Raw genomic sequence first — 121,896 nt, 5'->3', positions numbered from 1 at the left:
TGGCTGATGTTTGAAGAAGAAGGAGGCGAAGTATGGCTGGAGTGACATGAGCAAGGGAAAGAGGATTAGGGATGACAGAACAGAAGTAAAAAGTGTCTGTGTTATAGGCCCTTTTAAGGGCTCTGGCTTTTATCCTGAATGAGATGGGAAGCTAGTGGATAGTTTAGCAGAAGAGAGGCATGATCTGAACCTGTGGTTTAACTGAGTCACTCTAGTTGTTATGACTGAAGGGGCAAGGATGGAAGCAAGGAGATTAGTTAGGAGACTTTTATACTAATCCGCTGTGGTAGCAGTGGAAATGGTGAGGAATGATCGTATTCTGGATACATTTTGAGGGTTGCATTGACAAAATTGGCTTACTGATTGGATGGGGGCTGGACAGGAGTCAAGGATTATTCCAAGGTTTTTGACCTGAGCCGTTGGAAGGATAGAGTTGCATTAATTGAGATAGGAAAGACTAGGAAGAACAGGTATGAAGTAGGTGATCAGGAGCTCAGTTTTGGACATGTTAAGCTTATGATGCCTATTGGACATCCAAATAGGTGTTCAGTAGGCATTCTCATTATGAATACTGTTTTTGTTTTAAAAATGAAATAATTGTACTAAAACAGTGTACTCATTGTTCTGAAAATATATTGCATTTGTTAATATCTTAATTTTTAACATGTTCAATCCTGAAAAACTTGAATATTTTGGAGAGAGAAATTGTTTGACTGCTTTTTGGCTTTGCTGCCACCAGAGTTGATGGTACTTTCTTAAATAAAGATGTCGTTCCGATTTTAGACATGGAAATATAACTATAGTCTGAGTGTTTCAACTCGCTTTCTATTTTAGGTCCTATTACTGCTGGATTGTGCAAGATATTTAACCCTATTTTCTTTGAGGTATGACTTAAATATCAAACGTCTTAAATAAGAGAAGGGAAACATTTTAGTTTTGGAAGTCAGAATGCCAAGGAGAAGGAAAAATCTTGGGGGAAATCCTTTTCGGAAGACTACAAACTCTAAGGAAGTTGTATCCAGTGTTGCTAGTCATGAGGAGCCAACCACTACTCTTCCTTCCATGTGTGAGACAAAAGTTGATCAGGAAGAACTCTTCACCAGTATCTCAGAGATGTTTTCTGATCTGGATCCTGATGTAGTGTATTTGATGCTTTCTGAATGTGATTTCAAAGGTGAGAAAAAGTTTAGTTTGAACCCTTTGCATCTTATAAGAAGATTTCATGTACTATGCTATGACCAGTAGTAATATAGAAAATGACTACCTTATTTCTATTTTGTTCATCATTTTTTGAATATCTGCTGCGGGCAAGGTATAAGTTGGGTATTACAAGGGATATGAAGAAGAATAAAGCTTAGCTTCTTCTTTTAAGAAATGTACAGTTGTAAGTGTAAGATGTATGTGTAGATATCATATTCTATGTTTTATTTCTTTTTATCTTCCCTCTAGAATAGGTTGGCACTATTGACGTTTTGGACCAGATAATTCTTTGTTGTGCGGGGCTTTCCTGTGCATCGTAGGATGTTCAGCAGCATCTCTGGCCTGTACCCACTAGCTGCCAGTAGCACATTCCTCCCTGCTACCCCTGTTGTGACAACTAAAAATGCCTCTATATATCATCTTATGTCCCCTGGGGGCAATATCATCCCCCAGTTAAGAACCATTGACCTAGAATGTAAGCTCCTTAAAGACAGGGATTTAAAAATCTTTTGTTTTACTGTTGTGTCTCCAAGCCCCCAAATACCAAATGACTCAGTAGGATCTCAGTAAATATTTTTTGAGTGAAAAGGTAATTATAATTGTGGAAATGAGAGCTGATTAAGAATTGAGGCTAATAGAGTAGTGTGGTTTCAAAAATTTGGCTTTGGAGTCAAGAAAACTAGGTTGGATTTCCAGCTCTGTCACTTAAGCTCTCTGGTTTCAGTTTTCTTATCTGCTAAGGAGAATAATAATAGTATGTACCTCATAGGACTTTTTCAGTGAAGGTTGAGTTTTCGTTTTTTTGGTTTGTTTTGATAAAGTCTTCAGTATAGTAAGTTATTAATGACTTGTAATAAATTGTTTAGATGTATGTTTGCAGCCATACATATCAAATTTGACTGATGAGTAAATTAAATATTGATGTTTAGTATTGCTATTGGCCATGATTAGTATAAGATAAAATTATTCTAGGTTTAGGGAGTTTTGGTAATGTGATAAACTTCCATTTTTTTTACATTCCATGGTCTGTGATGTGAGCATATCTTATCTATCCTGTTATGATATGTATACAGAAAACCAGTTTTTAGCAGTCCACATGATGCTCAGAAATGATAGTGTTTACAATTTTACTTGTGGCTTCAACATTTATTTCCTAATTTTGATGTGTTTAAACTTTATTTGTTGCACATACACTGACATAGCAATGAAGAATTACAAGGAAAATATATTACCCTTACATCCTAACAAAAAACATTTCTCTTTTCCAGGATCTTCTCTACACCTTGTTCATAATAAATACTGATGTTTTGAGTAGTTTGAATAATAACATTGATGAAATTGTATATTCTACTTTTTAAACTTAACATAAGCATTTTTTTCAGTGTTGGCTGTAGTCTTTGTATTTATTTTTAATAGCTTTCTAATATTCCATTGGGTTGTTGTGCTCTAATTTATTTAATTATAACTAAGTTTTACATGGATAATTAATATTGCAAAGAACATCTTGGTACAAATAAACTTTTCTGTCTTTTGGCTTTTTCTCAGTCCCAAAGTTTTATTTTCTTCTATCACAGGGTTAGGACAGTTTTTGGCTCTTGGAAACATACTGCTAAATTGCCTACTAAAGAGGTGTGCCATATGGTATCAGCATGGGAAAGGGTGGGGTGGGATAAATTGGGAGATTGGGATCGACATATTCACACTACTACATATAAAATAGATAACTAATAAGGATCTACTGTATAGTACAGGGAACTCTTCTCAGTACTCTGTAATGACCTACATAGGAAAAGAATCTAAAAAAGAGTAGATATATGTGTATGTATAACTGATTCACTTTGCTGTACAGCAGGAACTAACACAACATTGTAAATTAACTATACTCCAATAAAAATTAACTTAAAAAAATAAATTTATTAAAAAAAAACGGGGGTGTGCCTATTTGTAATGACACCAGCACTGTATAAGTATAGGAGTTTCGTCACAGCCTTTTGAGCATTGAGTGGTATTATTTTAAGATTTTAGGAATAAGATTTTACCTTTTCTTAATGCTATTTTATTTAAGATAAAGAGAAATGTTGAATATATTTGTGTATGATTGTTTATTAATTCTTGTATTGTGTGAATTGTTCATGTGCTTTTCATTGTTTTATACCATTGTTTTAATTTTTTTCAACATTCTGTGAAAGAACTTTTCTTTTGTGTTATATAGATATAGTTTGATCTTTTACTTATTTTTACTTAATACTGTTTTTTTCATTATATACACATTAATTTTTTTGGTTGATTTTTTTTCTTTTGTGATTTTTCTATCACATAGATTTTTTTCTTAGAAATACCTCTTATATTTGCTTTTTTTTCCTTTTCTTTTTTCTTTTTTCTATGTTTAGGGCTTCTAGCTTTTGTAGCATTGCTATAGTCTTCTAACTGGTCTCTCTGTCAGGCTTGCCCCCTCCAATCCCTCTTTGTTTTTCTTCTTAAGGGAACATAATTTGGGTGCTTACTAGGTGCCAGTCAGTCCTTGTGCACAGCCCTTTTTCATGGATTATCTCATTTAATCCTCACAACAACACTATGAGGTAGGTACTTTTGTTATCCACACATTGCAGATGAGGAAATCAAGGCTTAGGAAAGTTAAGTAGCTCGTTCAAAGTGTTATTGCCAGCAAGTAGGGATTTAAATGTCGTTCTGACTCCGGACCAGAGCTTTTACCTACTGTGCTGTGCTGTTTCCACATTTATCTTCCATAAAACAAAACAAGATAAAACACAAAAATAATATAAAAAAGCCTCAAATTTCTGATGCTTAACAATTCTAATGGCTCTGTATTTATGTTATAAGGGAAAGAGCTCAGCAGTGGAGTCAGACATACCAGTCCTGGCTCTGTCACTTAATATCTGTGTGACTTGGGCTAAGTTAATGTACTTTCTGAACTTCATTTCCTTCATCTATGTGCTAGGAATACTGTAACTCATAGTATAATTTGAAGATTCAGTGAGATGACAAAGCATCTAGCCCAAATGCTATGACAGGTAGTTTCCCTTCAAGTTCCCTTAGAAAATAAAATTGATATTTCTTACCATGAAATACAGGACCCTTCCCAATTTCCCTTTCCAGTTTTATCTCCTCTTACCCACCATACTACTTGTACTCGCATTCCAACAAACTTCTCTTAATACCTTAAACATGCTTTGTGTTTTCAAGACTGGCTTTGCCTTTCCCTTCTGTGTCTGACAAGTTTCTTTTTGATCTTCGACTCCCAGTTCACATATTACCTTATGTGAAATCTTTCCTTACTCTCCTATAAGGCTGTTAAGGCATTTGTATATTATAAAGAGTGTGCATTATTTAACCTATATTATAGTGTGATTGTCTTCTAACGTAATTATCTGTAATTGCCTCCATTAGACTGCAAAAATCCTTTGAGTGTAGTTAAAAGTTGTCTTATTCATCTTTGTACAAAGTATGTCTGATACGTAGTACATGCTCATACATATTTTTTGTATTAAGTGAAATTCATAACATGGACCATATATACAAATTACATTTACTAGGAGAGTACTTAAAATACTTCATACTTAAAAGGACATGCAGTGGGTTAGTATTTTTGAGTAAATCAACTGATTTTAGGATCTGTATAAACAACCCTAATGTATATAATTACAGATATTTTTACTTTTAATCAGTAAATTCATCAGAGAATATCTACCTGATGGCAGTTCATTAGCCTAGTTTACTACTGTTTGTTTGAAAGTAACATTGCGTGTCTTCATAATTTAAACCTTTCACTAATACAGGCTGATATATTAGTAAAATATTAATTTAAGGAATTACTTGAATATTTATAAATTTCTCTGTATTTCATTCAATGTGAATTCTAGTATAATTTTATGTAGATTTTAATTAAATTATATTTTACTGTTTTCAATACATACGGATATATTTTGTTGTCGTTCTTGTTGTTGTACAGTTGAAAATGCCATGGATTGTCTATTAGAATTATCAGCCACTGACGCTAAAATAGAAGAATCGCCTTCAAAAAGCTTCGTTGCTTCTGAGAACCAAGTAGATGCAGTGGGATGTGAAATAATGGAAAAGTGTCCTCCTGAAGAAGAGAATGAAGATTCAAAAATGGATTCATTTTTGGACATGCAGCTAACTGAAGACTTAGATTCCTTAATACAGAATGCTTTTGAGAAATTGAACTCTTCTCCTGATGACCATGCATACTCGTTTTTGCCTTTGCGAGATGTTAATAATTTTAGTAACCCGAGTGCATTTATAAATTCAGATTCAAGTAGTACGACTCCCATTCTTTCTACCCAAAATATGGATTTGAACAGTGAAAATGTAGAGAGTTCTGCCTCTACATTAAGTTCAAATTCCTTAACTTCACATTCACTTTCAAATGAGTCCAAAACTTTTACAAAGGATAACACATTGGCATTGGAAGATTCTCTTCTCAGTAGTCCTTTAAGTGTAGCAAATGACACTACGATGGATTGTAGTAACCAAATTCAGAAAGAGCTTTTAGAATCTGTGTGTGTTGAGACTCAGTTCTCTCAAGCCCCTGTAGATTTGGATGCCAACGAACTTCAGGCGCCTTTAAACCTTACTGTGCAAAATCTGGGGCTTGGTTTACTAGGTACAGGTGGAGATCAGAAATCTTCTGTCCCTGATGTTTTTGTACCTTCTGAAGAATTCAATTTCCAGTCACACAAACAGACTGAACTGCCACCAAAGGGGAAGGATGTGAACTACTGCCCAGTACTTACCCCTCTCCCTCTACTGCTGCCTCCTCCTCCCCCTCCACCAATGTGGAATCCAATGATTCCTGCTTTTGACCTCTTTCAAGGAAACCATGGCTTTGTAGCTCCTGTTGTAACCACAGCTGCACACTGGAGACCTGTCAACTATACATTTCCACCGCCGATTATTTCCCATACTTCCCCAACAAAGGTATGGAGAAATAAAGAGGGAACAAGTGCTTATCAGGTACAAGAAACTCCAGCTTCTCAGGTTGTAAGAAAGAAGACATCATCTTATGTTGGACTAGTTCTTGTTCTTCTCAGAGGGCTTCCGGGATCAGGAAAATCTTTTTTGGCAAGGTATGAGGTTTAATTGAGTTTAAAGAAAGAGTGTAATGCATGAACTTGAATATTTATAAGAGCATAAATATGTGGAATACTTTTAGTTCATAGAGATGTTTACTAATTTTTTTTAACTTTGTAGCTAATAGCACTGTTTTCTCTAGAAGTTTTTATTGAATTCTTTCATCTTAGAATATTTTGAGAGACAGAATAGAGGAAAATATTAAAGATGATTCCAAGATTGTGAACTTGTGAAATCAACAGAAATAAGTTCATGTGGAAGAGAACTAATTTGAGTGGGAGAAAGATGAATTCAGCTTTGATTGTAGAGATAAAGGGCCATAATTGATTTTGAATTCAAGGAAGTCTTATACACAAGAATTCTACTGGTAGTTGGAGATTTGGAAGTGTAGCATGTTGTTAAATAAGGTTTTAGAAATGTATGTTTGAAGAAAGAACATGGGATGAACCACTGATAGAGAACTTCAAATTCTCAGTGATTTATTTCTTGCAAGATGTGCTCTCAGTTGTTTTATCTCAAATACCCATCTATGTCCCTTTTGTAATCAAGGAGTGTTGTGGATGCCTTGGTGTGAGAGACTAGAGTCAGGGTTAGAGGCAGCTTTGTTGTGTTTTCAGTAGCACTTGTTAAAGAGTGTTGTTTTCAAAGTTTTCTCCTACCCTCCTTCTTTAAATTCCAGAATATTTACATCTAATATATTTTATTTGCCAGTTTTTCCCTTTTCCAAATTTTAACTCTTTGCTCTCTTCTATTCTTAGCTGGGTCTTTTCTATTTGATCCTGGGTGTATCTAGCATTAGTGAGTATGCATGTATACCTTGATGAGCTCATTTTCAGTTTTTTTTTTTTTTTTTTTTTTTTTTTGCGGTATGCGGGCCTCTCACTGTTGTGGCCTCTCCCGCTGCGGAGCACAGGCTCCGGACGCGCAGGCCCAGTGGCCATGGCTCACGGGCCCAGCCGCTCCGCGGCATGCGGGATCCTCCCGGACCGGGGCACGAACCCCCGTCCCCTGCATCGGCAGGCGGACTCTCAACCACTGCGCCACCAGGGAAGCCCTTCAGTTGTTTTTTTTAATGTCCTTTCTTAGTGTGGATTTATTTCCCAATAAATTTCCACATATTCTACTCATACACTAATAAGTATATTCTTCTATAGACATAGGTTTTCTCATTGATTTAATGACCACAAGAATAAAAAACATTTTAATTTAATATTATAGACATTACAGTCAGTTATGATATTGCATTTTGTGAAAGATTGGAACAAAACGTTGTACCTTAAAAAGTAATAGTGCTGTGACATTTGTTTGAAGAACTAGGTTTCAGAGGCCTTAGAGCCAGAGGCAGCTACAGTTAGCAATTGGGAAGAGAAAGAAGTGCGTGTCACAAAGTCAGAGCTTACTAATAATTTTTGAATGAATAGAGAGAAATAACTGGGAAGTACAGAGACATAGAAGCTGAGTTTTCTCAGAGAGAACAGTCCACAGTATTAAGCTAGCATGCAAGCCCAAGGAAAATGAAAGATGAAAAACAGCTTTTGGATTTATTGGAAAGAAGGTCATGAATGGATATCTTGAAAAACAATTTTGTTGCGCTGGGAAAGTGGAAGACCTTAAGACCTTAAAAAAGCATTTATACTAAAGCAGTTAAGGGAAGGAGAGAAGTTAGGTAATAGTTGAAAAAGGGGTCCTTAAAGTGTGGTTAAAATTTTAAAAGATAGCTGAGATGTATACACGTTTAAAGGGAAAAGAGGAATTAAAGTGTCAGAGGGGAAGACTTAGAGATAAAGGAGAAGAGGGTAAATGTAGGAGTCTTAAGAAGTGGGATCAAGTGAGCATTCACCAGAATGTGAGCTCCATGAGTGCAAGAATGTTTGTTGTTTTTATTCACTGATGTATGCTCAGTGCTTAAAACAGTGCCTGGCACTTAGTAGATGCTAATAAAAATTAAATTCAAAAGGTATATTTTAATATGGGAAAAGAATCTAAAAAAAGAGTGGATATATGTATAACTGATTCACTTTGCTGTACACCTGAAACTAACACAACATTTTAAATCAACTATACTACAATAAAAATTAATTTAAAAGTATATTTTAACTTCAGGAATATTTATACATGTTTTGGGAGAGGATAAATGGTGATATTTTACAAATGGTTAAGAGGGTAGCATTGTTATGTCTCTGTGGATTCTGTTTGCTTAGTTTTTGCACGTATCTCAATTACATAGAAGATAAATTCCAGAGTCAAGAAAGAGAGATGGGAGACTTCCCTGGTGGTCCAGTAGTTGAGACTTTGTGCTTCCACTGCAGGAGACACAGCTTTGATCCCTGGTTGGGGAACTAAGATCCCCTGCAACCTGCGCAGCATGGCCAAAAGAAAGAGATGTCAGAAAAGCCCTGCAAAACTATCTTAACTTTGTATAATTTAACAGATTAAATTAATAGTCTATTAACATTATATTTTTGGATGTTTTCGGCATACTAAGTTTATGGCAATATACAAAGAGCTTCATCTACTTTTGAAGATCGGTTGAATATCAAGGTACTCACCTAATGGGAAGTGACCTTCCACTTAGAGTGGGTAAGGTAGATCAGTGTGTATCGAGTGACCAGATGAGGGGATTGCCTGTGACTGATAAGAGTTCTGAAGCATTTGCAGTTGTCTGGTTTTCTTGATAATTAAAATGTGTTAATTTTCAAACTTTTATAGTATATAAAGCAAAGTAGCCTTGCCTCAGGTCAGTATACCTGGGAGTCAAACTTCTGCTTAGAGGATTTCTAGTGTGATTTTTTTAAAAAAATATTTTATTTATTTATTTTATTTTTGGCTGCGTCATGTCTTAGTTGTGGCACACGGGATCTTTCGTTGTGGCACGCGGGCTCTTTGTTGCGATGCACGGGCTTCTCCCTAGTTGTGGCGCATGGGCTCCAGAGCACGCAGGCTCAGTAGTTGCAGCGCGCAGGCTTAGTTGCCCCTCGGCACGTGGGATCCTAAGTTCTCTGACCTGGGATCAAACCTGCATTCTCTGCACTGGAAGGCATATTCTCAATCACTGGACCACCAGGGAAGTCCCTCTAGTGTGATTTGTTTGAATAATAAAATATTTTCATTCTTTTAAATAATAATATTTGAATTTTTAAGTCGGTTTTTAAAAAAATTAATTTGTTTATTTTTGGCTGTGTTGCGTCTTCTTTACCTTGCGTGGGCTTCCTCTGGTTGCGGCGAGTGAGGGCTACTCTTTGTTGCGGTGCACGGGCTTCTCATTGCGGTGGCTTCTCTTTGTTGCGGAGCACGGGCTCTAGGCGCGCAGGATTCAGTAGTCATGGTGCGCAGGCTCTAGAGCACAGGCTCAGTAGTTGCAACACATGGGCTTAGTTGCTCTGCGGCATGTGGGATATTCCTGGACCAGGGATCAGACCCGTGTGCCCTGCATTGGCAGGTGGATTCTTAACCGCTAAGCCACCAGGGAAGTCCAATACTTGAATTTTTAATTCGGATTATGACCTTGCAAAAATTAGGAGAGAGAATTTAAATAGAAGAAAAATGAATTAAAATAATTACATTTATCATTCACAGGACTTTGCAAGAGGATAATCCAAGTGGAGTCATTCTTAGTACTGATGATTATTTTTACATAAATGGACAATACCAGTTTGATGTAAAATACTTAGGAGAAGCACATGAATGGAACCAGAATCGTGGTAAGAATAGACATCAGATGATGCGTAATATTAAGAGGAATATAAAGAAAAAAATCCACTTAGTGTTTGTATTTTGAGAGATGTATAACTTTTAAAAGTTATAATTATCTTTAATTCTAAATTATAACTATATATAATATAGGTAAAATTATAACAATTCTAATGTTACATAGTAAGTGAAAGAGGTAGTCTCATAGAGTTGTTATGAGAATTAAATGAGCTAAGTTTTATAGAATAGCTTAGAACGTTGCATAACATGTTTAAGTTTTATTTAGTCAGTGGGTTATCTTGCAGAAGTATAGTAAGTCAGATTTTCTGTGCTGGTCTCTGAATAGCTCAAGATGGTTACAGTTTTCTGGCTCTGGTTCCTGTTTCCTAAAATAGAATTTGCATTGTTAATCACTCGTCTTGCCTAGATTGGCTTAATTTTTATAGAGGATAGTGTGAATGTAAAAATGACTCTCCTCAAACTGAATCTGCAGGGAGATTCATAGGTAAAACCTTAATTTCTTTATTAGTGCAACTGTCTATTCACTGAAGATGGTTTTATTATGAAATGTTTAGTTATGGATAGAGTTTTATGTGTGAAGTTCTTATTAAGACATATAGACAATATTTCACTTAGTGTTTCTTTTACGATAAATGCACTGTGAAGGCTATTCTTGAGTTTGTCATCTTTAGACATTGTTAAATTTTTCTATATTCATTCTTGAACTAAATACTGAAGTGAAAACTCAGGAATACCAACACAAAAATAAACAGTGTGATGTGATGAAGAGCAGTCTTGGATTTGCCAGTTACTAGCTGTGTGATCTTGTGCAAGTTATTTATATTCTCCAGGACCCAGTGTCTTCCTCTGTAAAAGGGCTTAATAATACTAAACCCCCAGGATTCTTGTAAAGGTTAAATGAGAATGAAAAGTGCTTAGCCGTAGTTCAGTGTGCCCTTTCTATAACAACAACCGCAACAATGATGATATGAAATTAATTGGCAGAACTCTTTTTTTAAAAAGCTTTATTGAATGAGATAAGAATCAAATCGTTTTTAGCATATTCAGTGTTGTACAACCATCACCACAATCAATTTTAGAACGTTTTTATCACTCCAGAAAGACCTCATACCCATTAGCAGTCACTCCTCATTTCTCCCCAACTCTCTCCCAGCCCCAGGCAACTACTACTTTACTTTCTCTTTCTATAGGTTTGTCTCTTCTGAACATTTCATACAAGTAGAATCATATAATATGTGGTCTTTGTGAATGGCTTTCTTTCATTTAGCATAACGTTTTTCAAGGTTCATCCATGTTGTAGAAAGTATCAGTACTTTATTCTTTTTTATGGCTGAATAATATTCCATTATATGGATCTGCCACATTTTGTTTATCCATTCATTAGTTGATGGACATTTGGGTTGTTTCCACTTTTTGGCTATTATGAATAATGTTGCTATGAACATGCCTGTCTATGTCTAACCTTTTTAGTAACTGCCAAGCTATTTTCCAAAGCAGCTGCACTATTTTACATTCCCAGTAGCAGTTTATGAGGGTTCCAACTTCTCTATATCTTTACCAACACATGTTATTATCTATCTTTTTGATTATAGCTATCCTGGTGGGTGTGAAGTGGTATCATGTTGTGGTTTTGATTTGCATTTTCCTGATGGCTGATGATGTTGAGCACCTTTTTGTGTGCTTGTTGGCTACTTGTTTATCTCCTTTGGAGAGCTTTCTATTCAAATCTTTTGCCATTTTTAAATTGAATTATTTGTCTTTTTATTATTGAGTTATGAGAGAGTATACAGAACTTTTAAAACTTCCAAATATTTTCCTTGTAAGGCTTATTTATTGTGGCTCATCATTAATTCCCTGAATGGTCTAATTCCTTGGGAAAAAAGGCAGATTTATAAGAAAATCTCTTGCACAAGACATATAATAATTGTTTATTTCAAATCAAGACATCTTGTTTTTTGTCATGTGTATGCGTGTTTGCCTATATTTTTTGTTTTTAAACTTTATTTTGGAATAATTTTAGATTTATGGAAAGGTTTGCAAAGGCAGTATTGACTTTCTCTATACCCCTCACCCATTTGGCCCTAATGTTAACATTTTATATAACTATGGTACATTTGTCAAGACTAAGAAATTAAAATTAACATTGGTACATTACTATTAACTAAACTCCAGATTTTACTTGGATTTTAGTTTTACTACAAAAGTCCTTTTCTGTTCCAGAATCCAGATTCTGGATTCATGGTATCCAGAATCTTATCCAGGATACCATGTTGCTTTTAGCATGGTATGATATTGTTTTTAATGATAGCTTTTTTCCCCATTTATGCTATTTATACATGTAACATGCACGTCAAACTAAAATCAGACAGTTTTTATTTAATTTCTCTGATTATAATTTTATTATTTATTTCCCTATGTTTTAATTTTTTATATATTCAAAAGTAGTATTTAGAAATAGAGTTGTGAATAAAATTAGCACATATCTATGATTTTCAAATTATGAAAACAAGATCAGATTTTTAAAATATCAAGATAATCCTTAATATTGTTACTAAAAGTGATTTCTCATTTTCTGTTTGTATTTCAGCAAAAGAAGCATTTGAGAAGAAGGTATCTCCTATAATAATAGATAATACAAATCTACAGGCATGGGAAATGAAGCCATATGTTGCTTTGGTTTGTACCATGAATTGTCATAAGTCTAATAGTGGGTTTGAAATTATTGGGGGATGTTAATTACACAAGTGAATCTCAAGCAAACAGTCCTTGGACTGTATGTAACTGAGCTTTCTCTGGTCTTTAGCAAAATGAGAAAAATAGGAATAGTTTTTCCATAAGACTAAATTTATTCAGTTTTCAAATTTTGAGATTCAGTTTTTAAATTCTGAGATTGTTTTTGTTTTTTGATGTCTTTTATGAAAAGATAGTGGTATTAAATTATAATTTTATGTTTGTGTGTATTTATGTGTATGTATGTGTGTGTCTACACACACACACAACCATTTTCTTATTGCTTTTACTTGGCAGAATCAAAATTTGCTGGTTCTTTCTTAGTCCCCAAATTTCTTTTGAAATTTTGCTATTCTGAGAAATTCAAAATTCTGTACATTCAGCTATTTTCAGTTCTCCAAATTTGCTGGATTCCTTTTTTGTCCAGCTTTGATGTCAGCTTTTTCAGGAAGTTAGCTTTCATTCACTTACTAAAAAGCTGAATTGGGCACTCTTTCTGCTTTCCTGGCACCCTGGCTTACTTCTGTCATAGTATTAAGCACACGGTTTTTATCAGTAGGCCATGGGTTGACTAACTTTTTTCTAGAAAGCACCAGATAGTAAATATTTTAGGTTTTGCAGGCCACAGTTTCTGTTGCATATTCTCTTTTAAGAACCTTTTAAAGATAAACACACACACACACACACAAAAACTATTCTTAACTCCTAGGTTGTACAAATACTGGCTGATGGGCTGAATTTAGCTCTAAGCTATCCATTTTTCTTGAGGGTAAGCCTATCATTTTTTTCATCATTGAATCTCCAGAATATAGCACTATGCTTGGCATATAATTAATATATATATTCATTGAGTAAATTGATGAGTGAAGCTTTTGTGAGTATGGGTATTGTTTGTTTTATTACCCCAAGATTAGCACATCTGGCACATTGAAGCTCAGTTTGTTTCTTTAGTTAGTAAATATTGTACTTGCTGATTTATGTTCTTTTTTTTTTTTTTTTTTATTTATGTTCTTAACACATCCAACTTATACCCCCATTGCTGTGCCTAGTGCACTTGTACTGTTTTGAAGTACAAGGTATGATTCTTTACTTTTCTGAAGAAAATTGTGTCCTTTGAACAAGTGAGATTTTACTTCTGTGCAGGGCAGTAGAGAGAACAAAGACTTGATTTTAGTGCATTGAGAGCACTAAAATCACGCACAGTTTGCTTTCTGGCCTTAGGAGTTTCTAGTTTCTAGACTAATATATTCACCACTGGGACCTGCTTCTCCCTTAACCTTACTTAACTCCTCTGTAGGTTTTTCTTAGCTTCCTGCTCTCATCTTAGAAAGTTCTTTATTTTCCTATGAAAATAGGAAAAAAACCACTTTACTTTCCTATGTAGAAAACAAAGAAGTCCTTGAATTTGTGTTTCTGATTTTCGTTTAGGCTTCAGCCTTCTATAATGTTTTCTTTCCCCTTTTTTATTATATAATGATTAAAAATATGAAGCTATTTTTCCAGTATTGATTCCTTGACTCTTTGCAACTCTACTTAGAAGTATAAAGGACTCCTGCTTATCATAGATGGCAAATGCTTTTGTCTTCATAAAGAAGTAGATGAAGGAATTATTCTAGAGAAGAGGATCACTTTTTGCTTCTTTTGGTAGTAAGATAATGAAAGCTGTAGAGGAGTGGAATAGAGTAAACAGTCTATTATCATCTTGACTGTCATTTACAAAAGTAGCTAAAGTAGTAAGAGATAAATAGGGAGCAGTCAAATATGCTTAGTGGCAATTGGCAAAACGTGTGTGTGTGTGTGTGTGTGTGTGTGTGTGTGTGTGTGTGTGTGTGTATGTATGTATATATATGGCAAAGCAATATTGTCCCTTGTAGGCTATCATAGAGGTTGACCTAAGTCAGAATCCTCTTAAGTAATGTAACATATTTTTAAGGTTTGCCTATTGATATGGGAGTTGAAAAAGTCTTTAAATTGATAGTCTCTCTTTTTCTCTTTGTGTATGCATGAATTTAAAATTAATTTGATCCTAACAGCTGTATGATACCCCTTTAGGTAATTAGAGACCTGGGCTATTGCCAGGCCTTGAATCATTTGTATGAAATTTGTTGCTGAGGTGAGGAGATGGAAGTGAGTAAGCTCATTACAGGTGTCACTACCTACCTTGGTGTCTGGGTTGAATTTTGGACTTTTCCGTCAGAATGACAGAAAATAGCAATGACCACTTTGGCATCTTGTCATAAAGCTGAGAGGATCAATAGTGGGAGGTGAGGTCAGAGATGTAATGGTGGTTGGGGAGATGGTAGGGCAGATTATGTAAGGGCTCATACATAGATCACTGTGAGGACTTTGGATTTTACCTTGGGTGACATGGAAGATACATTAGTCTGCTCAGGCTGCCATAAAAAAAATACCATAGACTGGGTAGCTTCAACAAGAGGAAATTAATTTTCTCATAGTTCTGGAGGCTAGATGTGCCAGATCAAGGTCCAGCAGGGTCAGTTTCTGGTGAGAGTTCTCTTCCTCCCTTGCAGGTGGCCATTTTCTTGCTGTGTTCTCACATGGTGGAGAGAGCAAGTTCTCCAGTGTCTCTTCTTTTTTTTTTGCGGTACGCGGGCCTCTCACTGTTGTGGCCTCTCCCGTTGCGGAGCACAGGCTCCAGACGTGCAGGCTCAGCGGCCATGGCTCATGGGCCCAGCTGCTCCGCGGCATATGGGATCCTCCTGGACCGGGGCACAAACCCATGTACCCTGGATCGGCAGGAGGACTCTCAACCACTGCGCCACCAGGGGAGCCCCAGGGTGTCTCTTCTTATGAGGGCACTAATCTTAACAGATTAGGGCCCTAACCTTTTGACTTCATTTAACCCTAATTACTTCTATAAAGGTCCTATCTCCAAACACAGTCACATGGTGGGATGGCGGTTTCCACATATGGGATCTGAGGGGACACAATCATTCAGTTCATAACAGGGTTTTGAGCAGAGTAGTGACATGATCTGACTATTAAAAGGATCACTGTAGTGCAGCATTGAGAATAGACTTATGAGTGGGGAAGAATGGAAGCAGGGAGACTAGTTAGAGGGCTTTAGTGGTAATTAAAGTAAAAAATCACATGGTTCAGACCAACATCGTAGTAGTAAAGGTGATAGTGAGTAGAGATTAGATTCTGGATATATTTTTAAAGTAGAGCCAACTGAATTTCTTGTATTGATGTGGATGTGAAAGAAAGAGAGGCATTAAGTATGACATCAAGGTTGATTTTTGGCTTGTGTAACTGGAGGTTGTCATCAGCTGAGATGGAGAGGGTTCAATTCAGGTAGAATAGTTTTTTGTTGTTTTTTTGGTCACACTGCACAGCATGTGGGATCTTAGTTCCCTGACTAGGGATCGAACTGCAGAGTCTTAACCACTGGACTGCCAGGGTAGTCCTCAGGTAGAATAGTTTTGTGGTGGGTGTGAGGTAATGAATTTCAGAAGTTTAGATTTGACTGTGTTAAGTTTGTTTAATAGGTAATTGGATCTGTGGGTTTGGAGTTCAGGAGTGAATTCTGGGCTAACAATATATATTTGAGAGTCATTACCTAATGCGTGATATTTAAAGCCAAGGAGTGGCATGATAATTACTGAGGAAGTGAGTGTGGATCAAGAGTAGAAGACCAAGGACTAAGTCTGGGCCATTCCATTGTGAGAAGAGGTCTGGGTGAAAGGGAAGGACTAACAAAAAAGACTGAGAACACCCACCCAGTTGGAGGAGTAGGAAAAGCAATAGTAATGAAAACAGTGTAAGAAGAGAGTGATGAACTGTGACAAGTGCTGCTGAGAGGCAAGAGAGTGAGAATTAACCGTAGCATTTTTCAATGTGGAAGTAATTCATGGTTTCCATGCCCAGTTTCAATGGAGGAGCCAGTTGGAGTGGGTTTGAGAGGCTAGAAGGGGAAGAATTGGAGACAGAATATAGTTATTATTTGAGACGTTTTCCTGCAATGGGAGTAGGAAAATGGGGAGATAGCTGTCAGGGGATGAGGGGTTAGAGTAAAATGGGAGAGATAACTGAATGTGATGAGATTGATTCAGCAGGGAGAGAAAAATTAATCATGCCTCAGAGGGGAGAGTTGCTGAACTCAGTTACCCTTGAGATAGAGAAGATGGGTCTAGTGCACAAGTATAGGGCTTGGCTTTTAGATTACAGCCATATTAGAGTTTTGAAAAATAGAATGAGCTGTCATTTAAGATGGTTTTAAACTTACAAAAGTCGTACATGTTTATGGTAGGTATTCAAACCATAAAAAAGAATGCCTAAAGTCCTATCCCCTTGAAGTAGGTGCTTTTCATAGTATTTTTGAGAAACTTTCCAGAAGTTTTTATACATATACAGATGTGTGACTAATCCTTTTTTATTCAAGTGAAAATTCTGTATCTTACTTTCTTAACAATTCATATTAAGAACATTTTCTCATTAACACATATAGTATTTTTAAAACCATTGTATATATTTTCACTGTATGGCTGTATCTTCATTTCTTTAGCCAGTTCCATGTTAATAGACACTAAGTTGTTTGTATTCTTTTGCTGTTACAAATAATGGCGAACTGGATATCCTGCTGTATATATATTTCTGCACTCTGACATAAGTTTTTATCAATAGAATAAATTTCTGGAAGTTCATTGCTGGATCAAAGAGACTGTGTATTTTACCAGGTAACACACTCATCAAGATTAGATAATCTTTTAGGTTCTTTCAGTTTTAACATGCTGTGAATTTGGAAACAATGAATTAAATTTCATGGAAGTAATTATTTTAAAATGCATTTGTCTTTTTTGTATGTAGTCTCAAAAACATAAATATAAAGTCCTTTTCCGGGAACCGGATACCTGGTGGAAATTCAAACCAAAGGAACTTGCAAGGTAAAACTTGGAGTTTATCTAACGTGTTTTTAATTTCATGAGAGTGATAGAAAGTCCATCTAGATTTTTTTCCCCTTGTAAATAATGAACGAAACAAAATGTATTAGATTGCGGCTTCGCCACTTAAAAATTAATAACAAATTTTGTATTGCCTATAGGCTTTCTTTTATCAGTTTGTGAAGAATTTGTCTTTCTGTTCCTGAATTGTTAATTAACAGTCAGAAAAATTCCAATTGTCCTATATAGTCAGTACTTTATTACTTATTAATAATATAATGTCAATATCTGAAACTAGAAGAGATTCTAGGATTTGGCAAACCTGAACCGTGTGCTACTGGCAGGGACAAATTGTTGTAGCTGCATAGTGACTCACAATGCTGGACGGAAGTGAGGAGGTATAAATGGAAAAGGTAGCTGTCGAGGTTTTTCACTACCCACTCTGCTTTCCCCCCAAGGTTATACTTTTTTCTCTGATTGTTTGACTTGGATAAAAATGTTAACTCAGGACATGGACATACAGTGTATTTTGTTTTGTGCTCTGTATTACCTTAGAGATAGCCCTAAATTAATTTTGGTCAGGGTATTTTCTCCATGGTAATTTAAACTAATGTCAGTACTAAATAAAGGACAACCTAACTTTAGGATATTCACAGTGTTGTGCAAGCATCACCACTGTTTAATTGACGAACGTTTTCATTACCTCAACAAAGAAACCCTGTATTTGCTATTAGTCACTCCCGATTCCCCTTTCCCTTGGCAACTACTAATCCGCTTTTCTGTCTCTATCAATTTGCCTATTCCAGACATTTCATATAAATGGGATCATACAATATGTGACCTTTTGTGTCTGACATCTTCACTTAGCATAATGTTTTCAAGGTTCACCCATGTTGGAGAATGTATCAGTACTTCATTCCTTTTTATTATCCTTTTGATACATTACTAGATACATTACTAGATTTGGTTTTCTAGTATTTCATTTAGGATTTTTGCATCTGTATGAATGAGTGAGATTGACTTACAGTTTTTTCTTCTTTGCCCTGTCTTGCCTGGTTTTGGTATCATGGTTTTAGGTTCATAAGATTAGTTGGGAAGTATTTCTTCTGTTTTCTGAGTTTATGTAAGTTTGAATGTTTGATAGAATTTACTTATGAAACTGTCTGGATCCTTTGTTTTCTTTGTGAGAAGTTTCCATTGGAATTTGTCCATTACACCAAAGTTTTCAAATTTACTAAGACCATTCATGGGACTTCCCTGGTGGTGCAATGGTTAAGAATCTGCCTGCCAATGCAGGGGACACGGGTGCAAGCCCTGGTCCGGGAAGATCCCACATGCTGCAGAGAAGCTAAGCCCGTGTGCCACAACGACTGAGCCTGTGCTCTAGAGCCCGTGAACCACAAATACTGAGCCCTCATGCCACAACTACTGAAGTTCACGTGCCCAGAGCCCATGCTCCACAACAAGAGAAGCCACCGCAATGAGAAGCCTGAATACCACAACGAAGAGTAGCCCCCACTCCCCGTAGCTAGAGAAAGCCCACGCGCAGCAACGAAGACCCAACGCAGCCAAAATATAAATTAAATAAATAAATACATAAAACGAAAAACTTTTTATTAAAACTCTTGTAGTATTCTCTTACCATTTACATCTCTGCTGCATCTATACTTTTAAACCCTAGTGTGTTTATGTGTATCTTCTTTTTTTTTCTTGATTATTCTTAGCAGAGATCAGATTTTTTTGTTTTTATAAATTTATTTATTTATCTGTTTGGCTTTTTTTTTTTTTTGCGGTACGCGGGCCTCTCACTGCTGTGGCCTCTCCTGTTGTGGAGCACAGGCTCCGGACGCGCAGGCTCAGCGGCCATGGCTCATGGGCCTAGCCGCTCCGCGGCATGTGGGATCTTCCCAGACCAGGGCACAAACCCGCGTCCCCTGCATCGGCAGGCGGACTTTCAACCACTGCGCCACAAGGGAAGCCCTATTTATTTGTTTTTATTTTTGGCTGTGTTGGTTCTTCGTTGCTGTGCACGGGCTTTATCTAGTTGCAGCAAGTGGGGGCTACTCTTCATTGTGGTGCGCAGACTTCTCATTGTTGTGGTTTCTCTTGTTGCAGAGCATGGGCTCTAGGCATGTGGGCTTCAGTAGTTGTGGCACGAGGGCTCAGTAGTTGTGGCTCGCGGGCTCTAGAGTGCAGGCTCAGTAATTGTGGCACACGGGCTTAGCTGCTCTGCAGCATGTGAGATCTTCCCGGACCAGGGATCAAACCTGTGTCCCCTGCATTGGCGGGCGGATTCTTAACCACTGTGCCACCAGGGAAGCCCGAGATCAGATGTTTTATTAGCCTTTTCAAATAGATATCTTTCTGCTTTGTTGATCTTTCTATTGTAAGTTTGTTTTATGTTTCATTCATTTCTGCTTCTTTTATTCTACTTTCTTTGCTTTAAAAAAAATCTATTTTGCTTTGTTTATTCTTTTTTTTTTTTTGGCTGCATTGAGTCTTCGTTGCAGTGCATGGGCTTCTCATTGCAGTGGCTTCTCTTGTTGGGGAGCACGGGCTCTTGGCGCATGGGCTTCAGTAGTTGTGGCATGTGGGCTCAGTAGTTGTGGCTCTCGGGCTCTAGAGCACAGGCTCAGTAGTTGTAATGCACGGGCTTAGTTGCTCCACGGCATGTGGGATCTTCCTGGATCAGGGCTTGAACCTGTGTCCCTTGCATTGGAAGGCAGACTCTTAACCACTGAACCACCAGCGAAGCCCTAGGTCATTTTCTAATATGAGCATTTAATGCTATAAATTTCCCTAAGTATCATGTTAGATGCCCCTAGAATTTTAATATATAATATCTTCTTTTTATCATTTATTTTCTATTTTGCATTACTGTTACTTTAATTCTTTAACCCTTGGGTTGTTTAGAGCTACGTTTTAAATTTTGGAACAGATGGTTTTAAAATTTATCTTTTCAAAAAAATTGGTTTTCAACTTTACTGCAGTAGGTAAGATTGTGCGGTTTGTATGATGCTAATTCTCTGATATTTTTAAAGATGTGTTTTACTAGTTCATTGTCAAATTTTTATAAATGTTCATATTTGCTTGATAAGAATGTATAACAGTTATAGTATATTAATATATCATTAAATCATGCTTATTCTTTTGCTCGCATCTGTAGCTTTACTTTTCAGAAAATTTTGCTTGATGGATTAATGTTTAAGAGAGGGATGAGAAAATGTACTATGGGAGAGGTGTTGATATCTCCCTCTATTATGTTGATTATGTCAGTTTTTCCTTATAATTCTGCCCATTTTTGCTTTAAATATACTGAGGATATTTTTTGAAGTACATATAAGCTTAAGGTTTTTATATCACTCTAATTGAACCTTTTATCCTTGTCTAGTAATTTTCTTTTATTAATATTAACTTTTGTTATAAAATCTAATTTGTCTAATATAAATAGAACTATACCAGTTCTTTTAGTTAGTATTTGAGTGTTACTTCTTTTTCTATACTTTTCCTTTCAACCTTTCAGTATCTTTGTCTTTAGGTGTATCTCTTATAACCAGTATGGCTGGGTTTTAAAAAATTCACTCTATCTTTGGCTTTTAATTGATAAGCTTAGTTCTTTTACAGTTATTTTGGGTATTCATATAATTGGTCTTGTTTCTTGCTGTCTCTCTCTGTACTTTTTATTAATCTCACCTTTTCTGTGATTGTTTTTTCTCCTATCACAGAAAATTATATATTTGACTTTTTTTCCTCCTGTCTTGCCTTTTTTGGATTTTTTAATTGAATGCAAATTTTCTTACTCGATTTTTCCTTCTCTACTAATTTGGAGATTATATACACTTTTTAAACTCTTTTAGTGGTTACATTAAAAGTTTTATCATGCAGACTTTAAAATTAAACCATTTTCCTAGCTTTCCTCTTCACAAACACAAGGACTTTCAAACATGTTAACTCTGATACTTACCTCCCTTCCAACTTACATGCTATGATTGTCTGGAATGTACAGATGGTGTTTTCACTCATGTAGTTATTTGTGCTGTGTGTAGTGCTTTGTGCTTAATTTTCCTTTCATTATAGGTCTTTCATCTGAGAATTTCTTTCTGCCTGACAGTTCATCTTTTAGGATTTTCTTTATGTTGTAGACCAGTTTCATGTCAATCTCTTTCTTTTTTTTTTTTTTTTTTTAAATCTGAAAATCCTTTTATTGTCCTCATTCTTATAAGATACTTTTGCTGGGTGTATATATTCTAGATTGATAGTTTCTGTTATTGATGATGACATTTGTCCATTTTTATTGTTGTCAGGTGTAATTCTAATAGTTGGTTTCTTTGTAGATGATTAGTTTTTTTTAATTTCTAGTTGCTTTTAATATCATCTCTATCTTTGGTGAATGACAATATCCGTACTGTGTTTCTAGTTGTAGATTTCTTATTTATCTTGCTTAAGATTTGTTGGATTTGTGAGATTAGGAGATTGATGTCTTTCATCAGTTCTGGAACATTCTCAGCCATTTTTCTTTAAATTGCTTCTGTCCCACATACTCTCTCTTCTCTTTCTGGGACTTGGATTAGATGTATACTAGACCTCTTTGCTCTGTCCTCTATGTCTGTGTCTCAACCTCTCTTTCATATTTTCTATCTCTTTGCTTCTCTGTCATCTGAAACCAGATAAGACTGAGGTATTTAAATATGAAAGCCAGATTTCCCCAGGGGGCAAATGCTAATATTAGCCCCAGGATCCAGACACTAAAGTTGGATCCATCCTGAGATAGGAGAGTTTCAACTGGGATGTTTTCATTAAGACAAGACCCTTGAAGGACTAAAGCATACCATTTTGCCTCCTGGCAGATGCAAATTCAGATGCTGTATGAATGAAAGCACCCCCAGTTTAAGGCCTAAGGATTCCCATATATTAGATTCAACTAAGTGTGAGCTCATAAACAAAAACAAAGCAATAAGCTACCATGAATGAAAGCACAAATATAACGAACTTCATATTTGGACATCTAGAGACTTCAAATACTAAGAACGTTTTTTCTTTACTTGAACTTTAAATGTGTTAAAGTGTGTGTCTGCTTTAATTCGTATGCGATCCAGTTTTACTGTAATAGGAGTGTCCTTTGGCACATCTAGTCTGCTGTACTGGCATAAGTGGAAGCCTCTGTAGTGGAATTATTTTAGTCACTAGTTAATAATTAATCAATTGAAATGATGGTCATGTTCGTATGAGATTTTTTTGGCAGAGCTTGAGAATAACTTCTCTTAAAGTTATTAAGATCTGCTGTTTTTTTCCAAGTTGATGAAGGATGTTTGGAAAAGATTGTATGGCATGATTAAGAAAATGGTAATTTAGGACATTCTGAATAAAATGAAACTTAGAATCAGATAGTTTATATTGTATCATAATAAACCAGTTTTGATATTTTTATATATTAGAAATGTACCATTGTTTCTCTTAACATTATATGAGCCGATTTTTAAAGAACTTAATTACCAATGTTCCTTCTACCCTTTTTTTCCCCTGGAATTTTTAGGCGTAATATTCATGGGATAAGCAAAGAAAAAATAACAAGAATGTTGGAACACTATCAACGTTTTGTTTCAGTGCCCATAATCATGAGTTCTTCAGTTCCAGAGAAAATGGAACGTATTGAGCTGTGTGCATATTCTTGTGACAGAAGTACTAGGTAGGTTAAAGTCTCTATGTACAGAAATTCAATTTAAAAACTTAATTTTAAAAAATCTGATAATTTAGGAACTTCTAAAATCACTGCCAGATAACTTTAAAAAATAAGGTAGGCATTTGTTGTTTGTAGGGTTTAGGTATAGTCTTACCTGGAGCAGGATATATATGGTTAGCAAGAGAAGTAAAAGTTTATGTGGGTGATGACATACTTGGGGGTTTCATTGTCTTTTGGTTTATGTAGGTCCATGTTTACACTATGAATACTCCTGCCTTCTTTATTTAACTTGCTGCTATTCCAGTATTTATCTGTTACCTTATCTACCCCCTATTGTTATTTTGTATATAGTCACATTACTTCTTAATTTTCTTAGGTATTAATAAAAATACTCTTTCAAGCTAGTATTGTAAAAATGTATTATACATGGTATACTTTTACTAAGTAATAACAAGTCACAGCCTTTTGAAAGTTTGCAATTCAGGATAGTACTGATTATGTTAAAAACATTTAGGATACATAAACAATTGAATAAATAAATAAAGAAGAGTCTTAAATATAAATGAAGTTCTGAATTGCTCACATTTTTTGATGATTAGGGATGAGAGACCCTTTTAAAAAGGAGTTGGGAAAAGAAAATTCACAAATGCTCTTTTATTGAGGAGCAGTATTGCAAAGTGGTTAAGAATATGGGCTCCTTAGCTGTATTTCCTGGCTTCAAATCCCAGAGCTTTGTAATCTTTGACAAATTATAAAATCTCTCTATACTTCGGCTCCTCATTTGCAAAATGGCAATAATAACACTTTGCTTATAAGGATCTCATAAGGATTATGAATTAATACTTGTGAAGGACTTATAATAGCATCTGGTATATAGAAAACTGAATGTTAGGTGTGATTTCACTTAGGAAGGCTTCATGGGATAGTTGGGACTTTGAGAACTCCTGCAATAAAGAAAGAAAGGAAGATGAGTTGTTAAATAAGGAAAATGCACTGAAGTTGAAAGTATAATGATTCGGCAAAAGTGCTCTGAGTCTGAAATTAACATCGAGGATGGCTTTAAAAAATTTAGCAAGTGACATCTCAAATGAGAGCTGTCCTCCCTTTCTCTCATTTCACTTAATTGTGCAGATCATGTTGGTTGACTCTTTGAGACTTTGTAAATCAATCTTAAGCATTTTCCTCTGCAGCAAATGACAGGTAGTATAGAGGCAGACCTAGTTTCACATATGTTAAGCTTAAATAGGTTGGAAAGGAGCTAGGGAGGTGTCCTCTTCTGGGAACAAATTTAGAACCTTAACTTTAATATTTAATGCATAATAAACACCTTAACTGAAAATCTCATGTTAATTATTCAATTTGAAAAAATCTGAGTGCTTCTTGTATGCCAAGCGTTGTGCTAGGTGTTGGGATTACAATAAAGCGATGTGTTCATAGTGTATTAGGGAAGGATCAAGTGTCTCTCTTTCAGTTGAATGATTCTTTAAATCATAATATTAATGGCAACATTAAGAGATTTCCTTATAATACTTAAAAACAAATCTTACAGCCCAAGAGACAATGAAGATATTGCCTCTGAAAAAGAAGAAAATGTTTTATCCTCGTCTCTGAAGCATCCAGAGTTAATTGAAGAGAAGAAACATGATGTGACCAAAGAAAATTTATTACCTGAGAATGTTACATGTCTCCCTAATGCAGATTTAAACAACGGAAAAAAAGAAATAAGTGGTATGAATCCTAACATTCAGAGTGCTTTCATTCATGAAGCTCCAGACATTTATTTTTCTGATTCTGAAAGCAAAGAACCAGCAACAGACAAACATGAAAAAGAAGAGCCAGTAGAAATGGCTCCTGAAAAAGAGTGTAGTAAAACCAGTGCAGATAGTTTTGTAGAGAGAATATCACCAAGTATTTGCTGTGGTGGAAATAATCAAGAAGACTGTGGTCTTTCAAATACTGTACCACTTCAAAATGAAAAATCTTCATCTAGCGAAACGCTGGAAGAAAGAGCAGGAGTAAAGAAAAAAGCCTTTGGAAAACAAAAAAGTAAATCAACTTCGGAAAAGTTCCCAAGACAAGAGCTGTCTTTTGTTGGTGACTGGCCAGTTGATAAGTCTATCGGTCAGAGGACAAAAAGGAACCGAAAAACTGAGAAAGCTTTATCTATACACAGTGACAAAAAGTATAATTGCCCTCAGTCACATAAAGTATTAGACAGTAGTTTATCTGTGAGTATAGATTGTATCCAGCCACGAGGATCTCCACATGAACACGTAGAGGATGACAGCAAGTCACAATGTGATGATGCCTCAGAATCTTTCAATAGCTGTAAATATGGTACTTATAAAAATACTGAAAAAGACTCATTTAACATTGTGGGTGACTGGCCTTCATCTGATTCTTTAGCTCAGAGAGAGCACAGATCAAGAATGCCAAAGGCTGGCTTAAATGAAGCCAACCTAGAATTTGGAACTAACAACAGTATGAATGAAATGTCCTTATATACAGCACGTGAGGCCTGTTGGGGCACAAGCCCTGAAGAACTAAAAACGTTGGGTAGTTCTACTCGAGGAAGTTCTGAAATGCTGCCCAATGAAATGACCTGTGAGAATAAAACTTGTCCAAGTAAAAAGATTCATAGGCAACACACATTGTCTCTTAGTTTTACCAATAGTGTGCCAACTGCTCCTGGAGGAGTGGGACCACAAACTTCAGCTGAATTTCAAGAAGAAAAGACTAAAGAAGTCCCTGGAATAGAAGTAGGCAAGTGTACTCAGACTGAACCACAGGATTTTGCTCTCTTATGGAAAATAGAAAAGAATAAAATTAGTGTTTCAGATTCTCTGAGAGTATTAACAGGAAGATTAGATGGATTTAAACCGAAAGCTTTCAGTATTAACATAAAATTAGATGTTCAAGAAACAATTCCATATAGGGTAATGTATGACAAAAGCACATATGTTGAAGAAAGTGAGCTTACCAGTGCTGATGAATCTGAAAATCTTAACATTCTTTGTAAACTATTTGGATCGTTTTCATTAGAAGCCCTAAAAGACCTATATGAGAGGTGTAACAAAGATATTATTTGGGCCACGAGCCTTTTATTGGATTCTGAAACTAAATTATGTGACGATACTGAATTTGAGAATATAGAAAAGTCATATGATGAAACACAAATTGGGCCATTTTCTCTGGGACTGAATTTGAAGGAAATTATTAGCCAAAGAGGAAGCTTAGAGGAGTCTAATTCTTCTGTGCCAGAATTTAGCCATGGAATTGGTATCAGTAACACTAATGTACAGTCCACCTGTAATTCAGAAAAGGAAAGCTTAGAGCAGGCAGAAATAAGAGCTGTAACTACTGAAAAACCTGGATTAATAACAGGTATATTTCCTAATGTAGATCTCAAGAATAATAATGAAGTACTTCCTAATAGTCAGGCAGAACTTTCAGGTTCATATAACGTTAAGCAGCTTGTTCCAGGCACTCTAAAAGCTACTACCACTAAAAATGTGAGTGAAACGGAGAAGAATCCAGAAGTCACTGAGATTGGAGACAGTATAAATTCTTCTTTGAATTTGTCTGATATTTTAAATTCTGTATCGAGCACTTCGGATCTTGAATTACATGAAGAAATTTATTTTACTGACTCTTTTGACATAAATAAAAGTGAAAATCTTCCAAAGGATTATGTGAAATTTCCAAACACAGAAGAATTTATGAATGAAGATGAACAGGAAGTGGAAAAAATTCTAATGGCAGGGAGTGCTTTGTCAGCTGAAGTTACTGAAGAAGATAAAACTGAGACGTTGAATCCCACGCCAGTGATGGCCAAATCGCTGACCATAGACTGTCTGGAATTGGCATTGCCCCCTGAACTGGCTTTTCAGCTCAATGAATTATTTGGCCCTGTTGGTATTGATTCAGGTAAGGAAAAAGTAAATTACTTATATGTATATCTTTGTGTAAGTAGAATATAGATAGAGGGTCTAGTTCAATTTAAAAATTTTTTTATGTTACTAGAAGTGTAAAAGTAATTTGTGTTGCCTGCCTTATTATTTTTGACACAGTGTGTTTGTAGAAGATTTTTAAGTATATAATTTGAAGAAATAGAGAGTATTTAGATGGACTTTGTATTCATCTTGTGCATATACTGGAAGTTTTCTCTGGTATTTACCTCATACTTATTTGCACAGATACATCTTTTTGAATCCTTTGCTGCAACTCCAGATACACTTAAGGCAAGATAATTCCTTAGAATACGCCTACTGGAAAGTCTTGACTAATGGAAATGAATATATTAAATATATTTAGTGTAATGGACATGAATAACTTAAATATATGAAACATAATTGTACCTGCCAAGAAGTGTGAAAACAATGACATATTACATAAAAATATTCCAAGAGATTTAGAACTAGAGACATAGGTTAGTAATTAAAAATACAAATTAGTTTTATGATGCATAAGGTAGTTGAGTATGTTTTCTGCAAATGTATAATGACTAATGATCATATTTTCTTTTCTTTTCTTCCCCCCGTCACAAGGGTCCCTAACAGTTGAGGACTGTGTGGTTCATATAGATCTGAATCTGGCTAAAGTGATTCATGAAAAATGGAAAGAATCTGTAATGGTTGGTAGGCTTCTTTTTATAGAAAGCTCCTTTTGTGTACATTTTGTCACCTTTGCTCTTCAATAAAATCTGTTATATGAAAGATTCTATTGAATTTTGACTTTGAGAGAGAATTAATTTTACCAGTTAACAGGTTACTGATTTTTTTTTTCTCCTTCCAGTATTTTAGATTATTTCCAGACTGGCCAAATTATATAATTAATGATGGAGCTCAATATGACTGTTGATTTTTTTTTTAATGGAAAAAAATCATAAATAGTTTTTTACTCCTTAAAGACTTGCAGTGCTAATTTTCATAAACAGTTTTTAAAAAATCACAGCATAAGAGCTCTATAAGTAGAAAAAATATATAGATGGAATCAATTTATAATTATATTTATCTGCTTTTATTAGATTTAGCAAGAATGATTGATAGTTTTACAGGGAGAAATGATTACTAGAGAAAAATAATATAAGCTTGTTTTCTAATGCACCCTGCTTTGCCAATCCTGTTCTGCCTCTGTGTTTAGGAGCGACAAAGACAAGAAGAGGTATCCTGTGGCAAATTAATGCAAGGTAAAGCACATATTTTCACTTCTAATGTTCTTGTCTTGATGTTGAAACTTGGTGTGTGTGTGTGTGTGAATTTTAACTCTCTCTTTTTTTTTTTTAAGCGTTTATTTATTTGGCTGCGCCAGGTCTTAGTTGTGGCATGTGGGATCTTCATTGCCGCGTGTGGGATCTTTGTTGAGGTGTGCAGGATCTTTAGTTGCGGCGTGAGGGGTCTTTTAGTTGTGGCATGCAGGCTCTTAGCTGTAGCATGCGGGATCTAGGTCCCTGACCAGGGATCGAACCCGGGCCCCCCTGCACTGGGAGCAGGCCAGGGAAGTCCCTGAATCTTAACTCATTTTAAATATACTTCCACAAAATATGTTACCCAAGAATTTTGATTGGCAAATAAAAGTTTTAACATTTAATATTGATACAAAAGAAAATAAAGCTTAAAGAAGAAAAAAGCCCCTATAATATCATTTAACTTTCAGTTAACACCTGAAAACTAACACAACATTATAAATCAACTATATTTCAATTAAAAAAAAAACAAACAGGAGTGCTGTGGAACACCCAAGGTGTGCTCTAATGCACATAGTCAGGGTGTTTCCTGTTTATGATTTTGCTCTGAATGAAGGGAAACTGTTCTGGTTTGAGAGCAATAAAGTATTCCTGTGTTTGAGAGTATCATTGAAATATTACTTGATTTTTCAAAATTTTTATTGATGTTAATATAATTAGAGCACAAAAGTCAACCTGCTTTTTGATTACATCTGCCAAATTGAAAATAATTGATTCCAGAAGATTTCTTAGATAGCATTGTCGTAAGTGGTTAGTGCAGGGTGGCAGACCTGTTACAGGGTCCTCCTTTTGTGCCTGAGTTCCTCCAGATGCCTCTCTTGTCCACTCCATACTAGGACTCCAGGTTGAAGATTGTGAGAATGAAGATTCTTAACTTTAGTTCAGACCTGTGTTGTAGCTTCAAGAGCTAAAGCTGTTTGAGAGCTGGAGGTTTCCAAAGAGTATCAGAGTTATTCAGATGACAGTATTTGCTATTTCTTCACTCTCCAGGAAATCAAAGGAGTATATCAGAATGTGGTGCTTAGAAAAGCTGAAATATTATACATTAAGTCTTGTTATTATGAACTTCTTAGAATGTTTAGTTCCTTCCTTATGTTGAATATCATTTGTTCAGTATTTATTGTAGACCTCCAGTGGGTTACAGATTTGCAGAAATATTCATCCTTTCAGTTCTTGGAGTGGCCAAGCAGAGCTGACCAAAGCTGCTCACTTCCGGCTGGCTGCAGCTTCCTCTGTTTACCAGTGTATATGTGTGTCACTGTTTTCTCTGTGTTGATGTGATATGAAAAAGAGTGGGGAAGCATTGAGTTGATTTACAGTAATACCCAGATCATTGTTCATTTGAATATTTCTACATTTATACTTGCTTGCGATTATGTGAAGATGTATTTTGAAACTTTGAAATACAACTTGGAATATTGTATTTATAAGCAAAGAGTAAAAAATCGTGTTTTCTGGGTCTCTCTGAGGTAGATATAACAGAATGAATAATGCCTAATTTGTACATTTATTGTTGATGGTCTGACACTATTGATACTGCTTTTGTAGATCCTTCCCTGGTTGGGCGTGTTGGTCTTGATAATCCAGAACAAAAATCATCTCAGAGAATGGGCAAAAAATTACCGAAGACTTTAGCAGCACCTGAAATGCAACCCTTATTGGATCATTGGAACACTCATACTAAAAAAGTATCACTCAGAGAAATAATGTCAGAAGAAATTGCCTTACAGGAAAAGCATGATTTGGTATGAGTTAGTATAAATATTAAGCCTTTGTCTCTGACTCTAATTTAATCATATGTTTACTTTTTGATTTTCATTTGATTCTACTTTTCCTAGTCTGAAATCATATTTTAACCTGATTGAAGTTAATGTTAAAATTGAAAAATGTTTTAAATGTAGTTTGAAGTTGGAGGTCTTTGCTTCTGGAAAATTAGTTGATATTCTATAACAGTAAGCCAATTTATGTTAAATCTGTTGTTTTAGATTTAATTTTGCAGGTGTATATATCTTATCTTTAACATTTACTTCTGCAATTTTTTAATTCTAGAAAAACATGAAGGAATATTTCCTTTGAATATAATTTCATTTATAAGTTAGTAATAAGAAATGACACTTGCTATTAAAGAATTGTCCATCTTTGAAACAAAAATTTTTAGAGAAAAATTTTAGAAACTTATGAATCTGAAATTAAGTACTCTTCTTTTTTATCTAACTTTGCAATTAAACAAGTTCAAACAGATATTTCACTTTGCTTCGAACTTAATTTTTGTTCTTTATTCAACATATCTAATTATATGATATGAAGCCGTAAGAGAATTTTGTTTATTTTGCATTTCTTTTTCTTAACGTTTTTTGGAATTCTGAAAATTAGTATTCGAGAATTTCAGAACCAAAACGGAAAAGACCTTAGAGGTTATTTAGTCCAATTCTCAAGGAAAAAAAATTTCTTAGTTGGTGATCTTAAAGCATTTTACCCTCTTTTTTCACTCATTTGACTGCTCAAAGGAACACCTTTATATTGGCTGAAATACATAGAATTGGGGCATAGAAAGAATGATGGAATTCTTCTACCTTCATATTTATTTCCCCCAGTTATCTTGTTAATTAAGTTGGAAATAAGCTACCATTACCATCTTTGCATGTTTACATAATCCAAAGAACAATCTCTTCAGTAGGATCTTATAATTTAGTGTTGTTTCAGATATCTTCTTCAATTTACATATGTAATAAATTGGAGAAATAGATTTTCTTAAAAAATAAGGAAAGCCTAGAACTTATGCTCAAATGGTGTGAGACTTTTTGTTGAAATGCCATTTTCCTCTACTGAAACTTATCTTTATGGTTCTAACCTGCCTTTTAATCTCTTAGTATAATAATGAACAAAAAAGTTTCTTTGACTTTCCAACTTAATTTTTTTTTTTTTTCTCCTATCAGTGATTTTTGCTTTTTTTTCCATGGGTTTGGTAATAGAAGCTATACTCTTCATCCCGAGGGTATTCCCCCTTAGAGCCTCAGTTAAGAGAATTTCTGGAGAAATTTCTCAGTAAGAGAATTTCCCAAAGGAGAAATATCATTTAAATTCTTCTAAAGCAAAGCATATAAAGTAAGCATTAGGCATAATGTATGAATAGGATAATTAATTGTAACATGATTACAGTTATGAGTTTTCAGTTTATTGATGGGACCTTAGAATTTGTAGTTTAGAAACTATGATCTGGCAGATTGCTAGTAAATCTGATCACTGAATTTTTTAGTAAGGTCAGATTATAATGTATATCTTAAATAAGACGTGAATATTTAAAATTCTTGAGGTGGCTTGTTTTCATCACTCTTGTGATGTCTGATCAGTCCTTTTCACTGGTCAGATTGTCACCTATTGTGGTTCTTTTTTTATTGTTGTTCGGTGTTATAAATGGCCTAAATATGGTTAGGCTTCAAAGCCATTAACTATTCCAGGATTTTCCTAAATTATTGTAATTTTTTTATTTTCAGAGACACCTTTGAAATTTTATAGGAAGTTATTTTTCAGACATTAGGATTTTTGGAATAAACAAAAATATTACATAGCTAAATCACAATGTCAGTAAATTGTCTTAGAGTTAGAAATCACTTTAAGAATGATTACCATATTCCTCAATTAGAATTCACATGGCACATTTTAGGAAAGCTCTTTCGGTTTGGCTATTTAAACAATCCAAATATGACTTTGAAAAAATAACAATTAGTAACAAATCTCATGCAATTACTTTGGAGTAAATATGTTTGTGAAAAAAATTTTTTTATGTGAATTTTAAGATTTCCTGTCAACCTGAATTTGCAACTTATTTGTACATTGTAGTTTCTGCCCATTGAGGAGAATATGTTTTTGAGGACGTTGTTCACAGCATCACACAGTGTCCCTTTAATGAGGACCCATGGGAGAAATTTCTCTCAGGTCTCAGTACCAGAAAAAGCTGTACTTCTCCTGAGCAACTGGTTTGTTTTTATTTTATGGACACTGAGAATCTTTGTTTCCCCCTTTGCTTTGGCCACTAAGAAGCTAAGAACTGAATTTGTGGCCCACCTTTAGCAATTGTACAGGATTTTGTGGCATGCATTTATATACTAATTTTACTTGCTAGCTTTATCCTATATTCTTACCTTTATTTTCTCTACTCTCTGACTTCATTTATTTATATCCTGTTTATATATATATATATATATATATATATATATATATATATATATATATATCCTTTTTTGTATAATATGATTGAATGTGTTGGGTGTGTATATGTGAGAGTATATATACACACGCACACACATATATGTATATGTGTGATTGTATGTGTGTGTGTGTTAATGAACAGCTTCAAATACTTAGCAAAAAATGGGATATAAATAAATTGTGCAAGAATACTTATATTACTAATTTCAGCCTTTAATCAGTGAAGAAAGTCTGTGACTGCTTTTAAATTATTAGTCTTTTTGCAATAAAATAACCATGCTTTTGGGTCAGCATAACTAGTATTGTAAATTCCATCATAAAGATGGTTTTTGTCTTTTTTTTGTTTGTTTTAGAGAAGGGAGCCGCTTATATTTGAAAAAGATTGTGCCACTAAACTAAAGGAGAAACAGCTCTTTAAGATATTTCCAGCCATTAACCAAAATTTTCTGGTGGACATTTTCAAGGACCACAAGTGAGTGCTAGAAGGATTGTGTGTAGTTTCTGTTGTGATGTCATTGAAAGCATATGTCATGCATTTTAATCTCTTATTTTTCTGTTAACAAAAATAATATAGGTATATTATAAACCATTTAAATGCAATAATGTAGAAAGTGAGGAGTTTCTGTCAATTGGTTCATATTCCTCCTCAGTTTTTTCTCATATACATACACTAATGTATGTGTGTACACGTGTACCTATTTGCTTTTGTGTCTATATAAACACAAAAATAGGTTGTGTTTTATGTACTATTTTGTAGTTTTACTGTTATTTATTTTTTCTGTCCATACTTTGTGATCTACTCTTTCCTTTTTAAAGTCTACAGAGTATTCCATAGTATTCTTAAGTGATTTCTTAAAGTACCGTAGTTTATTTAAACATGCTCTGTTTATGGGCTTTTTGACTGTAAGAAAAGTTGGAAACCATGTTGCACTGAGTATCCTTGAACATACATTTTTGTGTGCATGGATGAATGTTATTGTAGGCTAGTTCCTAAAAATGAAATTGCTGGTCCAGAGTGTGTATATTAAATTTTTTTACAGCTAATGCCAAATTTCCTTTTAAAAGGGCTTTCCACATTAGTTATATGTGCTGATAGCGTAACCTGCCCTGGATATTAAGAATCTTTAAATTTTTTGCCAGTCTGGTGCGAAAAATATTTCATTGCTGTTTAAACTTTTATTTTCCTTATTACTACTGAGGTTGAGCTTTTTTTCCATTAATTTCTTTTTCTATTAATTGCTTACCCTTTGCCTGTCTTCCTTTTGACTGTATTTCTTTCTAGATCTGTGAGAGCTCTTTATATATCATGTGTAGTTATCTTTGTTAATATAGATTATAGTAATTTTTTCTGATATAGACATATACATATTATAATTCATGTTTTATCAGAAAGTCTTTTCCCTTATTGGTTCTGAGATTTACCACTTTTTAAGAAAATCTGTCCTACCCCAATATTATGAAAATATTTTCTGCAGTAAATTTTTTTTTTTTTTGCGTTACATGGGCCTCTCACTGTTGTGGCCTCTCCCGTCGCGGAGCACAGGCTCCAGACGCACAGGCTCAGCAGCCATGGCTCACGGGCCCAGCCGCTCCGCGGCACGTGGGATCTTCCCAGACTGGGGCACGAACCCGTGTCCCCTGCATCGGCAGGCAGACTCTCAACCCCTGTGCCACCAGGGAAGCCCAGTTGTTTGCTTTTTTTCCATGAGTCTTTTCTGGTAGTTTGTCTTCTAGAAAATCATCAGGTTTATTATTGTTAAGTTGTATATAATATTCTGTGATAATTAAAACATTATTTTGTATTTATCATGTCCTTTTTTCCTTTCCTAATGTTTTTTTTCTATTTTCTTTGTTATTGCTGTTTATCAGATTGACCCTTTTAAAGAACAGGCTCTTGGTTTATTGATCAAAGTCTGTTTTATTTCTCTAGTCATTTATTTTTGGTGATTCTTTTCTATTTTTGATGGTTCTTTTCTCTTTAAATTTGTTATGTTTTCAATTCTTTGGTTAGTTTGTTTCCTTTCAATCTTTAATAACAAATATACTTAAGGGTGTGAATTTTTTTCTGTATAATGTTTTTGATATATATGTAATGTTTTGATTTTGATATGTAGTATTTTCATTTTTTTTTTCTAAATAATCTCTAATTCACTTTGACTTTCTAATTTATCCAAGAGTTTTATATTTTCTAAATGGTTTGATAGTTTGGTGGTGGTGGGGGGGGATTGCTGTTTGTTTTGTTGTGTTGGGGTATAAGAATCCAGCCTGAAAGAGTCCTGCTTTTTGGAAGTTGAGGTTTCCTTTGTGGTTTAATACATGATCAGTTATTATAAATATTGCACAAAGTGCCTCTTTTAAAAAATATTTATTTACTTATTTATTTGGCTTCTTCGTGTCTTAGTTGTGGCATGCGGGATCTTTCATTGCAGCATGCTGACTTCTCTCTAGTTCTGGCTCACGGGCTGCAGAGCGTGCAGGCTCAGTAGTTGTGGCACGTGGGCTTAGTTGCCCTGTGGCCTGTGGCATCTTAGTTCCCAACCAGAGATTGAACCCATGTCCCCTGCATTGGAAGGTGGATTCGCAACCACTGGACCACCAGGAAAGTCCCTGAAAGTGCTTTTGAAAAAGAATATTCTCTGCTGCGTATGCAGAGTTCTAAATATGTCACTTGAATCAAGTTTTTCATGGTATTATTTCAATCCACAATTTTTCTATTTATTTTTGCTACCTAAACAGCTGTTTTCTTAGAGTTGTGTGTTAAAATATCCCAAGCCACTAGGGGTTAGGAGGGTGATGCTGGCATATGGCAACTCTCTTCTATGGGGACCTAGGGCAAGAAGCCCTGATGTGAAATTACCCAGAGTTGTGTTTCCCCAGGCAAGGTAAGGGGACTGAGTTGAGTCCTTCCTCTCGTTGCTCAGAGTGATTGGTCAGTCAGGCCCCTCGGGGCAGGTATTATGGTATTAAATGATTACCTCCATTTGTCTGCCAACAGGTGGATAATTGTCTCAGTTACCAGTAGCTTCAGTTTCACCCCGGGTAAGAAGGGTAGGTTCGTTCAGTTACTGCAGTATACGCCTGCAGTGTCATCTTCCAGGGCCATGCACTGCTAACAGCGCCTGTGGTGGAGACTGGCTTCCGGCCCTAGGAGTGGGCAAGCCAGGTGATTTTAAGAACTAGTTAGGATGTGGTTAATTTCGGGTAGTTTCTAGCCCCTAGAAACCCCAATTTGTTGAGCATATGTGAGGCGGCAAGATGAGAGTGCTCAAGGAGAATTGGTAGTCCCAAATGGTTCTCCTTCAAGGGTTGTCTTTAATAAATTGATGAATAGCAAAATATCACAGTATTTTAGATAGCTGTCACATTTCAAAAACAGTCCTTTGTGGTCAGCTCTTCATTATCTGGCCATTGGAAAAGATCAGAGGCATAAATAGTCTGAAATAATGAGCAGTATAAAATCATTTATAATTTTCTTTGGAATGAGTTTCTTTGGATACAGGGACATTAGCGTTTCAGATGTTTGTCAATTTTTGTAGAATTTCGTATTCCACATAATATAGTATCACCATGAAAATATGCCTAAATAATGTAGGGGTGGGAGGTAGGGTAGTGTTTTAGTTTTTCCTTTCTATATCCCGGCTTAGAATTTCTTTGACTAGAACGCCATGGTATAAGTAAAATGTAAAATTTGACAGGATAAGAATGTCAGTTTAAGGATTTATTGTCTGTTTTTGATGTTTGAAGGAAACCGAAACCATGTGTGACTCCAACAAGGGACTTAAGTATAGGTGATAAGATGAAAGAAAGATTTGTGGAAAATTTACCTGGAATAAAAGATAAGAAAATGAATTAATTATCAATATGTTACTTTTCGGTATTCATTTAAAAAATTAGTTTTTGAGAGTCTCTAACTTTACACTTTCTCTCTGTTCATTCTTGAGTCTTGAGATACACAATGAGCATTTAATTTTCATGTTTAAAACTCAGAAGTGAGCCAATTTTTCATATTCTTCTAAGATTTTGTAAGATTGCTTATGTTAATGTTTCCACATAACTTTTATTTTCATTTATTGACCTCATATTTGTACTTCAACTCTCTACAGCTATTCGTTAGAACACACAGTGCAATTTCTAAATTGTGTTCTTGAAGGAGACCCTGTAAAAACAGTGGTAGCACAAGAGTTTGTTCACCAAAATGAGAATGTCACTTCTCATACTGCACAGAAGTCTAAGGAGAAAAAGGTATAGAGCTACTTAATTTTTTACAGTAATGGTAAATAATTGTGTTTGAAAATACAATTGGTTTGTTAGATAGTTTAATGATTATTTCTCACCATTTTTCATAGACTGGAAATTTAACCACCAATAGCATATTTGGTTTAGAATGTTTGCTCAAAATAGTGAATTTATAGCTGATTATATATTTTTCTTTAAACCCTTTGTGCACAACAAGCATTGGAATTTCTGTAACTTTTTATGTGTAGACTACACAGTAGAGTATGAAGCTTAATTGAATAGCAGTGGGTGTAATATGATGGGTCTTAGGGCATAAATAATGTGGGTGGAAATGTTTAGCCATTTGAGAAGCTACCAAGCATTTTCCCCAAATAGCTGCTTTCTTTTACATTTCCATCAGCAGTGTATGAGGGTTACAATTTCTCCACATCCTCTCTGACACTTGTTATCATCTGTCTTTTTGATTATAGCCATCCTAGTGGGTGTGAAGTTGTTTTATGGGTACCTGGGATTTGTTTTAATCAGGTATGGTAAGACTCCCAGACATGGAAACGTTGTGAAGGATCCCTAGAAACAGGAGGCATGGCCCAAAGCCACATGAGGAAGCACCAGGGTCAAGGAGGCAAAGGAAGTATGGGGGAAGTGTGGGCAAGAGCCTTTTTTGTGGTGTCTGCAGGAAGGACTGGGCCACGCAGAGTAATAAGCGGGTTTAGGATGGACTAGTTTGAATAATTTCAGCAGGCTCTGGGGCATAGGAACTGTCCCCAGTTTTCTGATACCTGGCTTTGGTGATCAGGGTATATAGATGGTAGTCAGAGAGTGAGAGCCCCATAAAGAAGGTGGTTGGGGGTATGGGCTCTAGATTGGATGGTTTGCACATATAAAGCGTTCTAGCAAGTGAGTTGTTTCTTATCTCTAGGAATTAGCTAACCCCAAGGTGGTGGGTGCTGTGTCTCTGGGGGTCACCAAGGCCCCAGATGTCAGAGCATCAGAATACAGGAAATAAAAGACATGGCTAATACAGAAGTGGTATCTCGTTGTGATTTTGATTTGCATTTCCCTGATTACTGGTGATGTTGAGCATCTTATCATGTGCTTATTGGCCATTTGTATAACTTCTTTGAGGAAATGTCTATTAATATCCATTACCCATTGCAATTAAAAAATTCTCTAGTTGTATGAATTTTTATATAGTCTACGTACAAGACCCTTATCAGACATATGACTTGCAGAATTTTTCCTGTTCCAAGGGCTGTCTTTTCACTTTTTTGATGATGTCCTTTGAAGCACAAAAGTTTTAAAAATTGATCACAATTTTTTCTTTTGTTGGATGTACTTTTGTTTTCTTTTCATTTTTTCTTTTTTCTCGCTGTGTCACAGCTTACTGTTCCCCCTCCCCATATCCTCAAGTCCATTCTCCAGTAGGTCTGTGTCTTTATTCCTGTCTTACCCCTAGGTTCTTCATGACATTTTTTTTTTCTTAAATTCCATATATATGTGTTAGCATACGGTATTTGTCTTTCTCTTTCTGACTTACTTCACTCTGTATGACAGACTCTAGGTCTATCCACCTCATTACAAATAGCTCAATTTCGTATCTTTTTATGGCTGAGTAATATTCCATTGTATATATGTGCCACATCTTCTTTATCCATTCATCCGATGATGGACACTTAGGTTGTTTCCATCTCCGGGCTATTGTAAATAGAGCTGCAATGAACATTTTGGTACCTGACTCTTTTTGAATTATGGTTTTCTCATGGTGTATGCCCAGTAGTGGGATTGCTGGGTCATATGGTAGTTCTATTTTTAGTTTTTCAAGGAACCTCCATACTGTTCTCCACAGTGGCTGTATCAGTTTACATTCCCACCAACAGTGCAAGAGTGTTCCCTTTTCTCCACACCCTCTCCAGCATTTATTGTTTCTAGATTTTCTGATGGTGGCCATTCTGACTGGTGTGAGATGATATCTCATTGTAGTTTTGATTTGCATTTCTCTAATGATTAATGATGTTGAGCATTCTTTCATGTGCTTGTTGGCAGTCTGTATATCTTCTTTGGAGAAATGTCTACTTAGGTCTTCTGCCCATTTTTGGAATGGGTTGTTGGTTTTTTTGTTATTGAGCTGCTTATAAATTTTGGAGATTAATCCTTTGTCAGTTGCTTCATTTGCAAATATTTTCTCCCATTCTGAGGATTGTCTTTTGGTCTTGTTATGGTTTCCTTTGCTGTGCAAAAGCTTTGAAGTTTCATTAGGTCCCATTTGTTTATTTTTGTTTTCATTTCCATTTCTCTAGGAGGTGGGTCAAAAAGGATCTTGCTGTGATTTATGTCATAGAGTGTTGTGCCTATGTTTTCCTCTAAGAGTTTGATAGTTTCTGGCCTTACATTTAAGTATTTAATCCATTTTCACCTTATTTTTGTGTATGGTGTTAGGGAGTGGTCTAATCTCATACTTTTACATGTACCTGTCCAGTTTTCCCAGCACCACTTACTGAAGAGGCTGTCCTTTCTCCACTGTCCATTCCTGACTCCTTTATCAAAGATAAGGTGACCATATGTGCGTGGGTTTATCTCTGGGCTTTCTATCCTGTTCCATTGATCTATCTTTCTGTTTTTGTGCCAGTACCATACTGTGTTGATTACTGTAGCTTTTTAGTATAGTCTGAAGTCAGGGAGCCTAATTCCTCCAGCTCCGTTTTTCGTTCTCAAGATTGCTTTGGCTATTTGGGGTCTTTTGTGTTTCCATACAAATTGTGAAATTTTTTCTTCTAGTTCTGTGAAAAATGCCAGTGGTAGTTTGATAGGGATTGCATTGAATCTGTAGATTGCTTTGGGTAGTAGAGTCATTTTCACAATGTTGATTCTTCCAATCCAAGAACATGGTATATCTCTCCATCTATTTGTATCATCTTTAATTTCTTTCATCAGTGTCTTATAATTTTCTGCATACAGGTCTTTTGTCTCCTTAGGTAGGTTTATTCCTAGATATTTTATTCTTTTTGTTGCAATGGTAAATGGGAGTGTTTTCTTGATTTCACTTTCAGATTTTTCATCATTAGTGTATAGGAATGCCAGATATTTCTGTGCATTAATTTTGTATCCTGCTACTTTACCAAATTCATTGATTAGCTCTAGTAGTTTTCTGGTAGCATCTTTAGGATTCTCTATGTATCTGCAAACAGTGACAGCTTTACTTCTTCTTTTCCAGTTTGGATTCCTTTTATTTCCTTTTCTTCTCTGATTGCTGTGGCTAAAACTTCCAAAACTATGTTGAATAAGAGTGGTGAGAGTGGGCAACCTTGTCTTGTTCCTGATCTTAGTGGAAATGCTTTCAGTTTTTCACCATTGAGGACAATGTTGGCTGTGGGTTTGTCATATTTGGCCTTTATTATGTTGGGGAAAGTTCCCTCTATGCCTACTTTCTGCAGGGTTTTTATCATAAATGGGTGTTGAATTTTGTCAAAAGCTTTCTCTGCATCTATTGAGATGATCATATGGTTTTTCTCCTTCAATTTGTTAATATGGTGTATCACGTTGATTGATTTGCATATATTGAAGAATCCTTGCATTCCTGGAATAAACCCCACTTGATCATGGTGTATGATCCGTTTAATGTGCTGTTGGATTCTGTTTGCTAGTATTTTGTTGAGGATTTTTGCATCTATGTTCATCAGTGATATTGGCCTGTAGTTTTCTTTCTTTGTGACAGCTTTGTCTGGTTTTGGTATCAGGGTGATGGTGGCCTCGTAGAATGAGTTTGGGAGTGTTCCTCCTTCTGCTATATTTTGTAAGAGTTTGAGAAGGAAAGTTGTTAGCTGTTCTCTAAATGTTTGATAGAATTTGCCTGTGAAGCCATCTGGTCCTGGGCTTTTGTTTGTTGGAAGATGTTTAATCACAGTTTCAATTTCACTACTTGTGATTGGCCTGTTCATATTTTCTATTTCTTCCTAATTCAGTCTTGGCAGGTTGTGCATTTCTAAGAATTTGTCCATTTCTTCCAGGTTGTCCATTTTATTGGCATAGAGTTGCTTGTAGTAATCTCTCATTATCTTTTGTATTTCTGCAGTGTCAGTTGTTACTTCTCCTTTTTCATTTCTAATTCTATTGATTTGAGTCTTCTCCCATTTTTTCTTGATGAGTCTGGCTAATGGTTTATCAATTTTGTTTATCTTCTCAAAGAACCAGCTTTTAGTTTTATTGATCTTTGCTATCGTTTCCTTCATTTCTTTTTCATTTATTTCTGACCTGATTTTTATGATTTCTTTTCTTGTGCTGACTTTGGGGTTTTTTTGTTCTTCTTTCTCTAATTGCTTTACATGCAAGGTTAGGTTGTTTATTTGAGATGTTTCCTGTTTCTTAAGGTAGGATTGTATTGCTATAAACTTCCCTCTTAGAACTGCTTTTGCTGCATCCCATAGATTTTGGGTTGTCGTGTCTCCATTGTCATTTGTTTCTAGGTATTTTTTGATTTCCTCTTTGATTTCTTCAGTGATCACTTCGTTATTAAGTAGTGTATTGTTTAGCCTCCATGTGTTTGTATTTTTTACAGATCTTTTTCTGTAATTGATATCTAGTCTCAGCATTGTGGTCAGAAAAGATACTTGATACAATTTCAGTTTTCTTAAATTTACCAAGGCTTGATTTGTGACCCAAGATATGATCTATCCTGGAGAATGTTCCATGAGCACTTGAGAAAAATGTGTATTCTGTTGTTTTTGGATAGAATGTCCTATAATTATCGATCAAGTTCATCTTGTTTAATGTATCCTTTAAAGCTTGTGTTTCCTTATTTATTTTCATTTTGGATGATCTGTCCATGGGTGAAAGTGGGGTGTTAAAGTCCCCTACTATGAGTGTGTTACTGTCAATTTCCCCTCTTATGGCTGTTAGTATTTGCCTTATGTATTGAGGTGCTCCTATGTTGGGTGCATAAATATTTACAATTGTTATATCTTCTTCTTGGATCGATCCCTTGATCATTATGTAGTGTCCTTCTTTGTCTCTCCTAATAGTCTTTATTTTAAAGTCTATTTTGTCTGATATGAAAATAGCTACTCCAGCTTTTTTTTGGTTTCCATTTGCATGAAATATCTTTTTCCATCCCCTTACTTTCAGTCTGTATGTGTCTCTAGGTCTGAAGTGGGTCTCTTGTAGACAGCAAATATATGGGTCTTGTTTTTGTATCCATTCAGCCAATCTGTGTCTTTTGGTGGGGGCATTTAATCCATTTACATTTAAGGTAATTATTGATATGTATGTTCCTATTCCCATTTTCTAAATTGTTTTGGGTTCGTTATTGTAGGTCTTTTCCTTCTCTTGTGCTTCTTGCCTAGAGAAGTTCCTTTAGCAGTTGTTGTAAAGCTGGTTTGGTTGTGCTGAACTCTCTCAGCTTTTGCTTTTCTGTAAAGGTTTTAATTTCTCCATCAAATCTGAATGAGATCCTTGCTGGGTAGAGTAATCTTGGTTGCAGGTTTTTCTCCTTCATCACTTTAAATATGTCCTGCCAGTCCCTTCTGGCTTGCAGAGTTTCTGCTGAAAGATCAGCTGTTAACCTTATGGAGATTCCCTTGTGTGTTATTTGTTGTTTTTCCCTTGCTGCTTTTAATATGTTTTCTTTGTATTTAATTTTTGACAGTTTGATTAATATGTCTTGGCGTGTTTCTCCTTGGATTTATCCTGTATGAGAGTCTCTGTGCTTCCTGGACTTGATTAACTATTTCCTTTCCCATATTAGGGACGTTTCCAACTATAATCTCTTGAAATATTTTCTCAGTCCCTTTCTTTTTCTCTTCTCCTTCTGGAACCCCTATAATTCAAATGTTGGTGCATTTAATGTTGTCCCAGAGATCTCTGAGACTGTCCTCAGTTCTTTTCATTCTTTTTTCTTTATTCTGCTCTGCAGTAGTTATTTCTACCATTTTATCTTCCAGGTCACTTATCCGTTCTTCTGCCTCAGTTATTCTGCTATTGATCCCATCTAGAGTATTTTTAATTTCATTTATTGTGTTGTTCATCGTTGTTTGTTTCATCTTTAGTTCTTCTAGGTCCTTGTTAAATGTTTCTTGCATTTTGTCTATTTCCAAGATTTTGGATCATCTTTACTATCATTATTCTGAATTCTTTTTCAGGTATACTGCCTATTTCCTCTTCATTTATTAGGTCTGGTGGGTTTTTATCTTGCTCCTTCATATGCTGTGTGTTTTTCTGTCTTCTCATTTTGCTTATCTTACTGTGTTTGGGGTCTCCTTTTTGCAGGCTGCAGGTTCATAGTTCCCGTTGTTTTTGGTGTCTGTTCCCAGTGGCTAAGGTTGATTTAGTGGGTTGTGAAGGCTTCCTGGTGGAGGGGACTAGTGCCTGTGTTCTGGTGGATTAGGCTGGATCTTGTCTTTCTGGTGGGCAGGTCCACGTCTGGTGGTGTGTTTTGGGGTGTCTGTGGACTTATTATGATTTTAGGCAGCCTCTCTGCTAATGGGTAGGGTTGTGTTCCTGTCTTGCTAGTTGTTTGGCATAAGATGTCCAGCAGTGTAGCTTGCTGGTCGTTGAGTGAAGCTGGGTGCTGGTGTTGAAATGGAGATCTCTGGGAGGTTTTCGCCGTTTGATATTATGTGCAGCTGGGAGGTCTCTTGTGGACCAGTGTCCTGAAGTTGGCTCTCCCACCTCAGAGGCACAGCACTGACTCCTGGCTGCAGCACCAAGAGTCTTTCATCCACACAGCTCAGAATAAAAGGGAGAAAAAATAGAAAGAAAGAATTAGTAGAAGAAGAAAGAAAGAGAAAGAAAGAAAGAACGGAGGGAGGGAGGGAGGGAGGGAGGGGTGAGTGAAGGAAGGAAAAAAGAGAGAAAGAAGATAAAATAAAATAAAGTAATAAGACAAAATATAATAAAGTTATTAAAATAAAAAAATAATTATTAAGAGAAAAAAGAAAAAAATTAAAACAACAACAACAAAACGGACGTATAGAACCCTAGGACAAATGGTGGAAGCAAAGCTATACAGACAAAATCTCACACAGAAGCATACACATACACACAAAAAGAGGAAAAGGGGGAAAAAATCATAAATCTTGTTCTCAAAGTCCATCTCCTCAATTTGGGGTGATTCGTTGTCTATTCATGTATTCCACAGATGCAGGGTACATCAAGTTGATTGTGGAGATTTAATCCGCTGCTTCTGAGGCTGCTGGGAGAGATTTCCCTTTCTCTTCTTTGTTCTCACAGCTCCCAGGGGCTCAGCTTTGGATTTGGCCCACCTCTGCGTGTAGGTCGCTGGAGGGCGTCTGTTCTTCGCTCAGACAGGATGGGGTTAAAGGAGCAGCTGATTCGGGGGCTCTGGCTCACTCAGGCCGGGGGGAGGGAGGGGTACGGAGTGCGGGGCGGGCCTGCGGCAGCAGAGGCCGGCGTGACATTGCACCAGCCTGAGGTGCGCCGTGCGTTCTCCCGGGGGAGTTGTCCCTGGATCCCGGGGCCCTGGCAGTAGCGAGCTGCACAGGCTCTCCGGAAGGGGGTGTGTGGATAGTGACCTGTGCTCGAACACAGGCTTCTTGGTGGCGGCAGCAGCAGCCTTAGCGTCTCCTGCCCGTCTCTGGGGTCCGCGCTTTTAGCCGCGGCTCACGCCCGTCTCTGGAGCTCCTTTAAGCAGTGCTCTTAATCCCCCCTCCTCGCACACCAGGAAACAGAGGGAAGAAAAAGTCTCTTGCTTCTTCGGCAGGTCCAGACTTTTCCCCCGGACTCCCTCCCAGTTACCCGTGGCGCACTAACCCCCTGCAGGCTGTGTTCACGCTGCCAACTGCAGTCCTCTCCCGGTGCTCTGACCAGAGCCCGGGCCTCAGCTCCCAGCCCTGCCCATTCCGGCGGGTGAGCAGACAAGCCTCTCGGGCTGGTGAGTGCTGCTCGGCACCGATCCTCTGTGTGGGAATCTCCCCGCTTTGCCCCCCGTACCCCTGTTGCTGTGCTCTCCTCTGCGGCCCCGAAGCTTCCCCCTCCGCCACCCGCAGTCTCCGCCCGCGAGGGGGCTTCCTAGTGTGTGGAAACCTTTCCTCCTTCACAGCTCCCTCCCACTGGTGCAGGTCCCGTCCCTATTCTCCCGTCCCGTCTCTGTTTATTCTTTTTTCTTTTGCCCTACCCAGGTACGTGGGGAGTTTCTTGCCTTTTGGGAGGTCTGAGGTCTTCTGCCAGCGTTCAGTAGGTGTTCTGTAGGAGTTGTTCCACGTGTAGATGTATTTCTGGTGTATCTGTGGGGAGGAAGGTGGTCTCCGTGTCTTACTCTTCCGCCATCTTGAAACAGGAACCTGTTGGATGTACTTTTGGTGTCATATCTAAGAAACTATTGCCTAATCCAAGGTCATGAGGATTTACACCTGAGTTTTCTTCTAAGAGTTTTATAGTTTTAGTGTTTACATTTAGAGCTTTGATCTATTTTGGGTTAATTTTTGTGTATGGTATGAGATAGGGGTCCAGGTTCGTTCTTTTGCATGTGGATATCCAGTTGTCAACAGCACCACTTGTTGCAAAGACTGCTTTTCCCCATTGAATTTTCTTAGCACCCTAGTTGAAAATGAATTGACTATAAATTTATAACTAGACTCTCAGTTTCATTCCGTCGATCTGTATGTTTCTCATTATGCCAGTACCACAGTCTTGATTACTGTAGCTTTGTAGTAAGTTTTGAAATTAGGAAGTGTGAGTTTTCAACTATTTTCAAGATTATTTTGTCTATTCTGGTCCTCATGCATTTCCATGTGAATTTTAGGATCAGCTTGTCAATTTCTGCAAAGAAGCCAGTTGGAATTTTCATGGGGATTTTGTTGAGCCTGTGGATCAATTTGAGGTGTATTGCAATCTTAACAATATTGTCTTCCAATTCATGAATATAGAGTACCTTTCGATTTATTTAGGTCCTCTTAACTTCATTCAACAGTGTGTTGTAGTTTTTTTTTTTTTTTTTTTTTGCGTCACGCGGGCCTCTCACTGTTGTGGCCTCACAGGCTCTGGGCGTGCAGGCTTAGCGGCCATGGCCCACGGGCCCAGCCGCTCCGTGGCATGTGGGATCTTCCCGGCTCGGGGCACGAACCCATGTCCCCTGCATCGGCAGGCGGACTCTCAACCACTGCGCCACCAGGGAAGCCCCTGTTGTAGTTTTGAGTATAAGTTTTACATGCCTTTTAAAAAATTTATTTCTAAGCATTTTATTTTTTTGATGCTATTATAAATGAAATTGGTTTCTTAATTTTATTTTTGGATTGTACATTGCAAATACATAGAAATACAATTGATTTTGTATATTAATCTTGTATTCGTTTTAGGCTTTTTTTTCTTTTTTAAACAGTCCTCAATCATCCTGCTATACTTGCTCATTAATAAGACCACTCAGGGATAGTGGAGCACCACTTGTATGTTGCCTTATTTCTTTGAATATTTCACCATCACTTAGCTGATATGTAGAACTTAGGTAATTTTGGTTTTCATGTGATCTGTTAGTGTGTACACGGAACAGGAACCAAGTGTACTGCTGATGCCTGTGTTCATCATGGGTAGGTGCAGTATATTATAAGATTCAGGGAGTGTACAAGATGATGATGAGACCTTCAGTGCCAAACTGGGAACGAAGATTACTTTTTCACCTGATAATAGAGCAAGGCACTCTTGGTCATTATGGCGATAGAGGAAGTGATGGGGACAAAGTGTGCTTGCTCAAAGTGGGAGATGGTTAGAAAATGTTGGAATCAGAAAAGGGTTTGTGAGTTGTGTAAATGTTGGCCAGAACGTAAATTTGGGTAAGTTATACTGGAGATTATTCTTAGCCTTTCTCAAAAAAACGTAGGTAGGTGTCACAACACGGATAAAAATCTTTTAAGATTTGTGAACAGAATAGTCTGTCTTTGATATCCCAGGATCCCAAGGGATCAGAGATACTAAAGGGGAATATCATGATACCAGTAACATTTTGGTTTGTCTGCTTTGTTCAAGAAACTAACATTTGTTTAAAACTGTGTTTTATTAATACTACTACTTTTTCCCTTTACCCTTTAATAAAATTTGCAAGTTTGTTACCATTGGAAATGGTTTTGGTATAATAGTCCATCACACTTTCAAGTGACACTAATTACATAAATTCTTAGGCAGCACGTATTTCATTTGGCCCTTGTTAATGAAGTAAACCACATCACTATGAAAGGGATGTAAAAATAAATTTTGGTTTTATTTAAAAAGAGAGTAGCTATTTGATAAAGTGTCTCTCATTATGTACTGTCTGTTTTGGGCCACGCCATGCAGCTTGTGGGATCTTGGTTTCCCCACTAGGGATTGAACCCCGGCCTCTGGCAGTGAAAGTGCCGAGTCCTAACCACTGGACTGCCAGGGAATTCCCTGTTTTTTCTTTTTTAAAAATAAGCAATGAAGGGTCCCTTCCCAGAGAACCAAATGTATTTGCATTTTTTACTATGAACACCAACACAGAGAGATTTTAAAGCTATGAAATGTTTATGTCCATATTGTTACGCACTATGGGCTTTTCAAAGGTCATAGAAAGTGTTTTTATTATCCTCTCCCTGGAAAATCTTTGATTTTATCAGGGATGCAAGCCATATACTCACAGAATATTTAAACGTTAATATGAAAGAAGCTTGTGAAGCTTGACTACTGAGTGTGACATAAGGATGTAGGTCCTTTGAATATTCTTAGGTAAGAGAGAGCCTTGGGTTTGTTGCAAAAAATAAACTGACTGTATATTTACAGATTTTTGACTGTGGTAATGTGTTAGGAATATGGTGACGCATTAATTTTATTCTTTTCTATTTGGTGGAGAGTATTGAGGCATATTTGTATAATAATTATTATTTTCATTAACCTTGTGTTTTAAATTAGAGTTAGTTTAGTTTCTTTAATTCAGGGTCTCATATGGGTAACAACTACTTGATGATACTTCAGAAAACTCAAGAAGTCAACACTACCATAGCGGCTAGTTGGTAGTTAGCTGGTTGAAAACTGCCCATAAACCTCCTTATGATTTTTTACCTACTATAAGGCATGGTTACTCCACATGCCTTTCTGTTTTAACAAGAATATTATTCAATTACTTTCTCAATTGGTTTATAAAAAATTTTGAAATATGCCATTACTTCCTTCAGTGGTTGGACTGATCCTTTGAATGGGTTTACAAACTAAAATTTGGAAAATATTGCATTTAGATAAATGAGCATCATTCCTTGAATATCTTATATTCTCTCTTTTGGCTTGATTTTTTTTTTTTTATTTTCATAATTTTAGAGAACTTTTTAACATCTTCTAAGATAAGAATGGTTAAAGAAGGAGTACCCTTATGGCATGAAAAGGTTAACAATAGTTGCTAAGTGCATGACTTACTAGATAGACAGCAGGGAGAGTCTGTTTTTTAAGAAGAAAGATAAAAATTAGTAGAGCCCAGTTTTCATATACATTTTTTTGAAGGTAAAGTTTGTGCTTTCTACTTTCTTTTGTATTTTACTTATTGTGTAACACCGTACAGGCAAAGAAATTGAAAGAGACTGAAGATATACCAAGCGAACCATCTTTCCAGGATTTTGAGTACCCAGAGTATGATGACTACAGGGCAGAGGCTTTCCTGCACCAGCAGAAGAGGATGGAATGCTATAGCAAGGCAAAAGAAGCTTATCGGATGGGGAAGAAAAACGTTGCCACGTTTTATGCCCAACAAGTAAAGAGGAAAATTATTTTTTCTTTGTCACTTACAACGTCTGAATAATCTTGAAGCAGATAATACTCATACTGTGACTTGATTAAGTTATTCTGGGGAATGTACATTGTATAAGTGATATAAAGTATCCTAATATGTAAGAAATGTATGGTTCTGAGAATTCCTCCGACAGTCCATATTTTCTTTTAGGTTGGATTCTCTCATTCAGTACTGCTTCTAAACAGACATGAATTTTCTGGAGGAAAGGAAGCAGAATGTTAATATTGGCCATCCCAGGGTGGGATTACAGAGGTCTTGTGCTTTCTATCATGCTTGAATTTTAAGTTGTGTATCACTGTCATAGTCAGAAAAAGAAAGTTACATTAATATCTCTCAGGGAAGTAAAATTTCTACCTGGTCTCATACAGCATGGTATTACAAGAAACCTGATTGATTTACTTTTTGTTTTCTGTGGTTCCATATAGCTTACTTTTTTATGATGGAGCAGAAAAAGGTATCAAACCGGTATAACCTTGTGAGCAATAATAGCAAACCTTGAGGAATGACTTCAGGGGTAACTGCAAGGTTTTAAAGGGTTGAGACTCAGGATTAGCAGAAGATAAACCAGTGGATTCCTTCTTGAGATGTGTGTTGTTTATTTCAGTGTCCCTTTCCTATGATTTTTGGATCAGAGAATGTGTTAGAAATGATGATTTAGTAGTTTAATAACTATGTTGTTTGTCCACTGAAATTCACCTAAATTTTGGTGCATTCTTGCATATTAGCCCATTGCATTATTTAAAAGTTTACATTTGTTGTTGCCTTTTTTGTTCTTCCTTTTATTTGGGGCACTATTTGTTTCCTCATTGCTTACTAAGTAGCAGATATCAAAAGTGATTACTGATGATATGTTGTTTATAATTAAAGGGTAGTCTCCATGAGCAGAAGATGAAAGAAGCCAATCACCTTGCTGCTGTGGAGATCTTTGAGAAAGTCAATGCCTCCCTGCTGCCACAGAATGTTTTAGACCTCCATGGGCTGCATGTGGATGAGGCTATAGAACATTTGATGACAGTTTTACAGCAGAAAACTGAAGGTAGGACTATAGTCATGACAGATTTTCACAAATTCAAGGAAGTCTGAATGTGCAGGCTGAGGATATCTGTGCCACATTTATAGATGTTTGTATTAGAGTCATTCTTCAAGAAAACCTTGGGAAAGAATTCTAACTGCCATGTGCATTAACATTTTTATTTTCCTGTTTCAGTTACATTTGTATTCCTTTGTTATAATTGTCAAAGGGAGGGCATGATGTAATCTGAGAATCCTCTGGACCATTCAGGAATATAATACATCTTTGTCCAGTAGACACTTATTAAAGCTAATAGATATTTATTAGATGTCAGTTGCTCAACAGATGTTTAATAAAAGGCAGAAGTAGGGCTTCCCTGGTGGCACAGTGGTTGGGAGTCCACCTGCCGATGCAGGGGACACAGGTTTGTGCCCCGGTCCGGGAAGATCCCACATGCCGCGGAGTGGCTGGGCCCGTGAGCCATGGCCGCTGAGCCTGCGCGTCCGGAGCCTGTGCTCTGCAACAGGAGAGGCCACAACAGTGAGAGGCCTGCGTACCACAAAAAAAAAAAAAAAAAAAAGTGCAGAAGTAAATTAGGTGATAGGATTTTTGTAGAATTATCATAAAGGCAGGATTTATGAGCGTTTACATTTTGGTAGTATGCCCTTCTCCCTTTCTGCTTGTATTTTGTCTTTGCGGGTCAGTAGGAATGCTACTGCCTGCCTCTTACAATCAATATCATGTACTTTATATACATTAAAGTATCTTGTTGGTTTATCATCTTGTTTCCTTTTCATCACCAGATGGTAGCACTTGGGAAAATTCAATCTGTTGTAGTACCCCAGACTCTAATACTAGGGAGTCATCTCCTCTTAGCACTACTAGGATATTTTTGAATTCTCAACTTGGCTTTCTCTTTGTCTTACATTTTATTGTGGAGACATGGAATCCATGCCTCAGTTACTACCCTGTGGTTCAATAATACTGCTGTGTCATTGATAGCTGTATTGTTCTGGTTAATTAATTTGTATATATTTTAGAAAGTTTTATACTATATGTTATATAGGTTTATCAGTTCAGCACATATAGCTTTTACAATTCAGTTGTAATTAAATGCTTGATTAAATATAATTGATATAAAAACTTTATCATGAAAACCACATTGAAAAAGTTGCGAGTAAAATAACGAACACCTGTGTACCCATGAATGTAAGTAACAAGTGCTAACATTTTACTGTATGTGCTTCATATATATATTTTTTGTTGTTGTTGTTCCTCCCTTTGCATTATCCCCAATCCTTTTCTCTTTCTTCTCTCCCCTTCTGATGGAAATCAACATCCTTCAGTTTGGTCTGCATCATCCTGGACAGTTTTGAAAATACCTTTACTACGTGTATTGTACATTCATCCATAATTGGTCTATAGTATCCTTTTTGTGAGTTTTAAAAAATGAACATACATGGTGTCACACTATATCGTCAGCCAAGCCACTTATTTTATTTTTACCCAATACAGTTTTCAAGATCTACTCATCTCGACGGATTGAGTATTTTTTAAATTATAACTGCTGTGTAGTATTGTGTGACCTTATCATAATGTATCCATCCCTCTGTTGATGGACGTTTAATTATAATGTTGCAGTGAGCTTTATTTTGCATATCAACATGTGTCCTCTTATCATTATCCTTTTTCCTAGCTTTTTATATTGAAAAATTAAAAACCTGCAGAGAAGTTGAAAGAATTGTACAATAGACATATTGTACAAATTTTGTACAATATATGAATTGTACATATGTCCTTTACCTGGATTGATCCGTCGTCAACATTTGGCCACATTTGTTTATTATCTCTCTAGAATTTTTTTCTGCTGAACCATTTGATAATAAGTCTCATTAAACATTGTGGTGCTTTACTTTTGCATACCTCAGCATGTTTATCTCTTGAGGACAAATTCATTCTCCTACATAATCACAATACATTATCACTTTTAAGACATTTAACATTGTTATAATGATGTTGTCTAATATACAGGCCATATTCAGATTTTTCCAGTTATATGGAAATGTCCTATGTAGCTGTGCCGTGTTCCACCCCCAATCCAGGATCTAGTCATGCATCATATGTTCCAGTTGATTGTCCCAAATCTGTAGCCTCCTATAATATAGAAGAGTTCCTCAGTCTGTTTTTTGTTTTCCATGTTATTGACACTTTTAAAGACTCCACGCCAGTTGTTTGGTAGATTGCCCTACAATTTTACTTTGTCTAATGGTTTCTTCATGATTTGATTCAGTTTAAAATTTTCTTGGTGAAAACACTGCATAGGAGATGTTAGGTCATCCTTGGGGAACTAATCAAGAGACATATATGGTCAGTTTGCCCCAGTATTGGTGGTGTTAAGTTTGACTTCTTAGCTTAATGTGGGACTCTATCATATCAGATTTCACTTTGTAAATGTACCTTTTCTCCCTTTGTAATCAATTAGTAAATTTTGGTGATTGATACTTTGTGACTGTGTGAATAACTGTTCTCATTTTGCCTAATGATTTTAGCATCCACAGATGATCCTTGTCTGAATCAATTATTATATTGGTGGTTGCATAATGGTGTTTTAAAAAAATTTATTTTTTAAAATTTATTTTTGTCTGTGTTGGGTCTTTGTTGTTGCACGTGGGCTTTCTCTAGTTGCGGTGGCTTCTCTTGTTGCAGAGCACTGGCTGTAGGCATGCGGGCTTCAGTAGTTGTGGCTCACGGGCTCTAGAGCACAGGCTCAGTGCTTGTGGCGCACGGGCTTAGTTGCTCCATGGCATGTGGGATCTTCCAGGACCAGGGATCAAACCCATGTCCCCTGCGTTGGCAGGAGGATTCTTAACCACTCACCAGGGAAGTTCTCATAATGGTGTTTTATAATTTTGTGTTCCTTCTCTGTTTATTAGCAGACATTCTTTGATAAAGTAGAGGATCCCCCTCCCCCAGTTGTTTTTTAAATAGAATTTTGAAAATCTTGGAGAAAGAACTAGAAAACAATAAAGATTAGAAAAGAGAAAATTTAAGAGCGGTTTAAATACATTATTTAATCTGGAGAAAAGAAAAGTAGAAGTATTATATGGAAGTATTATAAGGGAATATTTTGTCTATAGAGGTTGAGTAAATCATTTACTCAGTAAAATTTGATTATCTTCTATATTCTAGACATCAGGGATAAAGCAGTGAAAAAGACACACAATCCCTGTCTTTATGGAGCTTGCTGTCTAGTAGGATAGATGACAGTGAATAAATAGTTACATAAATGGTTAGCATTGTGATAAAAAGTACAGGTTGCTATGTTTCATTTAGCATAAATTCCCAGATCCCTACTTAATTGTTCCTTGGCCTGTCTCTACATTCTCATCTCATGTTTTGCTTCTTCTCCTTTTCTTTATGTTTATCTACATTATCATTTGTTAACCTCCAGATTAAGTTAGGCTCCCTATTAAAAGCCTCTCATAGTACTCCTCTGTATCACAGTACTTATAAAAAGCTTGTTGTATAATTGATTATTAAATGTCCATCTTTTTGGCCAAGAATTGAGTCAATGATGATTATTGAATCATTATTGTATATTGAGCCTTTCATTCACCACTTTAAAAAACTTTTGAATAAATGACTGAATAAAGGGTAGGTATTCCTCTCATTTTATAGTAGGGAAACTGATGATATCAACAGTTTAATAAAGTGGAAAATAATAAGTGTCAGTAAGGGTATAGAGAATTGGAACCCTCATATATTGCTGGTGGGAATGTTAAATGGTACAACCACTGTGGAAAAGGTTGACATTCCTTGAAAGGTTAAACACAGAGCTACCATATAACCTAGCAGTTCTGCTCCTAGGTTTGTACACAAGATAATTGAAAACACAATTCATCCACACAAAAGCTGGTACATGAATGTTCATAATAGCCAAAAGGTGGAAACAACCCAAATCTATCAACTGGTGAATGGAAAAAATGTGGTATATCCATACAATGGAATATAATTCAGCCATAAAAAGGAATGAAATGCTGATACGTGCTACAACATGGATGAACCTTGTAAACATTATGCAGTGTGAAAGAAGCCAGATACAAAGGGCCACATATTACACGATTTCCATTTATTGTACATGAAATGTCTAGAATGGGCAGATCAATAGAAACAGAAAGTACATTAATGTTTGCTGGGACTGGAAAGGGGGGATGGAGATTGACTGCTAACAGGAACAGAATTTCTTTTTGAGATGATGGAATGTTCTGGAATTAGATCATGTTGATGGTTACACAACATTGTAATAATGTACTAAAAACTACTGAATTGTACATTTTAAAATCATGAATTTTATGTTAGGTGAATTTTATCTCAATAGAAAAAATTATGAGAATAAAAGTGTTAAATAATTTGTGTAAGGTGATACTGGATCAGACTCAAGATACAAACCCTTTTTGGAAGCCAAAGCCCATCTTGTGCGTGCTACCTGTGGTAGCCTGTAGTTACTGACATCACCAGCAGATGGTAGTATTGTTGAATAGAAATGTGTCCAGGTGAAAAATTTGTGGCTCTGCCCCGCATTGCTTTTAGTCATAAAAGATGATTGTCAAAATTGGGGATGAATTAAAAAACAAAAAAGATATCTGAACCTTTTGTGTCTTCTTATTGAAATATACACCACTACTACTCATGAAGCTTCTTTTGCCCCCAAATAACCAGAAGCAGGTAGAGCCTTTAGATCTGACTACTACTTTATACAGATTTATAGGGAACAGAGGAACATGTTAGATGGCACCATGGGGATACAGTCAGCAAAATCCAGACTGTAAATATCTAGGATAAATGATCTAATTTTTTCAACAAATTGTAAAAAAAAAAAGATAAGAAAAGAAAGCACACACACACACACACACACACACACGGGAAGGAGAACCTTTAGATTAAAAATTAAGAAATATATCAACCAAATACAATGTGTGGAGACTTGTTTCAACCCTGATTCAAACAAGTCACAGTAAAAACATTTTTTTGAGACTACTGGGGGACATTTTTAGCCATTTTTAGAAACACATTAAGGAGCTATTTTTTACTTTGTACCATATGATGGTGACATTGTGGTTATGTTTTTTTTAAAGGGTCCTTTTTGAATACATACTGAAATATTTACAGTTGAAATGATAAGAAATCTGAGATATGCTTAAAAATCAGTTAAAAAAGGTGGTAAGCAGGATTAACCTGAAATTTGGGAAACTAAGCATATTATATTAATTCATTCAATAAACATCCTCTGACACCCTACTTTGAGGCATGTGAGAACATTTTCAGAGCAGTAAGTAAACTATTGAAAGGTGAAATGCTGTAAATGACTGACTTAACTGATGAGAGGAGCGGTAGTGAAGGAGTGATGAGAGATGAATTATGGTTAGTTGAGATATTTTTTTTTAAGTAAGCATTTATTTGTAATATCACATACATAAAGAACAATGCACAAATAATTATTGTGTAGCATAAAAACTTTTTACAAAGTGAATACCCATGTATAGCCATCACCCAGAGAGAGTTGAATTTTGAACAAAATGTTGCTTGAAGTTATGGAGGTGGATCTTAAGCAAAGAAGGAATTATAAATGCAGGACCAACATATCCACTAAAATTCTAGTCTAAATATTGCCCTGGAGATATGAGACTCGATAAACAATCTGTGGATCTGATGGAGTCTTAGGGCAACTTACTGAGCAGAATATGGAATGTTTATGTGTATATGTATTTTATGCTAAAGGTCAAAACTTGTGCTTTTTTTTTTTTGCGGTACGCGGGCCTCTCACTGTTGTGGCTTCTCCCGTTGCGGAGCACAGGCTCCGGACGCGCAGGCTCAGTAGCCATGGCTCACGGACCCAGCCACTCCGCAGCATGTGGGATCTTCCCGGACCGGGGCACGAACCCGTGTTCCCTGCATCGGCAGGCGGACTTTCAACCACTGCGCCACTAGGGAAGCCCAAAACTTGTGCTATTTATAACTGAGGAACAAGTATCTATTGAATTACTAAATCAACTCCTATTATTAACAAGTTTTTTTTGTTATTTTATTGTAGCTATTACTGACTTTCAGGATTTATATACTTAATTTTCACAAGGTCGCTTCCAAAGCAGAAGCTGTGGTCTTTTAAGAGTCTCAGGTTCATTTGATATTTTAAAATCATCAGTTTGGAAGAGTTTCTTAAGTTAATAATTGATTATCTTTAGCAGTAAGACTGCAGTCCATGCTATAATTAGTGGATTTGCTAATGGCTCTTCCTGAGGATGATATTCTGTAAAGCAGTTGCCTTATACCCCATTTTATTGTTAAGGAAATAGGCACAGATAAGCTAAATAATTGTCCATGGTCCTATCACACAGTCATTTAGTGGCAGAGCTGCTAATCAGACCAAAGCTGCGGGGCTTCAGAGTAATAGAGTTGTTGTAAAGATTCTTAGTTAATAAATATAAGTCACTTAAAGCAATGCCTGACTCCATGTGTGTAATAATTGTTAAGTATCATTAATATTATTGTTGTTATCATTATTTCAGAGAGAAATTCTGATGACACATGGAAATCTCTCTCCCCACAGGAGAAGTCCCACTTAAGTCTTTAGGTGGATGAGTTGCTAGGAACCTTCCATACTTAAAGTGTAGGTGAAACAGTACATTTAAAAACATTAATTTGGGGATTTTTGAAGCGATAAATCTCTAAATCCTCATGAAAATTATTTCATACGTGTTTGAGTAAAGGTTTGTTTTCTGTTGAGAATGTAAGATAGATCAATTTTAATGGTTCCACTTCCTGTTGTAACAGAATTTAAGCAGAATGGTGGTAAGCCCTATCTTTCTGTGATTACGGGGAGAGGAAACCACAGCCAGGGAGGAGTTGCTCGCATCAAACCAGCTGTCATTAAATACCTCACAAGCCATAGCTTCAGGTGAGTATAGATTTCTGTTATCGATAATGGCAGTTACCCATATGCAGATGGTAAACACTAATAGTTTGCTCAGAACAATTTGTTAAAATAGTTAACTAAATTTAACCATCTGATTCTAGCCATAAATTCATGACTAGATTATGATATATAACATTCCTTTCTAGATTTATGATGTCCACTAAACCAGAAATGAAAGAAAAATGTTTGTTATTGACGTAATCATTTGACAAAACTTTCTATCATAATTTAAAAATCTAAAAGAAACTAAGTATATTTGTGTTTTTTTGATAATGTATCATTCAAGGTAGTTAGATTATACATATCATAGTTTAAGGTTGCTGTTTAATTAATTCCTTTGAAAAGAAATAACATGTCTGTGGATTTTGGAAGGAGTTGGAGCTTCTGCTAAAATGTGGTTATAATTTGGATGTATTTAAACATTAGTGGAAATCTCCAGTCAGTTACGAATTTACACATCTTCATGAATTAAATGCCATTATTGATCTTAGCTGACAAACATGAAATGTCCTTTTTCATTAAGTGGTTATGAGGAATCTAAGTACCCTCCTTCCCTTACTTCAGTTTCAATGAATGTAGCATATTTTGTTTATGTCATGTAATAAAATGTTGGCTATATTATAGAAAATGGTAGTGTTAACTCTGAGCATGAAAATAGATGACATTTTAGAGTTACTTTTACAAAAGGAGTAGTTAGACCACAACATTATCATGTTGGGATTGATGATCTGTTTTAGAGACTTGTGTTTCTTTAAATTTCACAGTGAGGGAGTTGAAAGCATTTCATGGCCTGATGAATCAGACTTACCTATTAGAGATTTCTTTGTACTGTTACAATGCATAGAAATAATGTAATGCAGACATCGTCTTCTCCTTCATGCAGCGTGCTGTTGTTCATGAGGGTCAAATTCAGGCTTGAGAATTTAAAAAAATCTTAAATTGTCATACTTTATTAGGAATAACCCCCAGCCTTAGTCATGTATTTATTTTGACAATAGATTAAAAGGAACATAAGCATAGATATTACTGCTGGATTTAACTTAAAGGAGAGTGTTTTGATAGTGAATATTATGTTTACCATAGGCACTTGAATTGATTACAAGATTATGTTTCTTAATCAGTTTGAAATTCTTATCTTTAAAATAACTCTTTTTTTCATTTCTGCAGGTTCTCTGAAATTAAACCAGGGTGCTTGAAAGTCATGCTAAAGTAAAATAAATGTCCTTGACTTAAAAGTGTGAAGGTTTGTAGGTTAAAATTAGTTTTATTTGCAGTAATTTAGTCAACTGTACTGTAAATGTGTGTTTTATTAGAAGTAATGTCCAGTTATAAAACAGAAAAACATTATGTTTTTCAAAATTCAAGAGAAGTTTAATTTTTTACTGAATCACATGCCAAATATGTAGTCTATTAAAAGTATTAAAGAGAATTTTTACTGATTACAAAATATCTAAGAAAATTATCAGCTGCAGTTTTAAAGATTGAAATGCTCTGATTCTTTCTCAGACAGAAAATGTAACCTTTATATTAATTGTTGTTTGACATTTAGTAAAGTCTTAAAGGCTTCTATGAGAGGTATTTAAAGTGCTTTGAGACCTGGTTCATAATACAAGCCCTTCAAAAGCTTGTATTTAAAAAAGAAGTACTGGGCTTCCCTGGTGGCGCAGTGGTTGAGAATCTGCCTGCCAGTGTGGGGGACACAGGTTTGAGCCCTGGTCTGGGAGGGTCCCACATGCCGCGGAGCGTCAGGGCCCGTGGGCCACAACTACTGAGCCTGCGCGTCTGGAGCCTGTGCTCCGCAACAGGAGAGGCCGCGATGGTGAGAGGCCCGCGCACCGCAATGAAGAGTGGCCCCCGCTTGCCGCAATTGGAGGAAGCCCTCGCACAGAAACGAAGACCCAACGCAGCCAAAGGTAAATAAATTAATTTAAAAAAAAAAAAGTACTAGTACCAGTAGTAATGAAAGAAAGGAGATCTAACAAAAACACTTGAGTGCTTTTTGATTTCAAAACAATACAAAAAAAATCATTTTGCTGTATCCTACAGGAAGGAAGACATGCTGTTGCACTTTCCTCTGCTTTGTATATGATCGTGATCTCTTACCTTTTGTTCCTTTGTTCTGTGTGTGTACATTTTCTAGGAGTAAAGTTGGAGTCTGAGATTATATTGCAGTTTTATACCTTCCACAGGCAGGCAAGTTTTCAGAGAAGGAGAAATGGTTAGATATCTACCAAGTGCTGCTGTCTTATAAAAACTGCTTCTAGTCTTACAGAACTGTCTGTGTAAGTGGTATTGAAGACAGTACTAAAGAGCTATATTTTATATTTGAGGCATGTAATTTCTAAACTACAGTAGGTCAAAATCCTATTAACTTAAATAGATACAGAAAACTTTTTTGATATAATCATAAAAGAAATTCTTACAATTTAAAAGTTTTTTACCTTTATTTTTAAAAAGAACCAACTTTCTGAAAGGAAACTTTCATTGACTTCTGTTTTTTGGTGAGCTAAAAAAGTCCTGTTAGTATGTCAGTTATAATTTCCTTTACACACAAGTTTAGTGTGGCGAAGTATAATTTTCCAGTGTGAGACACTGGCTTAAATAAATTTGACTTTGGATATGAAGGATATTTTCAACATATGTAACTTTAGCAAACAATTGTATTGTTTTTTGATAAGCTTAAAAAATTAATTGGATCAGGAATGATACGATTGAGCTACTACTGAAAGAATCCTGAATTTCAGAATGGTTTCCCAAAAGAACAGAAATTTTAATGAAAATAAAATTCAAAAAATGTTTTTATATATCATGAAAGCATGCTTGTAAAAGAAGAGCCATATCATTGAATTTATTTCCACAAAAATAAAAATATATGTTTATTACTTAGAAATAGTGACTGGTATTGAAGAATTATTCACATTTGTTATGTTTGTGGTAATTTGTTAAAAAAAAGAAAAGAATGCCAACAGTTTGGCATTATGTTTTTTGTGATGTCTAGAAGAATTGTGTACATTAAAAATAAGGCAATTCCTTTCAGCAGCTTATTACAAAACTATAACTGTTAATGAAATAAAATCTTTCTACATATAAATTGATATGATTTAAGAAATGTGAGTAACAATACTAAAACCTAGAATTATTCTAGTGTGTGCAGCTGCATACTCATTTTCTGTGTTTTTATATTTCCTTACCCAGTTTTTAAAAAACATCACTTTTGAGCACTTCAGCTAGACTTATTTCAGTATTATTTATTATAATTATGATTGATGTGGGAGCAGTCAAACAGAACAAGAGGTGGGATATTTTGTGGGCAGAAACCAAATGAAAGAACCTATGTTTTGTACTGTATCAACTCTAATTTTATGCTTTATTTGGTAAATCTAGGGTATTTCTTCTTAATCATCCATAAATATATAGGCAAATTTTGAGCATCATAAATGTTTTTATGAAGTTGTTTAGTACCAAACTGCCTCCTACCCCACTATGTAGCATAGTTTAACCAACACATAATTATGAAAGAAAATTTTATAATTGCCCCTTTCTTGTTTTGCCTGTTTCTAAATCCTGTATGCCAAAGGTAAACAGAGTTTGAGGATTATCACATTTTTCTCTTTTGCCCATTTCTAAATCCTGTGTGTCAAAACTAATGATAATGTGGGGATTATCGAAGTTTTGATGTATGTATTGGTATATTTGTGCTAATATATGACTTACTAGAATGGCTTTTTGCAAAGTTATTAACATTTTAAAAGTATAGGGCTTCCCTGGTGGCGCAGTGGTTGAGAGTCCACCTGCCGATTCAGGGGACACGGGTTCGTGCCCCGGTCCGGGAAGATCCCACATGCTGTGGAGTACCTGGGCCCGTGAGCCATGGCCGCTGAGCCTGCGCGTCCAGAGCCTGTGCTCCGCAACGGGAGAGGCCACAACAGTGAGAGGCCCGCGTACCGCAAAAAAAAAAAAAAAAAACTATAACACTTCTATAATTTGCAAGAGTTTAGTAACAGTTATATTCTTTCAATAGTCTCTTACCAGTATCTACCAGGGGAAAAAGAGAACTAATGTGGAAACCACAGGGAAAGTGGGGCTGGAATGAGGGGACTCTTAACAGTAATTCCAACTATTCATTTCCTTCCTTCAACAGGAGAAATGGAAGCATGTTGTCTTACATTTATTGGCTGTTCATATATCTCTATATTGTTTTCAAGTTGAGGTTTCTTCGGTTTATTAGTGTTTCAATACTACTTGCAATTCTAAGGCCTTTAAATATAGGACATATTGTATAGTAGAAATCCTGACTTTAAAGTGTCTTGTGTATTACAACACATTTTGAAAAGAAAAGCTAAATAATTCTGTTGGATTGTTTCCAATCCTTTATTTTTGTCTTTTTTCTTTTTAAATTCAAGTGTTTTGTATGCTTAGGAAAAGGACATGTATAAAAGTAAGATTGGTTATTTCTGAGCTGGAAATTGGAAACTTTGAAACTCAGGAAATTGCTCTGACAATGTTTTAACTGCTCTCAATTTAAGAAAATGACAAAATGTATAAAAAAGACAGAAATAATGTGTGCTGCTTTTTTCCACATGCTTTTTCTGAGTGCTTTTCCATTGTGCAATTGAGGTGAAGTTTGATAATTTTTCTGTGTAGTGGTTAAATATTGCTTATTTTTATTTACATGGTAAAGAAAACAGATTTAAATGTTTGCGTGGCCAAAAAAAATTGTCATTTAAAAGGTGAAGTCAGTTTGTGTAGAATGTATGTTAATGGTGCTTATTTTTAAATTGTAATTCAAGTTTACAGTGTTACTTCATGTCTCTTTGCAGAATTTATTAGAGAAATAAGGCTAGAATACATCTACATCCCGAAGAGCTTTTTATAACTCCACATTACATGATGATGAATTTTATTATTTTCCTTAAAGTTGAGCAATTGAATTTTATGGTCCAAATGATGAACCCTGATTAACAAATGATTGAATTAACCATGAGACTTCTCATTAAAATATATTGCAGCTGTCAGTTGGAGAATATATTATAAAATTTTCAGATAGTATATAAGAAACAAAATACTTTTATTTGTACTATAAAGAAAATGTAATTTTGCTGTTAACTCTGTACTTTTTTATTGAAAATGTTTTATAACTTTGCTTTTAAAATTTCTTATGAAACCATTTGCAAATTCTGTACTTAATTTAATAAAATACTTTAACCACTGTCTAGTGTGAGGATATCCTTCATTTGATGAGGTAGGGTTAGTGGTTTAAATATTAAAATATATGTGTATGTGTAACTTTGTAATTTCAAGGGAAAAGGGTCAAAAATTTTTCATTTTTGTACCACACCTTTTATTCTAGTTTAAATTATTTTGCTATAGCAAATAGGGGTCTACTTTTGAACCAGGTAAATGGGTTAGCTAGGTTTATCTTTTCATAACCTTATATCTTTTGACTGATGTCAAAATTAAGAATTGTATCTCTAAAGGATTCAAGTAATACTTTAATTAATATTAAAGACCTTTGAACTTTATTCACCTCCAAAGCAGAATAATTTACTCATTTAGCAAGGACTTAAAAATATTTATTCAACAAATATTTATTGAGCATTTGTTACTAGGGATACAAAGTGAGACAGACAGAGCTTCTATCCACAGGTATCTTACGGTCTCATCAATTATTTTGTGTATAGTGATTTGTATGGTGGAACAATATTCATATACATTATATTTTAAGACTCAAGAGAATTTTATTACATAGGTGTGTTACAAAAGCTTAGACTGATTTGCCTATTTAGTGATGGAGGTAAGAGACTTCAACTTAGATTCTCTGACTCCTAGTATAGAGCAACAGCATTTGTCTTAACAGTAAAAATAATTACTGAAAAAGAGATAATATCCTATTATCCCCAACTGAGAGAGATGTGGCTCCACAGTATATGTCTATGAAAGTCTGTCGTTTATAAATCTGCCTTCCTCCTTTATCCAGGGGAAGCTGGTATTATGGATTTTCCCAATGGCAAAGATAAAAGTTCATTTTTCTCTTAATTTAAAATTCAGAGATATAGAGAGTCCAGGACTGATGGGCATGCTCTTTTTCCACAGTTTTTGGGGATCTAGGATCCTTTTAGCTCACCACTCTACAATATCCAAGGTGTGGCTCTCATTTTCCTAAAGCAGTGTGGGTGGCTACAGCTCTGATCATCACATCTACATTCTGTTGGAGGGAAGACAAAGAAGGGAGCAACAGGCAAGTGCCATGGTCTTTTATAGAAGAATTATGGAAGCTGCCACAGGACACTTCCACTTACATCTCATTGGCCAGAACTCAGTCATGTGGTCACATCTAGCTGCAAGAGAGGCTGGGAAATTGTCTTTATTTCAGACTGCCAAATATTCAGCTAAAATTTGGGCATTCTCTTGGAGGAAAGAGAATGTATATTAGGGGAATGAAGAGCAGTCTCTGCCACATCATTTTTGATTACTGAATGCAAGTAATGTGAAAATTAGTTCTTATATGTTTATTCAACAGATCTTTGTTGATGACTACTATGTGCTAGGAATAATAAAAAAGATATCACAGTTGTATGTATTTAAATTTAAATATCCAAATAGTAACCAACATGGCTGATGGAATGGGTTTTCAGTTGACAATTTAACTGCTAGTGGGATCACTTTTAATTTAATAACTCAGTTGTGGCAACTAGATTAAGTACATAAGTTATTTCTAGTGATACTGCTAAATATATTTGCATAGTGACTTCTGTGTTTTCTTAAACATTCATTAATCACATCCATGTGTACAAGCAGTACTTGGTACAAGTGATGTAAAGCTAAATAAACTGGGGTAGGGAGATGTAAACATGTAAATGTCCTAAGAACTAGAAGCTGTGTATAAAGAATTGTGGAAGCACTTTGGGGAACAAGTAATTCTTTTTGGAGGTGGTAAACTTGAACTTTGCTCTCTTGATTGAATTTTTAAGTGACTTTTTGTAGGGAAAAGATTAAATACTGCAAATTTATGGCTTTTGTACATGTATAACCATACAATTGTACCTTTCATAGGTTCTGGAGCGCTTCTCTGGGTAATCTCAATTTAAATTTAATTTTGTGACTGGTGTAAGACAGTGGTCCAATTTCATTCTTTTGCATGTGACTATCCAGGTTTCCTAACACCATTTATTGAAGAGAGTATCTGTTTCCCCTTGAGTATTCTTGGCTCCCTTGTCAGATGTTAGTGGGTTTATTTCTGGGCTCTCTGTTGTGTTCCATTGGTCTGTGTCTGTTTTGATGATTGCTATAGCTTTGTACTGTAGTTTTAAATCAGGAAGTGTGATGCCTCCAGTTTTGTTCTTTCTCAAGATTGCTTTGGCTATTCAGGATCTTTTGTGGTTCCATACAAATTTTAGGATTGTTCTGTTTCTGTGAAAAATGCCACTGGAATTTTGATAGGGATTACAATGAATCTATAGATGGTTTTGGGTAGTATGGACATTTTAATGTTAACTCTTCTGATCAATGAGCATGAGATAATTTTTCCACTTATTTGTGTCTTGTTTTCTGTCATCAACCTCTTATAGTTTTCAGTGTACATACCTTTCACTTCCTTGGTTACATTTATTCCTAAGTATTTTATTGTTTTTGATGCTATTGTAAATGGGGTTGTTTATTTCTTTATCAGATACTTCATTGTTAGTGTATAGAAACACAACTGCTTTTTGTATGTTGATTTTGTATCTTGCAGCTTTACTGAATTCGTTTATTAGTTCTAACAGTTTTTGTTGGCGTGTTTAGACTTTTCTATATTAAGATTATATCATCTGCAAATAGACAGTTTAACCTCTTCCCTTCAGACTTGGTTGCCTTTTATTTCTTTTTCTTGAATAATTGCTCTAGCTAAGATTTCAGTACCGTGTTGAGTAGGAGTGGTAAGAGCAGGCACCATTGTCTTGTTCTTGATTGTAGAGGGAAGGCTTTCAGCCTTTCACCATTGAGCATGACGAGTCACCTTGGCTTCAGTTTTCAAAGTCTCACTGGGGAGCAGTGAGAAAAGACAATGGCCAGCAAACCTGGAGGCTAAGAGACACCCCATAAATATAGCACCTGAAGGGGCTTCACCCTTAGTGGGGATGAATCAGAAGAAATTTTTCCCTTCTCCTCCTTCCCACTGCCAAAAGACTGCAAGGACTCAGTCTTTTTGACTGCAAAAGACTCAGTTGCCTTGGCACTGAGCAGAGCAAGAGACCAAAAAAAAAATCATAAAAACTTAAAACCACTACTGGCCCTCACAGATTAGCAGCCCAAAGTCACATGATGTAGGTAGTCCAAAAAACTTCAATGAAGTGCGTTTGAAGAGGTTCCAGCCCGATAATGCCACCATTAGCTGCTTGGCAGAGGCAAATGCACATCTTCTCAGGGAGAATACACCGTCATCTTGGTGGATTAAAAAAAAAAAATCCCACAAATTATTTCCAAGGAAAACAAGCAGTTTATAATAAAATAACCAAGCATACAAGGAACTAATTCACCAAGAGTGCCAACTAGTAGAAATAAGAGAACAGAAACAGACATGTAAAAACTGTCTTCATTGGCAACAATAGATTAAAACATAATAAAAGATATATCCTATGTTCTTAATGACCATATATGCAGAAATCCTAACAAAATACTACAAAAACAAATCCAGTGATATATAAAAAGGATAATATATCGCAACTAAGAGGGTTTTACAAGGATATAATTTACCACAGTAACAGTAGGGGAGAATAAAGGAAAAAGATCATGGTTAACTTGCTAGATATGGAAAAAGTATTTGATAAAATTCAACACCTATCATGGTAAAATACTTCAGATACTTAAGAATAGAATGGAATTACTTTAGTCTGATCAAGAGTATTTAAAAATCACAAATATATTTAAAGGTAAAATATGGAAATCTTGCCTCCTGAGATCAGGAAGCTAGATCTATATGAATTAAAATCAAAATGGATTCCTACCTAAACATATACATAGGTGGGCTCCAGAAGGACTAATGATTCAGTTGTGACCCGTGAAGCTATAAAATTGTGTCATCAATTTTAAGAATCACTATTTATTATTTCTGAAAATGGGATGAGCCTTACCATAGATTTTTTACAAATTGCCATTGGCCATTTTTTCCCACAGTTAAACATCTCTGATATCAGTATGCGTCTTCATATACTGCATCTGAGATTTCATTAAATATGAAATATAGTTTTGGAAAACATCTTTGTCACGTAGGGACGGGGAGGAATTTAAAACACCCAGAAACAAAAGCCATAAGGCAAAACTGTGATGCATTTGATAACAAAATTAAGGTTTTCTGCCCAATGAAGAACATGAGTGACAATAGAAAATATTTGCAATGTCTGAGGGACAAGGAACTAGTTTCTAAATATAGAGGAACTCTGGTAAAAATAAATCTAACAGGAAAATGGTCAAAGAATATGGTAAGGCCGTTTACAGAAGGAGAGACTAAAAGCCAGCAAGCCAATAAACAGATGCTTAAGTTTATTCCTAGTAAGAGAAATACAATTAAAATAAAAATGAGGTATTCTCTCACACTTATTAGTCTGGCAAAATGGAAACCTGGACAATGCTACATGTTACTCTCATGCACTTCTGGTGAGAGACCTGGAGAGCGTTCTGGTAGTGCTTAGTTGAGTTAAAATGTTTATATATCCTTTGGCACAGCAGTTGTACTGCTGGGGGGTGTATCCCTAAGGAATTTCTACACAAGTTCACAAGGACGCAGGAAATTGGAGGTAATTTAGGTCTTCATTACTGGGAGAATGTGAAGGTGGTGGATAATACACTATTGAGTACTGTGAAGGAGTTAGAATGGGCAATGATGTACACACAGCAATGTGGATAAATCTTAAAAACAGTGCTATGTGGGAAAAAAAGATACATAGCACAATACTATTTGTAAATTAAAAATACACCCCAAAAATGCATGTTTTACAACAGATAACAATGATACACATGCAAATACAAAGTTTGCCTGGGGGTGAGGAAAGGATATGGAAATGAGGAAGGCAGCAAAAAAGGAATAAATCAATAAAATGTAGGGGCCTTACGCAGTACAAAGGTGATAGTTGCCATGAACTAGGGAGAATGACTAACTCAACCCTCTGCTATGAAATCCACTAAATAAATAACTTGGTGGGCCGGGTGTTGGGGGGAGGCCAAAGTCTGCTTGTTTCTGGAAACTGATGCTTAGACATGCTTTAGTTTGGTTTGGGTCATCTTTGCCCAACTTCTGCTAATGCTAAAACTGCATGGTAGAGCCAATGGTTACAGTAACTGAGATCTTTTTCTGAAAAAATACCTGGAATTGTTCTTGTTCTGTTAACTGAACCCTGACTAATAATACAATGAGGTTGCTAAAATTGCTTAGCCAGGTTAGTAAAATGAAGTAAAGAAGAGGTTATCCAGGATCTTAAGCTATTTAAATCTTATTGGAAACGGCAAGCTGCCCAGAAACAATGTAGACAGTAAATAGTGTATCTCTTGGGAGACCTGTGCTTGGCTGTAGCAGTCAGAAATGAAAACAGATTTTTTTGGTAGTTAGACACATGTTGTAATTTTGAGCAAACAGTTCCAGAAGCCATTATCCAAATGCCCTTTGGGAGGTTTCCCACTATCAGCTTTATATAAGCTAAAATCAACAGTCTAGGAAGCTCAGACTTACAGTTTATCAAGAGAAAAGGAAGGCACATTTTACCTGGGCTGTCATAATAAGCTAATGAATTGGCTTCTCTTTAGGTGGATCTTGGTAATACTACCTCTTTGGAGTACAGTGAATTAAAAAATCAATTGGATAATATTGTTAGGAAAGATTTCCTGCCTTTAATGGGGTCAGGTTGTTTATCCCCATTAACTGTATAGTTGTGGTCCCATCTGATTGAATGCAGAATATTATGTTTTTGTTTTGGGTTTTTTTGGTGGCTTCTACTATCCCAGAAAGGTATCTAATACATAGAATGAACCAGTTGCTCAAAAATCAGTGGAAATCACCTTATATTGTCAAAAACAAAACCAAATTCAACTTAAATCTGACCAAGCCTATAGATCCAACACGCAATTTATAGGAATTACAGAAGACAGGGGAATATGTTAACACCATGGGATGCAATCGTCAAAATACAGACTGTGGGAAACTCTAACAACACAGTTTCTTCAAAAATTACAAAGAGAAGAAAAAAACACAAAGGGAAAGGGAACCTATAAACTGAGATTTAAGAGGCATATTAGCCATTGCAATTTGTAGTCCTTATTTGGGTGCTGGTTCAGAAAAAAAAACTATGAAAATTTTTATGACAATAACAAGACAATTGGCAATGTGAAGATTGATTGGTTACTTAATTATATTAAAGAACTTTTTTGTCTTCTTTTAGGGATGATGATACTGTGGTTGCATTAGGAAAACCCAGTCGTGCTTCCTGTGTGTTTCTTTTCTGTGTGTCTCCTTTACTATTCACACAGAACACTTCACTTCTGGTCACCAAGTGTGTAGTTTTCGCCCACAACAAGCAATTGTCTGTGACACCAGTGGGTGTTCTACAATTCAACTCAATTTGACACTATCTACCCAGAGATAGCATCAGATTCCACAGGTTAAGGGCTCAGTCTCACAAGACTTACCCGCCCCGCCTCCCCACTTCAGATGACAATCACAAGTAGTAGGTCCCCAGGTTACCCACAACATTTTTTTTAAAATAAATTTATTTATTTATCTTTGGCTGTGTTGGGTCCTTGTTGCTGTATGCGGGCTTTCTCCAGTTGCGGCGAGCCGGGTCTACTGTTTGTTGCAGTGTGCAGGCTTCTCGTCGTGGTGGCTTCTCGTTGCGGAGCACGGGCTCTAGGCGCATGGGCTCAGTAGTTGTGGCTCGTGGGCTCTAGAGTGCAGGCTCAGTAGTTGTGGTGCACGGACTTAGCTGCTCCGTGGCATGTGGGATCTTCCCAGACCAGGACTCAAACCCGTGTCCCCTGCATTGGCAAGTGGATTCTTAACCAGTGTGCCACCAGGGAAGCCCCTACCCACACTTCTGTCTGACCTGGCTACATATTGGAGATTCTCATGACCCTCTCCTCAATTTCAATTAATTTGCTGGAGTGGCTCACTGAACTCAGTGGCTCACTGAAACACTTCCTTATGTTTACTAGGTTATTAAAGAACATGATAAAGGATACAGATGAACAACCATATGAAGAAATACATAGGGCAAGGTCTGGGAGGGTCCTGAGCTCAGGAACTTCTGTCCCTGTGGAGTTGGGGTGTATCACCCTTCTGGTGTGAAGGTGTTCACCCACCTGGAAGCTCTCTGAGCCCCATTGTATTGGGGTTTTATGGAGGCTTCCTCACATGGGCATGATGAATTTTTTTATTTTTATTTTTTTCTTTATTTTTGGCTGTGTTAGGCCTTCATTGCCGCACACGGGCTTTCTCTGGTTGCAGCAAGCGGGGTCTGCTCTGTTGCGGTGCGCAGGCTTCTCACTGTGGTGGCTTCTCTTGTTGCGGAGCACGGCCTCTAGGTGCATGGGCTTCAGTAGTTGCAGCATGCGGGCTCAGTAGTTGTGGCACACAGCCCTAGAGCAGCCTTAGAGTGTGCAGGCTTCAGTAGTTGCAGCACACAGGCTCAGTAGTTGTGGCACATGGGCTCTAGAGCACAGGCTCATTAGTTGTGGCGCACGGGCTCAGTTCCTTTGTGGCATGTGGGATCTTTCCAGACCAGGGATCGAACCCATGTCCCCTGCATTGGCAGGCAGATTCCCAGCCACTGCGCCACCAGGGAAGTCCCTGGGCATGATAAATTTAAAACTCTGTTTCCATCCCCTCTCTCCTCTCTGCAGGATAAGGGATGGGACCGAAAATTCCAAGCTTCTAATCATGACTTGGTCTTTCTGAGGACCAGCCCCCATCCAGGAGGCCACCCAGAGTCCCCTCAGTAGAATAAAAGATTCTCCTAGTGCTCTTATCACTTAGGAATTTATAGAGGTTTTAGGAGCCCTGTGTCGGGGACAGGGTCAAAGACAAATATTAGAATAAGAGATGCCCCTTATGTTCTTATCACTTAGGAAATTACAAGGGTTTCAAGAGCTCTGTGCCAGGAACCAGGGGCAAAGACCAATATATATTTTCTAATCTCACAGTGGTTGTATTTTTTTAAAGAATCTTTGCTTTTTGAAAAAATGATACATATTTACATAAAATGATAATCATGTCTGGGATTTTCTTGAAAATAAGATGAATTGGGTGGGGGTACTTATGAAATAAGATTGGCCTAAGTTGGTAAATGTTCAAGCTGGGGATTCATTATTCTATAATGCCTATTTCTGAAAGTATTTAAAACTCTATAATAAAAAATATATTTTAAAAAGTTGGTAGAAGAGCTGAAAAAGTGGATTCTAGACTTGGCTATGCGAATGACTTCCAGAATACAGCAGAATTAACCTGCCATAGTAGCTGCCACCTCTGTCATTATTAAAAGATGGGCAATCAGGAGGCCACTACGACTTACTCTCAACATACCCAGAGCTTGTGACTAGACACTAGAAAAATATTGCCGAAAACCCTGGCATCTCCATAACCTGACTTTTTAGCAGAATGAGCAATAGCAGTAGATAGATGGCCTCCAACTTATTTCCGCCTCCCAAATCTCATAAGAGTATATCTAACTGGTGGAAATTATTTTATACCCAGATTTTTACCTGCAAGAGGAGTCTAGGAAATGTAGTTTTAAACTTTCCAGCCTCTACAATACAAAAAATCTCATTAGAAGAAAGTGGAGCTGGAGGATGAATTATCAAATGTCCATATTTACAACACTTCTGGTACTTGTCAAATCAGGCACTAGAAATAAACTAGGTTGATGAATTTATCACAAAAGCCTTGCATGTCAACTAAGGTATGTAGAGGTATGTCAGGGGTTACCACAAGCCCAGGATAAACTTAGCATGTCTTTCAGAAGCATTAATTTTATTCAATGGCAAATAATCCACATTATTATTTAATGTACCTTATTTGTACATTAAAACAAAAATGGATAAATTGTGGAGAAGAATGGAAAACTGCCTTAATTTTAAAAATATAACCATAGGGTTCAGACGCAAGAGGGAGGAGATATGGGGATATATGTATATGTATAGCTGATTCATTTTGTTACACAGCAGAAACTAACACACCATTGTAGAGCAATTATACTCCAATAAAGATGCTAAAAAAAAAAAAAGTAGGGTTCAAAGAGATTAATCTTTAGGCTATTTACTTGGACTCTCCCCAGAGTAGTCTCTCAAACTTTAGCATACACAATAATCATCCACAAGATGCTCAGTTAAAATACAAATTTTTGCATTCCTTCAGATTTCCTGAAACAATTTCAGGAGGTTGGGCTCTGAATTTTAAATAAATACCCCAGATGATTCTAATGCAGGTGGGCCACACCTTAAGAAGTGCTACCCTAGTACGATAGGCCCCCGTGAACACTTTATCCTTTCCTTACTCAAGGTAGTGTTTCTTGGCTTCTACCCCAATCCTGGTTTGCAGGTTCTCAACCATAATTAACTCTGCAATGGGACACAGAAAGAAATATGTACTCTTTTAAGTTTACATGCAGTAACTTATTTAATTCTCATAACAATCCAGTGAGAAAAGTTGAAGAACAAAGAGGTTAAGTGACTTGAAGTTTACACAGACAAGAGGTGATGGGACCAAGGTTCAAACTAAGGCACTCAGGTTCCAAAGCCTGTGCATTTAACTATGATATCTGTTACCTCCAAGCAATGGTCTAAGAAGCTCAGACTTCAAATTTATCAAGGAGAAAACCAAGATACATTTTACTTGCACTGTCATAGTAAGCTAATGAACCTCCCTGCCCTCCCTGGCAGTCTCCTCAGAGCCCACCAGGCTTCGCTAACAGTCTCGTCAAGGCCCTTTAAGTTTTCACTAATTTTCTCCTCAAGGTTCTTCCAGCTTCTTCCAAATGCCAAATTCCAATGCTACTCTCACATTTTAGGTTTTTGTTATAGCAGAACCCCCTTTTGGTACCAAAATCTCCATTAGTTATCTACTGCTGTCTAAGAAATTATTCCAAGACTTAGTGGCTTAAAACAACAATAAACATTTATTATTTTTAGAGTTCCCAGGATTCTGGGAGTGGTCTACCTGGGGAATTCTAAGTTGGAGTCTTTCAGGAGGTTGTAGCCAACATGTCTATTGGGGTGTCGGTCATTTGAAGGCTTGACTGGGGCTTGGGAATCCACTTCCAAGGTGGTGGCTCATTCATATGTATTGTAAGTTGGTGCTGGTTGTTGGTGAGAATCCCCAATTTCTCCCTATGCGAGCTTCTCCACAGGCTGTTTGAGTGTCCTTCGAACATGGCAGCTCTCCCCAGAGTGAGCAGTCCATGTGAGCAAAACAGAAGCTGCAATATCTTTTATGACCTAGTATTGGAAGTCTCACACCATTATTTTTTTCTTTTCCATTATGGTTTACTACAGGATATTGAATATATTTCCCTGTGCTATACAATAGGACCTTGTTTTTTATCCATTCTATATATAATAGTTTGCATCTGCTTGTCCCAAAATCCGAATCCAACCCTCCCCCAGCACCCCCCTTGGCAACCACAGGTCTGATCTCTATGTCTGTGAGTTTCACACCATTATTTTTGCCAAATTCTATTTGTTAGAAACAAGTCACTAAGAACAGTCTACATTCATAGGTAGGGGAATAAGCTCTACTTTTTGAAGGAAAGAATGTCAAAGAATTGGTGGACATTTTTTTAAATTAATTTATTTATTTTTGGCTGTGTTGGGTCTTCGTTTCTGTGTGAGAGCTTTCTCTAGTTGCGGCATGCGGGGGCCACTCTTCATCGCGATGTGCGGGCCTCTCACTATCGCGGCCTCTCTTGTTGCGGAGCGCAGACTCCAGACGCGCAGGCTCAGTAGTTGTGGCTCACGGGCCTAGTTGCTCTGCGGCATGTGGGATCTTCCCAGACCAGGCCTCGAACCCGTGTCCCCTGCATTGGTAGGCAGATTCTCAACCACTGCGCCACCAGGGAAGCCCATGGACATCTTTAAAGCACATCATGTCTACCATGTGCCAGGCCCTGCTAGGTACTTTGCAAATGTATCCAACATAATCTTTATAACCACCCTCAGGGTAGGTATCATTACCCACATGGCAGAGGTTGTCAGCCTACCCAACAGCTATTCTTTCTCATTATCCCAACTCTTTTTGTTCAGGTATCTGGTGGCAATGTGCTCAGGAAAGATTGACCCCTCTCTAGCCCCAGAGGGTGAATTATGATTGGTTGAAAAGGCAGTCATAGCACTCCCATTTCCCTTTGTCAGTGACTGGTTAGAGGGTGGATATATGACCAAGCCAAAGGGACTAAAGGATTCTACTAGGAGGGTTCTAGGAAAGGTTTTCCTCACTAATACAGAAAGGCACATGGGAGGAAGTATGCTCTTCTTCAGCAAGACTTTGTGTCTATTTGTGATGCCTGGAATTGCAGTCTCCAATGTCGTAACCACGAAGAGACACATCCAAGGCCCAACTCCACGAAATAAGGATTGTAGAGCATAAAGGAAAGAAGCTTTTTTCTTGATGACATCAATGAGCCACTGAATCAACTCTGGAACCAATTTTAACCACCTTGTTATGGGAGACAACGTAGGTTGGCTGGGTTTTCTGTTACAGCTGAAAGCATCCTAATGGACATACACCATTTCGCAGATTAGAAAAAGATGTTCAGAGAGGTTATGTCACTTGCCCCAACTTTCCCAGCTAATAAATAGCAAAATCATGTTTCAGATTGAGACTTGTATATCTTAAAAACTTGGTATTTGTGTATTGTATCAAGTGATTTTTCTCCAGCAGTTCTTAGGAGTCAGAGAGGAGAAACAGAGACATCAGTTGGGTTAAGTAGAATCAGTGGTTGGCAAACAGGTATGGTAGGTGGTCAATGTGGGAAGGAAGGGAGAAGGATGTTATATATGTAAAGGGTGTTATATATGTAAAGTTGAAATGGCTGACTGGGAGATACATACTAGGTAAGGAGTCAAGTGGCACCCAGAGGGGGCTGGTAGACTGGGGAAATGGAGATGAATAGTGAAGATAAAGAACAGACTCAGAGCATGTGAGGGAAAGTGGAAGGAGGTTGTAGATAGGGAGAGAATTTCAGAGTACAAGATGTTAGGGATGTGAATATTTGTTCCCAGCAGAGTTTGATTTGTGGCTGAGAATGGAGATGATGGTTGTCAGAGTGGAGAAGGTCACAGAGCTGGTATCAAATTTCTGGATCATCCATTTAATGTACATATTGCCCAGGAAGGTGACAGGCAATGGAGTCTCGAGGAAGATAGATTGAAAGCCAGTCTGCTGAAAATATGGATGGATTAAAAAATGTTTTCTTTATTTGCATGGTTCCCATCCTTCACACTGATAGGATGTGACTCAACACAGCCCATGTTGAGGAAAGATTTATAAGGATTATTCTGCTTTTATCTGCTGTTTTGCACCAAGTAGAGAGATGAGATGGATGGGGTCATTGGGAGGAGCTGAGAGGATTGTGGGAAATGAACAGTTTCTCAGTTCTTTCTGAAATAATTCTTTGCAGTGGGATTTCACTGTTATGTTAGAAGTGACTCTTCCCTGTTCATTTATCCATCTGAATATATGAAAACCAATGAAATATACTTTAAAAATCACCTACTTTTTGAATTATCTCAGTTTCCCTGTGGGTATAAACAATGGGGAATATTTTTTTAAGCATACTTGTCTGAGTACATTTATTTTTATTTTATTTATTTATTTATTTTTTGGCTGCATTGGGTCTTCGTTGCTGCGTGCGGGATTTCTCTAGTTGTGGCAAGTGGGGGTTACTTGTCATTGCAGTTCACGGGCTTCTCTTGTTTTGGAGCATGGGCTCTAGGTGCGTGGGCTTCAGTAGTTGGGGCACACGGGCTCAGTAGTTGTGGCTTGCGGGCTCTAGAGCGCAGGCTCAGTAGTTGTGGCGCACGGGCTTAGTTCCACAGCATGTGGGATCTTCCTGGACCAGGGATCGAACCCATGTCCCCTGCATTGGCAAGTGGATCCTTAACCACTGCACCACTACGGAAGTCCACAATGGAGAATTAAGGGCACTCTCTTGAATCTCTTTGTTAAGACTCAGAAGCAGGGGGAGCTGTACAGTAAGAAGTTCTCACTGTCTTTTTAAGGTCTGGGCTAAGTTTTTCTTTTCATTGTTTTGTCTTAGGTAAAATTAATTTCTTCCTTTTAAAAATAATGTCTGGCATATGGTTACTTAGGAATCTGTTTTTAAAGGACCTTATTAATTTTTTATTACACTCGTGAAATGAAATCATTCTAGAATTTCTGAATATACTTTCTTCCTTGGCCCTCATATTTCTTGGTTCCTGTCCTTGGAGTCATGTTAACAGTTTTAGGTCATATGCCTGTGATTTCACCATAAACTAACTCAGATCTTTTTAGAAAGCAGGCAGGATATAAATAAATACATCTATGTGTTTAAGGGAAAAAGAAGCAAGGTGCAAAAGAGAAAAAGAAGCAGGGTGCAAAAGGGTGCTTATGTGTTTGAGGGAAAAAGAAGCAAGGTGCAAAAGGGTACTTACAGTATGATCCCATTTGTGTTTTTTGAAAAAGATTTATATAGATAAATCCACTTATATACTATACATCTCTTTCTGTGTACACACACACGAATGCAAACCCACAAATAGAGTGAACAGAATAGATCCTGGGTCTTTAATGACTTAGCCTCAGAGCGTATCGTGTTCAGAAGACAGTAAAAGTAATTCTAATCTTTATTTGTATTTCTCAAAGAACTTACAAGAAGCACTAGTATTTTATATAACTTGTGTTATGTAACTTGTATGAACACCTCTTTAAGTCTGCATTCCCACATAGTCTTTCTGTCTCCCACTCTCTCATATCCTATAGATAACCGGAAGCCTCTACCCCATAGTTCTTACTCTCCCTTTCACCAAAACCCTCCCTGATATCTTTGCCAGTGCTAGGCCTCATCTATTACCCCTCCTTTCTTTCCTTTTCCTTTTTTTCTCCACATGGTGAATAGGCCTGGAATTTTCTTTCTTTCTTTGGTTGCACCAGGCCTTAGTTGCGGCAGACAGGCTCCTTAGTTGCAGCTTGCAGGCTCCTTAGTTGCGGCTCACCGGCTCCTTAGTTGTGGCATGCGAACTCTTAGTTGCAGCATGCACGTGGGATCTAGTTCACTGACCAGGGATCAAACCCGGGACCCCGCATTGGGAGCGCAGAGTCTTAATCACTGGACCACCAGGGAAGTCCCGATACATATTTTAAAATACAATGAAAATGTCATACTTGATAGAGTGAATTATCTAGTGTGTAACTTATATATATATTATTATATTTCACTTTAGGCTGCTTTACCAAATGTTATACTTAGATAATTTAGCTGATATCTATGATGATACAATATTATCAGGAAAAGCATTAATATACCTTTTTAAGCTCTCAAATGGATACTTTCACAGCTAGGAGAAGAGGAGGAGGGCAGATCCTGGAGATCTAATATGTAAGTGAATTACAAGGGAAAAGCCAAATTTAATAGATGCAAAATTTCCTGAGCTGAATGAAGACTTGAATTTGCAGGCACACCAAGTTCTAGACAGGATTGATGAGAAAAGGCACGCACTTAAACATATTCTGACAGAATTCCTGAATCTCAATGTTGAACAGAAAAACCTTATAAATTTCTAGACAGAAATAAGGAGTTATTTACAAATGGAAAAGAATCAGACTGGCATCAGACAGTGGAATAATGTCTACATCTTTTGAGAGAAAAAAGATGTAACCCTAGAGGTCTCTTTCCAACCTAGCATTATTCACCTGCCAGGGTGAAAGGGATGCAGAAATGTAAGGATACCAAGAATATATCACTCATATGCCCCATCCAAGGAAACTATAAAAAAAGGACTCTAACAACAAGTTAATGAGAATAGAGATCTCAAGAAAGGAGAAGGTGAAGTAGAAAGGAAAAAATGGTGAGTGAACAGTGAGCTTTGTAGTAAACATGGATAATGATGGATTGGATGGGAATGTGTACTGTATATGTTCAATAAATAGCCTTCAGATAAATGAGACTCACCTAATGAGAGCCTGGAAGTAAAAGTCATAAAATTTCTCAACAGAACCCAAGAGGTGGGGTTGGGGGAAGGGAAGTGGAAATTAAAAGCATTCTAAAAGTATTATTTTATTGAGATGGAGGGAAAGTATCAAGAAATAGACTAATGTGGTGGAGAAATAGTATCTTTTCAAAGACTAGTAATAACATATGCATTTGGTAATGCACATTAAAAAAAGAAGATAACCGCTAGTGGAATGGGAAAGAATAATATCATTTTGAAATTAGTAAGGGGAAAAGGGGATAAATTATAACTTGGTTATACTAGTAAACATAAAGGAAAAAGGGAAATTAATGAAGTAAATTCAATAGAAAGCATAAGCAAGAGAGAAGAAATAAATCAAGAATATTAGTGATTATATTAAATGCAAATGAGCTCAATGTTCCTATCAAAAGGCAGAGACTGTCATATTAGATTAAAAACAAACCCAGCAGGCTTCCCTGGTGGCGCAGTGGTTGGGAGTCCGCCTGCCGATGCAGGGGACACGGGTTCGTGCCCCGGTCCGGGAAGATCCCACATGCCGCGGAGTGGCTGGGCCCGTGAGCCATGGCCGCTGGGCCTGCACGTCCGGAGCCTGTGCTCCGCAACGGGAGAGGCCACAACAGTGAGAGGCCCGTGTACCACAAAAAACCCCCCAACAAACCCAGCTATATGTTGTGTACAAGAAGCACACGTTATGTAATATAGAATTATTTTAAAATAAAGAGATTGGAAAAGCACATAATGCAAATAAATTAAAACTAGGAGAGGAAATATTAATATCAGACAAAGTGATAGTGAACAGGAAGAACATTGCCTATAAAAGATGTAACATATGAAGATGTGCATCAAACAATACAATAGCTAAATATTGTAAGGACATATTTGTATGGATAACTAAATATATGTAAGGACAACTGCATTAAAATAAAATTAGAGTAGTTTTTTATTATACCTTTTTCAGAACTAGACAGATCTAGTAGATCAAAATATTGAGAAAGACCATACAAAGACTAATATAATCAACATATATACATTATTAAATATGTACAGTATCTTACATTCTTCAGAGAATAATATATATTTCCAAATGACCATTGACGATATATGAAAAGTGGCCATAAACTTTGCCACACACACACACACAAAAAGAAAACCAATAAGAAAATTTTAAAGTAGAGATTTTTACAGGTCACATTATCTGATTAAATTAGAAGTAAATTAATTAAATTTTTAAAAAATAATTTAATTATTTGAAATTTAATACTGCCATCCTGTGATCATTTCACAATATACAGGTCAAATCATTGTGTTGTACCCCTGAAACTAATGTAATGTTGTATGCCAATTATACCTCAATAAAAAATGTTAAAACAGAAAAAATTCCATCCAGAAAAAAAAAGACTACCCTCCTAAATAATCTTTGCATCAAATTAGAAACTAAAATTGAAATTGTAAACTCTCTAAAGTGAGAAAGGAAAATCCAACAAAATCAAGTCTACAAGACCCAATGAAAGCTGTATGCAAAGATTAGAAATACAAGAACTCAATATTCATCTTAAAAAAATTAGAAAAAGAACCAAGAAGACAGTACAAGAGGGAATTAATAAAAAGAAAGACTTAATTTGATGAAATGTGGAAAATAGTAGAAAAGAAAAATAAATTAAAAGCACTCCTCCCTCACCTCCCACCCAAAGATAAACCCCTTAAGAACCAGAGGGTAAAAAAAAAAAAAAAACCTAGTAAAACTAAAATACACATTTAACTTAGCAATTCTACTCAATAATTCTCATGGAAATAAGAACATAAATCTCAAGATATATTACATATTCAAGGATATTTATTTAGTAATGTTCATAGTGACCAAAACTGAAAACAAAGTGCCCTTGCAAAGGTAATGCTTGAATAAGCTGTGTTATAGCCATGCTGTAGAAACATATACAGCCATAGAAAAGATGACTTAATCCTCTCCCAGTTATCCATTGCTATGTAACAAAGTTCCCCAAAACTCTTTACTCTTGTAAAACAACAATTTTATTATGCTCATGGATTCGGTGGGATTTGGACAAGGCACAGCAGAGATTAAAAGCACAATTGAGATGGTTTGTTCTCTGTGGTGTCTGAGGCCTCATACAGAAGACAAGAAAGCTGAGGGTGACTTGATGGAAGGGATCTGGAATTTTGTGAAGGCTTATTCACTCACACGTTTGGCAGTTTGGCTGTTGACTGAGACTTCAGCTAGAACTGTCTGTGAGAATTTCTACACATGGGCTCCCTGTGTAGCCTGGTTCCTTCACAACATGGTGCTGATTAAGAGAGAGAAAGACAGGGAAACAGGGAGACAGGGAGAGAAAGAAAAAGAAGAAGAGAGAGAAATGGGTGGAAGATGTGTCATGTTTTCTAACCTAGTCTTAGAAGTCACACAGCATCACTTTTGCCACATTCTATTTGTTCAGACAGTCACAGGCACAGCTGGTTCAAGGGGAGGGGAAATAGACTCCACATTTTTATTGGACAGTGGCAAGGTCCTGGAAGAGCACGTGGAACCAGACATATTGTCGTGGCTACTTTTGGAAAATACAGTCTTCCATAGATCCTTACCAGTTAGGGCATCCCATGATGTATTGTTAAGTAAACAATAAAATCAGAAAAGGGTACATAATATAACTGTTTTTGTAAAACAGTTAATGGCAACTGCAATATGTATATATTTATGATTATATGAACAGGAAGAAGGCTACGTAAATATAAACAGTAGGTAGTTAACTTCGGTTGAGGAGCTAGAAATAAGGCAGAGGTAAACAAGAAGAAAAAAGTATGCTTATATCTACCTACATACATACAAATATAAGAAAGTGCCAGTAGTAGCGATAAAAATTTGGAGAGTGCGGACTTCCCTGGTGGCGCAGTGGTTAAGAGTCCGCCTGCCAATGTGGGGCACACGGGGTTCGATCCCAGGTCGGGGAAGATCCCACATGCCGCGGAGCAACTAAGCCTGTGCGCCACAACTACTGAGCCTGCACTCTAGAGCCCGTGCTCTGCAACAAGAGAAGCCACTGCAATGTGAAGCCCGTGCGCCACAACGAAGAGTAGCCCCCGCTCGCCGCAACTAGATAAAGCCCGCACGCAGCAAGGAAGACCCAACACAGCCAAAAATAAATTTAAAAAAAAAATTGGAGAGTGGTCTTGGCAATGTTGAATGTGCATGTGGGTTCTGAAGAAAAAATTTAGAACAGTGGAAAGGGCTGTGATATGGACCAGATGTCATAAGTTTCACAGACAGCATTGTTTCGATGGAGCTCTTATAATTAAGTAAGATTGGGGAATTTCCAATTTTATTGCCTATGTTAACAGAAATAGGCAATAACAGACTTGAGTCAAAGTGATCACCCTGTTGTCATCAGGGAAGATAGTTTTGATTTTCTTGAAAAGGAAGTTTCTTCTCAGATTTTATATTTGCTCTATTATTTTAATAAGAATATTGTGTTAGTGTAATCTTTGACCTATGAGGTCAATGTCTGAATAGTTCCATCCACTTTATGGTTTCAAAACTTTTAAGTCTAACTTGTTATAAATGATAGTGGAAGGATTACTTTCTGATGTCTAAATGTTGCATTCTCCTTGGAGCATCAGTATTGTTTTTTGTTTTTGTATACACTTCACTATGTGTGATTAAGTGATGGATCTGCACTTGTTAGCACTTACATGGTCATTGATTGTCCATACATTTCTTTCCTTCCTTTGCTTGCTTTTTTTTGGGTTTTCTCCTAATCGCTAGTACTCTGAAGAGGCTGGGGCAAGGAAAAGAGTCTGAACATAAACCGAAGGACTGTTGCTTTGCACGGACTTCTTGTCTAAGGCTTGTTTGCATGAGGCTGAAATCAGCATTGAAGTGTAAGTCAGCCAAGGAGTTCACTAACATTCCAGAACCACCTAGAATCAAAGTGACCAGTGACCTCTGAGATTGTGGGTGACTGTCTTCCCCTTAATCCTTTTAGCAATGGATTCTCTCCCCAATGGTAGCAATAATTCAGGATCGAGTATGATATATTTGAGGACCTTATTACAAGTTTACCACTAGGGGTCAGAAATTAGCCCATGAATCCTGAACAGTTTCACCAAGAGTATGCTAGCTGATAATGCTTTATGTATTTTTCCTTTGTTTCCTACTTATGACGAGTTTCAGAACACTAATCAGATAGCTTTGAGGTTTAAAGGGAACCCCTGTAACTTTTTTACACCAAACTTTAGTAACTGGATTACTTGGAGTCTTTACTCTAATCCACCCTCAATCATTAAAATTTTTTTTGGCCTACTCATTATACACACTTACCATCCCAACATAAGAGTTCATTGTGGTAATATAAAGATTACAGATAAAATAAAAAATGAACTAGGTAGACGTCTAATAAGGATCTCAGCAGACCTCATCAATTTTTGTGCTCTAATTAGAAATTGTCAATTACATATATGTTTTCAGCTGTATCCTTTTGGCCAGATGTACCAAATGAGATAATTTCCTGTTCAATAGCTATGCTGAGTTATGCATTAACTTAAATGATTGAGTTAATGTGTCATGGGTCATTTAAGACAGTGTAACTGTCTTTCAAATATCCTCTTGTTCAATGATGTCTCTCCTACTTTGGTTCCTCTTTGGTGTTTGGAAAAGGATTGAAACTAGGAAACAAATGATATGAAATATATATTTTACATGTTTACACTTGAGAGATTTAATTGTTTTTTGGAACTTGTTTGAGAATTCAGTTTTCATATTTCGGTGAACTCAGATTGGCATATTTTATTTAGTGGTGTCCAGTTTAATGATTTTATCAGTTATGTTGGGGTTTGGTAGAGGCGTTTTGATGTATTTGGCCAGTCTTGCTGGGTTGCGTATTTAAAGGACTGAGCTTCCACTTTTCTCCGTCTGTCTTCTGCCCTTGGCTAAGCCCTCCAGAATGAAGTGCTAGAACATGTTATCATCGTCCTTGTTTGCTGTGGGCCTCTCCCTACTGCCAGAAACTAGGTAGGAAAATAGGATTCAAGTTGCAGGAGAAGGCTGCCAGCCCCCTTGGTGCGATGAGAGTGCCGTCTTGTACCTCACCTATTGCTGCCGTGATTGGTGTCCCTGCTACTTTTGCTCCCAGGGATAATGCTGGGTGCTAGTCCCCATGCAACATGGCCAGAGAAGCAGTTCAAGGCCGTCTGATGACGTTTGGGTTTAGCTTCGGATTATCGCCTAAGATGTGGCAGGGTATTATGGGTCGAACTGTATTCTCCCAAAATTCATACTTCGAAGTTCTAACCCCCAGTATCTCACAATGTGATCATTGAGTTAAAATGGTGTCCTTTGGGTGGTCCCTAATCTAGTACACTCTGTCTTTATAAAAAGGTAAAGTTGGACATAGCGATATACAAAGAGGGAATATAATACAAAGAAACACAGGGAGTAGAGGGCCATCTACAACTAAGAAGAGCGGGGCCTGGAACAAACCCTTCCCTCAGCCTCAGAAGAAATCGACCCTGCTGACCTTGATCTTGGACTTCTAGCCTCCAGACCAGTGAGACAATTAAGTTTCTGCTGTTTAAGCCACCCAGTCTGTGGTCCTTTGTTATGGCAGCCCTAGCAAACTAATATAGTGGGTTTAGATCAGTTCAACTCAGCTGTGTTTGTTTAAGTCTCTGAGAGTGACCATTTCACTACAACCTTCCCAACAATATATATTGTAGTCTCCCAATATCCAGCACATGGCCTGTATTAATGTTTGATGACTAAATGAACAAAAGCTTATATTGAATCTATGATGTTTCAAAGCTAAGAACTTTTTTGTCTTTTTGCAAAAGCACCACCCAGTTTTCCCTGTAGGTATCTCTGGGAGTAGGTCCAGGTGACACTTCCCTGATGCTGTTTGCTCCCCCGACTCCCCATCCCATCAGCAGAGAACATCCCTTGCAATCAGGCCAACTTTCCCTTGAGCCCCTCATGTCCTCAGAGGGGCTGGTCTAGGAAACCTGTCTGTTATACCACCTCAGTAGGTTGCTCAGATCCTGGATGTGAGCAAATCCACAACCCAAAGTTGCAAAAGGAAGTTGACTGTCCTAACTCCTGGACCTCTCTGGAAGGTACCCTATGATGACAAAGAGTCCTTGCTTAGAATACAGCTAGATGAGGATTCGATGTGATCTCTGCCATGTTAGGTACTGTGGGGATATGGAATAGGAGGAAACACAATAGGACACATAATTGCTATACTACAAGGTAGCATTATGATAAATACTATGGGGAAGAGGCTATAGGGAAACATAAAGAAGTTTACTTTGACTGGGACAGCCTGGAAGGGGTTCATGGAAGATGGAGCACCTAAGCAGGGTTTTGTGGATGGAGATGGGGGTAAATGTGCTCTGTGCAAGGAGAAAATGTATACAAGGGCTCAAAGTGATGGTCAGGATATTCCCAACAACACCTTCCCTTGAAAAGTGAGCCTGAAAACAGGATGACATTCAGTGGGAAGACATCAGTGTGAGTGGACCAATTAGTTATAATTAAATTGTGTTCTCACTGCATGGTGCCTGGGCTGGACTCCTGTTAAACGTTTTGAATATCATTCCTACTAGTAAACCAACAATATTTCTTTTTCTCTGTGTTGTAACTTCTTCCTCTCCTCTCCTTTCCTCCCTTCCCCTACCCTTTTCTTCTTTCTTTTTTTTTCCCAGAACTGATTTCAAGAAATAGAAGGTACAGATTTGAACTTTTTACCCATAAACGTTCCTTGATTTACTTATGATTATAAAAGCAATAAAGCTTGTGAGAAAAACACTAAAAAGAAAAAGAAAAAAAATTTAAAACTCTGTATTAATCCTATTCAACACAAAAAAACTGCTAGCATTTTGGTGATTTTCCTCTGCCGACTTTCTGCTTTGTATATAAATTAAATATTTAAATAGCTGAGATCATACCTTGCATATATTTTTGTATCCTGCGTTTTACAATGAAAGTTAAACCATGCATCTTTTCTTATGGTATTAAAGGTCATGATAATAGTTATGAACATACTCCATAGTATGGATTATAAATGATCCATAAATAAATGATAATTTATTTTCCTGTTTTTGGACATTCATGCTGATCCAAGTTTTCATCATTAATAATGTATGTGATGAACATCTGTCTCCACTTCTGATTATTTCCAAAACTAGATTCCTTTGAATCTTTTGTTATCTCCTCTCTTCTTTGATTATATCATTGTTTATCATTCCAGGAGTGGAGAGTGTATAATTTCAACCAAAAAAACCCTCTCAAGGTGATTCTGATAGGCATACCTTACCTCTCCCCCAACTCCAGTTAAGAACTGCAGGATTACGGCAATGAAATCACTCCATGGTGTCTGAAGAAAATAGGATAATAGGAACATAATAAAACCCCCAATAACTGTGACATGTCTTTTTTCTTTTCCTTTTTTTTTTGCGGTACGCGGGCCTCATCACTGTTGTGGCCTCTCCCGTTGCGGAGCACAGGCTCCGGACACGCAGGCTCAGCGGCCATGGCTCATGGGCCCAGCTGCTCCGCGGCATGTGGGATCTTCTTGGACCGGGGCACGAACCCGTGTCCCCTGCATCGGCAGGCGGACTCTCAACCACTGCGCCACCAGGGAAGCCCTGACATGTCTTTTTTCACGGAGTTAACTCTAATTATTCAAGCTCCCTGTGCCTCTAGACTTCGAAGTCAAAGCAGATGTCACCAACAGCCAGCTCTATTCTGCCTTCTAGAATTTTCCTCCAGCAGGGGAGGAGGAGACCTGGGACAGTGCCCTGAGGAAGCTCAATTTTGAAAACAGAATTTGCACAGTATTTTGAATTTGAGGTGTTTATGAAAGGAAACGGTTAACTGGGTTCTTTGTGGGATTTTAGGTGATCTGGTATCACACAGAGAGAAGGAAGGGAGGAAAGAGGTAGTTCTTCCTTGCTTTGCTTTTTAAGACTTCTTGCTCAACTAGAGCACAGACTTAGTGTGAGGATATCTGATCTTTTAATATCAGACAAATTATTATCTGTCACCTGAGCCCTCATTTGTATTGTGTAGGATTCTGGGTCTCCTTAAGGCTGCTTCCAGTTCTGTCATTTTGTTCCGCAGTCATCTTGCACCCAGGCCTTTTTTGGTAAGAGCCGGTCTTACTTTTGTAAATCATATGTAGCCTAGATGTCTGTTGGGGTCACCCTGTCTTTTGAAATTCAAATAAAATTGCCACAACTAAATGTTTTTATTATGAAATGAGAGTAACTGAAAAGAGGCTGAGCATTTAACTTAAGCAACTTAAGAAAACAAAGAACAAAATAAATCAAAGAAAGTAACAGGAGGGTGAATTGTTTACTCAGAAATGAGTGCAGTGGAAAAGCAGTCTACCTTTCTGTCGCCTGTCAGTGTCAATACAAGTGAAATAGGTAAAATCAGAAATGAATGAATTAGAAAATAAAAATATAGCAGGAGTTGGTAAGTAAAACCAAAAGCTGTTCCTCAAGATATATAAATGCTATAGAGAGAAGTCTGGCAAGACTCACCAAGAAAAAGAAAAGATAAACAATTCAGATTTAGGCATGATACTCACAAATATGGAAGAGATAAAGGAATTACAAGAAAAATTAATGGTACCTGGTACTCGGGCAGCATGTGCATTTTTGGTAGATTTCAGTGATTATTAACAAAACACAGGCACAATTTATCATTGAAAAATCAATGAACAAACTTGATCTTTAACTACAATTTGTAACAAGGACAATGATCTAGCTCTCCAGATAACATAAAGTTGCCCAAGGCTGAAGAAAGTTTTTGAAAGGTTTGCACACAGGGTCACCCCTGATACTTGCTCAACATATAAGCTAAATATATAGGAAACAACCTTCCTTTGAATGTTAACGGCACATTTGCCTCAGATGGGATGACAGGTTTGTGCAGCTGCTGTTTGAGAGCCCTGCCTGTCAGGGCAAGACTCATAGTTGAAACATCTAATTCCTACCTTAGGCTCTTCTATTTGCTTCTTCTAACTTGTTGAGCTTTTGCAGCTGGTACTTCTATTTGATTTGTGTGTGGCACTCTGACTTTCTCATTTGCAGTCTTCAGTTTTCTGTTTGTCTTCATTTGCAGAGTTCCGTTTTACTGATCCAGGCAGGTGGCAAAAAGGTTAAGACCATTTATAAGGATTAGATGCATTCTGGAGCAGTTATTTATGGGACATATCAGATATTAAAACATTTTGGAAAACTCCTGTCATTAAGATGCAGCAAAATAATGGTAGCTAATGTTTATTGAAACTTCCTATGTTGCGAGGGATGTTTAAACACCTGGTATGTACTAACTCATTTAATCCTCATAAAGCCCTATGAAGTACAGATGCTAGTATTATCCCCATTTAATAGCCGAGGTAACCAAGGCACATAGAAGTTAAATAACTTTCCTGAGTTTACACAGCATAATCAGGATTTGAAATCAGGCAGGTTGGTACAAAGGATTGTACTCTTAACTATTACATTATTGCCATGTAATTTTGAAAGAATGATAAATCATAATTATAGGAAAATATTGTTTACATTTTGGAGTGGTAAATAATCTAATCAATCTCAGAAATTAAAAACTTGAGCACAGCAAAAGTCACCATAAACAAAATTAAAAGACAAATAACAGACATAGAGATATTTTTGTAAAATATATATAAATTATTGATATCTTTAATATATAAAGAATTTTCCTAAATCAATATGAAAACAATAAATAATTCAATAGAGAAAAATGGGCAGAGGATATAAATCTACATTTCAGAGAAGAAATAGAAGTAACCAGTAAATATGTGAAAAGACGTTGAATCTCACTAATTAATTAGCACGATATCACTTTTCAGCTGACAAAAACTAAAGAGATTTATAATACCTAGTGTGGTGAGAGTATAAGCAAATAGGTGCTGTCATTCATCACTGGCAGACTTCTCTGGAATGTAATTTGATAATACCTGCTACAATAAAAAATACATCTCTTCAGAAACCTTGCAAAGTCTCTTCCTGTCATTTATTCCACAGGAATACTTAACTGCTCATGCACAATTGCATTAAAGTGTTACATCGTTTTGTACAAGTACAGCACTTGCAATAGCAAAAAAGTCAATTTACATCAACATGGACTAAAATTAATTGTGGTACTTCCATATGATGGAATACTGTGCTGTTATTAAAGGATGAGGTTAACCTATCTGAAAATATGTCCATGGCACACTGATTGGTTAAAATAAAACAGAACAAAAACATGTTGCGAAACAATATGTCAAGCATGACTATTTCTGGTGTAAAGAAAAATGATATGCAAAATATATGTAAACATGTCATTAAAACATGCTAATATATGCAAAATATTGGTTCTAAAAATCATTCCATATTGAATGGGAAACATAGCATTTATACCTATTTTGCTGGGAATTTGGGGAAGCTTATGCTTAATATAAGCTCTAATTTCTAGCTTCCACTGAATGAACAGCCTTTCAGTGTTTCATTCTCTCTTGACCCCTTTCCCTTGATTTTCCAAAAAACCTGCTCACACCAGGCTATTGTGTATACAGGATTTTTACTGAGAATTTGGTGGTAACATTAGGGAATTACATTGTAGCAGAGTACACTAGGTGACTTAATATTAGTCATCTTTATTTTTAAAACTTCTTTAGCCAAATCTGTACCCCCATCCTCTCCCCCAAATAGTCATTAGTGGCCCTAACTTGTCACCATATTGCTAGCCCTGCCACGCCAGCCCCCCCTCCGCCCTTCTTCAGCCTTCTGTTTTCTTTTGTGCCAGCCCCAAACCTCCGACTTTCTGTTCATGTATTCTGGATAGTAATTTGATGATATTGTTGTCACCCCTCTTCTAAAAGCATTTTTGTCAGTAGCTTATCTCATAAATTAATATATCAGGGACTTCCCTGGTGGCACAGTGGTTAAGAATCCTCCTGCTAATGCAGGGGACACGGGTTCGATCCCTGGTCTGGAAAGATCCCACATGCCACAGAGCAACTCAGCCCGTGTGCCACAACTACTGAGCCTGCATGCCATAACTACTGAAGCCCACGTGCCTAGAGCCCATGCTCTGCAACAAGAGAAGCCACCACAATAAGAAGCTAGAGCACTGCAACGAAGAGTAGCCCCTGCTCGCTGCAACTAGAGAAAGCCCACATGCAACAACGAAGACCCAACACAGCCAAAAGTAAATTAATTAATTAAAAAAGAAATTAATGTATCAATTAGGATTAGGTTAGGTTGTGTGTGACAGAAAACTCAAAAACAATAGTGGGATGTGCAAGATAGGAGTCTATTTCTCTGTTTTGTGAAGGTGGAACCCAGAGGTAGGCGCTCCAGGGCTGGTGTGGCAGTAACAGGCTCATCAGGGACCCAGCCTTCTCGTTCTTCCAAACTCAGCTCACAGCTTTCATTGATTTCGTGGTCCAAGTGGGCTGCTCAAACTTAAGCATCTAAGAAGGAAAGGACAAAAAGAGCATCCCTCTTCCTATATGTCCTAGCCTTCGTTTCAGCTGGAGGTTGCCCACACCTCAGTAACCAGAACAAAGCCACATAACTACATCCAGCTGAAAGGAAGGCTAGGACAGGTTGCCTTTATCTTGGGCTGTGGTGTGCTCAATTGAAAATTATTTTCTATTATTGAAGAGGGGGATTGAGGGGAATAACCAGCAGTCTGCCACATCTGGTGGTGTTTCCCTTGCACAAAAGGAAAGGCTTTTCAGGTACGAAAGAGTGTTCACTGTGGCTGGAACAGAACATGTAGTAAGGCATGGGACTAGAAAAGTAGGCAGGGGACATGTGAGGAAGGGCTTTGAAAGTCAAGCTGGGAAGTTTGAGTTTGGCAATAGGACGCCAAACATACTCTTATACTTAATATAAATTCTTCCAGGGATTTATACTGCCATACCTCATTTTATTGCACTTCATTTTATTGTGCTTCCCAGATACTGCATTTTTTTTACAAATTGAAGGTTTGTGGCAACCCCGCATCAAGCTAGCCTATCGGCGTCTTCATTGCTTCCCTCATGTGTCTGTGTCACATTTTGGTAATTCTAGCAATATTTCAAACTTTTCATTATTATTATATTTGTTACGGTGATCTGTGATCTTTGATGTTACTACTGTGACTTGATGAAGGCTTGGATGATGGTTAGTATTTTTTTAGCAAAAAAGTATTTTTAAATTAAGCTATGTACATTGGTTTTTTAGACATAAGGCTGCTGCACACTTAATAGACTACAGTATAGTGTAACTGCACTGGGAAACCAAAATGTGTGTGACTAGCTTTATTGCAACATTCACTTTATTTTGGATTTCTGGAACCAAACCTGCAATATCTCCAAGGTATTCCTGTTTGTATGAGTTACTTCATTTTATATATATATATATTTTTTTTTTTTTTTTTTTTTTTTTTTTCAGTACGCGGGCCTCTCACTGTTGTGGCCTCTCCCGTTGCGGAGCAGAGGCTCCGGACGTGCAGGCTCAGCGGCCATGGCTCACGGGCCTAGTCACTCACGCGGCATATGGGATCTTCCCGGACCGGGGCATGAACCCGCGTCCCCTGCATCTGCAGGCGGACTCTCAACCACTGCGCCACCAGGGAAGCCCCATTTTATATTTTTTAATGTAAAGGTTATAACATATGAGTCCCAGTATTTAGAAAACAGGGGAATGGATAAAAACAATCTATGGGCAATTCTATCCCCCTAAGACAATTCCTGTTAGTGGTTTGGGTTTGTTTCTTCACAGTCTTTGAAAACATTGTTGTAATCATAGTGCATGTACAATCCCAAGTCCTGTTTTTCCTTTTTCATTTTCTTACCCACATAATCTTACATCATGTGACCACATGATCTTCCTACATATTATTTTTAAATAACTGTGTAATATCACAGCAAAATAATCTGCCTAACCATTTCTTTTTATTTTCAGCTTTATTGAGACATATATGACAAATAATATTGTGTATACTTAATATTTCTTTATGACATTCTACACTGTTAGCCATTTAGGTTGGGTATCGGCTAATTTTTTTTTTCTTGCTAAATTTTTTCAATTTCAATTAAAAAAAATTTTTTTTGGCTGTGTTGGGTCTTCATTGCTGTGCACAGGCTTTCTCTAGTTGCAGCGAGCAGGGGCTACTCTTCGTTGCAGTGCGTGGGCTTCTCATTGCGGTGGCTTCTCTTGTTGAGGAGCATGGGCTCTAGGCGTGCAGGCTTCAGTAGTTGTGGCACGTGGACTCAGTAGTTGTGGCTCATAGGCTCTAGAGCACAGGCTTAGTAGTTGTGGTGCACAGGCTTAGTTGCTCCGTGGCATGTGAGATCTTCCCAGACCAGGGCTCGAACCCGTGTCCCCTGCATTGGCAGATGGATTCTTAACCACTGTGCCACCAGGGAAGCCCCAATTTCAAATTTTTTTGTTTCAATTTCAAATTTTTGTTATATGTTACTACATCGTTAGAAGACATTCAGTTGCAAGTATTAGAATAACGAACTGTGGCTTAGATAATACCTGCATTTTATTATCTCACATAATAAAAATTAAGAGGTGGAGAGTGGGTCAACAGTGTTCTGGCTCTGTGCCTCTGCAGGTTTCTGGGCTTTCCCGTGTGTCCTGAGATGACCACTTTAGTCGTCAGAACATCACATTCTCATATGACAACAGTCAAAGCATGAAAGGAAGGCAGGTGTTTTTTGACGTCTCTCACTGATCTACCCGATGAAGAATACCTTTCCCAGGAACACCCAAGAAGACTTTCCTGAATATTTCATTGAGTGGAACTGGGTCACATGGCTACCCATAGCTGCAAGGGAAGCTGGAGAGCCGGGAACCAGAAGAGTCTCTTTCACTACCTTAGACTGGACATCATGATTCATTCCCTGATTTGGGACACTTTGCCCATCACCAGACAGAGATTCTTTTTAGCAAGGAAGAAGAAATGACTTTGGGGAAGGTAGACATTCAAGTTAACAGTTAAACATTGGGACTTACTGCAGACACAAAGAAAACCACAGAAATGGTTTTTCAGGTTAAGTTCTCAAAAACCTGCCCTATATTGCTACATGGGCTAGAAGAGAGAACCAGATCTTCAGAATATGGCACTGTGATTTCACATTACTTTTTTAAAAATTGAAACTACACATACCTTTTTTTTAAAATAAAAAGTTCCCAGCAAACCAAAAAACTGAAGCGAAACCACATGCATTAGAGAATCACTGACGAGAATAAACTGTATGTTTAGAACACTTTATTAAAAATAGCTGGTAATGTTTGTTTGACTGATTATAGAGTTAATCCTTACTGATAGCTAAACATTTGCAGAATACAAAAAATCAGAGAAAAATAAATGAAAAATCATCTCCAATTTCACCATTCAGAGATAATCACCATTACTGTTTGATATAATTACTTTTAGTCTTTCAGACATGAATAATTTTTTCATATAAAATTAGGATTTTATTGTACAGATCCTTTATTTTTATATCTTATTCTTTATACTAATAAATCTATGAGCATTTAAAAATAACGGATTTTCTGCATTTTTTGCATGTCTCTCTTCAGTGTGTATCTCTTATCATGTTTTAATGAATCAGTTGGGAAAAGTAATTTGTTTTCTGCAGGGAAAATGCTATAGAGGTAAATTGATCTAGAGAGTTCTCTCACTAACTGGCTATGTGGCCTTATATAACTTGCTTAACCTTTTTAAGTTTCAGTTTTCTCATTTATAAAATGAGGTTGCTGAGAATAATAATAATACTTGTTTTGCTATTTTACAGTGATCTTGTGAGGACCAAATACACGAATATACATAAAAGTACTTTGTAAGTTGTAAATTGAATCTGAAACATAAAAATTCAAAGTTAGAAGAAAACTTAGTATTTTAATATTTTTCTTCCAAAACATTAAAAAAAAACTCATTATTTTATATTTAGAAGATTAAAAGGCAGGAATTATAGAGAGCAAAACAATCTTACTTTATGTTTTGAATAATAAATATACCATAGAGATAGCTTTGTTCAAAATTATAAAAAAAAACCATTTTGTTTCTGATAAATATTTAAGAACTTAAATTTCTTTTTTGGAAAAAATGTTTTAATAGAAATTTTGCCTTTTAAAAGGTTTATATGGTTTAAAAAAAGTAAAGGGTAACCAATATTTTATCATTGGACATTGAAATTATTTTCATTTGTCTCTACATTAAATAAAACTGCACTGAACAACCTTGGAAATAAATCTATGTATGGGTGTCTTATTAGTTTGTGAAGATAAATTACTTGAAGGAGATTGGCTGACCAAAGAATTCACCACAATTAAGGGATGTTTTTGTGAGACAATTTATAATTTATATTTATACTCATATATGTGTATCTATGTACTACTATACACTACTCGTGAATTTAAATGGTATGAAGGTATATAGGTTTATGTATATGTGTATGTATTTATAGACACATATACACATAGCTATTTTTATACATATACATATTAATATGTATATTGTATCTATAAACATGATGGAATTTAAATTCACATGAGTAGTGTATAACAATCCTCATTTCTTCATACTATCCCCATCCTGATTATTAACTTTTTACTTACCTTTAATAACTGATGATATTATAAAAAAAAGTAAAGGTAATAGACATTTGTTTATGACTAAACTTGAAGTTTTATGAATCATTTTAAATGTCATTTAAACAGAAAGATTAAATGTCATTTAAACAGAAAGATTAAAAGAAAATTAAGGAAAATTTACAAAAATACTCCCTTTTCTCCTAAATGATTAAAAAATGCACAAATATAATAATTTAGGTAATAGTAATTATAAGAAAACAGCAGATTTAATTTGAAACCAAATCTTGCAATCGTTGACTGCCCTTGGCACAAACATGTTTACCTCTAATAAGCACCAAGCATTTCCCACTACCTCTTTCTTTTTGAGCTCAGACACTGAATAAATTTCCCAGAAACCTCACTTTTATTTCTGAGTACTCCTTTCTTTATCTTTCCCAGAAGATAAAGCTACTAGATAGCCTAGGATCTTTCCCAGCTATGATTTCCATTTTAAGGGAAATTTAAGATTGGACTTCTGAGAGGTTTAATGCAAAAGCCGCTGGAATCTCTTGTTTTTGAAGTCTGTGTGGAAGTGCAATTTGTATCTGGTTGGAATCATCTAAATATGACCCAGTATAGGCTGAGCGATGAGGAAGATGACTTTGCAAGGTTCAGCTATGGTTCAGTGATTCTATTCTGAGAATCAACTGCTATAAAATCACTGGTTATTACGCAAAACATATTGAGACTGAAGCAGTAACAAGGGTTTATGGAGGAAACAGGTAGACTTACTCAATGCAGTTTTAAAAAACCCTATAATTTTCTATCTGGCTTACATAGGTGTTAATATAAAAAATTTGGGAAATACAGAAAAGGAAAATGTAAAAATTACTGGTGTCCTGTCACCTAGAGATTACCTCTATTAACACTTGCATATGTGTCCATAATAACAAGTTGAATTCAAATTCAAGTTTTGTCTTGCTTTTTTTTTACTTAACGGTATATTGTGTGCACATTTCCACGTCATTAAGTATTTTTTGATTTATAGTGAGTTGAAATTGCCTGCCTCTTAGGAATGAGTCACCATCAGCAGAGGTGAAATCAGTGCCTTCTAGAAGGAAGTAGTTGCCTCTACTGCCTACACCTGCCTCTCTTTCATTGCACCCATAACTATTTTTCTAATAAGAAATGCCAACTGGTGTCAAGTCTCAGCTGGATGACGTGATGTTTTGTTTTGTTTTGATCTATGGGCTGAAGTGCAATTTATAAATACCCTAAGTACAAAATTTCGCACAAATGTTTCAAGCTAGTTCTCTCCATGAAGGTTGCATCAGTAATAAAGTGAATGGAATTCATGATTTTACTTAGCAGACTCAACATTTATCATTTAAGCAAGTGGGTATTTCCAACATAGGAAGTTAACTGGTAAGGAAGAAGGGCTATGCTCCTCTGAGTCTGGCTTCCCAAAGCTCAGGCCACATTATTCCAGGTTTGCCAACAGGTGAAATATAAATTTTCTATTGAAGTAAACACCGGCTTAAGAAGTATGCTACTTTCTGGTAAGCTTAAAGAGATACTGAACTGATTTTCTTAACCATTTTTAATATTGTAAGCAGAACCTTAAAAAACAAAGGAACAAAAAACAACTACATTCATCCAAGGACAAAAATGTACACACATTCCTGGCATTTGTGCAAAAAATTTTAAAAACTGCTATATGAAAGTAAAACACCACTGGTCATCTTATTTTCGACTCAGAACATACCCTGACTTCCTTGTGTTGGTTATATATTCCTATAAGATGTATTTTATTCATTTAAGAGAGCTACCTGTTCAGATTACGAACTGACAAGTAATAAAAATTCTAGTTTCATGTGATTTTCAGAAGATAGTGCCTCGTCTCTTCCATAAATCAGTATATATCTGTAATAGCTTCCAGAACTTTGTTCAGGAGAGCATATGAAAGCCATTTTAACACATGTCCTTCACATTGTCAGCACAGCTATTCAGTAGTGGGTGAAATTCCTTTTCTTTTCTTTTTTTTGTTGTTGTTGTTTGTTTTTTTATTTATTTTTGGCTGTGTTGGGTCATCGTTGCTGTGCACAGGCTTTCTCTAGTTGCGGTGAGCAGGGGCTACTCTTTGTTGCAGTGCACAGGCTTCTCATTGGAGTGGCTTCTCTTGTTGTGGAGCACAGGCTCTAGGTGCACAGGCTTCAGTAGTTGTGGCACATGGGCTCAGTAGTTGTGGCTCGCGGGCTCTAGAGTGCAGGCTCAGTAGTTGTGGTGCACGGGCTTAGTTGCTCCATGGCATGTGGGATCTTCCCGGACCAGGACTCGAACCCATGTCCCCTGCATTGGCAGGCAGATTCTTAACCACTGTCCCACCAGGGAAGTCCTGAAATTCCTCTTGCTTATCGGTATAGTGGCAATAGCTAACAAAAAGTGCATCTAAAAACAAAATGTCTGAATTCCCTGGTGGTCCAGTGGTTAGGATTCCACACTTCCACTGCAGGGGGCACAGGTTCAATCCCTGGTCAGGGAACTAAGATCCCGCATGCCACGCAGTGTGGCAAAAACAAAAACAAAAACAAACAAAAAAAACATAAAAAACAAAACCCAAAAATGTCTAAAATTCATGCCTATACACTGAGTCATCTTAGGAAAACAAGACAGAAAAGGGGCAAAGAACTATTCTTAAAAAGTGCAAAGAAAAAAACAAGGTATTTTTTGGATGAAAATACTGACAGCTTTTGAAGTTTAAAATCAATCTTCGGGAATACCCTGGTGGCGCAGTGGGTAAGAATCTGCCTGCCAATGCAGGGGACACAGGTTTGATCCCTGGTCCAGGAAGATCCCACATGCCGCAGAGCAGCTAAGCCTGTGTGCCACAACTACTGAGCCTGTGCTCTAGAGCCCGTGAGCCACAACTACTGAAGCCCGCACACCTAGAGCCCATGCTCTGCAACGAGAGAAGCCACCATAATGAGAAGCCCGCGCACTGCAACAAAGAGTAGCCCCTGCTTGCCGCAACTAGAGGAAGCCCACACACAGCAATGAACACCCAATGCAGCCAAAAAATAAAACAAAAAACAAAACAAAAATAAACCTGTTGAGACAATCAACATATGACTTAGAATCCTATGCATGATCTGTAAGCTTGTATGACTTTATTCAACTAGAATTTGGCACTGGCAAAGCTTCTCAAGTCCTGAAATATAACAGTTGTTATTTAAAGTGGGGGTAGGAATGGAGGGAAAAAACTCCAGAAGGCAAAAGTCCAAAACAGGAGTAGCTATTAATAGACACCATGTATTGAGTGTCTACTATATTCCAAGGACTATGCAGCCGTTTTACAAAACCCTTCCCAGGTAGATGTCATTATACCTATTTCCCGGATGGGAAGATCAAGGCCTCATCCTTGCTAGTAAGTGGAGCTGGGGTTTGAATCTTGCTTTGTCCAAATCCAAATTTATAATTCTCCAAAATTTCAGATTGCCTTTGGGTACAAGCTTCAACCCATTCCCTCCAGAACTGTGCTGGAGATCTGTTATTTTGTAAAGATGGCAAGTTAGCACTCACTGGGCCCTGGCTTTTAACTGAACCGTCTGCAACTCCCACTCTGAGCAGGTGTGCTGAGCTGCAGTTACCCTGTGATGTTTGTGCCCAAAGCGGAGATCCTTATCAAGGCAACGAGTAAAATGTGAATGCGAGAAGAAGCAGTGATGGTTTTCTTCTTTTTTAAGCAAATCAGAATTTCTACATCAGAGAGGATCTTGTAGGCAGTGTAGGAGTCCCCTGGAAGTTCATGCGCTTGACCCAAAGATGCTACTCTTATTCACATTACATTTCAAACTCCTCACCTGGATTTGCTCTCAGAGCCTGAGGCACAGTCTTTCAAATTTCTTCAGTGATAGCCAGTCTTTGTCCTTTTGGGGTGGATTTGATTTTGGGAGACAGCCCTTTGGAGCTACCTCCAGTGAATAAGGTAGGTGACCAAGCCAGATTATATTTTGAGTCAAAAACAAGTTGTGAATAGAATGCAGCACTACTGGTTTTCTTTTGTAGTGTATTAAGCTGTCTCGGAAGGTTCTAAAAAGGTTCTGAAAGTGCTTTGCCTGATGTCTGCAGGGTTGGAAAAGTACATTAACTAACCAGGGACTGCTTTGAAGGGTAATGGGCGTTTGACAACATTAGCTCTGCTCTGACACTTAAAAAAGTTACACCACAGCTTGAATGATTTTGTTGGGTGCTATCATCTTTTGCAACAAGACCCTGCATTATTATGAAGTATGGCTCTGCAATAAAAAGAACAAGGATATAAATGTTTGCTCGATAAACACAGTTATACAGGGCAAACAAACCAGGATTAAAAAGGCAGATGAGAATCCTGAGAACCTGGCATTCACTGAAACAAAAAGCAATACATTCTGTTACATTAAAACAGTTAAAGAGAAAATAGATGATGAGAATCACAGCCAGGGAAATGATGTTTTTATAGCTATGGCTATAAGAGGGAAGCTAGAAGATGTTTGAAATGATACTCTGAACTGGTTAGGGAGGCTGTTGTTTCTAATGAATTAAAATGCATAAGGAGGAAATCATTCATGTGATTTCTAGCCTGTGGCATTTCTAGGATATTTTAATATTTAGAATTTTAAAGTGTTTTATATGAGTGTATTTTTACACTGAAAGTGATACTTCAGAGTTAAGCTCTTTCTCTTATGAAGAGCTAATATTTTACACTCCCCATCATAAAATCTCTCAATCAGAAGGAATGCGTGTTTCGGTTTAATACAGTTATCACTTAGTGGGGAGCTGAGTAAAAATAATTACCGTCTGACTAATGCCCTAGGTTTGAAACTCAAAACATTCAGACAGAGTTTTAGTACGTTTCCCATCTTCAGAACCCACTGAAATATTTTATTTTATTAGGTGGCATATTGTGAATGAGGGTCTGTGCAAACGTTAAAAGCTACTTACGAAATCGAAATCATTTCACTTAATACTCTAACAGTAAGAAGAAGGGGGAGGCATCTTACTAACCCAGGGTAAAAATAATTTAGTAAATGATTGATATCACAGGTTTTCCAAGGTTTACTATCCATTACAATTACCCTTGTCATTAAGAGTTCTCTGTGGTATAGATGGCAGAGACCTTTGCAACGGGCAAGAATACCACTTATGTGTGAGTTCAGAGTACAGAGACAGTCGTCATATTATTTCAAAACCCTCGCTAGAAGAGGTCCTCGTTCTTAGGAGACTGTTAAAGAGGAAATAAGCTGTTGGTCTGCTGTATCAGAGGACATCGCAAATGAAGGTGTTTTTGAGAAAGCAAGTCTTGACCTTTAGCGGGTTGTGTTTGCTGGAGAACCTCCGAGGAGGGGTGCTCAGGAGAGAGAAAATGGACCTGTGGCTAAGGCTAGGCTGCCTCTCTGTTCCCAAAGCAGCCCAGCTCTCCCCCTTGGGAACCAGCAGAGTGAACAGCCACAACGGATGGAGGGGGTGAATCTTTGTTCTTTGGGGGCCATGTGGTTTCATGCAAATTGTTTAGCCAGCTGAGGTGTCCTTGGCTGTAAAATACATAGTTAAGAATGATTAGCACATGAGGCTGTTGTGAGGGTCGGATGAGAGAATCAATCTATGGATCAGCAAGTGGTTCTTTCGTAGCTGACTAGTTAGTGCCTGAGATGCACCAGTGAGCAAGACCAGGCCCTGGGCCTCAAGGGCGTCTGAGCAGGACATGACAGGGCTGTTTGGTGAGTGCTTGGCAGGGTTAAGAGGAGGTGCTGTGGGAGCTCATGGGAGGGCACTAGCCCGGCTCACAGTGGGTTGTGAGATTGTTACGGAAGACTTCCTGAATATGGCTTATAACAAGGGGCCGGATTCTACAGGGACCTCCACACCCATCGTTTCCTTCCTTCCCACCACTGAATCCCCAGGATTTCCCCTCACTTCTGTCCCAAGGCTGGACTATATAGCATCAGAACTGAAACACCCAGAGGTTTGCCTATGGCGTGTAGTGTGTACATGTATTTTAGGTTATTTTCTACATCTCCATCCCCACTACCCCTGTCTGTTAAAAGAATGAGAGAGACAGAGAGAGAGATTTCCAGAACAGGGAGGAATCTAAATAGCTGTCTCCCAACCTTCTCCAACCCTCATCCAGAAAATCCCGTCTTAGATTAAATATATGTGAAGACTAGAGGTGTGTAAAGGCAACAGGAAAAACCATTTCTCAACGTCAGAGGCAGGAGGCAGCACACAGCCTGACTCCACCTACATCTAAAACTACAGTTACATACACAGAGAGAGCGAGTCCATCACAAGAGGCAAGGATGTTAGCCGGGAGCCAAGAGGGAAAGGGGCATCTTGCAGCCAGGCGGCCATGCCCTTCCCAGCACCTTGCAGGGCGTGGTGGGAGTGCTTGGGCCTGCGGACACACCCCATCTACCCTGCCCTGGAGTATGTGTGCCGTTTGTGGAGAAAATGCACAAGGCCCGAGGCCCTGAACTTACAAACCGTGCTTGTAGTGCTTTCTCTTTGTTTCCCAAAGGGCAGAGTCTCGCCTTCTCCTGGAGGTGGATGGGGGCTGCCCCCGTGGGCAGCTGTCTGTCCTTGCCCGGTGCCTCTGCTTTCTCAAGGGGCACTGGGGCACTGACAAAACCACTGGATCTCTTGCTGGAGCTACATCCATTTTCACCTCTTTGCTGCCTCAAAGCTTTTGGAAGCTTGGATGAGAAAACGATTTTATCCTGAACTTTCAGAGGCATTTCTGAAGTCTATTTTCATCTCTCCATTAAACTGGCGTATCAAAGCAGGATATGGGGCAGCACACACTGTACTAATCCCTCCACACACCCGCCCCGACGTGCACCCTGGGATTGCTTTCAGTCAACTCTTCCATGAGATGAAATCAACCTACATTGTGGAAGAATGTAAGGAACCATCTCACAAGACGTGCCGCTGGCAGTGTTTAGTCTCAGGATGGTGTTTCACTTCGGTTGTGATGTCCTCCTATTAGATTCCAGGGGCCAAGTTTCTCTTTAGTCTCAGCACTGGGGAGCCAGGAAGCCCTCACCATCCTGAGCAGTGTGCTCATGGCTATTCAGTGGGTGCTCAGTTTTCTATGTGGTAGTGTTTGCTGCTTCACACCAGTTGCTTAAACGCTTAGAACATGGCATTTTCATTTTCTCTACCAACCTCACCCCTGGTTTTAGATTAATTTTTGTCTTCATTTCTTTTGGTCTCATCTTTCCATTTCTTGTTTTTAATTTGCTAAGGTGTATGTGTTTTTATAAGCTGCCCTAAATCTTTCTTGACGACCCAACCTGGAGGTAAATAAATAAAGTATCCACGAGCCATATGTTCTGCTTACCTAATAACATTATGATGGTGATCTGACTTTCCCGGGAGAATTTTCTAAAAGGAGATATGTGCATATCAGAGGGCCCAAGGTTCTCACCTGCCAGGTTGAGTTCTTCCTGCACGTTAACAAATTGATACCTGAGCTCGTGTAAGAGTCTCTTATGGCCTTAGTAGTTGGGTGGCCATCTCTGAGAATACTCATTTTCCACCACTTATTCCTGCCATCATTACACACCAGACACATCAATCCTCTTTCACTTCCTTGAACACGCCAAGCTCTTTCCCACCTCAGGGCCTTTGCACATACTATTGCCTCTGCTTGGAATGTCTTTCCTTCTACTCCCCTTAGGTTCCTCTTTTTCATCATTAGAGCGGTGGTGTCACATTAGAATGATGGTGGGGGGGGAGTTAATATTGATGCCCAGGTCCCAACCCAGACAAATTAAACTGGAATCTCTGGGGGTGGGGCCTAGGTACTGTTTTTTTGGGGTTTTTTGCACTGTACTGCATGCGGGATTTTAGTTCCCCATGTGGGATTGTATTCCCGGACCAGGGATGAAACCCGTGCCCTCCGCAGTGGGAGTGCAGAGTCCTAACAACTGGACCGCCAGGGAATTCCCTAGGTACTGGTATTTTTAAAAAGCTTCTCAACCAGGGCTTAGAGTCACAGCTTCAGGTCTCACCTTAAATGTCAGCTACACGAAGAGGCCCTCTTTGACCACACCTGGGATGTAGTTATTGTCTTGCTCTCTAGTTTAGCTTCTTCTCTGATTCCTTTGCAATAGTTATTACAAATTGTAGTTATTGCATTTGTATGAATGTTTTTTTTTTTTGTCTCCTCCAACCAGAACATAGGTCCTGTGAGCACAGGGAATATATGTCTCAGCCTTTGTGTTTCTCTTCAGTTCACAGTATCAGGCACATAACAGGATACTGAGGCTGCAAAGGTGAGGGAGTGAGGGTGGCCCTCAGATGATGCATGCAGGTCTGAGCAGCCTCCTGCAAGCCAGCCAAGGGTCCCTGGAATATTATGAGAGAATCCATGTCAACATTCAATGGCTATCTTAACTGGCCAGAAGGTTGTACACGCACTTTCCTTTCACCTGACCCTGGTGTCCCAGGATTTTTTGAGTGAGATTTTTTTTTTTTTTTTTTTTTTGGCCCCTGCACAGCATGCGGGATCTTAGTTCCCTGACCAGGGATGGAACCCGTGCCCCCCGCAGTGGAAGTGTGGAGTCCTAACCGCTGGACTACCAGGGAAGTCCCTTGAGTGAGATTTGTTAATAGATCCTGGCTCACAGCATCTCCTTTATGTCCATGTCTTTCCCCTTCACTTGATTTTGACTCTCATGAGTGAGAGATTCCATCTTGTTCATCTTTAAGTGCCCTCCTCCACCCCAGCACTGGACCTTGCACACAATAGGGGCTCTATAAATGCTTGTTGACTTGAATGGAGTTGATCTTATCCTTATGGCATGTAGGTATTTTGACTGAGATTCCACCCTGGGAGGTAGCATTTACGATTACTTAGGGATTTGAGGCAAGGGGGATTGTGACCACATCATGAAAGTTACATGTATCGGTGTAGGCAACTCAGCCATAATCTAAATATGTGCAAATGGTCTCTACACCTGGATTGCACTGACGGACAGAAGGAGTAAATTTGTGTTTGGAGGCAAATAATGAAACTCTGAGGAGTCTGAAAACAACTCATAGTCATGTATCTCACAACACAGGTGCTGGTCCATCGAAGGGTAAACGCGTGGCAGAGCTGCTTGAGCGTTAGCGCTGAGTCTGTCTTTTCCAAATTGTTATTTCATAGTTATTAATAAAACAAAGTGAACCGCCCACTTATCATTTTCCCTCCATAGTCAGTATGTTCACCAAGCTGACATGAAGATCTAAGGTGCTTTTTCCTAAGCTTAAATTAACCAAGACCAATCTGTGGAGTGGCCTTTTTTTTTCTTGGTTTATTTCACTTCCTTAAGGAATCATCTTGGTTTTTCACTCTTCCTTTCCGCAGTTTTTCGTAGGTGATTTGCTGGTGAGAAATGGGGGAAAAGGGAGAGGGAAATGGTCCCTAGAGAGCTGATAAATTCAACACAAATTCAGCCATGCAGCAAAGGCCTTATTCTGTCTCTTATCTGGGGAAGTTTTCATATTGTCATGGAGGGAAATGCACGTGCACACACATATACACACATCAAATGAAACCCTCTCTTCGGAGAAGCCAGCTACAGGAAATTGACTTATGCACAGGAACTTGCTAATCTCTCTTGTCACATTTGGATTGTTGCTGCTGCCTCAGTCACCACGCACACTACACCCAACCATCTTGGGTTGGATTCTACACCAGCCCAACTCTCAAAATTTTAGCTCTTCCAACGTGAAACAGTTATATTCTTGGGGAGGAAGAAAAGATTGATCCTAGAAGGAAATCATAGCAGTGAAAGGGCTTGGGCGGCTTTTGTTTTTACTTACCTGCGCCGAACAAATTTGACTTGTGGAGTCAGTCATTTTGGTGTCAAGAAATTTCTTCCTCATTCTACAACAGGTAAGAGTTTTGCTTCTTTAAAAATATTTCTTCGGTGTTAAAAGAAATCTCTCTGACTTTATTTAGCTTTTACAATAGGTTCAACATAGTGATTTCCCTGTTCTACCTGTTGTGAAGTATGGAACCACATTACGTGGGCAAGGGGAATTGCTCTGATAGCCAACTACCCCCCACCCCTGCCCAAGTCTAACAAGGTACATATAGTTTTTGAAACATTAAAAGTTATCATAGTTGGCTTTTTGGTTTTCCAGATATTCTCCTAGAGAATTCATACGCTTTTGATTGGTAATGACTGAGCTCAAATATTTGGGTAGTTTAAATATCACCCAGTGTTTGATGAAGTAAATCCAAAGATCCTCTAAGTTGTGCAAATATGAGTTTTAAAATTTTCTAATTCAAAAAAGAAACAGAGCAAAAATCCAAATGATGTAGATTCATATCTGGAATTCCTATCTTGTGGGTTTCACCTATTCCCAATGCTAAAGTCCTCTTTTTCTAAAAGTGATATTTGATATATAAGTACATATTTTTAAATTAAATTAAATTAAATTTAGTTTTTGAGGTGGTTTGATTTGGAGACATGCTGTGAGGTACCAGTTGGTAGCCTGAGTTGTAACTAAATAAAGTTTGAGAAATCACTGGTTTTGGGTTCTTTATTAAATTAAAGCTGGCATTGAAATATTCAGGTAAACAACAAGTAGTTGATAATCACTTATTGATTCTAAGCTGGTGCCATGAAGCATATAAGAGAAATGTAAAGAATTCTCTATTTTGAAGGATCCAGTAGACGTGGTCAGAACTAAAATTCAGGAAGCAGTGCAAGATGAGAATTAAGGGATGGATGGCATGGCCACAGGCTGTAAGAGTTATAGGAGTTCTGAGAACGAGATTTGTGGGTAAGCTGGAGTAGTCTGAAAGACATGGGCCATGGAAACATAAGAGATTTTATTAGATGGAGAAGGAGACGGTTGATTCACACTGGATGGACTGTGTGGGCAAAGGTACAAAAGTGAAACTGACTAGAAGATGACCAGCCCAGCTGAGGAAATTGACCTGAGAAAAGACTACACCATTCCCTGGTTGTCTAGTCTTCTTATGCCTTTGGGCGCCTCTTTCTCAGCTCTCACAGCTCCAACAGAATTCCACATGAGATCCTTGCCCCTTCATGCCTGGAGCTGTTTCTCGCATCTCCGCATCTGTGAGTCTCCACTTGCCCTCCCTCTACTGTTTTCCCCGAGTACATTATTTATGCAGAGAAAGGTTTGTGTGGTTTAAGGTACCTGTAAGACCTCCATTTCTGGTTACTACTTGTTAAGGAGGCCCTCCAATCATCTGGTAATTCAAGTGGCCTTCCTCTTGGGAGGACAAGTTGGTTGACCAGTTACAAGCAAGTCTCCATTCTTCAAAAGTCAGATCCCAAATCCCATGGACTATATGCTACTCCCTTTGTATGTCTGAATGAGATGCTGTGGATATGCTGCTGCCCTTTTCCTAATGATTCCGAGCACTTTTTTTCCCTGGACTCTGAAATATCTGCATCCACATAACAGCAAAACCACAGTACGGTGAATACAAACCCAGACTTTGAATCCTGGTGCTGTTGCTTCTGATTCATGAGAACCTCGGACATGTTATTCAACTTCTTCAATCCTCATATTAAAAAAAATTCTGTAAAGTAGCTCTAACAATAAATGAAAATATCTACTTCAGAGGGTTGTTGTAGGGATAAAAGATAAAAATATGTAAAGCATTTAGCCTAGTGTCTGGAATAAAATAAACTCTCAGTAAATGTAGCTATTATGATTCTTATCAAGGCTGGGGACACTAGAATGAGGATGGCATGGTCCCTGGCTGGAGAACAAGATCTCTCTAAGGTAACTTTTTAAATGCCAGTATTCCTTTAAAAGGAAAGTGGGGGTGATAAGTAGAGCCTGGGAATTAATATTTTTTGAGCACCAAGAATAGACTAAGTACAGGGTTAGATGTTTTATAGCGATAATGAATATGATAAAAGGGAAACAAGATTAGGAACTGATTTTTTTAAGCCTTTTCATAGCAAATTCTCAGACTTAAAGGACAACTCTCTGAGTGACTGCTGTGTTATTTGTGGGCATCTGTGGCTGATGCTCTCTGAATGTACGGGGTGGTATTATAGAGTACTTGGAATTAGAGGCGAGTGGGTGACTCTTCTTCCTTGGCCAGTTTAAATTAAATTATTTATTTTATGATACCTTTTAATTTTAGTGCTAACAAGGCACAGCTAAAAATCCACTTCTATTTAGGAATTGGGACCATTTTGACAATGAGTGCCCAGAGTGCTTGTTTGAGTTCTCGATGCTTGGGTCTGGATGAAAGCCAAGATTAAAAAGCATCCTGCTTTCCTGTACCGCTCTGCAGATCAGAGATTCTTTTGAGTTAGTAAGTGCCCTTTAAAAATGCAAATATGGCCGGTATGTTCGTTATGCAGGGGATTCTCAATTATACATGCAGATTACTTTGGTCAAATCATAATACTGTTTTTCTTTCTAAATCCCCACTGATATCCTAAGGGAGGAAATTTTGGGGGCTTTGTGTATGGAAACGGGCGGACACAAGTCAGGATGGGATGCCAAAGTGGATTGTGCTGGAAGGCAGCCTGGCAGTATTGAGTGCTGGGCTGGGCAGTGAAGGGGTGGGGCGTTCAGAGATGGAAAGGGTGAATAGAGGGCCATGGAAGGTGCCAGAATTAAGGCTCCTCCGCTGAGGCTCTTAAGTCATTTGACTCCAACAGCTGCTTGAATGCCCCGAGCAACTTCTTGATGCCTTACATAAGAAGTTGTCATACTGTTCCCGGATTTGGACCATTGTTCAGACAGTTTGATTTGTCTGGTTCTGGCCTGGAATCATAGTTCCTCAAGCTGGCTGGACATGAAAACCCTTTGGGAAGTTTTTCAAAAATAGCAATTCTCACGCCTCACACCCCAACCCTGGAGTGGGGTCCAGGAATCTGTGTGATAAAAATACAATTTTTTTTTCCCCCAGGTGACTTGGAGACAGTTGTTCTGTGGGTGAACTTTTGGGAGCCATTGATCCGGAGCTCTCCTACCAGGGCCCCCAGCACTGAGATGGTAAGTTGAGTAAGTGTTGAAATGGGGTAAAATGATCTTCCCTCTATTGTGAATAATATCGTCACACAAAAGCATTTTCCTTTGTTTTGAATTTATTTCTTAGGAGAATTTCTGGGAGTGGGATGATTTGGTCAAGGATATGAGCATGTTTAGAGTCTTTGTCAACCATTTTAACATGCAAATGTAGGGCACCACTTAAAAAATTCTGAAGTGTTATAGACATGTAGAGGCAATTCAGTCTCACTCAGGGAAAGCCCAAAGAAAGGAATTTGCTTTCACGTGAGAAAGTACCAAATTACTCTCCCATTTCTCTTTTCCAGTAAAACAGAATACTGATGAATTACTTTTGGAATAAAATTTCAAAGCATTACAGAAGGCTCAATTTCTTAGATCATAAGTTGAAGTCTTCTTATCACTAAACTTAGTTTCTTGTAAATCTGCAGTCAGCAGTGACCTCTTCCCCATTTCATAGAAAAGAAAACCAACAAAGAGAGTGGTTAAGTAACATGAATATGGTTTTCATGTCATTTCCCATGAGAACTGTGTATAATCATCCATTCAGTCATTGTTTGAGAAAATAAATGATTGAGTAGTTTTTAATAGGTGACCCATGGAAAGACACTAGTAAGATGAATGCATGAAGAGAGCATTATCCATATTGGAGGAGGGTGGGCAGAATGAATTGACCCAGATAGACCTCCTGCTCCATCTTTTTGTTTTTTCGTTTTATTCACTATGCATTATCATAATCTGCTAACCTAAAAGCATGGTTATTGCTTGTGGCACAGAGAGAATCAGGTGAATTTTCAATGGCTCCAATGGAAAAAAAAAAAGACGTGCTTTTGCAAAATATCAAGTGAGATACACACTGTGGTGTGCGGGAGACTGCACTTGCTTACAAGAGCTGATTGTGATGTTTCCAGAAATTTTACAAGCCAGTTGTTAAACACAGTCACTATTAAAAATTAAATTCTGGGCTTCCCTGGTGGCACAGTGGTTGAGAGTCCGCCTGTCGATGCAGGAGACATGGGTTTGTGCCCCGGTCCGGGAAGATCCCACATGCCGCGGAGCGGCTGGGCCCGTGAGCCATGGCCGCTGAGCCTGCGCGTCCGGAGCCTGTGCTCCACAGCGTGAGAGGCAACAACAGTGAGAGGCCCGCGTACCGCAAAAAAAAAAAAATTAAATTCTGTAAATCACAATTAAGTAAATTATATTAAAAATAAAGGTAATACTCAACACTCATTATTCCTGATTATTTACCACAGTTTTACTGTCATTTGTGCTTTTGAAGTTATCTACTCCAATTTATCTGTGTGATAGGAATATTATACAATGATGTGCTATTAAGTATCTCTTTCCAACTTTGTATTCAGTGAAATGGCCATGGCATGAGTATTTACACCACAAAAATTGGCAAACACTGTCAACCAGACTCTCCACAATTTTTTTTTGAGGAAAGCCTGTTGAATAAACATTTACCAGAATAACACCAAGGAAATGTGTAAAATACAATCATGGCAACTTGGCAAAATGTGTCAAGAGCCATTAAAATGCTCATACCAGGGAGTTCCCTGGTGGCCTAGTGGTTAGGATTCAGAGCTTTCACTGCAGAGGCCTGGGTTCGATCCCTGGTTGGGGAACCATCTTGCATGCTGTGCAGTGTGGCCACAATACAAAAAATTTTTTAAAAAAATGAAATGCTCATACACTTTGATCCATTAATTCTACCTCTGAGAATTTATTCTAAATAAATAATTCAAAGAAGGGAAAAAAATAACATGCATGAACATGTTCACTGTATTGTTATTATAACAGAAAAATCTGAAAATAACCTAAATATTAAGCAAAAGCGATCTGGCAGCACTAACTGTGTGGAATATTTTACAGTCATTAAAGGTCATAATTAACAGTAGTTATGAAAATATATTTGATACGGTGTTAAATTAGAAAATCAGGATTACAATTTTCACTTACATTCTGATTTCGTTATGAATGAGGTTTAAATGTGAGCATAAAAAAATAAAGCATTTGGTGTGTTAGAATGGTGAAATAGTAGAATTTTTGTTTTACTTCATGTATTGTAGAAGTGGTGTGTGTGCGTTAAAAACTATGGAGAAAGCCTGTAAATAAGTGGTCTTTTATTTTTTAGAAGATTTTTTTTTTTAATTTATTTTTATTTTTTTTGCGGTACGTGGGCCTCTCACTGTTGTGGCCTCTCCCGTTGCGGAGCACAGGCTCCAGACGCGCAGGCTCGGCGGCCATGGCTCACGGGCCCAGCCGCTCCGCGGCATGTGGGATCTTCCCGGACCGGGGCACGATCCTGTGTCCCCTGCATCGGCAGGTGGACTCTCAACCACTGCGCCACCAGGGAAGCCCAGTGGTCTTAAGTAGTTTTAATATTTAAGGGGAAGGCTAAGGGGAAGATTTGTGGACCAGATGGGGCTTGCTTTTGACATGCAGATGTGTACTGTGAACCCTGGGCAGGGCAGGGTATTGTAAAGGGAGTTAGGATCTAGGCAGTCTGGAGTGGTGAATGCTAAGTAGGTTTCGTTAGGGCAGCTCAGGAAGAAAGAAGTGACTGGCTGCCTACGGAGGATTTGCTAACGCAGTCGATGGAGATTGAGAAAGAGCCCAGAGAAAAGCTACCGTCGAAGGCCGGAGAGAGAGGAGAGAACATTTCTTAGGAAGAGACAGGGAGATGCTGATCTCAGAGGTGAACCAGATGGATGTGAAAATAGTTCCATTTAGATCCCAAAACAATAGGGCTCAAAGCAGAAAGAAAATGATTCTTCTAAATCATGTGTTCTCGAATCTCAGTGTGTTTACCTGTGTGTGTCGGGGGTGAACCTGTTACCTTGAGGCTTAGGATTGAAGGGCTTATGATGTAAAAGAGGTATGACAACAGAGAAAGCCCCGAAGGGACAAGTTATTCTGTTAAATCTATAGAAACAAACTAAAAACTGGAGACTCTTCTTACGATACTCCTTAAAGGGGAATATAGTTTGTGCCATAAAATTCCCTTCTGTAGTTAAGTAAGTTTTGTCAGGCATTTGGACCAGCTGAAAGTAACTGTGAACAGGGGAACTACAAGGGAAAGCACAGAGAAAAATGGTTAAAGGGAGAGTCTAGGACTCATGAATATTCTATTTCAAATCATTGGGAGGTGGTAATCAACAATAAACCTGAGTAGAATATGTGGTGCTATGTTCAGAAAACATTCGGGCCTTACTGTATGATAATATCGCATTAAAGAAGGAAAGAAAGCCTAATTTTTAATGAAATGCAGTACTTTATATACAGAACTGTAGCACTCAAAGTAGTAATAACAATTAGACATGTGCCATAACAACAATGTACGTATCACAAAATAAACATATTGAAAGTAAATGACATCGCAGTAGCAGAAGCCATGGTACTGAGATTATCGACTTCACCTGGCTTTAGAACTTTAGTGACAGTAATAAGCTCTCAAATCGCCTTTAATATCTTGGGTTCTTTCAACTTTACACTGAAAATTGTTTAACTTTAAAAAGGATTTCACATTCCCTGTCGTCAGGGGCAGTAGTCTCTTGGGACATGACATGATCAAACAAGGACAAATCAACAACCCTTAGCCTTGGAGTCAGGGTCTGTTGGATATGCAAGGGTCTGGCACCTGAAGTCAGACCTCCTTCTGCCTTGCCTGCTGACTGTCCTTTTCCCTACTTTACAGGGTGTTTCATGGACTAATTGGCTTACAATTTAGAGCAGTATTTCCTGATCACTTTTTTGGTCATAAATTCCTTTGAGAATCTGATGAGAACCAAAGACCGTATCCCCAAGAAAAAGAACACATACAAGAACATGCACATTTGTCATACACTTTTAGGAGATTCAGAGATCCTCTAGAGTGTATCCATGGACAATCTGTAGTCCAGAGGCCTCATATTAAGAAATCCTGCCTGAGAGGCTGTCAGTATAGCAGAGAGGACATTGCAGAAATTGAGAAAGTGCTGGTTATTGTTGATGTTGGATTTAGCTGCTAAAGAGAAAAGTTGACTCTCCACTTGATGGCTAAAATGAGGACAACATGGCAGGTACATGTGTAATTTTATAGCACTGGATCCTCAAGTTCAGTAAACATGCGGAGCTAGAGCTTGTTCTCTTCAGCGTATATATGACTAATGTTCTACGTCCTTAATTCTGAATTCTCTTATGTGAAGCCAGGATCAGTAGCCATCTGGGAAAACATCTCTAAGATTCTATTTTAATGTCTTATTTACTGTCATGTGGTACCTACTTGGCACAAGAAATGCAGGCAGTTTGTAAATACCAGTCTGGCTAACCCCAGAGTGTAGTGAGTGGTATTCAGTATTGGATACCCAGCCAGGCTGCTTTTAGAGGGGAAAGGCCTGTGTGTAATGTGATCGCTTCTGAGTGTAAAATGCTGGTTTTCCTATCTGAAGCTGAATATCTGTTTGGGCCCTGATGACTTTGGAGATAGTACTTTTCCTGTGTAGCCTTTAGACCACAGAAGCCCAGTTGGCCATCTTCTGTTAGTGGGTACTTGATTTGCAGTTTGGGGACCTGGGTTTTTTCGGCTCAAAGTTCATGCCTTTGTTAATCTCCTGTCCACTTAGATGGTGAGAGGGGCTCAGGCAGGGTGTGAAGATTTGTCCCAAATCTGTCATGTTGATGGAGTGGGGGAGATACAGGATGGGGAGGGGAAATGCACCCAGTCTTCAACTCTCCAGAGAAAAAGTATGTGCAACTGGATAAAAAAAAATTGTGAAATATGAGTCAGGCTTCTCTTGGTCTGGCAGTGTAAGAATTATACGTCTTTCTTTGAGGTAGAAAAGGAAAATCTGTAACAAGTATATTCAAGTAATTAGTGCGCCTCACCTTCTACAACCATTTAAATTATTGTACACCCATGACTAGGTCTCCTGCCAATTTCAGTTCAATGTATTCAATGTATTTTTCAATGTATTCAGTGTATTTTAATACATTTAATGCATTTAAATAATAACACTGCATCATAGAATCCTCAGTGACAGCCCACAAAACAGAAATATTCCATGTACACCAAAGACCAGTGGCAAACTCTCCACCCCCTTGTCTCCTGGAGATTGCTTCCCCTGCTTCGACATTATGTCTAGCAAACTAGTTGCTGTTGTGGGGAACTGACTGGCATGTATCTTGTATCTCTTCCTTGAGGCTTTTCCTTTCTTTCAGAGGCTCCTTTCTTTTGGGCAGGATCCCTGCTTTTCCTTTGCTTTCACCAGTGCTATTCTAACTTCTGCCTTCTTGAGCACTTCTAAATACACATATCTTATCATAAATCTTTTTCTCAGTTGCCACAAAAAATCCTGCCTGTCTTTGTTCCAATCTGGAGCTGAAAATGATTTCAGCCATGATTGAGAAGTATAAGAATGCCTGGGATTAGTCCTTCTAGCAAGGAAAAGGAGAGCCATATATTTGGATTCAAATTTAAATGATGTCAAACCACTGTCATCAGCTGCAGAAACCCTTAAAGGGTCTTGAAATCCCCTTTGGTATACTTTTTGGGGTTAAAACCTGATTTTCCTCAAACTCCAAGAACTTTGGACAGTAACTTGCTGTAATTTACGATGACAGTCTTTCTTTCTCGCTCTCTCTTTCTCTGGCTGTGATAAGGGAGTAGAAGAGGGTGTTGGACGTATATACAGGAAATAGGAGGGGAAAAGGCAGAAAAACCTTACATGTTGACAGTACCATAACTTCCTACGTTTACTAAAATGATACTGTCACTCTTCCTATACACAGACTATCTGGTAATATCAGAGAAATATCTGTAATAATGTTGACTTTAAAAATATAATAGCAATGCATGTTCATTGTAACAAAATGTGGCATATGCCTTTTAACCTAAATATACGTGTACACATTTTATTTATGAGTATTTAACTTTTTATTAAAAACACCATCATGCTAGTGCTTTCTCTTCAAAGTGTGCAGAATCTATAGAAAGGAGCTTAAAGTAAACATTGCTTCTTAATATAAGAGAAATACAGCTGATGCTTAAATGGATCACTTGAATTAATGAAGGGCGAGCAACTATGGTATCTTTTCTGAGTCCCATAGCTATCTTTTTTTCCTTTTCATCCTCTACATCTCAGGAAAAGTGATTTCAAGATGTAGATTGTGGTAAAGTTTCTATTAAATTCTAGAGCCATGAAAATACATGGACAGTTTTGTCATGGTGGCAGGGGGGTTCTGTGTAAAACTTGGACCAAAAGTTCAAAACCCAAACCAAGAGTTTTGGATTTCCCCAAGGGCTACCCATTTGACATGTCATCCAGGAAAGACCCAACACACACAGATATGGAAGGAAAAACAAAAGTTTCTCTTCCAACAGGGGCTAGACTCTTGTGGTTTCAGTTTAGAAACTAGATTGTGCAATTGTACTCATGAAAAAAGTCACCAGCATTTTTAGCTTAAGCTGATGTTCGATTTTTTTTTCTGACCTGTGACCAGCCAACCTTAAGAAGTTATATTACCTTAAAGCTCCCTCTGATTTACCATTCCTTTCTTTAGAGGGCTGAAGTGATCATATTTAAAATTCTTTCCTACATTCATTCACGCTGTTTGGAGTTTAAACGTTAGTGCTACTTCCTTTATGTATTTGGTCATGACTGGTTTTATTTCTCAACAGGTCTGTAGCTCACTATTTTATCTACCAATTATAATTACTTCTTGTTTCTTTTGCCAATTTTGAGAGTGCTTAACGATTCTTAAATGCTAGATCTTTAACAAATTAATTACTAAAATGCAGAATAAATAACATAGCAAATTCACTTGCCTTCATAGTCTTCTAGAGTTTGATCAAGAACTTTTCAATTATTATCGAGTTTTTCCTTTTCCTATAACATATTGGCTGAAGTACAATTTATAAATAATATCACCAGTCCGGAAAAAAGAGTTGAATGAACCCTTCTGCTCACCACATAATAAGCTTTGTTCTAAATTATTATTTTAAATTACTTTAGATGGCTATAGAAAGGCTGCTTTTCAGAAAAATTGCAAGTAACTGGGCAGTGTGAAGCAATAGCCTTAAAATGTTCATATACTGTGACTGCTTCTAAGAATTAGTCCTAAGAAAACAATAAGTGTTTTATTATAAAAGCAAAGCTTTTCAACACAATGATTTTTTTATAATAGAAAAACGTAAAAATCATTTAAAATGAAAGGCATGACTAAATAAATTATATTTCAGCCTATTAAATATTCATTAAGGTATTTTTTGAAGAATGTTTAATACATGAGAAAAAAATTTGAGTACAAAATTACATATTTTTGTTTAAAAGGGCCTATATATTTTTATACATGAGTTCAGAATATGAAGGTAGATAAACCAATATGTTAAAAGTTATCATCTAGTGTATAATAAGATTATGTATGATTTTTAAATGATTTTTATTTTTCATGTATTTTCTGTGATTTGCATATATTACTTTTACAATAAAAAAGGTAAAAAATCCTTATTAAAAGAAAGTCAATTTATGGTGTGAGGTTAATAGTGAAACTAGTAAAATGATTTTGATGTGAGAATTATTTTGATATTTTGAAGAAAACCTAATGCTTGAAAGCCCTAAGCCTATAATTAAATTTTATCTTTTAAGATTTAGTGGATCTTTAGGTTTAAAGGGATTTTGAGTTTCTTTTATCTTGAACCTTGAAAATCACTTTTAATGAGAGATGTTGGAGTTATTAAATAGGTTTGGCTTATATTTTTAAAATAAGAGAGAATTAGCTTTAGCTAGTATCAGAATTTAAGTAAAATATAAAATATTTGAATGATGAATATAGAGGATTATCTAAAAAATTTTAACATGTGAAAATATTCCCAAAGGGAGCCTTTAAGAGGCACATATTCCTTATGCATCTTAAATATTTAATTTAGAAATAACTGACTTTCAAATATTTTGAAACACATACCTACTAGGCAAATCATTCATTTGGTATAAAGTAGGAAAATTATCTTGTAGCCTTTCATGACCGTTTTTCTACACAGTAATATCAAGTATCTTAAAGTTTGTTAGTTTCAAATGCTAAATATTAGTTGGAATACTTTACGATTATTTGAAAAGTTGATTAGTTTAGTGAAGGAAAGCATTTTCCTTTTAAATATGAGTGAAATCTCCTGTTTGCTTGTGTAATATTCCTGATCACATGTTTTGCTTTTGTTTGTGTTTCTTTCTGGCTTTGGTTTAACAATAATCCATGGTCATGTCAGACAAGCTATGGTTCATGAGACAGACAACATATCAGTTAGCAATGTTTCAGCTGCAACTTATACAATACCTAATGGTAACTTACAAAAATCTGGATTCCCACATAAGAAGTCTGGAGATCTGCGTTCTGCCATTGGTTCAGTGGCTCAGTGATACTGCCTTTGCAGTTCTCGTGTCTTTCATCATAGTTGCAAGATGGCTGCTGCAGCTTTGAGCCTTGTGCCTCCATCAAGAGGTGTAGACTTGGGTGGAGGTGGAAAGGAAGCTGATCTGGCAATGGCTGTTGCTTTTTCTAGGAAAGCAAGAATTTTCCCAGAGATCTCCTAAACAGATATCAACTTTCATGTCGTTGCTAGGACTAGGTTACGTGGCCAGGCCAGCTGTGAGGAGGGTGAGGAAACCGGAAGTAGAATTGTTATATAATGGCCTTAGACCATGCATTCCCGATAGGGAAGCAAAGGGAGGAATGCAGTTAGGGTAGGGATGGGGTGAGGGTAGATGGGATGGTGATGATAATCCCTAAGGGGGAGAATTGTTTATTGGTGGGGAAGAGAGGCAGAAAAAAGATATTACTCTTTTTATGTATGTAGCACAGGTATGCATACAATACATAAACAGACGTAGAGTATATTTATGGTATTAAAATTTCATGAGTAGGGTGATTAGGGAAAAAGTGTCTAAAAATGCTCTGAGGTGGATGATAATGAAAAAAAGGTTGAGAAATAGTGGCGTAGGCCAAGAATGATCCATTGCCTAAGGCTTTGCACAAAGTCCTACAAACAAAATTGGATTATCTTATTAATGACAAAGAGAGGCTTGGATATTGAGTAGAAAACTAACAATGCCTGCCACTGATAATGTCATAAATTAAATTGAGGAACAACTTACATTATCTTGTAATTGGTGGTCTCTCATTGGATTGTGAATTTCTTAAGAGTAGGAACTGTGTTCTATTCATTTTTGTATGTTAGTACACTAGGCCCTCAGTATATATATATTGTGTATTGAATGAAACAGTGTTTTACCTAACATTGTTTTACAGCTGGACCAGTTACCCCCAGACATTAATTTGAACATTTCTCCACCCAAAAACCATCAGTAGCTTCCAGTTCCTTACAGGTACAAGGTCTACCTTCTCACTCACATTTCCTACCACATTCTCAACTCTGGTCTGGGGTCCAGGCACACTTATCTACTTGGTCCCTAAACACATCTTTGGTCACAGTCCTCTGTGCTTTTGCACATGCCAATCCCTCTCTTGTGACCTTTCCAACTCCTTTCGCCTCGAGACTCTATTCTATCTAGGTCACTTTCTCTGGGAGTCCTTAGGTGGTTCCACTTGCCTAGAAGACCTTTTCCTTTGTCTCCATCAAATCCTTCCCCTCACAGCCTAGTTTAAGTCCTACTTCTTCGCAAGTTCTTTCAGTGCCCTCAGCCCATGTGTACCTCCATCCTTTATTCTTTTTTTTGTTTTTCCTTTTTTGTTTTTTCGGCTTTTGTTTGTTTGTTTATTTGGGGTTTTGTTTTGTTTTTTTGCGGTACGTGGGCCTCTCACTGTTGTGGCCTCTCCCTCTGCGGAGCACAGGCTGCGGACGCGTGGGCTCAGTGGCCATGGCTCACGGGCACAGCCGCTCCGCGGCAAGTGGGATCTTCCCAAACTGGGGCACGAACCCGTGTCCCCTGCATCCGCAGGCGGACTCTCAACCACTGCGCCACCAGGGAAGCCCTGTTTGTTTTTAATGATTCCCATCCTTTTAAAATCCTATTGTATTTCTGATCTGTTTCACTCTTTGGTGTACCTAATTAAGTAATTAAGTGTACCTAATGTCTTTAGTTGTTAGTTGCCTGACTCAAGCATTTATATCTTATCTCCACAATAGGCTAAATTCCAGGAGAGCAGGGAATCTCTCACAATGACCAGTGTAGTGCTGTGCATCTAGGAAGCAATTAATAAAAGCTGGTTAAATAATAGATAAAAACGATAAATATCAATAGATAAAATGAGAGCCAGTAAGTAGTTGGACATTTTGCTTTCTTTGCAGTTCTAACACCCACTCTATACTATTTGTGTTTTAACATTAATAACCCAGCACAGCACCATGGGGATTCACTCACAAGAGACAAACCTAAAGGCTTGATTTAGGAGCTAGAAACCATCCACTAGCTCAGTTCTGCCTTCCATTTCCTGATCCTCTCTGCATGAGAGAATTGGAAGCATGGAGGTGTGGTGTAAAGCTCAGGGCTTTGGAGTTAACCAGGGTTAAGTTATTAATTTCTCTGGATCTCAGTCATCACATCTGCAAAAAGGGGATAGTATTATTTACCTTGTGGGATAGTTGTGAGGATAAAATTAGGTCATATATAAAAGTGCTTGGGCTTCCCTGGTGGCGCAGTGGTTGAGAGTCCACCTGCCAATGCAGGGGACACGGGTTCGTGCCCCAGTCCGGGAGGATCCCACATGCCGCAGAGCGGCCGGGCCCGTGAGCCACGGCCGCTGAGCCTGTGCATCCAGAGCCCGTGCTCCGCAACGGGAGAGGCCACAACAGTGAGAGGCCCACGTACCGCAAAAAAAAATAAATGAATAAAAATTTAAAAATTAAAAAAAATAAAAGTGCTTGCCTCAGGATCTGGCACCGTGTAGGCACTCAATAAATGGTGCTGTCGATGGGTTGGTTTATCAGCCTGATGTTTTGGGGGCAATATGTCTTTGCTTTATTGAATTTCCCTCTCAACATTCCCCTGAAGAGAAGAAGTCACTTAGGAGTACTTATTTAAAAGGTATTTTCTACCTAAGGAGTTGGAATAAGAGTAGTATCTACATTTCATAATATTTTGAGCCAGAATGAAACCCTCCTGTCTTATGCATGATGAAAGAAGCACCTAGAGGTGAGTAGTTACTCCTGGTTATGAGGCCAATGACAGAGATGAAATTGAACTCAAATATCCTGACTCCTGATTAGGGCTTTTCCCCCTTGTCTAGGCTTGCCAGATCTAGCAAATAAAAAACTAGGATACTAGTTAGATATTGAGTTTCAGATAAACAAAGAAATATTTAGTATAAGTATGTTCCATGGCTATTAGTTTAAAAAATAAAACCCCTTTTTAAAGAACAAATAAGAAAAAATAGGTGTGAAGGGAATAGCTTATTGACACGCTATTTTAATAAGAGTTGAGAACTTGCCTTTACAAGGGGAAAATGGCACTTGGAGAAGTGAAGGTATTGATTTTTTTAAAAATTGTATTATTATAAAAATTTCAAACACATCTAAAAGTTCCCATAAGCTCATCACCCAAATCCAGCAACTGTCAAGATACTGCCATATTTGTTTCATCTTTTTCCCCCTTTGCTGAAGTACTTTAAAGTAAATTCTAGACATCACGTCACTTTACCCACATATGCTATGCATCTCTGAAATCGAGAATATTTTCTTACACTACCATGTGGCCATTAGCCCACCTAACAAAATTAGCAGTAATGCCTTGGAACTTTCTAATACCCAATCTATAATCATATCTACCTGATTGTCTCAAACATACCTTTTCATAATTGACTTATTTAATTCCATATTTAAACAAAGTCCATCCATTATACAGTTGTTATGTCTCTTAAGTATCTTTAATGTTGATTATTTTTAATGGTAAAATGAAGTATGAGGAAAGACACTGGTTGATGTCTGGGGGTAGTTTTATTTAGATTCATAGCAAGTTGTTTGATTACTCTTCTGTAGATAGTACTGTACAAAGACCAGAAGAGACTTTGCAAAGAGCGATGTCATAAATGATTGTTTATGAGATGATCCGTTATGGTAGTTCCATTGCTTTGTTTGCAACAGATGAAAAAGAAGGAAAGAAAATGGAGAAAGAGAGAATTTGTTTTGTTTTGTTTTTTGGGGGGGTGGGGGGCGATTGTCTTTTTGTGTGTTTGTGCTGAAGCTGCTTCACATGTAAGTTGAGGATAATAATATAATAATTCTTACTACCCAGATTGTGAAGGTCAGATGTAAAGCTGTCTGAGAGAGCTGTGCTTAGATGTGTAACGTTGTTTCTCCAATTTGACTGTGCTTCTGAGTCATCCTAGTACTTTAAAAATAGCTTCTCTGGTTCTTCCCAGACCTACTGAATGTGTATGTCCCCATGAGGGGCCCAGGAAAACATTTTAAACAACCTCTAATTTTGATGATGCTCAGATTTGGAGATCACAGACTTTACCGCCTGGACATTGATCAATTTATCTGTAAACGGAGGGAATTCCCTGGTGGTCCAGTGGTTAGGACTTGGCGCTTCACTGCCATAGCCCCGGGTGCCATCCCTGGTTGCGGAACTAAAATCCCGGAAGCCGCGTGGCACGGCCAAAAAAAAAAAAAATTATCTGTAAATTGAGAATAATGATACTTCCCAGGGCTAATGGTATATCACAGCACTGTGGGATGAGTAGCAAATGCAGTGAATAAACACCGAGTACTTCCTTAATACCTTAGTCATGATCAGTGTTATGAACCCAGTGTTATGAATCCACACGTTGGACACTTGACTTTGAGATGGATTAGAATTCTTCAGCTTTCTCTATTCCCCCTGCAACATTTAGTATAGTGCCCAGCATGTAGTCATGCAACATTTACTATAGTGCCAGCATGTAGTCAGAGTGTAGTACATATTGGAGGAATGAGCACATGAATGGTATTATTGACAATTCAGATCAATGACCCTTCAGATTATCAATCCACAGACAATACAGGAGACTGATAGGCCCCTAGTGCTATTCCAGTTTAGGAGGGGCCTGGATTGGGATGGGATTAATGCCCAATGCCTTACCTCTCTTTGTATACAGTTTTTGTTTTTTGGTGAAACTTTCTCCTCTTCCAATCAAAACTGGCTTTGAGGATAGAGAGAGACTTGAAGCACATTCGTATAAACGTGGAAAGGGTAAAAAGGGCTTTATCTTCCAAGGATATTCGCGTTTCGACAAAGCACTGAGCCCCTGGAGAAAGGGCTGTTTCAGTGGTGGGAGGGATGCGCAGTCGGGACGGGACTTCCCATTACCCTGATGTCCCCTGTGGAGTCGGGTACCTTCTGGTAAGGCTGACCCCTGAAGGAGACATGCTGTGCCCGCTGTGCCAGCTGGTCGGAAAGCCCATGCGTCAGACTTTCTTGCAGGAGATCCTTATTGGCAGGGATGGCAGCTACTGCTGGTTGATTGGGAAGCTACTTCCTTTGCCATCTCCCTGTGGGGAGGGCTCCCCTGAGCTGGGCCTCTGGATGATCCCAGATCAAGAACTGTGCTGTGGGGATCTTATCAGATGCTTCTGAACTGCTGTCCTGCTTCAAAATGAGGAACCCTGAACATTCAATTCTATGCACAAGTAGCGGTGATGACTCATAGTCGAGAAGACACTGGAATTCAGCCAGGAGAATATCATTAAAATGAGGAGATGGGATAACAGATTTTGCATGTGATAAAGGAAGTCCTCTATCTCTTTCTGTGCCCCATGATGCAAAAAGGAGGGGACATAGTTTGCCTACTGATAGTTGACTCTGTGATCGTAAAGTTTCCTGGGACCTTATTTTAGAAAAATAGCAAGTGTGGGGAATTCCCTGGTGGTCCAGTGGTTAGGACTCCACGCTCTCACTGCCAACGGCCCGGGGTTCAATCCCTAGTTGGGGAACTAAAATCCCACAGGATGCATGGTGCAGCCCCAAAAAAAAACCAAAATAGCAAGTGCGAGTCTCACTCTTCTACTTCCTGATTACACCCACCCGTGCGTACACACACACATACTCATGGGCCAGGCTAGTAAAACTTCATGGGAAATGGAACACTGAAGAGTTCACTGGGAGGTTTTCAAATTTAATCTTACAAGGTAAGCACTTTGGGGTTGATAAACCCAAAGGAAGTTTTCTGATGGATGTCTGCATGAGATATGTGAGTGTTACAAGATACAAGCAAAATGTACAAGTGAAGAGGTGGTTACAGGAAGGTAAAATGAGTTTAGGGGATTATCTTCTGATGCATTTCAGTTCACTTTGGAATTATGGACATGAGAAGTTGGCTAATGCTGATGTTCTGGGGTTTCTTTTGGAACCCTGAACCCTGAGGAACCCTGAAATGTCTATTGAAAGTAATTTACTATTGCCTCTCGAAAGTAATTTCAGGTGGGCTCGTACCACTAAGGCAAGACTTGAGTGGCCTAGTACATGAAGATGACTGAGCGTCATCTCCTGAGAAGCTGGATTTATATGAAGAGATATTGATCAGAAAAAAGAGGGTTGGTGATCCATGGAAACATAGAAAACAAGCAAGTCTGAGAATCGTACTCTGGCAGTGCCCGTCCATGCATTGTCAATGGCCAAAGAATCTTGGCTAATAGACTTCCTGTATTTTGATCCCATTCACAAGACCATAGAGAGGAAGTGAGCCTTAGGCTAAAGCATGCCCTTGAACTTTCTGGTACTCAGTGACAAAAGGAAAGGTGTTGCCATAAATCCTAACTGTGGCAACTATCTCTGTTACGCAAGGAACCTCTTTTCCTAGGGTCTGAGTTTCCCCAGGAATTTTTCTAGCATATTGAGCAAGGTGGTATAGGCACAATCCAAATCACTGGAATATTCCAAGGTGTTTTTTGTTTTGTTTTTACATGAGTGGTATCTGAAAGAGCTATGAGGAGTTCCAGACTAAGAAAGGGACTTACAGACCCAGTGAGACCTGCTCATCTGACAGATGAGGTGCCTGTGGTGGGAGGGGTATCCTGGACTGGTTCAGGGTCATTTCGTTAGTCAGGGGCTAATCCTGACCCAGGATCCAGGTCTCCTGTGTTATACTTTCTTGAAAGTGACTACAGTATCTGGTGATACTAGCAAATCCTATTTCTATCCAGGAAGAAACTGGGGATGCATTTATATTTTCTTTTACAAAGAGTCGTGAGTTACTTTTACAGCTCCCTTTTATTACCGAAGCAGTATATGTTTTCGAAGGAAATTTGTAAAACATAGATAAGCACACAAAAAATCTATAACTGCACCAATCAGAGCATTGCTAGCATCTGGGTTTAGCTTCTTACTCCTCTCTATATTTTTATTGAAAAAATCAGGATCATGTTTCACATACTGTTTTGAACTTGCTTTTTTTCATGTAACAATGTTGTCATATACCTTTTTTCCACATTATTAAATATTTTTCTAAAATAATAAGGAGTTTAATGATAAAAGAGGTGTGTGTGTATGTTTTTCTCCTTTGAAAAGTTATCCTTTCTGGCAAGTAGTCTTGTGTTTAAAACGTTAAGGCAAATGAGGGCAAAAATGAACAGAAGTGGCAAGTCCATTCCACAGGAAGTGTGTTTTCTGGAAGTCCCTGCTGCTAGAAACACATTTACAATTAGGCCTCCTGGTTTCATACATGTTGATAATAGCTGTGTGGAGGTGTGAGAGTTGGCATAAAGGGTGAACATCAAACTCCAGGTGGGAGCTCTGGTTAATCTACAGAGTCGCAAGTTACCCTGCCGAGAGCAGATATTCAATAGTTATCCAGTTCCTCTCCCTGTTAGGACCTGACCATTTTAATGTTATGGGGAATGCTTTACAAGGCCTGAGAACTTCTCAGTGTGGACATTTGGGAGGCAAATGAGTGATGTGGCCAAAGACTGCTTTCTGTCTCGAGGAAAGCCAGGAGCACGCCTTAGAGTTCTGAGGGATTTTGTGGGGTCTACGTGACATTCCCCTTTGGGCCTCTCTGCCACCTTGGCTGCCTAGTTGTTTTGCTGTTGAGGTCTGTAAAGGGGCTGGGTGTTTTCTCCAATCAGCCTCTGAAAACTCTCTGAAGTGCAAAGTGTTTGCAAGTTCTTTCTGTCACAAATTAGGCCAGTGGACTCTAAATTGGACGTGTTCCCGGGGAAAAGAGGTACAAATTCTGTTTCTATGTGTACAGCTAAGATGGTTGCAACTGAACACTGTCTTGAAATCTGACACCAGCTGGGGCCCCTTGTGCTTGTTTGACTCATGCACCCAGGCTGAGGGCTTTTTAGCACCCATGCCTCTGGGTCAAGTTAGGGGGTGGAGAAGGAAGGACAAGCTAGGGAAGGCAAGAAGAAAAGCCCAGGAGTAGGG

General features: G+C 37.6%; 1 protein-coding gene across 1 annotated transcript; it reads left to right on the top strand.

The window, feature by feature from the left end:
* The first annotated feature begins 948 nt into the window (after positions 1-948).
* On the top strand, positions 949-57,956 carry N4BP2 (NEDD4 binding protein 2). Its single transcript, XM_065877776.1, has 16 exons — positions 949-1,174; positions 5,171-6,308; positions 9,889-10,013; positions 12,611-12,699; positions 17,581-17,657; positions 23,188-23,340; positions 24,884-27,261; positions 27,882-27,967; positions 28,477-28,522; positions 30,128-30,324; positions 33,142-33,260; positions 36,892-37,030; positions 48,531-48,719; positions 49,626-49,794; positions 56,602-56,725; positions 57,911-57,956. The coding sequence occupies exons 1-16, from the start codon at positions 949-951 to the stop codon at positions 57,954-57,956; spliced, it is 5,301 nt and encodes a 1,766-aa protein (XP_065733848.1).
* The last annotated feature ends 63,940 nt before the right edge of the window (positions 57,957-121,896 follow it).

This window comes from Phocoena phocoena, chromosome 5, assembly GCF_963924675.1.
Source record: "Phocoena phocoena chromosome 5, mPhoPho1.1, whole genome shotgun sequence".
Taxonomy (NCBI): domain Eukaryota; kingdom Metazoa; phylum Chordata; class Mammalia; order Artiodactyla; family Phocoenidae; genus Phocoena; species Phocoena phocoena.
This window is presented reverse-complemented; position numbering and strand designations above follow the sequence as displayed.

Bases quoted from the DNA above. Each gene is read 5' to 3' on its own strand.
- N4BP2 (XM_065877776.1), top strand. From the start codon at position 949: ATGCCAAGGAGAAGGAAAAATCTTGGGGGAAATCCTTTTCGGAAGACT. The intron at 12,700-17,580 runs GTTTGTACCATG...TTTTGTATGTAG, and splicing joins TGAAGCCATATGTTGCTTTG to TCTCAAAAACATAAATATAA. The intron at 30,325-33,141 runs GTATGAGTTAGT...TGTTTGTTTTAG, and splicing joins TACAGGAAAAGCATGATTTG to AGAAGGGAGCCGCTTATATT.